Source organism: Drosophila takahashii, chromosome 2R, assembly GCF_030179915.1.
Source record: "Drosophila takahashii strain IR98-3 E-12201 chromosome 2R, DtakHiC1v2, whole genome shotgun sequence".
In the NCBI taxonomy this organism is placed as follows: domain Eukaryota; kingdom Metazoa; phylum Arthropoda; class Insecta; order Diptera; family Drosophilidae; genus Drosophila; species Drosophila takahashii.
In genome coordinates, this window is record NC_091679.1 from 17,072,663 (window position 1) to 17,216,841 (window position 144,179).

At 40.5% G+C, this 144,179-nt stretch overlaps 6 protein-coding genes, 1 long non-coding RNA gene and 1 pseudogene across 8 annotated transcripts; 3 read left to right on the forward strand and 5 right to left on the reverse strand.

Moving 5' to 3' along the window:
• Window positions 1–52,680: 52,680 nt before the first annotated feature.
• LOC123002514 (uncharacterized) lies at window positions 52,681–53,070 on the reverse strand. Its single transcript, XM_044392825.1, has one exon. It carries the CDS (start codon window positions 53,068–53,070, stop codon window positions 52,681–52,683), a length of 390 nt encoding a protein of 129 aa, XP_044248760.1.
• A 10,164-nt stretch (window positions 53,071–63,234) lies between these two features.
• LOC138912659 (uncharacterized) lies at window positions 63,235–64,416 on the reverse strand. Of its 2 annotated transcripts, XR_011418223.1 has the most exons (3): window positions 64,400–64,416; window positions 64,265–64,341; window positions 63,235–64,209 (listed from the first exon to the last, which is right to left on the reverse strand). It is a non-coding gene; the product is annotated as an uncharacterized lncRNA (long non-coding RNA). The 2 variants fall into 2 exon arrangements; XR_011418222.1 differs by having other exon boundaries at window positions 64,265–64,409.
• A 4,555-nt stretch (window positions 64,417–68,971) lies between these two features.
• LOC123002515 (uncharacterized) lies at window positions 68,972–73,382 on the forward strand. Its single transcript, XM_044392826.1, has 2 exons — window positions 68,972–72,684; window positions 73,208–73,382. Exons 1-2 carry the CDS (start codon window positions 68,972–68,974, stop codon window positions 73,380–73,382), a joined length of 3,888 nt encoding a protein of 1,295 aa, XP_044248761.1.
• A 2,103-nt stretch (window positions 73,383–75,485) lies between these two features.
• Window positions 75,486–79,320, reverse strand: LOC138912187 (uncharacterized). Its single transcript, XM_070212050.1, has 3 exons — window positions 77,191–79,320; window positions 76,868–77,115; window positions 75,486–76,269 (listed from the first exon to the last, which is right to left on the reverse strand). Exons 1-3 carry the CDS (start codon window positions 79,318–79,320, stop codon window positions 75,486–75,488), a joined length of 3,162 nt encoding a protein of 1,053 aa, XP_070068151.1.
• Window positions 79,321–81,729: 2,409 nt separating this feature from the next.
• Window positions 81,730–87,722, reverse strand: LOC123002516 (uncharacterized). The gene is made up of 3 exons (XM_070212051.1): window positions 83,616–87,722; window positions 83,233–83,540; window positions 81,730–82,696 (listed from the first exon to the last, which is right to left on the reverse strand). The coding sequence occupies exons 1-3, from the start codon at window positions 87,720–87,722 to the stop codon at window positions 81,730–81,732; spliced, it is 5,382 nt and encodes a 1,793-aa protein (XP_070068152.1).
• A 24,116-nt stretch (window positions 87,723–111,838) lies between these two features.
• Window positions 111,839–120,571, forward strand: LOC138912189 (polycystin-1-like protein 3). The gene is made up of 2 exons (XM_070212053.1): window positions 111,839–111,955; window positions 118,534–120,571. The coding sequence occupies exon 2, from the start codon at window positions 118,610–118,612 to the stop codon at window positions 120,569–120,571; it is 1,962 nt and encodes a 653-aa protein (XP_070068154.1). The 5' UTR covers window positions 111,839–111,955; window positions 118,534–118,609.
• LOC138912188 (uncharacterized) lies at window positions 112,956–118,001 on the forward strand. Its single transcript, XM_070212052.1, has 3 exons — window positions 112,956–113,284; window positions 113,385–114,526; window positions 114,580–118,001. The coding sequence occupies exons 1-3, from the start codon at window positions 112,956–112,958 to the stop codon at window positions 117,999–118,001; spliced, it is 4,893 nt and encodes a 1,630-aa protein (XP_070068153.1).
• Window positions 120,572–128,638: 8,067 nt separating the features above from the next.
• On the reverse strand, window positions 128,639–132,120 carry LOC123002517 (uncharacterized; annotated as a pseudogene).
• Window positions 132,121–144,179: the final 12,059 nt, after the last annotated feature.

The window sequence follows — 144,179 nt, forward strand, 5'->3', positions numbered from 1 at the left end:
TGGCCACTTCAATCTCCGGCAGATGTGCATCCCATTCCCGGTGGTCTTCGTCCAAGAAGCTGCGAATCGCTGCCAAGACACTACGGTTAACCCGTTCCGCTGCATTGCTCTGAGGTGAGTATATCGGAGTCCTGATGTGCTGGATACCGAAGCCATCTATCAACTCCTCGAACGCCTTAGATGTGAACTGCTTTCCATTATCCGAATGTATAATTTCAGGCACACCGAACTTGTAGAACACCTCATTCACCAGGAAAGTCACCACGTTTGACGCCGTCGCATCCTTCATGGCCTTTAGGAAGGTGTACTTGGAGAAATGGTCCACCACGATGAAAATCCACGCGTGACCACTCTTAGACCTCGGATACTTGCCCAGGAAATCGATGTAAAGTTTCTGGAATGGCCTTTCCGTCTCTACCCTTTTCCCAATTCCCACCTGCATCCTGAAGTTAGGCGCTTTGGACTCCTTGCACACCTCGCAAGCCCGGACGTATTCACGCACCTGGATAGTCATCCCTGGCCAATAGAACTGGCGTCGTATGGTCTCCAACGTCTTCGCCATTCCACCGTGCCCAGCCTTGGGGTCCGAATGGGCACGCTCTATCAAGCTGTGCGTTAGGCTCTGCGGAATCCACAGCTTCCACTCGGATCCTTCCAGTTCATCGTCCAGATTCGGATTACCCAAGCGCTTGAAGATCAGTCCGCCGTCAACTTTGAGGTCCGGTAAGTTCTCCCTGTTGTACTCTACATCTTGGACTAACTCCAAATAATCCTCTGCAGCAAACTCGGTCGTCTCGAATCCCAATAACTCCGTCGGATCAATCAGGACTTCCTCGATGCAGCGGGAGAGAGTATCGGCGACTACGTTCTCGCTGCCTTTACGATGCTCAATGCCGAAATCGTAACCCTGCAGCTGGAGAGACCATCTCGCGAGTCGTCCTGACAGATCCTTCATCGTCATCAACCACTTCAGGCTGGCGTGATCGGTGATGCATGTGAACGGCATCCCCTCCACGTACGGTCTGAACTTCCTAATGACTAGGATGGCTGCCAGACACTCTTTCTCCGTGACTGAGTAGTTCACCTGGTGCTTGTTCATCTTGGCCGAGAAGAACGCGATGGGTTGCTCGTCTCCGTCCTGGTTCCGCTGAAACAAAACTGCACCGACGCCAACGTGAGATGCGTCGCACTGGATGAAGAAATGTTTCTTGAAGTCCGCATGAACCAGGACCGGCGCGCTCGTCAAGGCCAGCTTTAGGTCATCGACTGCCTTGTTTTATTCGGTAGGATGTAAACTTTAAGTTTGTACCCATTATGATTTTTCAACGGATTTATTTCGAGTTTTTTACAGCCGACTTACAGTCGACCAAAATACACATTTTTCATTTTTGTCGAGCTTCTGCGCTGCCATTACTTATCCAATCATATTGCTCTGTATGGAAAAGTTAAACTCTGATCTATTGACTTTAAAATAAAACTAAAACTGGCCCAATCGAGTGGATATCTGCCAAGATATAAGAAGAAATTCGAAAAAAGTCAGAAATTTAACATTTTAAACTTTAAAAAATCTTTAAAAAAAAACTGTGCCATCGAAAAAAAAAAGTGCTATTTTTGTGATCTAGGGGTCCAACACCAACAGAATTTGCCATCAATTGCTGGGGAGGACACCAAGAATATTATTTTGTAAACTAGTGTAATTTTTCGTACTGGCGATTTTTTGAATTTTGGCCTATGGGCGCAACCACTGTGGAATGGGTCGACTTGTATGGGCAAACAAAGTGATAAATCGTAGGGGGGAACGCAATCTAGGAAGAATTCTAAGCAATATTGCAATAAAAATTATATTTTAAAAACCACGTTTGACCCTCCGCATTTGCAAACAAAACAAGAGAGAACGCTATAGTCGGGTTGTTGTCCCGACTATCTAATACCCGTCACTCAGCTAAAGGGAGTGCGAACGCTGTGTCGGGTTGGTGTCCCGACTAATAATCGTAACTCAGCTAAAGGGAGTGCGAGGGAGATAGATATATAATTTTCGATTGCGTATAACTTTTTAATGAATGGTCCGATTTGAAAAATGTCTTCTACATTTCGATAGGTATAAATATACACAACAAAATTGCATTTATACTTCTCGGAAATCTTTAAAGATGTGGGCGCAGGACCCATTTTAAAATCGTTAGTGGGCGATTGTGGGCGTTAGAGGGGGCGTGGCGCTCGGCTAAAATAAACTTGCGCTGCGTAGGAAGCCAAAGAATATGTGTGGGAAATCTCAACCATCTAGCTTTTGTAGTTTCTGAGATCTCAGCGTTCATACAGACGGACAGACAGACAGACAGACAGACAGACAGACAGACAGACAGACAGACAGACAGACAGACAGACGGACAGACGGACATGGCTAGATCGACTCGGCTAGTGACCCTGATCAAGAATATATATACTTTATGGGGTCGGAAACGCTTCCTTCTAGCTGTTACATACTTTTGCACGAATCTAGTATACCCTTTTACTCTACGAGCAACGGGTATAAAAACCCAGTATTTGATGAAAAATATCACAGTAGCCCTACACACAAAAAAATTTGCTTGGTAAAATTGACCAACAAAGATAGTTCGTAACTATTAAAATAGTTACGTGTATTTTATTTTTACTTTGGGTGTGTGTCTTTTCTAATTGTGTGTATTTTGTTGTTGTGGAATAACTATTTACTTAGTAGAATTGACAATTTTGCTGGTTGGGGCCTGTTTGACAATTATTAAAGTTGATTTTACCAAGTTTTTTTTTGTGTGTACATTTTATACACAGGAATGGAATTTTTCTCTTTGCAATGTGGTTCGGAATATAGCGATAATGTCTGTCTGTTGTTCAAAGAAATGTAAGTCGTTGATTTTGGCTGGACAACAGAGCATTCCGTTCCATTCGTGCGACAGTATTTTTTATGCAAAATGTCTTGGCTATTCGGGCCTGGTTCGCGATGCAATCGACATAAGAAGTGGCTTGCGCTACTTTTGTGAAGAATGTATCGCGTATGAAACCCAGGCAATCTCTATAAGACGGCTCACAAAAAGCACTGTGACGGAATTAATTCGTAACAGCCGTAGAAATACGGAGCTGCTTGTGGCGCTTGAGTCGCAGCTCATTAGCCGTATGCTATCTGAGCCCGATTCTCCTAAGCGTAAAAAGATCGCGGTCGATAGACAACCCACGGGAGACGCTAGTGAAACTCTCTCTGGCGATCCGGGTTCTGCAGCACAGCAGTCGATCTCAGCTGCCGCACAAATGGTACTGAGGTTGAAAGCTAAAAAAAATTCGGTAACCGAATGTAAAGATCGTGAGATTTTGCCGCATGAGACACCCGAAAAATCGGTTTAAAAAAACACAGAAATGATTCCAACGCCGCATGTTGACTTAACGTCTGGAGTACCGACTGGAACTTTTAGTGCAGCCATAAATGCTGTAGTACCAAAACCTGTCACATGCGTGGTACCTAAAACAGTCACCTGTGTACTGCAGCGGAAACAAATTTTTGTTTCTCGGCTGAATCCTGACCTTTCATCCCTGGACATTACGGCCTATATCCGTAACAAAGTTCAGATTGATGATCTAAAGGTTGAACGATTTAATTTTCCATATGCTATGATGTGCTCACCCAATTTTTGGCCTGCAGGCATTTTTGTAAAAGAGTACGAAGCTAAAAAAAAGAAAATTCGTTCAAAGGAAGTTGGAAATCCCTTTAAAGAGCCATCCACATCTTCATCTGTATCTGTCTCAAAAAACTAGATTCTTTCCTTCTGCTTTCCTATCAGAATAGCAGAGGTTTACAAAGTAAGTTGACCAAATTGTATACTGATAGTTTTTCCTTGTCTTTCCATGTTATTGTGTTCACAGAAACTTGATTAAAACCGGAAATTCTTAGTTCCGAAGTCTTTCCAAGTAAGTTCACAACGTACAGGCTTGATCGTCCTCCCGACGTGGAGGTGGAGTTTTAATTGCAGTTGACTCAGAATTAACGTCTGAAGAAATAACGTCCGACGAAAAAATGGACATTGAATTTCTGTGTATAAAACTATCCCTTCCGGGTATTTCTATATACATAACATGATCTTATATTCCGCCGTCATCTGAATTCCCAATATATGCAAATCATCTGTCCGCTATCCAGGTTATTTCAAGTAAACTATCAGATAGGGATCAGTTAATAGTTTTAGGTGACTTTAATATACCTAGAGCGACATGGTCCACCGTCGAAACCTCGAATATATTGTTACCTTCAACGCAGCAGGATTTTCTTGATGGTTTGCTTGATATTTCTTTGTCTCAAGTAATGTTCAAAATTCGTTAGAACGATTACTGGATCTATGCTTTGTTTCAAGTCCAGATTGTGTCTGCATAGCTAAAACCTCTGCAATTACTTTACCAGAAGACCCATATCACCTAACGCTGGAGCTGACTGTTGTCACGGGTACAAAATTAATTGAAATATCTGAAAAGTCAGCTAAACGCATCCCCACCCTCCGTGGTTTAGTAAAGAGTTGTCACGACTTAAAAATGTGAAGTCTAGACTGTACAAAAAGTTTAGAACTTCCGGATCACAAGCTGCCTTTTCCCGATACTTAAGTGCTCGGTCGGATTTTACCGTGCTTAACGCTCAGTGTTACAAAAACTATTTAGCTCGTTGTAAGACGCAGTTTACACTGGATCCAAAACACCTATTCAACAACAAGTCTGTCAGATCAGTCTTACCCATATGACATGCCTAAATCAAACATTATTTTTTGTCCAGTTATAAGTGAAAGCTCACTTCTTTCAGATTTGCAAAGGGTCAAACCAGTCTACTCTCCGGGTCCTGACGGAGTCCCTGGATGTGTGCTCAAGTATTGCGCTGAGACTTTGTGTAGACCATTGCACAAACTTTTTACTTTGTCTTTAGAAACGTCAGATTTCCCGCATAGATGGAAGGAATCGTTTGTTATCCCGCTTCATAAAAAGGGGAGCAAATTGAACGCATGTAATTACAGAGGTATTTCCAAGCTATCAGCTATTCCGAAGCTCTTCGAGAACATTATTACTCCCCATTTGCAACACAGTTGTAGGTCTCTTATTTCCTCTTGTCAGCACGGATTTATAAAACGTAGGTCAACGACAACCAACCTTTTGGAGTTTACTTCATATGTGTTAAATGGTTTTAGAAAAAATTGTCAGACTGATGTGGCTTACACTGATTTCAGTAAGGCGTTTGATTCTGTAAACCATCCGATTTTAGTTCGGAAATTGGACCTTTCGGCGTTTCGTGATGATCTTCTTAGGTGGATCTCAAGTTATTTGAATGGCAGGACTCAAAGGGTCATTTTTAGAAACACTTTATCATCCCTAATCCGAGTTACGTCCGTTGTACCACAAGGAAGTCATCTTGGTTCGCTCCTGTTTACATTATTTTTTAATGACCTTCCTCTAGTCCTAACGAACTCACGTGTACTTATGTACGCAGATGACGTTGTGCCTGCAATTTAATGATCCCGCGTAAAGTTTAGCTTTACAATCTGATCTCAATGCATTTCAAACATGATGCATGAATAATGATTTAAATTTAAATGGTTCTAAGTGTAAACTAATGACCTTTTTCCGTGTCAGCCCTCACTATTCAACTTATACTTTAAGCGGTTGTGGGTTAGATAGAATAACGCATGCTGACGACCTTGGAGTCTATATGGATTTTAAAATTAAATTTTCTGATCACATTACTACCATGGTAAATAAAGCCAGGGGTGTGTTTGCATTTATCAAAAGGTGGTCGAAGGAATTCGATGATCCCTATGTTACTAAGACTTTGTTTATTTCATTAGTCCGACCAATTCTTGAGTACTGCGCTCCAGTTTGGAGTCCCTAATACGGAATCCATATAGACCGGATTGAGTCTGTGCAAAAAAACTTTTTAATATTTGCCTTACGGGGACTTAACTGGGATACAAGCCTAATACTGCCATCCTAGTAGACTACTTCTAATTAACTTACCATCATTAGTTAATCGAAGGACTATGCTTGGTATTACGTTTATTAGGAGTCTTATTCATGGAAATGTGGAGAGTCCCGAGTTACTGGGTCGCCTGCATTTTAATGTGCCAAATAGATTCACAAGAAACTATATTCCTCTTGTTTTAAATCATTGTATCTCTAATTACGCAATGCATGAACCTTTTAGAGTACTCTGCAATGACTATAATAGACTATATCACCTAATATCTGCTACCGACTCACTGCTCATATTTAAATCAATAATACTATCCTACTTAGCAACTAATTAGTTTTATTTTAAGTATCTTGACTATTCGTATTTTGACAATTTATTCGCATGTATTTTTAATTGTCTATTGTGAAATTGTCTTCTTTATCCGCGATTTCGTTTACTCGCCCGAAACGGTGTAGGGCCCCGCGCGTAACAAGCATGGCTTGGTGTCGTAAGGGCCACTTGATTGTACTGACTATAGTGCATCAACGTCCAAAAAAAAAAAAAAAAAAAGAATACGCAGTGCAAAGATCAGAAACTGATTTTGTACCTATTCGATAACACTAGTTTACAGCCGAAATGCTCCCCAGCAATTGATGGCAAATTCTGTTAGATTTGGACCCCTAGATCACGAAAATAGCACTAAATTTTTTTTCGATGGCACAGTTTTTTTTTAAAGATTTTTTAAAGTTTGAAATGTTAAATTTCGGACTTTTTTCGAATTTCTTCTTATATCTCGGCAGATATCCACTCGGTTGGGCCAGTTTCAGTTTTATTTTAAAGTCAATAGATCAGAGCTTAACTTTGCCATACAGATCAATACGATTGGATGAGTAATGGCAGCGCAGAAGCTCGACAAAGAGGAAAAATGTGTTTTTTGGTCGTATGTAAGTCGGCTGTATATATCGTAAAAACTCGAAATAAATCCGTTGAAAAATCATAATGGGTACAAACTTAAAGTTTACATCCTACCGAATAAAACAAGCCGGATATGGCCCAAATCCATGGAAAACTGGATTTATGGTGGATTTTTAAAGTTCGGATTTTTCTACTTTTTTCGGTTGACAAAGTCCAAATTTAAGATTTATCATAGGCGGCGACATGTAAAAAATAATAATTGGTGTTGGCAGCCGGGTCACTAAATAGCTAAATCAGATATTTAAAAGCTAGAAAATTATTAAAGTGAATTTAATTTTTTAATTAAGGTTACTTTTTTCATAAGAATGAACTATCCAAATGGATAGTACTTAGTTAAAAATACTCACAGTCATAACGCAAGCAATTTTATATTTTTAAAGGAATTTTCAGAAATTAAATTTATTTTATAATTTTCTAGTTTTTAAATTTAGCTATTTTTTGACCCGGCTGCCGTCACCACTAGTTTTTGTTTACATGTCGCCGCCTATGATAAATCTTAAATTTGGACTCTGTCAACCGAAAAAAGTGGAAAAATCCGAACTTTAAAAATCCACCATAAATCCAGTTTTTCATGGATTTGGGCCATATCCGGCTTGTTTTATTCGGTAGGATGTAAACTTTAAGTTTGTACCCATTATGATTTTTCAACGGATTTATTTCGAGTTTTTACGATATATACAGCCGACTTACAGACGACCAAAAAACACATTTTTCATCTTTGTCGAGCTTCTGCGCTGCCATTACTCATCCAATCGTATTGATCTGTATGGCAAAGTTAAGCTCTGATCTATTGACTTTAAAATAAAACTGAAACTGGCCCAACCGAGTGGATATCTGCCGAGATATAAGAAGAAATACGAAAAAAGTCCGAAATTTAACATTTCGAACTTTAAAAAATCTTTAAAAAAAAACTGTGCCATCGAAAAAAAAAAAGTGCTATTTTTGTGATCTAGGGGTCCAGCACTAACAGAATTTGCCATTAATTGCTGGGGAGCACACCAAGAATATTATTTTGTAAACTAGTGTAATGTTCTGAGGCTCCTTATATTAAGGGCTCCACACATAGGAACAGTATTCCAGAATCGGACGTACTAAAGTTACAAACAGTGTTTTGGTAGTGTACGGGTCGTCAAATTCTTTGGACCATCGCTTTATGAAAGCTAACACACCCTTGGATTTGTTTACCATTGCAGTAATATGGCTATTGCAGCATAGTTTATGGTCGAAAAGGACTCCAAGGTCATTTGAGGTGGTAATGCGGTCTAGGTTGTGATTGCCAAGGAGACTAGAAGCGGGGAGGAACGGTAGAAAGTCAAAAGTTTGAATTTTGCATGGTTTAGGAAAAGGAGATTACAGACGCACCACTTATGAAATTCATTGAAGTCAAATTGAAGGTGAGAATGAAGGTACCAATCGGAATAGGAGAAACAAATTCTGACGTCATCGGCGTACATAAAAATAGACGAGTTTGATATAACTTGAGGTAGGTCGTTTATAAAAAGAATGAAAAGTAACGGTCCGAGGATGCTGCCTTGGGGAACACCAGAAGTGACATCCACGGTGCGAGATAGCTCATTAATAAAGAGAGCTTGTTGGGTGCGATTTGTTAAATACGACTCTATCCATTTTAGAAGGTTATTTGGGAATTCCAAATAAGAAAGTTTAGGAAGAAGCAGTGAATGACCGAGTCGAAAGCCTTGCTAAAATCAGTAAATATAAAGTCGGTTTGTAGACGGTGCTGAAAACCTTGATTAATTAAGGGCGAGAACTCAAGGAGTTTAGTCGTCGTTGATCGATGCCTAATAAACCCATGCTGAGAAGGAGATATTAAGGACTACAGAAATGTTGTAGTTGAAGAGTGATAAGATGTTCCAGAAGTTTAGGAATAGCTGATAGTTTGGCAATTTTCGATGAATTATGTAAGACTCGTTCCAGATCCTAGGGCAGAGAGACTGATAAGTTAAAAAGAAGTGTAATTGGATATAACAGATTTTAGGCACAGTGTTTTAAAATGCAGCTTGGCACCTTATCAGGGCCAGCTGAGTATGAAATGTCAATAGAGGACATTCCTTCCAGAACGACGCTCTCTGTGAAAAGGGGTAGAAATATGTTATTAGCATGCGATATGTATTAGGGATACGGCGTTGAGGTGTTGTAGGGTTTAGAAGAATAAGTTTACTGGAAAAAAGATGCCAATCAGGGGTGTCACAGAAATCTCTTCCAACCGAAGACGGTTGCATTTTGCATTGATGCACGTAAGAACTTTAACGGATTTCGGTTGGAAATAATTTCTGTGACACCCCCGAATAAGTTGGAAATCTCGGGAGCAGAATTTGTGACGGGGGAAAAGCATTAGATTTTCGCTTGGAATTAACAAAGGAGAAAAATTGTTTTGGATTAGTGCGAAAGTTATCTTATCTTATCTTCTTTTCAGTAAGGAATTGGGAGCGGGTGGTGGAGTAACGGGCGAAGTCAAGTAAAGAGCCGGATTTTTGATATTTTTTATAAAGCCTGAAGAGCCGGCAGAGTCCATATCTTGGATTTCTAATAGAAATGACCAGGTAATCCTCGAAAGGTACTTATTAGATTTAGTGTAATCTGTTTTCCAAAAACATTTGATCGGACAGGGGTTAGTGCAGTCGATTTGTAAGATTGATTTAAAAGCTCAACAGATATAGATAGAGTGGGGTGATAAGGATCTTCAGGGAGGGAAATTGCATTGACTCTAGAAATTGTTGCAAGGACGGCGTCACCTACAAACATGAGGTCCAAAAGTCAATTCCGATTATTTTTAACTGAGTTGATTTGAGCTAGGGGCAAGTCAGTTAACCCATCGATAAAATCATGACAAATGTTAGGTAGCAAAAGATTAGAGTCATTATAGGGAATCCAGCAAATAAGTGGGAGGTTAAAGTCACCCATCACACTGAATGGCAGACAGGTGGTTTAAATCAAGATCAAAGGCTTGTTGTTTCGATAAAAACATGTACTATCAATAAATAATAACTTCAGTTTCATAAAATAATTGCTACACACCTAAAAAAATCCAAAGTTCACTAATTTTTTTCGCTCAAAAAGGTATATAACCCCTTAAGCCAGATTTCGGTAAAAGCGACGGCATACAAGGCAAATGACGCGCTGTTAGTGTGAATTTGGTTAAGTTTACCCAAAAGACTGCGTAAGTTTTGTTAAATAACGGTAAAAAAGCAACTTAGTTTTTTGAACCGGTAGTATTGGGTGTCTGGATCGAGTCTTTAGGTAGAAATTCATGAACAATAGTGTCAATAGGCCATAATGCAGAATTCAAAGCTTCATATAGGAGACTGCTTTTAACTTGGAGCACAGATGATTTTTGACAAGCGTGACACAAATATTGCTTTCCAAAGTTTGACTGAGCGCAATGATAATTCAGATATTAACGGCAGTTCATCGGGATTGGGAACATTTGCTGTAGCGTTGGTGTTGCCAGCAGTTCCAGACGGTCGGCAAGTTGAGGTGCCAGGACCATTCCGCGTCAGCGGAATCAGGAACATTAGCAGTAGTAGCTGAGCTGTAGCTCATCATTGTTTGAGGCATTAGGTAAGGCTGGTTCAGGTGTATTGATGGTGATCGAGATGGCAGAGATGTTCAACGGCGTACGAGGTACGGAGAGCAGTGCATTATCGGCAATAAGTTGAACATTGGGTTGAATATTGGGAATATTCCCTCTGGGAGAATCACTTAGAAGTTTGAGGCCCAGAAATGAAGATTCGACGGAATCAAATATGTGAGAGAGAACATTGAGTTGAGTCCGAACCTTTTGGAACCCAGATCTTGTTTCCCTCATGAACGTTTTCATTTCCATGGTAATGCTTAGGCACGAAGTACAAGTCCAGTAAAATTTTCTGTGTTCCCCAACAATATCTCCGATTCTGTCATTATGCCTCTAAATTCTCATTTCTTGGCGCAGCATTTTAAAGGCATTTTTGTGAAGTTGAAGAGTAATTGAAAATTGATAAGAGAAAAAGCTTCGAGATCGGATAAGAGAGCAGAAGAGCGATAAGTCCAGCGGCGGTATCATGGTGGAACTATACAAGGTGATCTCGTCGCGAGAACTGCCCTTTTTTGAGGACGTTATTTGTGCCAGTCGTTTGTCAAACCTTGTGCTGTGCCACAGAAGCAGCCAGAAATTGAGCAGGTGTTTACAGAACACATATCGTCGGCTTGTGCTGAATGTGCTTTTGACTTTAGCTCGCAAACAGAGTATGTTTTATTTTTTTTTTATGGTTACTGATATAATAAAGTTGTAGACAAGAAGTGGTTGATTCTGGCCTTGCCATAGAAATGGAATGGGATCGAGATGACATTTCGAATGAAATTTGTCTCGACGCGGCTGGTCCCCGGGCATATCGCCATTTGTACAAAAAGGGGTTTCCATTTCCGTCCTTACCGACTTTGCAAAGGTGGTTGCACGCAGTGGACTTACAGCCAGGAAAATGCCGCGGCCATGGATGAGGAGGACAAAATATGTATTTTGTAATTCGTCGAAATGAAAGTCACGCAGACCTACGAATACGATTACTCTCTGGAAGCAGTTCGAAAGCCACGGGACTACGTTCAAGTCGCAATGGTTCAAGGGTTTCGGAAGTCTTGGATGCAGCCGATATATTTTGACTATGATATGCCAATGACCGAATCCACATTGTACCACCTCATTGAGAGACTCTACATGGTAGGATATCATGTCGTCGGAATCGTCAGTGATATGGGTCCCGGAAACCATAAACTGTGGAGAAGTCTTCGAGTTTCGCCTGGTAGGAAGTTAAAAAAATATAGTATTTCTTAGATAAATTTGCATACTTTTTTTTAAACAGAAAAATCATGGTTTGAGCATTCAGCTGACTCAGCTATGAAAGTTTTTGTGTTCGCCGACGTACCGCATCTTGTCAAGCTGATTCGAAATCATTTCCTTGATTCAGGGCTTGTTATTGATGGCAAAGTTCTAACCCAGCAATCCTTAAGGCAAGTTATGCACCACGCTTCCTCGTCCGATCTTTCCATTATGTGGAAAGTAACAGATGACTACCTTAACGCGCGCTCTGCAGGACGACAAAAAGTCAAGTTGCCCACTCAGCTTTTTTCACATACAACAGCCAGTGCAATTAGGCGGTGCTTTTCATTGGCCTTGGTCGTATACAACGCAACCGAAAAAGCTGACTTTGTACAATTGGTAAATGACTGGATTGACGTTTTTAACGTTAAGCTGTCAACATCTAACTTAATTGCAACAAAACAGCCCTTTGGAAATAATCTAGAGGTTCAGCAACAGGTTTTGAGTAAGATGACCCAGGTTATGTCCCAAGAAATTGTACCAAATAGCAAAAAGAGATTGCCATTTCAAAAAGGTGTTCTCTTAAGTAACAGCTCTTTAAATGAATTATATAAGTACCTTGCGGAGAGGTACAATATAAAGTACCTTATCACCAGTTGGATATCGCAGGATCAGCTGGAGCAGTTTTTTGGTGCAATGCGGGCCAAAGGTGGTCTGCATGACCATCAATCACCTCTTGAATTTAAATTCCGGCTACGCAAATACCTGATAGGTAACAACTTTATTGTTGGTAGTAATTGATTACACGTCTAATCAAAAAATAACAAATTTTGTTATGTGTTAGATTTGCAGGGTGTAAAAACACCGAGGTTTTGGATACGAAGGCCAATGTTGATGTGGAGCCAACGCCATGGTTAGATATTAATATAAGTTCAACCCAGCCGTCCAGCATGTCTAGCGATCCCAACGCAGTATTAGCAATTGAAGAGCAGATAGGGGAAGAGCAGATAGGGGAAAAGACCGATGCAGAAAGCCAACTAACAGATGACTCCATAGAGTACATATCTGGCTACCTGATTAGGCGACTCAAGCTGGACTTGGATTGCGTCGATAAAGGGAATTCAACGTTCACATATGTTGACATGGTATCCAGGGGCGGGCTGATAAAGCCATCAAAAGAATTTGTTAAAAAAATCAAACAGCTTGAATGCGTTTTTAACAAATTTAATGGCAAAACAATTTGTGAAAATCGATTTTTAATGGTCGACATGATCAAAGACAGTATTGCCATTCAATTGGGCGAAAAAATAAAAGAATTTTTTTTAAAACTCGCATAAAATTTAGAATTAAGAGCTTGAACAAAAACAAAGGTTAGTTGGCCAAAAAAAATGTTAAAAATATTACTATAAATAGTTTTCTTGACCTTATGTTATATTTTAGTAATTAATTTTTATACAACTATCTGAAATATAAATTTAAATACAACATTTTGCTTTAAATATTTCGTTTTATTTATTCCTGAAACATATTCTGTCCTGAAAGCGAATACAAAAGCAAAAACGAAGCGTGCGAATGAAATACTAGTTCTATCTCTTTCTAGCGCTTGTCTCTCTGAGAGCAGAGAGAGAGAGAGCTGAAAAATAACGTCCTCGGCAGAGCTGACGAGATCACCTTGTATAGTTCCATCATGGGCGGTATATCCAACGAAGAGGGGCGCTGAGAGGAGACAGCGCGAGAGCATGATATGCAGGCGATGTTCTGAGCGCGATTTCGTACTCGAGAAATAGCTATGTAACGGAAAGCTGCAACGCTGAGCGAACCGTAAACGAGAGCGTTGCGGGTGAGACGATAAAGCCAAATAACAACAACACTATTAGGATTGGCAACTTGTCAAGGCACTTTTTTATTTGTTAAAATTTAACAATAAAGTCACTGTCTTTATAAAGTTGGCTTTTCACAGTGAAGCGGCGTATCGAAAGCAGGGATCGTAAAAAAGAGGTTACCCTATTCAAAAAAATTGACATATAACTCTAATTCTCTAATTCTAATTTTTATTATAAAAGTTGACAAATAACTCTTACGCTTCAATTTTTATTATAAAAATCAACAAATTAGAGTTATTTGTCAACTTTTATAATAAAAATTGAAAATAAAGATTGAATTGAAATAAATCTTGAACTGTGTGGTGCATTGGTTTAAAATTTATATCTATAAAATCTACGCTTGAATATCTTTCTGTTGATATGCCATATGTCCCCAGAATATTTTTTATAATGTACCAAATGGGGTAAAAAAAATAAAAGTTAAGCAAGGGTGCATAACAGACGACATATAATTACAAAAACGGGTTAAGTAAATTGAATTCCAATACACATATAATCCGAGATCTATTTGTTTAATTTTAGAAACAATAGTTATTTGATTGATTCCGACGAGAGCTTGCATCTTAAATCCGACAGCACTAATTTCAGTGCCGAAAAAGAGCGTTCTAAGGAGACCTGCGTAGCATGAACGCAATTTACAATTTTCGCCAGTCGGTATAAGTGTGGATAGGTAAACTTCTTTCCTTCCCAATACTCCATTATGTCTCATTTTAATTCGGCTTAAAGGTAAAGTGATTGTTTGTTTCCGTAATCGTCAATTTAAGCTGAGGATCAACCTCGCTGTCGGATTCTTCATTGCTTGCTACATCAATTGAATTTAAAAAGGAGCTTAAAAAACCACTTTCAGATAAATTTTGAGATTAAGTCGGATTCGAATCCTCTTCTTTCCGTTTTGTACAATCCTATTAAATAAACAACATTAGTTTTATAAAATTATAAAAATATATATATGTCATACTAGCAATCCCGAAGCGACGTTGTCCTCTACTATTAGCAAAGCCTTTATTGCTGATTTTTACATATATTCAAATTCAAATTAATATCAGAGTAAAATCCCGCGTAACCTTAGCTAAACAGTAAACCCACCTAAAACGCATTAATATTCTAATCCTTCTAACCATAGCATACCTTACCTTAACACTGCATTAACCCTAATATTACCTCACCTTAACCCCACCTATTTTATTCTAACCCTTGGCACACTTTTTACCACCTTAATGCTGTTTTCACTATTTCCTAGTCTTAAAAAATTTTGCTTTTAGTGTTTTTAATGTGTTAAAATCATCCTAAAATGATCGCTATTTTTCATACAAATTCACTAGTGATTGAGCGCTTGGTGCTCAATTTTTGGCAGTCATTCACTGCCACCACTCGTCGCCCCAAAAAACAGGCTACATATTGCAAAACGAATGTATATCCGTTACTCATCTCAGGGATTATATTAGTCTTTGGCATAACCTTGTCGATGTAGTTTAAGTTTTGCTGTAGTGTGTAGGAAAATATACTTGGCAACCCAGTTTCAATAGAAAGTGCATAGTCGGGAATATTTCGTGGCAGTCGAAATATCTTTTTTACACACAAAAAAAAATTGCTTGGTATAATTGAATATCAAAGATAGTTACGTAACTATTAAAATAGTTACGTGTATTTTGTTTTTGCTTTGGGTGTGTGTCTTTGCTAATTGTGTGTATTTTGTTGTTGTGAAATAACTATTTACTCAGTAGAATTGACAATTTTGCTATTTGGGGCCTGTTTGACAATTATTACAGTTGATTTTACCAAGTTTTTTTTTTGTGTGTACAAAAAAAGTTAGTACTAGTTCCGCATCTTTGATTTCCCCTCACATCTGCCGAGTAGCACATAATTGTTTTGATTGTCGTCTGGAAAAGCTGTAGGGGAGAGTGGGGTAATTTCGTCACAGGGGCAATTTCGTCACCTGCAATATCTCGGAATCCATAAGTCGTAAAAATATATAATTTTTTTGTTTTAGTCCTTCAAGACGGCATGACACAACCAATGCATTTTTTTTGCACAGAAGGCCAAGATAATTAAGTTATAATATTAAATGTGTTTTGATAGTTCAAAAGCTACATTTAGTTCTCGACGAAATTTTTTCTGTATGCCACAATGGTAATACTATACATTAGCGGGCTCACCCCCGAAATTCGCGTAAAAATTATCCTCGATGGACCGCGATTTCTTAAGAATTTACGTGCAAAAAGAATTCGGCGGTCGGCCATGGTTCTCTTGTAATTGAACTTCAAAGTTCCCGGGTTTGCTATAAAAAACAAGTATGCTTCTCTAACGTTTGCTATAAAAATCATATATGTATATATGTACCCTTTCCTTTTTTGTCAAAATAAGACTAATTTAAAATTCCAACCATCTGAGTAATTGGTATTATAGGGAACTAGTCCTCACAACCGCGTAAAAATGATCCTCGATGGACAGCGAGTTCTTAAGAACTCTCATAACCATGGATGACCACATGTGTATTTTTATTATGATAATCAGAAGAAATCGCGGTCCAAGGAGGATTATATATTTTAACCTTTCTTTTCGTCTTTTCCACCAAAAACCAAACATAAAGATTAAATTAGTTTTTCTGAGCGACACACCAACTCTAATTCAGCTAAAACAAGAGAGAACGCTATAGTCGGGTGCCCCGACTATCAGATACCCGTTACTCAGCTAAAGGGAGTGCGAAAGAGATGGAGAAAAACTTTGATCCGCCGTAACTTTTTAACGAATGGTCCGATTTAAAAAATTTCTTCTACATTTCGATAGGTATTGATAAACACAATAAAACTGCATTTTTACTTTTCCAAAATATTGAAATTTTTAAAATCGTATATATGCGATTGTGGGCGTTAGAGGGGGCGTGGCACCCTTTTGAAACAAACTTGCGCTGCGTAGGAACTCCTAGAATCTGCATGCAAAATGTCAATCTTCTAGCTTTTATAGTTTCCGAGATCTCAGCGTTCATACGGACAGACGGACAGACAGACAGACAGACAGACAGACGGACAGACGGACATGGCTAGATCGACTCGGCTAGTGATCCTGATCAAGAATATATATACTTTATGGGGTCGGAAACGCTTCCTTCTACCTGTTACATACTTTTGCACGAATACAATATACCCTTTTACTCTACGAGTAACGGGTATAACTACTACACACAAAAAAATTTGCTTGGTAAAATTGACCAACAAAGATAGTTACGTAACTATTAAAATAGTTACGTGTATTTTGTTTTTGCTTTGGGTTTGTGTCTTTGCTAATTGTGTGTATTTTGTTGTTGTGAAATGACAATTTACTTAGTAGAATTGACAATTTTGCTGGTTGGGGCCTGTTTGACAATTATTACAGTTGATTTTACCAAGTTTTTTTTTTGTGTGTAGCTTAATAGAAAAAAAACTGCGCCGCAGGCAAAAAAAATTTAAGAAAAAATCGCGCGATTTTTTTTTAGACGAGCTGGCTAACGAACAGCAGCAGCTGGCTAGCCGGCAGCAGCAACAAATATAGGACGTCAACAAAAATGGTACGCTTGATCAGTGTAGCATATTTACAGGCGTAAAATTCCCTAAATTTTTCAGGTGACGAAATTGCCCCAGTGCACTATGGGAAAAGAGTCAATTTTTTTTGGCATAAAATCAACTTATTTTACAAATTATTTTTAAAAATTAAATATATTTTGTGAATTTACATACCCTAATTAGCCAAGAACAGTTATCTAAGATTTTTTACTAACAACACTATAGTGCTGATAAGCGAACAAAGTCAGCTGTTCGATTGACTTTGTTGTGTGCGTAAATTAGTGAAAAATCTTTGCAAACTTTCAGTGGAGCAACAAAATGGTTTATTATTTCTGATCATGTCAAATCGTAGCAAAGGTATTTATAAATGTATCTTAGATTACATGTTTTGATTATTATGGCTTGTTGTTCAACAAGTTTGTTTGTGTTCCGTGGTGTACAACAACAACAAAAAGGTAAAAACGCAAAGTTATTACCAAATGTATCCTTAATATCGCAAAACTAATAATTTTTGCAACTTTTTGAACGTTTTTTCAAAAAAATTACTTAAACCCAGCAACCTTTAAAAAAAAAGAAATATTTTTTAATAATAATAATGGCTTTCATTAATCTTAAAAATTGAATTCATGGAAAGGGACAAGTCAAGTGAAAATCCTGGCTGCAAAGGGCTCAAATATAAAGAAGCTGGACCCCCGTTAAAGCTAAAATTGGCATCTGCTCTTAGATAATATTTCACTTTTCTTGTACATGTCAGCAATTTTTTTTTTTTGACAAATTTTAAAAATTAACGTAATCCGAAATTATTTTACCGTCTTACCAATAAAAATACAAATTTTTTAAAATCCCTGCCAATTAATTTGAATATGCGGCGTGGGCGGTGGATGAAAGCAATGGTCCGATTCAAAAAGCAACAAAAACCGAAATTACAGCTTTATCTTAATAATATATATAAATAATTTCTAAATTGTATCTCTGAAACTAAAGTTTATGCCAAAAAAATAGATTTTTTTCCCATAGTGTAGTGGTGTGGGGATTTTACCCCCATATGGGCCGTTCTTTTACAAACCGAACAGATTTGGCCAAAAAAAAAATTTCACATTTTTGATTTGCCTGAAACGTTTTTTACACGTACTATTCGGAAAATAAGTAAGCACGTGTATCAGGATTTGACCGAAAAAAAAATTATTTTTTTAGTTAGAATTTTTTTAAGTGTGCCAAAAATTGTCAAATTTGAAAAAGTACCCTCTCATTGAAAATCGGTATCTCCGGTTATATGAATCCAATTGACTTAATGTCTTTTGCATTAATTCCTCTAAAACCTGTCCTTTCAAAATAAAATTTCTTAAAAAAAAAGTTTAATAAACAATAATTTTAAATTTATTTTATTTATTATTTTTTTGTATTATGTAATTTATTAAACAGTTTTAAATATTTAATTTTTAATTTAAAAAAAAATTAATTTAATTTTTTTATTTTTATTAAATAAATTTTTTTAAAAACTTAAAAAAAAAATTTAAAAATGTTTAATGAATTACATAATACAGAAAAATAATAAATAAAAAAATTTTAAAATTATTGTTTTTTAAATAGACGGTTAAATAAATAATTGTAAGTTTTTAATTGATTAAAAAATGACTTTTTACTTTTTGTCATTCAGAAATTGTCAAAAGACTTAAAACTTATCTTTTAATCATTAACAATTGTTAAAGGACTAGTAAACAATGAGAAAACATGAATTCCATAAGGATCCGATAAGAGTGAGAGAGTTAATCTACATGCTGCGACGTTTTTTCATAGAAAAAAGCCGAGGCCTTGCTAAAACAAATTCGATATTTTAAAAACTAAAAGTGGCTCCAACTTTTTACAAAAACCGATTGTAACTAACAATATGGCGCAAGTATTAAAATAAAAAAAATTTTTTTTTTGTGGGGGCAATGGTTAAAAAATTTTGTTAAATCTTAATTTGCTTTTATTTTTAAGAAATTAAAAACTTTTTTTTTTTAAGAAATTTTATTTTGAAAGGAGAGGTTTTAGAGGAATTTATGCAAAAGACATGAAGTCAATTGGATTCATATAACCGGAGATACAGATTTTCAATGAGAGGGTACTTTTTCAAATTTGACAATTTTTGGCACACTTAAAAAAATTCTAACTAAAAAAATAATTTTTTTTCGGTCAAATCCTGATACACGTGTTTACTTATTTTCGAATAGTACGTGTAAAAAAAGTTTCATGCAAATCAAAAATGTGAGCCAATAAAAGGTGCTCGGTTTGTAAAAGAACCGCCCATATGTGGCAGGATTGCCACAGTATATTGGTTTTACTTTTTAATTTTTTATAAATCACCAAGGTTATTAAAAAAAATGGGGAATGTCACACTTTAAAGCTTGGTGCTAACCGCATTCAACAATAGAAATAGAAACATGATAACGTGTCTCAAGACGGACAAAAAATAGTTTTGAAAAAATGCCGACGAAATTACCCCTACTTGTCACTTATTTTACAGTTTTTGTGCCTAAAAAGTTTTTCCAAGTGGCGTTCATACACACAAAAAAATTTGATTGGTAAAATTGACCAACAAAGATAGTTACGTAACTATGAAAATAGTTACGTGTATTTTGTTTTTGCTTTGGGTGTGTGTCCTTGCTAATTGTGTGTATTTTGTTGTTGTGAAATAACTATTTACTTAGTAGAATTGAAAATTTTGCTGGTTGGGTCCTGTTTGACAAATATTACAGTTGATTTTACCAAGTTTTTTTTTGTGTGTACAAAAAAGTTAGTACTAGTTCCGCATCTTTGATTTCCCCACACCTCTGCCGAGTAGCACATAATTGTTTTGATTGTCGTCTGGAAAAGCTGTACTTGTCACTTATTTTACAGTTTTTTGTGCCTAAAAAGTTTTTCCAAGTGGCGTTCATACACACAAAAAAATTTGATTGGTAAAATTGATTAACAAAGATAGTTACGTAACTATGAAAATAGTTACGTGTATTTTGTTTTTGCTTTGGGTGTGTGTCTTTGCTAATTATGTGTATTTTGTTGTTGTGAAATAACTATTTATTTAGTAGAATAGACAATTTTGCTGGTTGGGGCCTGTTTGCCAATTATTACAGTTGATTTTACCAAGTTTTTTGTTTGTGGTAGCTGGGATTTTACACGTTCCATCTGGTTTCCGTTCAGTTGCCATTCTTCGTTCCTAGCGTGACGGCCACCTGTACCCTTAACTACCATAATCTTTGACTTGCTTGAATTTAGGACATGTCATCGGCATACATAAGGGTATTAACATAGGTTCCATTCACGGTCACTTCACCTGGTAGAAAGTCAACAACATCGTCCACAAAGAGAGAGAAGAGGAGAGGGCTGAGAATGCAGCCTTGATTAACTCCAATGTTGGTATCGAACCATTTCGAAAGCTGTGATCCATTCCACACACTTGCTTTCAATTTCAATTTTCAATTTTATTTGTTTATATCCTAACGCTACAAGTAAAAACTTATATTTATTGCGCTAGTCACATCGGATTGAGTAACAAGAATAATTTAATTTAAAAGTAAAACTTAAAATCTAACAAAGTAGGGTTAATAATTTGATTATAAGTTTGCAACTAATTTTGATCTAGCATTAATTTTTTAATTTTCGATTTAAATTGAGACGCGCTTCTAATTGTTTTGATAGCATGTGGGAGATAGTTCCATAGGCGAATTGCATTTATAAAAAATTGTCTCTTCGAGCATAAGGTTTTATATCGAGAGATAATAAAATTTTGTGTTCTTTGCGATTGAGCTGGAAGAAGTTTCTGAAACAAGTAAGACGGTTCACGGGTGCACACAATCTTATGAATAAAAATTAATGTTTTAAGGTCAATCCACTGACTAAGGCTAAGGTCAAGAACATTATTGACTAGGTGGGAAGTGTGGTCAGTGCGACGAAGATTAAACACGTAACGGACGATCGAATTACAAGCAACAGTTAATTTTTGAGTATCTTGAGTGTCGCAGTGCCCAAAAATCTCGACTCCGTAAAACAAGGTGGGAACCAAGATTGTTTTGGCCACTAGCATTCGAAGTTGGGTTGGCAAGAACGACTGACTTTGTTGTTTGCTTACCTTATAGGACAGTGCTTATACCCAGCAAGCAATGTTAGGAGCGCTCTTAATTGTGTGTCTGAAAAGAGCCTCGTTTCAGAGTGTTTTCTGAGTCGGCAAATAAGTAAGAGCGTTTTCGGAGCACATTTGGTGCTCTCTAGGCATAGGCTCATAAAACGATCTTATGTCTGAGCATATTCTGGACGATGGTATGGAAAATCAAAGTAAAAATCGCGATTAAAATAACGGAAAGCACATATATCTGAGTCAGAAAAGAGTCAGATCGGACTCAGAAATCATCCTCTTAAAGTGCGACCGTTTTCAAAGAAAAAAACACTCTTTCCGGACTCTTTTTTGCACACTTTATGTAAATGCTCAGAAAAAAGTATCAGAATACAGTCAGAAAACGCTCAAATTGCTTGCTGGGTATTGGACAGTGCTAGTATGGCTTTCGTTGAGAGTCTTAAGTTGGCTTAGTTTATACAGTAAGCATGCGCGGATCCACGGGGGGTGATATATGGATGGATTTTCTTAATGTTAAGAAGGTTGGCTTTGAAAAAATTTTTTGTTTCAGATTGTAATTTTAATTTTTTGTTACGTACGCCCTCATCTTCATTTTATTTAATGGAGAAAGATGCACGTAGAAAACAACAGCGAATCTCAAGGCAAAGGGAGAGGGGCAATCGACCCGTTGACTCACCGAAACAAGCAAAGGAATGTGCAATTTGACGATCTTTTCGGTCAGAACAACGACCGCGATCGACCTACTGGTAACCATAAACCGGGAGCTGGCAAAGTGCATCGGTCGGGCGTTGACTCCCCTAAGATAAGAAATATCATAGGTGGGAACAGCTAAATAATCCAAGATATGACGGGAGCCAAGTGAAAGCTCGACTCCGGTATAAAAGACCCAAGCCGGATAGAGAAAAGGGCAGAACCTATTCTGTTCTCATACCGACGGTAGCCGCTAGCTTCGAGGGAGGAGGATTTTCCTCACTGGCGTCGGGCATCTGCCCACGGAGTCCAATGCCACCAGGAGACCAAGACCCGTTGTCCTATTCTACTGTCCTTGATAAGGACACACCTATCGATTAGCAAGGATCTGAAGAGACGGACACCGCTGCCAATATCACCATAAGGACGACATCTGACAAGCGAACAATACTCCGATGTTAATTTCCGCAGCACTCGTAATCTCCGCGCTACTGAATTTGAAGAAGACATAGCAGCGATCCGTTCCGAGGCGCAGTGACCATTGTCCACTTTGGAAAAAGTAGTGTCCAGTACCAAATGCGTTAAAACAGTGAAACCCAAAAACGAGCCAATGAAAAGTAATAGTGAACAAGTGAAAAACCAAGAAATCAGAAGCGTGATCCATCAGTGAGGATAATCACGATAATAACTGAACTAATTGTGAAGCAATTTTAAATGCAAATTAACTGAACCGATTCAAAAGGCATCGAGTGCACAGTGATGAGTAATTTAAGAACCGATTCTCTCCACCAGCCGTTGAAGTCGACGCATGCAGCTAACATAGTTTATATGTTTGTGTTTAAGTGAAAATAATGTAGTTAAGAACAACAGTGGTTTGGCGCACGTATATATATATATATAAATTATAATATCTTCCAAAGCCCAGGATCCGGAGCGTCGAGATCTCATCGCCCAGGACATAAAGGGGTAAGTTTGTCGGAAAACGATTCCTTTATCAACCATACATATATATATCCGTGCCTTCTTTTTGATAGTTGGTTATCTAAAGTAAATTCCACAATTTACGCCTCCTCAAGGCTAAGAAAACTTAGGTGCTAATAGTTACACCTTTTCGTTGTACTTTTAATAATATAAATAAAAGTTTACTTTTCAACGGCGAGTATCAGCCTTGTGCTTGCATGAACAAAAACAAGAGCCTCAGAGCGACGTTTGTAGTCGTGAATAGTCAGCAATTTGCTGACGTGTGCACCTTATACGGGTGGTAAATTCGATACTCTCCGCTAACAAACTTTGTTGGTCAATTAGAATTAAATTCATATGTAATCTCAATAATAATATTACTCGTAAATGGCACTAGCCAGTATTTTATCCAATAAAATTATAATGTGAAAACGAACTTAAAATCATGAAGTGCTAAGTTTTCAGACAGGGGGTGCTGACGCGATAAGTGGAGTAGGTGAAGAATAATGACATAACTTTCGACGAACAACCTTGACAATAGGGGATCGTATTGCGCGGCCCGCGACGATCCATTTGGCACACGAATGTGTGAAGGGGAGGGATTGTGGCCGAAACATTGCCCGATCGTGTTACGATCAAGCGACAGCTAAGCTTGTGGGGCAATGTAGACTGATGACCGACGGACTTTATGGACGCTTACTATTTTTCAGGCATCTTAATATTTATTCTCGTTATGCTGGAGAGGAGAAAGTCTTACCAAGAACCCACCCCATCCGGCGAGCTTATGCCGGCAAAATTGGTGCCTGAACATCGGATGACTTTCCCTCGGCCCAAGTCCTTCTCGGGACTGGGGCACTAATATGCCCACGTAACAGAATTGGCGCCCAACGGAAGGATTTTTCATATTCTTCAAGGAATTAGGGTCAACCACCTAGATACATCTAGTATTTGGATTGGCAAACCTAGGTATGGCTTAGCTTCAATCTTTAAGAGCCAAAAGTAATTGGACTATTGTTAGAACAAGGGTTTTTTTAAGTAGATTAGCACGTGCTTATTAATTTGTTTTTTTACGTTAAAACGACTGAATTGAGAGGCCACTCAATCAGAACTTTGTCTCAGAATAGAGGTATGACTTTAGGACCTTTCATTATATTTTTTTAAATAGCCTTTGTTTCTTTCAGGGGAAAAGTACTGAAAATTTCCAACAGGGACTATGAGGTGTCCTTTTATAATACTATATGACTATGTGCCGACTGACATTTTTTTTTTGAAATTAACGTAAATACAATTTAGATGTGCTTTCTGGCCGACGCTACACGACGTACTAGGCGAAGCCCGGTCGTTTGATAGGCTCGAGTCCAGAAAGAGCAGGAGCGCAGACGTTACGGTAACGCATTTAGCCATTGCGGTGCGGATCTATTGTGCGATTGTCGATCCAGGACAGAAAAGGTGGGTGGGGGAACTGACAGGAATCGTAAAGCCGACGCTACACGACGTACTAGGCCAAGAGTTTGGTCGTTTGATAGGCTCGAGTCTTTACGGCATCCTTTGACATATTTGGGCGGGGGACGTATTTTAGTTTCTCTGGCCGACGCTACACGACGTACTGAGCTAGATGGTCCGGTCGTTTGATAGGCTCGAGTCCAGAGAAATAGGAAAACTGCTGTGGATCCCGAGAATGATCGGTCAGATAGCAGCAGGTTGTGGAGCCCGAGAATGATCGGTCAAATAACCTGATTTCCGACGACTGGCGGGAGGGGGATTTTGGACAGACTTTTCTTCTAGGCACAGCTAGTTCCCATTGTAAACGTTAAAGCTGACTAGAAGGGGAGAAGAGCTGTTAGTTCAGTGGAACCCAGTTGTGTAGAAGCTGCTAATACCTCTAGTTAGGGACATTTGTTTTTTTGTGGGGCTTAAATATCGGACAGATCCTTGACCAAAGAAAAACTTAGTAATGGCAGTTCAGCATCCCTAAGCTTTATTAACTGACAACTTTTACACGATCATAAAAAAAATTCTCGAGTATGCTGTTATCAGGATACTGATAAAAACTGGATTGATAAAAAATAAATACCTACACTGATAAAAAAACAATGCAATTGTAAAAATAAATATTATAATCCCTTACAATCAACTTAAATTTACCAAAAAAAAAAAAAAGAAGGTTTCAGAAAAATACAATTCCATTTTTAATTTAAGTTCAGTATAATTTAAGAACCTGAAATGGTCCAAGTTTATTTTTTTTTTTTTCTTTCTACAAATTATAATAATCGCAATGGTGTCAAAAAGTACATGCTACATCAAATATGAAATTAAGTGTCTGACTTCTATTTTATAACCATTAAACCAATAAAAAGATAACCGTCTTTTTCTAAATGTTCTTATTAAGTTTAAGTTACATTTCAACATTTATTTTTGTTACTTAAAACCGCTACCTAAGGAAAAGTCGATTTATATATAATTTATAAAGAGAAATGAAAAACAGCAAAACGGCTTAACACGTCACCAACAGCATTGATCGGTTCTATATTACCACTGCGAGTTCATACACATTGCCCTAAGCACTGCTCTACAGACCAAAATAAATTATGAATGAGATCGAACATTCCCATCAAATTCAAGAACCTAGTACACATTAAATAATACTTGAGCGACACAAAATTAACACCAAGGAAGGTTACAGCCGGCTAGTTCAGTCAAATGAACATGAGACACCTTGTTCACAGGCGTGGGTCGAAGCCACACGGTTAAGGGCGCCTAAATAATAGAAAAAAAAGGAGAAACCAAGCACTTATTCGATGGTCGTACGAAGATTCCTTTTTGCGAAGTCATTCCATGCGTTTCCGCATCGATATCTTCGAGCCTGTTACGTACGCCCTCTTCTTCATTTTATTTAATGGAGAAAGATGCACGTAGAAAGCAACAGCGAATCTCAAGGCAAAGGGAGAGGGGCAATCGACCCGTTGACTCACCGAAACAAGCAAAGGAATGTGCAATTTGACGATCTTTTCGGTCAGAACAACGACCGCGATCGACCTACTGGTAACCATAAACCGGGAGCTGGCAAAGTGCATCGGTCGGGCGTTGACTCCCCTAAGATAAGAAATATCATAGGTGGGAACAGCTAAATAATCCAAGATATGACGGGAGCCAAGTGAAAGCTCGACTCCGGTATAAAAGACCCAAGCCGGATAGAGAAAAGGGCAGAACCTATTCTGTTCTCATACCGACGGTAGCCGCTAGCTTCGAGGGAGGAGGATTTTCCTCACTGGCGTCGGGCATCTGCCCACGGAGTCCAATGCCACCAGGAGACCAAGACCCGTTGTCCTATTCTACTGTCCTTGATAAGGACACACCTATCGATTAGCAAGGATCTGAAGAGACGGACACCGCTGCCAATATCACCATAAGGACGACATCTGACAAGCGAACAATACTCCGATGTTAATTTCCGCAGCACTCGTAATCTCCGCGCTACTGAATTTGAAGAAGACATAGCAGCGATCCGTTCCGAGGCGCAGTGACCATTGTCCACTTTGGAAAAAGTAGTGTCCAGTACCAAATGCGTTAAAACAGTGAAACCCAAAAACGAGCCAATGAAAAGTAATAGTGAACAAGTGAAAAACCAAGAAATCAGAAGCGTGATCCATCAGTGAGGATAATCACGATAATAACTGAACTAATTGTGAAGCAATTTTAAATGCAAATTAACTGAACCGATTCAAAAGGCATCGAGGGCACAGTGATGAGTAATTTAAGAACCGATTCTCTCCACCAGCCGTTGAAGTCGACGCATGCAGCTAACATAGTTTATATGTTTGTGTTTAAGTGAAAATAATGTAGTTAAGAACAACAGTGGTTTGGCGCACGTATATATATATATATAAATTATAATATCTTCCAAAGCCCAGGATCCGGAGCGTCGAGATCTCATCGCCCAGGACATAAAGGGGTAAGTTTGTCGGAAAACGATTCCTTTATCAACCATACATATATATATCCGTGCCTTCTTTTTGATAGTTGGTTATCTAAAGTAAATTCCACAATTTACGCCTCCTCAAGGCTAAGAAAACTTAGGTGCTAATAGTTACACCTTTTCGTTGTACTTTTAATAATATAAATAAAAGTTGGGTAATACTATACATTAGCGGGCTCACCCCCGAAATTCGCGAAAAAATTATCCTCGATGGACCGCGATTTCTTAAGAATTTACGTGCAAAAAGAATTTGGCGGTCGGCCATGGTTCTCTTGTAATTGAATTTCAAAGTTCCCGGGTTTGCTATAAAAAACAAGGGTGCTTTTCTCATATTTTCAATCAAAGTAATTAAGTTTTAATGAGTTCCTATAAAAGTAATATATTGTTTGAATGAGTTCCTATAAAATTATTTAATTGTTTAAATGAGTTCCTATAAAAAAAATGTAGAATTTTTTTAAATTAAAAGTTTTAATGAACACTTTTCCGCACCACCATTGAGGTAAAGTTCCAGGTTTTTTCTTTAATAACCTTTTATGGCCTAGATATCTCTCTGCTGAAGTATTCCCGAATAGGAAGTATTTGAAAGAAGTGCGTTTAAGAAAGAAATTTAAAAAAAAACTGCGCCGCAGGCAAAAAAAAATTAAGAAAAAATCGCGCGATTTTTTTTTATTAAGCTACACACAAAAAAAAACTTGGTAAAATCAACTGTAATAATTGTCAAACAGGCCCCAACCAGCAAAATTGTCAATTCTACTAAGTAAATTGTCATTTCACAACAACAAAATACACACAATTAGCAAAGACACAAACCCAAAGCAAAAACAAAATACACGTAACTATTTTAATAGTTACGTAACTATCTTTGTTGGTCAATTTTACCAAGCAAATTTTTTTGTGTATAGTAGTTTTAGCTGAATTAGAGTTGGTGTGTCGCTCAGAAAATACAAATTCAGTCTTTAAGTTTAGTTTTGGGTGGAAAAGACTAAAAGAAAGGGTAAAATATATAATCCTCCTTGGACCGCGATTTCTTCTGATTATCATAATAAAAATACACATGTGGTCATCCATGGTTATGAGAGTTCTTAAGAACTCGCTGTCCATCGAGGATCATTTTTACGCGGTTGTGAGGACTAGTTCCCTATAATACCAATTACTCAGATGTTTGGAACAGGGACCGTAAATAACAGTTATTTGTGATTTTTATTTTAAAAGGCCTACTGAGATTTGTACAAGTTTTAATCAACAATTTAACTGGTTTTTATGCACTTTATAGACATGAACAAATAACAGTTAATTTGCTTTCCAGATTTGTTGAAATGCATATACTTTGTGGACAAGAGTAAAAATAACGTTATTTTTGACGTTTAAAACGAAATATCCCAGTAGTCTTTTTAAAATAAAAATCACAAATAACTGTTATTTACGGTCCCTGGTTTGGAATTTTAAATTAGTCTTATTTTGACAAAAAAGGAAAAGGGTACATATATACATATATGATTTTTATAGCAAACGTTAGAAAAGCACCCTTGTTTTTTATAGCAAACCCGGGAACTTTGAAATTTAATTACAAGAGAACCATGGCCGACCGCCAAATTCTTTTTGCACGTAAATTCTTAAGAAATCGCGGTCCATTGAGGATAATTTTATCGCGAATTTCGGGGGTGAGCCCGCTAATGTATAGTATTACCAAATCGAAAGCCTGTCTGAAACTCACTAGGAATGATTTCTTGGCTTACCCATGTCGTCATACGTTTTAACAGTGCTCCTGCTCTTAGCGACTGTGTTTTGAGCATATGGCCGGTTCTTTTACAAACCGAACACCTTTTCTTGGGTCACATTTTTGATTTGTCTGAAACTTTTTTTACGAAAAAAAAATTTTTTTGAATTATTTTAGTTTGCCAAAAAATGTGAAATTTAAAAAAGTACCCTCTAATTGAAAATCTGTATCTCCGGTTGTAGTAATCCGATTGACTTCGTGTCTTTTGCTTTTCCTCTAAAACCTCCTTTTAAAAAAAACATTTTTAATTAGTTTTTAATTTTTTTAAAATAAAAAAATTAAGATTTTAAATAATTTTTTTTTAACAGGTTCCCCACAAAAAAAATATTTAATTTAACATTTGCGCCATTTTTTTTAGTAACAATCGGTTTTGGTTAAAAAGGTGGAGCCATTTTTTTTAGTTTTTAAAATATCGAATTTTTTTACAAGGCCTCGGTTTTTTTCTATGAAAAAACGTCGCAGCAAGTAGGGCTACTCTCTCACTCTTATCGGATCCTTATAGAATTCATGTTTTCTCATCGTTTACTAGTCCTTTAATATTTTTTAATGATTCAAAGTTAAGTTTTAGGAGTTTTGACAATTTCTGAATGACAAAAAGTAGAAAGTCATTTTTAAATCTATTAAAAAATTACAATTATTTATTTAACCCTCCATTAAATAATGAATTATTAAAAAAAAAGATTTTTAAATATGTTAGATAAAATACAAATTCAAAAAAATTGTATTAATTTTTAAATTCTTTTATTTTTATAAAATCATTTATTACATAATTACATAAAATTATTTATTTATTTAACCCTCCATTAAATAAATAATTATTAAAAAATAGATTTTTAAATATGTTAGATAAAATACAAATTCAAATAAATAGTATTAATTTTTAAATTCTTTTATTTTTATTAAGTCATATATTACATAATTACATAAAATTAAATTACATACGTAATACAACAAAAATTTTAATTTATTGTTTATTATTTTTTGTGTGGAACCCGTTAAATTTTTTTTTTTAATCTTCATTGGTTTTAATTAATAAAAAATGGATTTTTAAATATGTTAGATAAAATACAAATTCAAAAAAAATTTATTAATTTTTAAATTCTTTTATTTTTATTAAATCATTTATTACATAATTACATAAAATTAAATTACATAATACTAAAAATTTTTTACTTTATTGTTTATTATTTTTTGTGGGGAACCCGTTAAATTGTTTTTTTTTTTAAAGAGGTCTTAGAGCAATTAATGCAATAGACAAGTCAATCGGATTACTACAAACGAAGATACAGATTTCCAAAGAGAGGGTACTTTTTCAAAATTCACTTTTTTGGCAAACTAAAACAAAAATATTTTTTTTCGGATAAATCCTGATACACGTGTTTACTTATTTTCCGAGTAGTACACGTAAAATGTAAAAAAATATTTTTGGCCAAATCCGTTTGGTTTGTAAAAGAACCGCCCATATATGCCTCGGTAGTTGCTGGGATCAGTCTCCACGGCCAGGCAAAAGTTTGAAATTTGAAAATGGGAATCGTTTGTCTATCATGTGTCCACTTGTGTCAACCCTTTATTAAAATTATAGAATTTCAAAAATTTTTTAAAATCAAAAATTTGAGTTTTTTTAAACATTTTCGGTGGACTTAATAAGTCCAAAAAAAAGTCCACCAAGCCAAAAACCTTGAAACTTGAATAAAACATATTTCCACATGATTTTGCCCCGATATTAGTTTCTAATTAGTTGGATACTGAGCTTAACTACAAATTTGGAGAATAGTTTTATTATTTTTATGACAAACCCCACCAATATACGCAATAATCAGTTTTTGGCTATTTTTTTGTTATTTTTTGGACCTGTCTTCTATTGTTAATTTATCCTATAGGAATGCTAATATGTGACATTTTTCTGTACTGAATGCTTCATTCACATACTAAACTATTAGGTTAAAAGCAAAGAGATAGAGGTAAAGAAATCCGTTTTACAAAACAGTCGGAAAAAATGTCCCGACCGAATGTGGTTGAAACTGCATAAAAAAAAACGGCAAAGAATTTTTGAGTGAAACCAAAAGCATTTCACAGCGACATGTTTGAACAACATTCTAAAAAAAATCGCATTCAAATATTTCATCAGAATTCGCTAATTTCTGGTGTTGTATGAACTTCCCCGAAATCCACTTCTATTTTTGTCCCGAGCGAATACGGCAGTTTTTTACCGATATCTTCAAAACTAAAAGTGGTACAAAATCGAGATTTTTACCAAAAATAGAGCTTGGGAAGAGTGAAAAGAAAAGCCCATAATTAAAATTAAAATCCATTGTTTTACAATTTTTTTTTCAACTTTAAAGGTGTGCAAATGTCCCGTGCGACATTTTGGAAGTGCCCGTATATCCTCGATGTGACCACTTTTTAGAATTTTGAAAGAGTCGAAACTTTGGAAAATATACCACCTTTAAGTTTTCACTGAATTTAAAACAAATGAACACTAAAATTCCAAAAATTTAATTTTTGAAAAAAAATTTTGGTGGTATGAAATGTTTTTGTGTCTACCTTTCAGAATTTAAAAAAGTCAAAACTTTGGAAAATGTATCATTTTCAAGTTTTCACACAGTTTCAAGAAAAATTACAAGAGAGAACGCTATATCTAATCTATAGCTATATCTATCTATATCTATCTAATAATCGTAACTCAGCTAAAGGGAGTGCGAGGGAGATAGATATATAAACAATTTTGATTGCGTATAACTTTTTAATGAATGGTCCGATTCGAAAACTGTCTTCTACATTTCGATAGGTATAAATATAGACAACAAAATTTATACTTCTCGGAAATCTTTAAAGATGTGGGCGCAGGACACATTTTAAAATCGCTAGTGGGCGATTGTGGGCGTTTAAAAGGGGGTGGCGCTCGGCTGAGATAAACTTGCGCTGCGTAGGAGGCCCAAAAATATGTGTGGAAAATCTTAACCTTCTAGCTTTTGTAGTTTTCGAGATCTCAGCGTTCATACGGGCAGACAGACAGACGGACATAGCTAGATCGACTCGGCTAGTGACCCTGATCAAGAATATATCACTATGGACGGCAGTCCATGTAGTGACGAAGCGCACCAGGAGAGTGTGCGAAGGCGACTACTATTATATAGCCGCAAAATTGAAAATCTGCTGTGATAGTCCGATCGTAATGAGTAATAGACCAATCGAAAGGTATTGCAAAAACTTAAAGGATTGCATACCAAGACTTTAAGAAAATCAATTGGCTTGGGAGAGAGAGCGGTGAAAGTGAAAATTTCGAAATTTGGAGCTGTTGGGGCCGGTGGGGATAAATGCCCCATCGCAATGTTTTAGTTGTATTCCTTTTGAAAATACCCGTCGAATGAGGGGTCATTTGTCAAAATCCGACGCTCAGTTCAAAAGTTATAGCCAAAATAAGATTTCCTTCTTCTTCCCAAAATGAAAATTTAATTCTGTTTGTCAGTTTGTCAGTTTGTCAGTTTGTCAGTTTGTCCAAAACATGTTTCTTAAGTTTTGAAAATTTAATATGACGTTCATCCCATCGATATAAAAAACTTTTGTTCTACCACTTTTGGAAAAACTCGCTAGTTTAGCGGGAAAACAGCTATAAATAGCTAAAATTCGGAAAACCGTAACTTCTATACTACTAAAGCTACAGACTTGTGCTGCATCTTGTTTGAAAGGTATTTTTAAATGCTATAAACGCCTTCTATATGCAATTTGTGTAAATGTAATAATTAAAAAGATATGAACAAAAGAAAATTTTTTAAAACTTTTTTTTTAGCTTTTTTTTATTTTTCTCAAAAACATCTCTAACGATTTCCTTGAAAACTTTAAACTGTATACCCCTTGAGATTCCTTAAATTTTGGTATATAACACATTACTGTAAAAAGTCACGTTTAAAAGTTATTTTTATACGAAAATAGCCACTTTTGGCAGCTCGAACAACTAAAGCTTCCTGAGTATTGAATTTTGTGTGAGGGTATCCGAACTGTATTTTAGGGTCATGGAATCAGTAAATTTGCACTTAAGAGTTCCATATAGGAATCTTTTGTTCTACGACTTTTGGAAAAAGCCGCTACTTTAGCGGGAAAAAAGCTAAAAATGGCTCAATTTCGTTAGTTTGTAAGTTCTACACTACTAAAGGTACAGACATGTGCCATACCTCGTTTAAAAGGTATTTTGAAATACTTTTTAACTTAATTTGTTTAAATACAATGGCTTACAAATTATGATTGACCAATTTAAATTTAAATGTATATATTAGCTCCTATGAGAGCAAATGTAAACAAACAAAAACTTCTGATATCAAATAAAAACACCTCTTAACGAGGTAAAAAACTAGTGACGATCGCACCTTCAATATACAAAAGTTCTGATATCAACATTTGTGACGAAAAATTATTACACTCGTCATTAAATAGACTTTCTAATATTTTTTCATTCGGCACGCTGCAATAGAAAATGCCTGTGAAGGGAAAAAGGCTGGAATAGTCTGCTAGGGCGGGCCGAATGAGAAAATATTAGAAAGTCTATTTAATGACGAGTGTAATAATTTTTCGTCACAAATGTTGATATCAGAACTTTTGTATATTGAAGGTGCGATCGTCACTAGTTTTTTACCTCGTTAAGAGGTGTTTTTATTTGATATACTTTATGGGGTCGGAAACGCTTCCTTCTAGCTGTTACATACTTTTGCACGAATACAATATACCCTTTTACTCTACGAGTAACGGGTATAAAAAGTTAATTTTTCACATTTTTTTGGTGCAGTGATATGCAGTGGTGCCAGCATCTTCGAAGCCAAAACTTATAGATTTAGGAAAAAAAATTGTTGAGAATGGCTTAAATTTATATAAAAAGTGCCAAAAAATGGCTAAATATTTAAATTGTTCGATACGAGCGCTGGAGAGCAGGAATAGTGTTTTCCCTTCGTTACACTGTTGTTCCTTGATGCAAAGTTGCTAATCTATAATCGCTGTCTTTAGGTCTTGCGATTACAAAAAAAAATTTTTTTACCACTTTGTAAAGAATTATGAGGATAATTAATTTATTTATTTATTTATTTCGCCAACAGACTTCATGTCCCTTACTGGCTACTTAACTAACTCTTAACTAATTACTAAATCTATAAAAATATAATAACAGGGCTTTCTTATTGCTATCCCTGGACGAACTTGGGTCCAATCTCATGCTAAGTGGCAGACTGTTGAAGAGATGTAAAGCTCTGTACATAGGCTCATTTAGAGCATAATTTGTTCTGTGTGTAGGGGTAAAAAAAGGTTTAGTAGTTCTTAGAACCCTACCAGGCACGGATAGGCTAATAATATTAAGCAAAATAGGAGTCAAAATCTGCCAAGTGCACACAAACGAAAGACTTGGTAAAATCAACTGTAATAATTGTCAAACAGTCCCCAACCAGCAAAATTGTCAATTCTACTAAGTAAATAGTTATTCCACAACAACGAAATACACAAAAACACACACAAAGACACACACCCAAAGCAAAAACAAAATATACGTAACTATTTTCATAGTTACGTAACTATCTTTGTTGGTCAATTTCACCAAGCAAATTTTTTTGTGTGTATAGGGGTGAGTGGAGTAATTTCGTCAGCATTTTTTCAAAGCTTTTTTTGTCCATCTTGAGACACGTTATCATATTTCTATTTTTTATTGTTGAATGCGGTTAGAACCAAGCTTTAAAATGTGACATTCCCCTATTTTTTTAATTACCTTGGTGATTTATAAAAAAATTAAAAAGTAAAATCAATATACTGGGGCAATCTCGCCACTTAGGGCGGTAAAATCGCCACACCACAGGGGCAATTTCGTCACCTGAAAAATGTAGGGAGTTTAACGCCTGTAAGTATGCTACGCTGATCAAGCGTACCATTTTTGTTGACGTCCTATATTTGTTGCTGCTGCCGGTAGTCTGTTCGTTAGCCAGGTCGTCAAATAAAAAAATAAGTATTTAAAATAGGTGCGAATTTACTCTAAGCATAGGGTGGCGAAATTTCCCCAGACAGTACTTTTTTAGAAATAATTATTTTTCATCCGAAATTAGGCTCGAAGTTATAAATCACTAACGCAGAAATGCACATTATAGCACTGTGTATTATATAAAAAAATAGTGTATCTTATTCCTTTTGAATTGTGGCATACAGAAAAAATTTCGTCGAGAACTAAATGTAGCTTTTGAACACTTGTGAACACACTTTTAAAACACATTTAATATTATAGCTTAATTATCTTGGCCTTCTGTGCAAAAAAAAATGCATTGTTTGTGTCATGTTGTCTTGGGGGACTAAAACAAAAAAAATTATATATTTTTAAGACTTATGGATTCCGAGATATTGCAGGTGACGAAATTGCCCCTGTGACGAAATTACCCCACTCTCCCCTACTACTAAAGCTACAGACTTGTGCTTCTCGTTTGAAAGGTATTTTTAAATGCTATAAACGCCTTCTATATGCAATTTGTGTAAATGTAATAGTTAACAAGAAAGGAAGCTAGCTTCGGACAGCCGAAGCTTATATATCCTTGCAGATCATTCCTATTAATTACAAATGTTAAATTTTCTATTATTTCTCATTAATTTTACGTTCGTTCCTATGGCAGCTATATGATATAGTAGTTAAATTTTGATAAAATAAAAATCGAAATTCGGAAATATTTAAAAAGAGTCATATCCCAGAGTAGAAGGGAATACAATAAAAACCAACGAAACCATAATTTTCTTTCTATTAATTTGCATTTAAATTTCCGACCGTTCCTATGGTAGCTATATGATATAGTAGTTCAATTTTGATCAAATTAAAATGGAAATTTGCAAATATTTAAAAAAAATCAATTCCCAGAGTAGAAGATAATACAATAAAAACCAACCAAGCAATACTTTTTTCCTATTAATTTGCGTTTAATTTTCCGACCGTTCCTATGGCATCTATATGATATAGTGTCCCGATTTGTTCTAAATTTTATTAGAAATTCATAAATATTTAAAAAATAACATTCCCAAGAGTATAAGTTAATATTTAAAAAAATACCGAAGCTAGATTTTTTTTTACTTTTTTTTTTATCTTTCCTATGGGAGTTGTCCGATCCGGCCGGTTCCGACTTATATACTACCTGCAATAGAAAGAAGACTTTTGGGAAAGTTTCAAGCCGATAGCTTCAAAACTGAGAAACTAGTTTGCGTAGAAACAGACGGACGGACAGACGGACATGGCTAGATCGACTCGTCTAGTGATGCTGATCAAGAATATATATACTTTATGGGGTCGGAAACGTCTCCTTTACTGCGTAGAAAACTTCTGACTAAAATCATAAAACCCTCTGCAAGAGTATAAAAAGATATAAACAAAAAACATTTTTTTAAATTTTTTTTTTATTTTTTTTTTATTTTCTTTTATTTTTCTTAAAAACGGCTCTAACGATTTTCTTTAAACTGTATAGCCCTTGAGATTCCTTAAATTTTGATATATAACACATTACTGGAAAACGATTAAAAGTTATTTTGAAACGAAGATCGCCACTTTTGCCAGCCCAACACAACTAACGCTGCCTAAGCATTGAATTTAGTATGTGCATATCCAAACTGGACTTTAGGGTCATGGAATCATTTCAATTGTTTTAAGGAGTTCCAAATAGGAAACTTTTGTTTTACGACTTTTAGAAAAACCCGCTGCTTTAGAGGGAAAAAAGCTAAAAAGAGCTAAATTTCAAGTCTCTGATCAGCTTTCGTTGCATTCAGACGCGTTTCTCCTTCGCTATGGACTTCTATTCGTGTTCCGAGTGCAAAGCTGAAATTACAGCTGCACAGCTTCGTGGTTTTGAGGCGGTTCGCTGCGCTTCTCTTTGTCGCCGTACATTTCACACAGCTTTTGCTGATTTGCCTGATGAGGCATTTAAAATTCTTACTAATATGCCCAATCTAATGTGGCAGTGTGACAGCTGTGTTGTGGGCAATGATTCACATTCCAAAATCGGAGAAGTTATGGAAGAACTTCAGGCCCTAAAGAGTCTCTATAATGATTTTAATTCCAAATTTCTAAAGGCCTTTCCCACTATGGCTACTGATAATGTCAGTCAGCGTAAAAAAGTGGTGAAACCCTTGGCTCCAGCCCCGTTGGCTGCCCGTCAGGCGGACTGTGCGGACCCGGTACCCCTTCTCCCTGCACCGGCTATTACTAAAAACCATAAGAAGAATCATAGGAACAAAAGGCACATAGTTGGTCAGGCTGCCAGCTGTGAGCAACTCGAAGTTGTGCCGAGCAATAAATGTTTGCATATTGGCAGATTCAGAGCTCACGTAAAATCTGAAACGGTGTGTGAATTTGTTGCGACCAAGCTAGGCGTGGATTCAGCCAGCATAATCTGCAAGCCGTTAGTAAAAAACGGTGTAGACGTCTCTTCACTGCAATTCGTGAATTTTAAGCTGCGGATACCAGAGCAACACTTTCTGGCCGCGTATAGTGATGAGTTCTGGCCAAATTCAATCAAAGTTAGCCGATTCATACACAGGGATAGGTCAATTGTTGACGATAAAATTCTGGACTTGGATAATCAACAATCATCAGTCTCAAAAAACCCCCAATAATCGGCGCCACTGGCGTCGATGTTTTTGCGGGATATTTTTCCGATGCACCTCATTCTGCTTCGTTCTCACAATATCAGCGGTCGTTGGGTTCACCAGCTGCTGGTTGCAATCGCCGGTCATCTGGACTCATTGCCGCTCTCAGTGCACTCTTTGTTGATGTGCGCTCTTCAACGATAAACCAACAATAACGTCAGCTGGAGCTTTCGTTGTCCGCTTTGTGCGAACTTCGCCTAACACCTGCAACTGCTTCGACAACTTACGCTGCTCTCGGAGCGGCTCTCTCTTCTTCTGCTACGCTCTCAACCCTTCTACAACAACTGCAGCTCGAGCCATGGTGGAACTATACAAGGTGATCTCGTCGCGAGAGCTGCCCTCTTTTGAGGACGTTATTTGTGCCAGTCTCTATTTAGCTTTCTCATTCTATCGCTTAAGAGAGACAGAGAGGTAAACATATTTAACGTCCTCAGCAGAGCTGACGAGACCACTTTGTATAGTTCCACCATGGCTCGAGCATTCGTCATTTGCTTTGTGCGACATTCGCCCAAGGCAATTGCTCTTCATTATCACACGTTCATCATTTATCGCCATGCTTCAAATGCACCGTACACAGCAGCAGTCTATGTTTTCGCCAGCTGCTTTAAGAGTGTCTGCGCTCTCTCTTGGGGCCATATTTGGAAACTCTCTTCAACGACGTCATCTGGAAGTTTTAGGAGACTCTGGCTCGCTATCACCATCTGGTCTGGAGTTACTTCTCTTCAATGGAGCGCTCTCTCAGGACTTAAGATTTCGGCCATAGCTCCCTATTAATTGGTTCTCTTCAACTTCATCACAATCTTTCGGATACGACTCTATGGATTGTATTCCGAACCCATGCGTTGACGATCAGCTTTCAATTTTTATCCGCACTACAACAATTCTTAAGATTCTGTGTAAGAGCCAAGGAAGTGGTGGGACATCGCTGGATAGGCCTTCGGCGGACGTGTGCCCTGTAGCGAAAAACATCATTGATAGTGAAGTCCAGATCGAAAAGGCAAGCCCTAACAATAAATCTTTCAGTATCTATTTCGAAAATATTGCTGGCATGCGCACCAAATCGCAGTCCCTCCTCTTGGCAACTTCAAATTGTGATTTTGATATAATTGTCCTTGTTGAAACTTGGCTCAACATGGATTTTTATGACAATGAATTTTTCGATCCTAAACTATATCATGTTTTCCGCAAAGATCGGGATTCTATAAAAACGCAAATCGCTAGAGGTGGAGGCGTCCTAGTTGCTGTGCGGCGCAACTTGCGGTGTACATCTGTACGGCTAGCAAATGAAGATTCTCTTCTGGATCAAATTTGCGTATCGCTCTTTGGACCCTTGGACACAATCTTTTTGGTGGTATCGAATATACCGCCATGCAGCAGTTTTGAGCTATACAAGGCTCATGTTGTCCACATCGCTCGTATCCATCAGGATTTGGAAGATCACCATTTTATATGCGTTCTGGGTGATTTCAATCTGTCATCGCTGGTGTGGGTGCAGGATAAAAAATTCTTCGAATATGATTCCCAGTAATGTGCATCTGCCTCATGAAATTCTACTTATTGATGATCTTTTTAGTCTGGGCTTAGTCACGGTTTTATTTATTATTTATTTTGATTTTATTTAACTTAAATCATAAGAGAGTATACTGAGAAAACTTGAGAACGAAAAAACCAAGAACGAATCTTCTTGATTTCAGTATTTTGTCTTCTCACTTTTTTTAGCACAAACGTTCTCGAAATCAAGAATAAAAGCATTCTTGATCTGGCTTTTTGAGAATACATCATTCTCGATTTCGTTTATCAAGCATGAATACTATTGAAATCGTCCCCAAGCATTCTTGAAATCGTTCTCAACTTCGTGTCAGAGATGAAAAAAAATGAGAGAGATTAAAAATGAGAGAGACATTCTCTCTGGAATTTTCGGCAAGCTACCGAAGTTCACTTCGGCTCTCGTCAAATGCTCGTTTTTTTTTCGGCCAGTGAAGCGGAGTACACACGCGGACGACACACGTTTAAAGAACCTTCTAGAGGAACTAGATATTTTGAGTGCGCTCCCCTTCCTCAAACGTAAGTATTTAATAATAACATTAGTGTAATAATAAAAATAATGAAAATAAGCTATATAATAAATAAATACTTCGAATTTGTATGTTTGTGAAAAAAAGTGACGCCACGCTAAATGCATCTATGTATGTATACATATGTATGTGTGTTTATGCAGGAGCGTGCTTGCGCTTGTAAGGTTCTGTTTTAAAAAAGTAATATGAAATAATACTTTAACTATTTATAGGCGCTGGAGTGTCTTCATGGATAAGGAAAGATCAATGAGGCAATTCCGCCAATTGGTTTACGTATTGTGTTCCGGGAGAAGCTGTTCGCAAAACTCGAAAGTATGTATATATATATCATGTGTCCACTTGTGTCAACCCTTTATTAAAATTATAGAATTTCAAAAATTTTTTAAAATCAAAAATTTGAGTTTTTTTAAACATTTTCGGTGGACTTAATAAGTCCAAAAAAAAGTCCACCAAGCCAAAAACCTTGAAACTTGAATAAAACATATTTCCACATGATTTTGCCCCGATATTAGTTTCTAATTAGTTGGATACTGAGCTTAACTACAAATTTGGAGTATAGTTTTATTATTTTTATGACAAACCCCACCAATATACGCAAAAATCAGTTTTTGGCTATTTTTTTGTTATTTTTTGGACCTGTCTTCTATTGTTAATTTATCCTATAGGAATGCTAATATGTGACATTTTTCTGTACTGAATGCTTCATTCACATACTAAACTATTAGGTTAAAAGCAAAGAGATAGAGGTAAAGAAATCCGTTTTACAAAACAGTCGGAAAAAATGTCCCTACCGAATGTGGTTGAAACTGCATAAAAAAAAACGGCAAAGAATTTTTGAGTGAAACCAAAAGCATTTCACAGCGACATGTTTGAACAACATTCTACAAAAATCGCATTCAAATATTTCATCAGAATTCGCTAATTTCTGGTGTTGTATGAACTTCCCCGAAATCCACTTCTATTTTTGTCCCGAGCGAATACGGCAGTTTTTTACCGATATCTTAAAAACTAAAAGTGGTACAAAATCGAGATTTTTACCAAAAATAGAGCTTGGGAAGAGTGAAAAGAAAAGCCCATAATTAAAATTAAAATCCTTTGTTTTACAATTTTTTTTTCAACTTTAAAGGTGTGCAAATGTCCCGTGCGACATTTTGGAAGTGCCCGTATATCCTCGATGTGACCACTTTTTAGAATTTTGAAAGAGTCGAAACTTTGGAAAATATACCACCTTTAAGTTTTCACTGAATTTAAAACAAATGAACACTAAAATTCCAAAAATTTAATTTTTGAAAAAAAATTTTGGTGGTATGAAATGTTTTTGTGTCTACCTTTCAGAATTTAAAAAAGTCAAAACTTTGGAAAATGTATCATTTTTAAGTTTTCACACAGTTTCAAGAAAAATTACAAGAGAGAACGCTATATCTAATCTATAGCTATATCTATCTATATCTATCTAATAATCGTAACTCAGCTAAAGGGAGTGCGAGGGAGATAGATATATAAACAATTTTGATTGCGTATAACTTTTTAATGAATGGTCCGATTCGAAAACTGTCTTCTACATTTCGATAGGTATAAATATAGACAACAAAATTGCATTTATACTTCTCGGAAATCTTTAAAGATGTGGGCGCAGGACACATTTTAAAATCGCTAGTGGGCGATTGTGGGCGTTTAAAAGGGGGTGGCGCTCGGCTGAGATAAACTTGCGCTGCGTAGGAGGCCCAAAAATATGTGTGGAAAATCTTAACCTTCTAGCTTTTGTAGTTTTCGAGATCTCAGCGTTCATACGGGCAGACAGACAGACGGACATAGCTAGATCGACTCGGCTAGTGACCCTGATCAAGAATATATATACTTTATGGGGTCGGAAACGCTTCCTTCTAGCTGTTACATACTTTTGCACGAATACAATATACCCTTTTACTCTACGAGTAACGGGTATAAAAAGTTAATTTTTCACATTTTTTTGGTGCAGTGATATGCAGTGGTGCCAGCATCTTCGAAGCCAAAACTTATAGATTTAGGAAAAAAAATTGTTGAGAATGGCTTAAATTTATATAAAAAGTGCCAAAAAATGGCTAAATATTTAAATTGTTCGATACGAGCGCTGGAGAGCAGGAATAGTGTTTTCCCTTCGTTACACTGTTGTTCCTTGATGCAAAGTTGCTAATCTATAATCGCTGTCTTTACCAGTAGGTCTTGCGATTACAAAAAAAAAATTTTTTACCACTTTGTAAAGAATTATGAGGATAATTAATTTATTTATTTATTTATTTCGCCAACAGACTTCATGTCCCTTACTGGCTACTTAACTAACTCTTAACTAATTACTAAATCTATAAAAATATAACAACAGGGCTTTCTTATTGCTATCCCTGGACGAATCTCATGCTAAGTGGCAGACTGTTGAAGAGATGTAAAGCTCTGTACATAGGCTCATTTAGAGCATAATTTGTTCTGTGTGTAGGGGTAAAAAAAGGTTTAGTAGTTCTTAGAACCCTACCAGGCACGGATAGGCTAATAATATTAAGCAAAATAGGAGTCAAAATCTGCCAAGTGCACACAAACGAAAGACTTGGTAAAATCAACTGTAATAATTGTCAAACAGTCCCCAACCAGCAAAATTGTCAATTCTACTAAGTAAATAGTTATTCCACAACAACGAAATACACAAAAACACACACAAAGACACACACCCAAAGCAAAAACAAAATATACGTAACTATTTTCATAGTTACGTAACTATCTTTGTTGGTCAATTTCACCAAGCAAATTTTTTTGTGTGTATAGGGGTGAGTGGAGTAATTTCGTCAGCATTTTTTCAAAGCTATTTTTTGTCCATCTTGAGACACGTTATCATATTTCTATTTTTTATTGTTGAATGCGGTTAGCACCAAGCTTTAAAATGTGACATTCCCCTACTTTTTTAATTACCTTGGTGATTTATAAAAAAATTAAAAAGTAAAATCAATATACTGGGGCAATCTCGCCACTTAGGGCGGTAAAATCGCCACACCACAGGGGCAATTGCGTCACCTGAAAAATGTAGGGAGTTTAACGCCTGTAAGTATGCTACGCTGATCAAGCGTACCATTTTTGTTGACGTCCTATATTTGTTGCTGCTGCCGGTAGTCTGTTCGTTAGCCAGGTCGTCAAATAAAAAAATAAGTATTTAAAATAGGTGCGAATTTACTCTAAGCATAGGGTGGCGAAATTTCCCCAGACAGTACTTTTTTAGAAATAATTATTTTTCATCCGAAATTAGGCTCGAAGTTATAAATCACTAACGCAGAAATGCACATTATAGCACTGTGTATTATATAAAAAATAGTGTATCTTATTCCTTTTGAATTGTGGCATACAGAAAAAATTTCGTCGAGAACTAAATGTAGCTTTTGAACACTTGTGAACACACTTTTAAAACACATTTAATATTATAGCTTAATTATCTTGGCCTTCTGTGCAAAAAAAAATGCATTGTTTGTGTCATGTTGTCTTGGGGGACTAAAACAAAAAAAATTATATATTTTTAAGACTTATGGATTCCGAGATATTGCAGGTGACGAAATTGCCCCTGTGACGAAATTACCCCACTCTCCCCTACTACTAAAGCTACAGACTTGTGCTTCTCGTTTGAAAGGTATTTTTAAATGCTATAAACGCCTTCTATATGCAATTTGTGTAAATGTAATAGTTAACAAGAAAGGAAGCTAGCTTCGGACAGCCGAAGCTTATATACCCTTGCAGATCATTCCTATTAATTACAAATGTTAAATTTTCTATTATTTCTCATTAATTTTACGTTCGTTCCTATGGCAGCTATATGATATAGTAGTTAAATTTTGATAAAATAAAAATCGAAATTCGGAAATATTTAAAAAGAGTCATATCCCAGAGTAGAAGGGAATACAATAAAAACCAACGAAACCATAATTTTCTTTCTATTAATTTGCATTTAAATTTCCGACCGTTCCTATGGTAGCTATATGATATAGTAGTTCAATTTTGATCAAATTAAAATGGAAATTTGCAAATATTTAAAAAAAATCAATTCCCAGAGTAGAAGATAATACAATAAAAACCAACCAAGCAATACTTTTTTCCTATTAATTTGCGTTTAATTTTCCGACCGTTCCTATGGCATCTATATGATATAGTGTCCCGATTTGTTCTAAATTTTATTAGAAATTCATAAATATTTAAAAAATAACATTCCCAAGAGTATAAGTTAATATTTAAAAAAATACCGAAGCTAGATTTTTTTTTACTTTTTTTTTTATCTTTCCTATGGGAGTTGTCCGATCCGGCCGGTTCCGACTTATATACTACCTGCAATAGAAAGAAGACTTTTGGGAAAGTTTCAAGCCGATAGCTTCAAAACTGAGAAACTAGTTTGCGTAGAAACAGACGGACGGACAGACGGACATGGCTAGATCGACTCGTCTAGTGATGCTGATCAAGAATATATATACTTTATGGGGTCGGAAACGTCTCCTTTACTGCGTAGAAAACTTCTGACTAAAATCATAAAACCCTCTGCAAGAGTATAAAAAGATATAAACAAAAAACATTTTTTTAAATTTTTTTTTTATTTTTTTTTTATTTTCTTTTATTTTTCTTAAAAACGGCTCTAACGATTTTCTTTAAACTGTATAGCCCTTGAGATTCCTTAAATTTTGATATATAACACATTACTGGAAAACGTTTAAAAGTTATTTTGAAACGAAGATCGCCACTTTTGCCAGCCCAACACAACTAATGCTGCCTAAGCATTGAATTTAGTATGTGCATATCCAAACTGGACTTTAGGGTCATGGAATCATTTCAATTGTTTTAAGGAGTTCCAAATAGGAAACTTTTGTTTTACGACTTTTAGAAAAACCCGCTGCTTTAGAGGGAAAAAAGCTAAAAAGAGCTAAATTTCAAGTCTCTGATCAGCTTTCGTTGCATTCAGACGCGTTTCTCCTTCGCTATGGACTTCTATTCGTGTTCCGAGTGCAAAGCTGAAATTACAGCTGCACAGCTTCGTGGTTTTGAGGCGGTTCGCTGCGCTTCTCTTTGTCGCCGTACATTTCACACAGCTTTTGCTGATTTGCCTGATGAGGCATTTAAAATTCTTACTAATATGCCCAATCTAATGTGGCAGTGTGACAGCTGTGTTGTGGGCAATGATTCACATTCCAAAATCGGAGAAGTTATGGAAGAACTTCAGGCCCTAAAGAGTCTCTATAATGATTTTAATTCCAAATTTCTAAAGGCCTTTCCCACTATGGCTACTGATAATGTCAGTCAGCGTAAAAAAGTGGTGAAACCCTTGGCTCCAGCCCCGTTGGCTGCCCGTCAGGCGGACTGTGCGGACCCGGTACCCCTTCTCCCTGCACCGGCTATTACTAAAAACCATAAGAAGAATCATAGGAACAAAAGGCACATAGTTGGTCAGGCTGCCAGCTGTGAGCAACTCGAAGTTGTGCCGAGCAATAAATGTTTGCATATTGGCAGATTCAGAGCTCACGTAAAATCTGAAACGGTGTGTGAATTTGTTGCGACCAAGCTAGGCGTGGATTCAGCCAGCATAATCTGCAAGCCGTTAGTAAAAAACGGTGTAGACGTCTCTTCACTGCAATTCGTGAATTTTAAGCTGCGGATACCAGAGCAACACTTTCTGGCCGCGTATAGTGATGAGTTCTGGCCAAATTCAATCAAAGTTAGCCGATTCATACACAGGGATAGGTCAATTGTTGACGATAAAATTCTGGACTTGGATAATCAACAATCATCAGTCTCAAAAAACCCCCAATAATCGGCGCCACTGGCGTCGATGTTTTTGCGGGATATTTTTCCGATGCACCTCATTCTGCTTCGTTCTCACAATATCAGCGGTCGTTGGGTTCACCAGCTGCTGGTTGCAATCGCCGGTCATCTGGACTCATTGCCGCTCTCAGTGCACTCTTTGTTGACGTGCGCTCTTCAACGATAAACCAACAATAACGTCAGCTGGAGCTTTCGTTGTCCGCTTTGTGCGAACTTCGCCTAACACCTGCAACTGCTTCGACAACTTACGCTGCTCTCGGAGCGGCTCTCTCTTCTTCTGCTACGCTCTCAACCCTTCTACAACAACTGCAGCTCGAGCCATGGTGGAACTATACAAGGTGATCTCGTCGCGAGAGCTGCCCTCTTTTGAGGACGTTATTTGTGCCAGTCTCTATTTAGCTTTCTCATTCTATCGCTTAAGAGAGACAGAGAGGTAAACATATTTAACGTCCTCAGCAGAGCTGACGAGACCACCTTGTATAGTTCCACCATGGCTCGAGCATTCGTCATTTGCTTTGTGCGACATTCGCCCAAGGCAATTGCTCTTCATTATCACACGTTCATCATTTATCGTCATGCTTCAAATGCACCGTACACAGCAGCAGTCTATGTTTTCGCCAGCTGCTTTAAGAGTGTCTGCGCTCTCTCTTGGGGCCATATTTGGAAACTCTCTTCAACGACGTCATCTGGAAGTTTTAGGAGACTCTGGCTCGCTATCACCATCTGGTCTGGAGTTACTTCTCTTCAATGGAGCGCTCTCTCAGGACTTAAGATTTCGGCCATAGCTCCCTATTAATTGGTTCTCTTCAACTTCATCACAATCTTTCGGATACGACTCTATGGATTGTATTCCGAACCCATGCGTTGACGATCAGCTTTCAATTTTTATCCGCACTACAACAATTCTTAAGATTCTGTGTAAGAGCCAAGGAAGTGGTGGGACATCGCTGGATAGGCCTTCGGCGGACGTGTGCCCTGTAGCGAAAAACATCATTGATAGTGAAGTCCAGATCGAAAAGGCAAGCCCTAACAATAAATCTTTCAGTATCTATTTCGAAAATATTGCTGGCATGCGCACCAAATCGCAGTCCCTCCTCTTGGCAACTTCAAATTGTGATTTTGATATAATTGTCCTTGTTGAAACTTGGCTCAACATGGATTTTTATGACAATGAATTTTTCGATCCTAAACTATATCATGTTTTCCGCAAAGATCGGGATTCTATAAAAACGCAATGCGCTAGAGGTGGAGGCGTCCTAGTTGCTGTGCGGCGCAACTTGCGGTGTACATCTGTACGGCTAGCAAATGAAGATTCTCTTCTGGATCAAATTTGCGTATCGCTCTTTGGACCCTTGGACACAATCTTTTTGGTGGTATCGAATATACCGCCATGCAGCAGTTTTGAGCTATACAAGGCTCATGTTGTCCACATCGCTCGTATCCATCAGGATTTGGAAGATCACCATTTTATGTGCGTTCTGGGTGATTTCAATCTGTCATCGCTGGTGTGGGTGCAAGATAAACAATTCTTCGAATATGATTCCCAGTAATGTGCATCTGCCTCATGAAATTCTACTTATTTGTGAGGAATACCTCACATTTTTTATAGAAATAAGTGTAGATAAGTAGATAAGTAAATAAGGATAGTATAAGAGACAACCAAAGACCCACGGAGGGCACTAACACCTAGGGAAAAACCACACGCACACCGCGCGGGAGAGGAAAGGAGAGAACAAAACGCAGCCGCAGCCGAGACGCAGCCGCAGCCGCAGCCGCAGCCGAGACGCAGCCGCAACCGAACGCAGCCGCAGCTGAAACGAAGCCGAAGCTGAACACGAAGGGGTCCTCTGCCCGACAGCGCAGCAGCCGAGACGATCGTGAGCAGAGGACGGCACCCGAAGCTTACCGATTCGCGGATCGACACAGTCCCTCGAGAGCCGGCAACGGAGCCGGACGTTTCGGTCATAACGAACAAAACAGGAACTTGGACAGAGAGTTGGAATATTCAATCGACGCCGCTGCCCGAAGGATGCAGGAGGAGTAGAGGGGTAAGCTGGCCGAGGGCCCTAAATCCCAAAAGTGGGAGAACATGTGTGGCGGATAGGCTAGGGATAATGTAAGAAATAAAGTGTGACGTAAAAGAACAACAACGTGCTAGTGAGAGTTCGGGAGTGTTCAGGAGTGTTCGGGAATAGTGCCCCACGCTACCGGGTCAAAAGGACGATGGGGGGCTCACGGATGACGGGGCCCTTCTTTCCTCCGGCAACCCGGGCAGTGCTTTTGCCTTCGCCTCCGGATCGGGGAAACTGGCCCACGGGTGACGGGGCCGGCCTCCCCTCTCCGGAAGGTTTCCCCACGCCGAGATTGGGAAACGCGCTACCGGGTGACGGGGCCTGTTTTCTCCAATTTTCGGGCCGGGAATTCGGTATCCGGGTGACGGTATCGGATTTTCCCGCAGTTTCGTCTTTGGGGGCTGGAAACCGACCCACGGCTGACGGGGTCGGCTCCTGCCTACACGGACCTTTACTTTCCTCTTCCCCCCCCTCTATGACCCGACACAGTCTTCGTCCGTTATCCTGTCTGTCTTAAAGATAGAAATATTTTCTGTAAAGAGACCCTGGAATGACTGAGTTTTCATCCCAGCTATAGAACTACTTTTTAGTCTGGGCTTAGTCACGGTTTTATTTATTATTTATTTTGATTTTATTTAACTTAAATCATAAGAGAGTATACTGAGAAAACTTGAGAACGAAAAAACCAAGAACGAATCTTCTTGATTTCAGTATTTTGTCTTCTCACTTTTTTTAGCACAAACGTTCTCGAAATCAAGAATAAAAGCATTCTTGATCTGGCTTTTTGAGAATACATCATTCTCGATTTCGTTTATCAAGCATGAATACTATTGAAATCGTCCCCAAGCATTCTTGAAATCGTTCTCAACTTCGTGTCAGAGATGAAAAAAAATGAGAGAGATTAAAAATGAGAGAGACATTCTCTCTGGAATTTTTCGGCAAGCTACCGAAGTTCACTTCGGCTCTCGTCAAATGCTCGTTTTTTTTTTCGGCCAGTGAAGCGGAGTACACACGCGGACGACACACGTTTAAAGAACCTTCTAGAGGAACTAGATATTTTGAGTGCGCTCCCCTTCCTCAAACGTAAGTATTTAATAATAACATTAGTGTAATAATAGAAATAATGAAAATAAGCTATATAATAAATAAATACTTCGAATTTGTATGTTTGTGAAAAAAAGTGACGCCACGCTAAATGCATCTATGTATGTATACATATGTATGTGTGTTTATGCAGGAGCGTGCTTGCGCTTGTAAGGTTCTGTTTTAAAAAAGTAATATGAAATAATACTTTAACTATTTATAGGCGCTGGAGTGTCTTCATGGATAAGGAAAGATCAATGAGGCAATTCCGCCAATTGGTTTACGTATTGTGTTCCGGGAGAAGCTGTTCGCAAAACTCGAAAGTATGTATATATATAAATAATATACAATTTGTATTATTTATTGTTATTTAAACTATATATAAATTTTGCAGTTTGTGGGACGTAATCAGGAAAAGAGCGAGAAACAAACATCGCTGATTGGTATCGATCCACCTAGAGGAGGTAGCACGCTTGGCAAGGTACATTTTAAAATTATAAAACTTTATATTTATTGTACGTTTTATGTATGTTACTTAAATTTATTCGTACTTACTTAATAATGATAAGATTGCTGTTAGACTTAAATATGTTTAGTTATAAGTAATTTGTAACTATGTTATATCTATAATAATAAATAGAAAATTAATAAAATAAAGTGAATATATGAAATTTTTAATTTTTCTGAAAAATTCCTTTTTGCATCCAGAGTGGAACATTCTTGAAATCGAGAACGCCTATTCTTGAAATCAAGAACGCCTATGCTTGAATCCAAGAATTTTTCTTCTCGAAACCAAGAATACGTTCTTCTTGGTAAGAGTGAAATTATTAAACCCGAGAACGATTTACTCTTAGAACCAAGAACGCCTATTCTTGAAACCAAGAACGCCTATGCTTGAATCCAAGAATTTTTCTTCTTGAATCCAAGAAGACTCATACTGAAATCAAGAATACTTATTTTCAAAAAAGTAGTCTCAAATCAAGAACACTCGTTCTTGATTTTAATAAAACCGTTCTTGGCTCACTTTTGAGCACGGAAATACTGAAATCAAGAACGTTGAGAACGGTTTTTTTTCTCGGTGTATATATATATTTATAAACAAAAACATTACAAAACATTCTTCTGAAATGAAACAGCTTAACAGCTAAATCTTACTGGTAATTAAAGTCATTCTGAGACCAAACATATTCAGTTTTTTTCTTCTTATCATATCTTAATTTAAATCTTTGTGCGACCAAACATAGTGCGTTTCTTTATTTAAAATTAATTCCTTGCATAGCATTGTGCTGCTAACGGTATAAATTTCTAATTTATTTCTTAATTTGGTTTTTATTAGGCTAATTGCAAAAAATTGTGTGGGAGTGATAATAAGTTGTGTACAAACTTAATGAGATCTTTAAACACACTTTCATTTAATCCATTTGTAATCATTGAAATGTTATCCCAAAATGTAATTATATCAGTCTCTTTTTTTAATGTATCGTTTGATAATTTCAGCATTTTCCACTGATTTATTATTTTGTCAAACTCTGATTCGCAGAGGTATTCAAAATTTTTTAGCAGTGGAACAATGTTCCACTCCTCAGCGGATAGAACTTTGGCAGGAGTTATTAAAACCAAATTTTGTATGTCCTTTCTTCAGAAATCAAATCGTCGTGTTATTTGATCAACCAGTTCCAAATAAAATTGTCTTATTGTTACTTTAATGCTGTTAGATTGCTCTTCTAGTAAACCAGAGTCAGAGATGCACTGTTGTGCACTAAACCCTATAAATATTTCTTCAACAGGCAAAATGTATATTTCAAGATCACAAATATTTAATTCTTCTAAATTCATATTATTGCGTTACAATGTTGCTTAAAATAACTTAATGCTGCTTTGTAATCTTGCATGCAAATATGGCAAACGAGCCGATTCAGACTGAAATTAATCATTAATGATTTGTAAAATGAAGCTTAAAAATAATAAGTAAATTTTGAGCTCTGGCTTGGCCATGGAATTAGCTATCTCTTTTGGCTTAATGTTGTTAACTTCCAAAGCCTGGGACAATAAAAAGAGTTCAAGAGCATCCCATTGCTCCAGAATTCGCGAAATAACCTTCTCTAAAGATAACCAACGTGTCATGGCTATTCCTAAAATTGTATGGTGCTTTATACTACAATATTCTTGAAACTCTTTTAGTTTCGATGTTCTTTGGACTAAACGAAAAATATGAATATATTTTACGGCACAGCATTTTAATTTCGGACGGTAGTTTTTTACAGGCGTATACTGAGCAAAGGTGTAAAGAATGGCAGGTACATTTCAAAAAAAAGAGATGGGTGTCTCCACTTAATTTGGTTTTAAGGCTATTAAGGCCTCCAGCCATAACATTAGCACCATCTGTTGCCAGGCCGATTAGATTTTTAAGAGGTATTTGGTTGTCAAGAAACAACGCTTTGATGGCGTTATAAATCGATTGAGCATCACATTTTTCCACCTTAATAAGAGCTAAAAATTGGTCCAGCACTAGGGCTTTTTTGTTGGCAACGTCTGTGGTTTCATCAACAATTAAAGAAAATTTGGTTTCTTGTAATGCACTCACTATCCGCTGCTTTGCTTTTTTTGCAAGTTATAAGTGATGATGTTTTAAATTTTTGGTCATGCCAAGCAATAACCCACGGGCTGATGTTGCTTAGGTCTAGGAGCAGCGCACGCTATAAATTGTCGGCTAGAACTCGTCGCTTGGGTGTGAAGGTCTGCTGCTATCCTGCCCTTTTCTTACTCATCATCTCTCTTATAAACTTAGCGTGCTTGCGACACCAAAAGTCCGATCTAGATACAAAGAACACCTAGACACGCACTTAACAACCGGACAGAGAAACGACAGTCAAACAAAAAGTATTGCACATTGATTCAGGTACTTTTTCAGCCACTGCTGTTGTTGTAGCTGAATAGCCCACCCTGCCTGCGATCATCTTTTCCAAAAAGAAATACATATTATGCGATGACCCCTTCGCAAATGTCTTAAAAGCCTAGGACAGCACTGAGTTTAACATAAAAAAATTTAGTTACTAAACATTATAATATTTATTCCTTAACATATAAAAAATACACGAAACATAAGTTAATAAAAAGGGACATTAAATTCATAACTATACTCAAAACATTGAACGTAAACCTAAACTGAAATAACTCTCAATGATAAATACAAACTAAAAGCTTTAAAGCTCGCAACTGCACTTCAAAACGTAAACAAACTAATCTATTGGTGCGCTCGAGAGTGCATCCGTGAAGTTGTTGTTGTCTAGCTTGCCGAGCGACCCCAACCGAACGATACTTTAACAGGCGCTCATGCGCCGAAGCAACCTCGCTTGTGCGAAACTGCGCTCAAAAGAAGCGCTTATAGGCGCGGGGTGAGGGGCATGCGGATAGTTCTCGGTCGTTCTGTTTTCAAGTTCTTATTTGTTTAGTTTTACTTTGGTTTTAGCATAGGGCCGCTTTACTTTGTTATTGTATGGATTGTTTCGGGAAAAAAAGACTTACATTCTTTACCGCGATCCCCGATGAAAGCGCTTCCAGTCGAGTTCTGCTGTAAATCTGTTTGGGAAGAAATATAGTTGTAAAGGTCAAATGCCCTAATTTGCCATGCCACACAAAGTACAACCTAAACTCGGAACTGAGAAAGTCGACAGCTTAAATTCTCTTTGTTATTTGCGCTTAAGCGCCTTTAGCTGGACTCTCTCACGCTACCAATAAAAAAAATGATCTATTCTAAAACATTACTAAAAAAAATATTAATTGATTATCTCTACTTAAACTAAATGCGATCGCCTTTTCAGACGACAATGATGCTGCGCCAGCCGACCCTCTTTCTTTATTTTTGGGCGGCGACACTTTGGCGATATCAGATTTGGCAATAGTGGCTTTGGCAAAAGGCGAATTTGTGGGGGGTATGTTGTACAACTTGTGGCAATTTGAGCCACCCCTTCGGTGGGGAAAGCCGTAGCGACGATCCCAAATCTCTTGGCGCTGCCAGTTGATGATCTCGCTTGAAGTCGATGGGGTGATTGAAAATTTTTTATTCCCTGGAGAGCACTGCAAATTGTTTTCCTTTAACTTGGCTGTCCTATTTATTTTTCAAACATCTTACCCAAAGGCTTTGCTCTACCAGCGGACTGGTTGTTTAAGTGGAGCTCAAGATCCGTCGGGAACATTTATCTCCGCAACATTTGCATCCGTATCTGCACAAGCGACCATTACAATTCTCCCCTGCTAAAATCGGACTGGGGCTCATCGACTGAGCGACAGGTCTGATACCGCTTGTGGCCTTAACTTGCAAGCTACTGCCTTATGTCCTTAGCATGAAATTTCCCAAGGAGCTTCCCCTGCATATCCTCAAGTTCGTAGTAGGCTTCTCCTAATCTCTTACGAACTCTAGGCTTGAGAAAACTGGGTCCGAATTTCGCATTGTAGCCGGCCTCGAAATTGCTTTGCTTAAAATTCCGCCTAAACACCTCCTGACCTTCCTTGTAGACGACTTCTCGCGCTCTCAGGTTATATTGCTTCTCATTAGTCAGATACTGTTTTTGCCTAATTTCACAGGCCCTATCGCGCACTACATCCAGTGAATCCTTTTGGCTAAGATGTATGGTTCGATCCTCCAACAAGCTTAGCTTTCTAATCAGAGCGTAGGCCGACCCAGAAGTGATCATCTGCTGCTCAAATACCATATAATAGGGACTTGTCCCTAAACTCGAGTGAATAGCAGACCGCAACGAGCAACATATTTGTGACAAAAATTCATCCCAATCTTTTTGATCAGCTCTGACATATGACCTAATTGCCGACCGGTTAACCCGTTCTGACGAATTTCCCTGTGGGGCATGGACTGCAGTTAAAGCATGGTTAATCCCGTAGCTCGCCAAAAGCTTTCGAAACCCTTCTGAACGAAATTTAGCTCCGTTGTCTGAAATAATCGTCTCGGGGACACCAAAGGTGTGAAAAAGATTGGACTCCAGATACTTTACTACCACATTAGTGGACATCTTCTTCACAGCATGCATATAAACGAACTTCGTGAAGTGATCCAAAACAATGAAATTGCCTATGTTGTCACTTCGTGAGCGAGGGTATGGTCCTAGAAAGTCAATATAAAGCTTTTGGAAGAATCTCTGCGACTCTGAAGGCTTTGCTAAAGGTGGCCTTAACGCCAGACGCCTTGCAAGTTTCACAGGCGCTAACATATCTTTTTACTTCCCCTACTAAGCCTGGCCAAAAGTAGTAACGACGGACTCTTTCAATAGTCTTGTGGATTCCCCCGTGAGACGACAAGGGCTGATCGTGCACTTTCGCTAAAACTTCTCCAACAAGCCCTTTCGGAATCCACAATTTCAAATTGTAGCTGTCATGGACAGGCTCTCCAACTGAGTGCTCTGTTCGTCTGTACACCATTCCATCGCAGACCTTAACGTCGGGAAAAGTGCTGCTCATCTCTTTAGCTCGTTCCACCAAATCCAAATATTCTGCAGATTTAAAATGCTCAGATCCCAAATCGACAATAAACCAAACCAAACTGATATATATATATCGAGCTAACAAGTTATGTGCCATCGCTATTCGATATCTAACGGCTTTTCTATTCGATGTATCGATAAGACCGGCCCCAGGGAGTCTTGTATTGGTCACTTCTGGAACACACACGTATTTTTGATATGAGCCATTAATTTCAACTGAAGTATAACTAATAAACTTAAGTAATGTGAATATAACTCTTCACCTTGCGTTCTCTGTTATTTTGGGACTTAGTGAGTACCTCATTGTGCACCACCAACTCCGTTGAGTTATAACAATTGGCGACGAGAAAAAAAAAGAAAATAAAAAAAAATGGACGCAGCAACGCTGGAAGATATTTTAAAGAAACAACAAGACTTCCTAGTGTATTTTTTGGGTGCAAACCGAACTTGGATGACACAGCAAACCAACCAACAAATGGAGAGACTTTCACAATTAAAGGAAGAGCACCAACAAAATAGCAGTTCAACCATAACCTCGCAAAGTCACCATGTGCCGGCATTCGCGCCGTTTATTAAAGGGAAAAATAATTGGGAACTCTACATTGCACAAATGCAACAACATTTCGCAGCATGTGACGTCAGCAGCAACGATCACAAGAAGGCATTTCTTTTATCGTGGATTGGTCAAGATATCTTCGAGCTATTAACGAAACTTTACGGCAGTGAAGACATACAAAGCAAACAATTTGACGAGCTAATTGCAAAGCTCTCCGCGCACTTCAAATCAGGAATACACGTACTCGCATCCAGATACGAATTGTTTTCTCTTAAAATGAAACAAAATCAATCATATGCAGAATGGATTGCTGAATTACGTGGTATAGCTCGCAACTGTAAATATGTTTGCAGCAAATCAACATGCAACACAGAATTCGCAGAAGACCTTATTCGTGACATTATAGTTCTAAATACGCCACACGAAGCCGTACGCACCGCAGCGTTACAAAAGGTCAACCCAACTTTAGCAGACATCGTTTTAATAGCAGAAAGCTTTGAAACAACGCAAGTGCTAAAGAAAAAAATGTCAGCAGAGAAAGATGCCACAAACGAAGTATTTCAACTTAAACGCAACTTTAACAAGTATAACAAGTATCGCAAAACAGACGGCATTGACTCATCAAGTAGCAAGCTCCAGTCCAGCGCAGTGTCACAAATGCAAGCGTGTGGGCCATATCGCACCGGTATGTAAAGCGAATACAATGTCAGATTCCAGAAAATCAAGGACTCCTGAAGTAAGCCAACTTCTCTCTTTGGAGCTACAAAGAACAATTAACAGCATTTCACAAAAGAAAATCGGTCGCAAATATTTTGCCGAAGTTCGTGTAAACAACGCAGTAGTCCGATTCCAATTAGATTCTGGTGCCACTTGCAGCGTGATTGGAAAACAGACATACGCAAAATTGGGAAAGCCCATTCTGGAGCCAATGGACGAAGAAAGCCTTGTTTGCTATGGCGGCAATCAAGTTAACATTTTGGGTACTCTAAACGCAATTATTGAATACAAGAAAAAAAAATTAACAGCACATCTGATCGTAACAGATGTTCAACACAACAGCGATATTTTAGGAACCGATCTATTGGACGAGTTAAAGTTGTGTGCGTGCCAAGCACACATTGTACACGCAATTGCACCAATAACAACAAAAACACATATTGATATGAATTTTTTTGCAGAAAAATATCCAGCTGTTTTTACCAACGCACTCGGTCATTGTAAGTCGTACAAGGCCAGCCTGCACTTGAAGCAAAGTTCAACACCAAAATACATAAAATCACGCCAAATACCATTTACCTTAATGGATTTGTTTACAAAGGAAGCCAAACGCCTGGAAACATTGGAAATCTGGAAACCAGTTAAGTTTAGCCAGTGGGCAGCCCCCATTGTTGTGGTACAAAAATCAGCAGCTACCATTAGAATATGTGGAGATTTCAAAGCCGTAAACAACTGTTTAGAAGTAGACCAACACCCATTACCTCGAGTAGAGGAAATTTTCCATAAGCTGTCTGGAGGCAAAATCTTCGCAAAAATTGATTTATCAGATGCCTATTTTCAAGTTGAATTGGAGGAAACAGCAAAAAAGCTTATGGTAGTCAACACTCCACTAGGTTTATTTAAGTATCAACGTATGCCGTTCGGAGTAGCTAGCGCGCCCGCTATTTTTCAACGTATGCTTGAACAAATCATTGCTGGTATACCGAGGACAGTAAATTATCTAGATGACATCATAATCGCAGGTACGTCTGAATCGGATCTTGCATGTAACGTTGAATCTGTGCTAAGCCGCCTTCAAGAAAATAACTTGACATGCCGCATAAGCAAATGCAGTTTTATGGAAACGAAAATTGAGTATTTAGGCTACATTTTGGATGAAAATGGTACCAGCCCAGCACCCTCGAAAATTACAGCGATACAAAACCTGCCGCGCCCTACAAATTTAAAGGAACTGCAAGCCTTTCTTGGTAAAATAAATTACTATAATAAATTCATCCCGAATTTTTCACAGGTAGCAGCCCCTTTAAATACATTACGTAAAGCCAACGTCAAGTTTCAATGGAGTAAGCCACAGGAGGATGCATTTATAGCCTTGCGAAATAAACTGTGCAGCACATCACTTCTAGCTCATTTTGATGACAGCCTTCCAATTGTGCTCGCAACTGACGCATCGCCTAATGGCATAGGAGCCGTAATTTCGCATACGTATCCAGATGGATCTGAAAAGCCAATCGCTTATGCTTCGAAAACTCTGGATGAGCACCAGCGCCGCTATAGTCAAATCGAAAAAGAAGCTTTGTCGATCATGTTTGGAGTAAAAAAATTTCATCAATATTTATATGGCCGCAGCTTTACTCTCATTACAGATCACAAGCCACTCGTGTCGATTTTTAACCCTAACAAGCAACTCCCTTCGATGACTATTCAACGTCTACAAAGATACGCAATTACACTAATGGCATACCGATATTCTATAAAGTACAGACCAACAGACAAACACAGCAACGCCGATGCTTTATCGCGTCTACCAGAAGGCCCGGATACATCGTTTGACACTAAGGTGTGTTTACAGCTCCATGTGGAAAACCAATTAGCGGATTTCCCTATGGATGTGAAGCAACTAAGAGACCTCACAGCAAAGGACAGCGCACTTCAACGAGTCAAGTGTTTCATTGATAATGGATGGCCAGCTAAGCTATCTCCGCAAAATCAGGACTTGCAACAATTTTTTATTCGCCGTAACGCACTCAGCATCGAATCTGGAGTCATTCTATTGCACACTGACTTTGTTCGTGTTATAATACCAGCAGCAGCTCAACAAAAAGTTCTTAAAATGCTACATATTGGACATTGGGGAATTACGCGAATGAAGCAAATGGCTCGCAGATATTGTTATTGGCCCAGCATGGATATACATATACAGAAATTTTCAGCACAATGTACTTTATGTCAACAACATAGCAATGCTTCACCAGCCCGTGAATTTTCTTATTGGCCTGCATCAGCAGAGCCTTGGCAGCGTATACATTTGGACTTCGCCGGACCCTTCTATAACGCAATGTGGCTTATTTGTGTTGATGCACATTCGAAGTATCCATTCGTAACAAAAATGCAGTCTACAACAGCCGAAGCCACAATCAACGCTCTTAAAATCATATTCGCCAGCGAAGGTCTTCCCGACACCATAGTCACGGATAACGGAAGACAATTCATAGCTGCAGAATTCCAAACTTTTTGTGATACGCAAGGCATAAAACACCTCACATCGGCCCCGTTTCACCCCGCATCTAATGGGGAAGCAGAACGATTTGTTCGTACTTTCAAGCAAGCATTCAAAAAAGCCGTGGAGGAAGGTAATAGTACAACGAACTCACTTTTAACTTTTTTGAGCTCTTTCAGAAGCACGCCTATCCCGAATTTAAATAAATCTCCGGCAGAGATGCTTCATGGTCGTCAGCAGAAAACCCTACTGACCGACTTCTACCTCCAATACCTATTGTTGCCAGCCCTGAGGATCGTAAACATTCATTTAACGTAGACGACCCTGCTTTCGTTAGGAACTTTTCTGGAGGTCCAAAGTGGATTTCGGGCACGGTTAGTCGCAAACTTGGAAAGATTATGTATGCAGTCCAAAGCGATCAAGGAATGCTCAGGCGACATCGCAACCAAATGAAACCACGTAGTCCCTGTTCAGTCAACGCTTCAACTAGCACCGCACAAGATGATCTAAAACAAAATCAACAGCCACTCCGCCGATCAAGCCGATTACTTCAAAAAAAAACCTTAACGCCGGTACTTCAAAATAAGAGGGGAGGAGTGATATATATATATCGAGCTAACAAGTTATGTGCCATCGCTATTCGATATCTAACGGCTTTTCTATTCGATGTATCGATAAGACCGGCCCCAGGGAGTCTTGTATTGGTCACTTCTGGAACACACACGTATTTTTGATATGAGCCATTAATTTCAACTGAAGTATAACTAATAAACTTAAGTAATGTGAATATAACTCTTCACCTTGCGTTCTCTGTTATTTTGGGACTTAGTGAGTACCTCATTGTGCACCACCAACTCCGTTGAGTTATAACACAAACCAAAACCATTTTGAAAATCTAAAGCCGCTAATTCATCTTCATGTACCCTGGACAATACATCCGGAGGCACATTAAGCTTTCCTCGTCTGTGCTCAATTTTAAACTTGTATGCCTGCAATTTTAGAGCCCACCTGGCCAAGCGGGAACTCAGGTCAGACTGCGACATAAGCCATTTTAAGGAGGCGTGGTCGGTTATAATAGTAAAATCCTGGCCTTCTACGTATGCCCGGAAACTTTTCAAACATAGAATGTAATTTTGCTGAGCCTTGTTGAGTTTTTTTGACACAAATGCTATCGGACACTCATCTCCTTCAGATGAAAGTTGCACTAGCGCTCCTCCGACTCCGGTCTTGCTGGCATCGCAGTGTATGTAAAATGGCTTCGAAAAATCGGCACTTCTGAGAACAGGAGCTTGGCTTAATTTTTCTTTGAGCTCTTCAAAGGCCTCTAATGCTTTCTCCGTAAACACAAACTTGCGCTTCGGAGTGAGCAAGTCAGTTAATGGAGATGTAATCGCAGCAAAGTTGCTTATGAATTTTCTATACCACCCGCATAAACCCAAGAAACTTCGTAACGCTTTGAGGGACTTGGGAATAGGAAAAGCGGTGATAGCGGAAATTTTTTCCGGATCCATTCGTACTCCACGGTCTCCAACAATATGACCCAAATATTTTACCCTCTTAGCACAAAATTTACTCTTCCCTATGTTTATAGTCAGACCAGCTCTTTTAATATGGTAAGCTACTTGTTTGAGAATTTCTAGATGCCGTTTGAAAGTAGCCGAAACTAAAAGTAAATCGTCCAAATAAACAAAAACTTCATTTCGCAGCTGTGGTGGAATTACCCTGTCCATCAATTTGGACATGGTTTGTGTCGCATTGCACAGTCCAAACGGCATCGCTTTGAACTGGTACAGGGGTCTTCCGGCAACAGTGAATGCAGTTTTATTCCTTGATGCCTCATCTAAGGGGACTTGCCAGTGGGCGTCCTTTAAGTCAAGACTTGTGATAAATTCAGCCTTGGGCAACCTGCTTAGAATTCCACTAATCTGGGGCAACGGATACGCATCCTTTTCGGTCAAAGCATTTATTTTCCTACTGTCCAGGCACAAGCGAAATTTCCCTGGCTTTTGTACAATCACTAAAGGTGATGACCAGGCACTCTCGGATTCTTCGATGACTCCTAAGTTTAACATTCGATCTACCTCAGCATATACTAATTTTTCCATTGCTGGCGAAACCGAATAGTGCCTTTGCTCCACGGGCTTAGCACTGCCTACATCTACCACATGCGTGATCAAATTGGTTTTTCCCAATCCTTTTTGAGTAAATGAAGGAAACAAGTTCACCACATTTGCTAATTCCGTTCTCTGATCACTATCGAGGTCGTGCTCTACGGACTTTAGGTCCAGTTCGCATATATTAGCCAATGTAGGAAGTAGATTGAACTTGCGCCAAAAGTCAATACCCAAATAAAGATTTTGTTTCAGTGTTGGGACCATGTAAATGTCTAATTCTGCTGTTCTTTTGTCATAGCATACTGGAAGCCTCACTTTGCCAACTATTTCTTGTTTATTTCCATTTGCCGTGCTAACATTAGCTGCTATTTTCTTAAAGTTTGTACTACTTTGTAATTCTTGAGCCAAATTCCCTCCTAGACAACTAACGGCTGCCCCTGAATCTAACAGACCCTTCACTAATTGTTCCATCAGCTGCACAGCTACAAACGGTCGTGGATCAGCTTTTGGGTCTTCTAGTGCATTAATTTCTTTGATGTGACTCTGCAGCTGCTTTATTTCTGACCAGAATGATTTCATCCTAGCTATGCTCCGAGAATCCGTCTGGTGATCGTCTGTTCTAGAATTTTCGGTGCCTACTTCAATTTCCTGCTCATCTCCTGGTAAGCACATGTGGTCATATGAGCTATTGAGAGAACTTGCAGATGTTTCTGTCTCTGACTCGTACGTTTCTAAATCTGAATCTACGTCGTTTTCCTCATGGCCCTCGCTTTGACTTGCTGAATCATATCCTACTAAATCTACAAAGTCTGAGGATTTAGCGCCATCCTCTAGACTTGCGATTCTGGGTGAGCAGGATTCGGGTTTGAGTTCTGAGCACGCGGAGCATTCTGTTTGTGTTGTTGCATCTGCGTGCTCCCGTGTAGGTTTTTTGCCAGACATTTGCTGCAATTCTTGCTTGCACTGCATGTGTCGGTGACCTTCTTGACGACAATTCCAACAGAATTCTATCGCCCCTACTTCACCCTCAACGTCTACTTCACTATCAGGTATCTGTCCAACCTCTACCAGATCATCCTGTATTTCCGCTATATCTCTTTTAAAGGGCATTCTTTTTGCGTATCCATGGGTGCGGTTAACATCCTCCAAAAAGGACTCCCTACGTCGGCATACTTCGCGAAGATGTGACACACAGGTGATATCTACGTTAAGGATCTCATGACGAATTTCAGGCCGCAAGTTATTCTTAAGAATCCTAACAAGATTGCTGTTTGATAAGGGCGTGTCCATCTTATCCAACAATGAGCAGATCTCGTCATAGAAGTGGTCAAAGGTTTCTTGTTCTTTTTTTTTTTCTTTGCCTTATGAGTTCCTCTATGTCCCTATCATCTCTGTCATCTCGGAACTGGTGCCTTAGAGCTGCACAAAGTCCGTTCCAGTTTATATTTTTGACAGACTTGTGATGCCTCCAGAAGAATTCTTGGGCTTTTCCCTCGAATAAAGAGCTAATATTGCGGCACATGACCTCAAAGTTTCCCTCTAACGTCTGGTTAGTAAGAGCTTCAACCCGATAAATAAAATTATCTATGGATAACCCTGTGCCGGAAAAAGTAAGCTTCCAACCATTCATTATGTGACCCACCTTATCCGGTCTTTGTGATAAGTCTGAGCCTCCACTTCCAACACTTCTGCCCATCGAATACTCTCTACCTCTTTGCGAATTATCATCGCGCCAAGTGTGCATATGCCTATCCTGATTGTGGTTTGGTTCTTCTATGCCGGAGCCAATATTTAGGCGCTGAAAGCAGTTCTGCACATTTTGTTCTATCAATTGGGCCAATTTATCCGTCAAGGTGGTTAAAATTCGGTTTTTCATACTGTTCAGTTGATCTAGCCCTATAGGAGTTTCCGTATTATTGGGAGTGGGAGTGGACGTACCCGCAATTTCAATTTCTGGTAAGCTAAGCTCGCTTTGGGATCTTGTGTTTAAACCAAGTGACGAATTTCTTTCTACCAGCTTGCTAATGCACACGGTAGCACAGTTGGGACAAGTTGTTTTTGCCATGAAATGGGTTTTAATGCAAATCTTGTGAAAACTATGCCCACAACCTGTTTTGTGTGCATCCCCTTCGCTTTTAATCACAGTTTTGCACAGCGTGCAAGTGATTTTGCCACCAGCTTCATCATCAAGCCCCATCCTGACGCAATTTAAACAAAATGAATAATGTAAATGTTACAATAAAGGTCACAAATAATTAAAATGGGACAAAAAAATTTAAAAAAATAAATAAGATTGTTTTATAAAAATAATATTAAAAATTCGAAACAAATAAATAAATCAAATTTAAAACCGTTAAACTCAATGCATGACTTTAGCCCTAAAACATTTGCATATCTGAATTAATGTGTCTTTAAAAGTTTAGAAAAAGAATATGCCATTGTTTAATGCGGTTGTTAAGGTTCGCAAACCTATGCACAAACTCCGCCATTATAACAAAGCATTTTACGATGAACTCTTCATTTTCTATCAGAATGCTGGTATGGGGCTGTCCATATATTACGTAATCACAATTTCGGCGACTTTTGACCCCCCCCCATGTAATCAATTCTTCATACAAAAAAAAAATAATTTGCACTAGAGTAATCATTTGGTGGCCCCCCCCCCCCTAGATGATTACGTAATATATGGACAGCCCCTATGATAAAATTCGAAAATTCTTGCCAAAATTCCAGGTTATCTGAAAGTAATGACGTCGTTCGTGCCCCAGACAATTTACATGACCTGGTTCAAACCTGAGCTCGGCGCGTTATGTTAGAACTTCCAAATGTCAATATAATTGTCTGAATACACTTTTAGGCAAACCATGAATTGAGTATGAAATGGTCAGAAGATCAATCGAAATTTTCTCTATTCTGTATTCCAAAACTACCATATTCAATTCTAGGTTTGGGAAAAATGAAAATGAAACAAAGAAATTGTTTGACTGTACGTTGGTGAGTCTCATAGTTGTAAAAATAAATTTTCCGCCATTGAGCCAACACGTATGGGCGCCATTCGTAGTGATGATGTTTTAAATTTTTGGTCATGCCAAGCAATAACCCACGGGCTGATGTTGCTTAGGTCTAGGAGCAGCGCACGCTATAAATTGCCGGCTAGAACTCGTCGCTTGGGTGTGAAGGTCTGCTGCTATCCTGCCCTTTTCTTACTCATCATCTCTCTTATAAACTTAGCGTGCTTGCGACACCAAAAGTCCGATCTAGATACAAAGAACACCTAGACACGCACTTAACAACCGGACAGAGAAACGACAGCCAAACAAAAAGTATTGCACATTGATTCAGGTACTTTTTCAGCCACTGCTGTTGTTGTGGCTGAATAGCCCACCCTGCCTGCGATCATCTTTTCCAAAAAGAAATACATATTATGCGATGACCCCTTTCGCAAATGTCTTAAAAGCCTAGGACAGCACTGAGTTTAACATAAAAAAATCTAGTTACTAAACATTATAATATTTATTCCTTAACATATAAAAAATACACGAAACATAAGTTAATAAAAAGGGACATTAAATTTATAACTATACTCAAAACATTGAACGTAAACCTAAACTAAATTAACTCTCAATGATAAATAAAAAAAGCTTTAAAGCTCGCAACTGCACTTCAAAACGTAAACAAACTAATCTATTGGTGCGCTCGAGAGTGCATCTGTGAAGTTGTTGTTGTCTAGCTTGCCGAGCGACCCCAACCGAACGATACTTTAACAGGCGCTCATGCGCCGAAGCAACCTCGCTTGTGCGAAGCTGCGCTCAAAAGAAGAGAAGGGCGCGGGGTAAGGGGCATGCGGATAGTTCTCGGCCGTTCTGTTTTCAAGTTCTTATTTGTTTAGTTTTACTTTGGTTTTAGCATAGGGCCGCTTTACTTTGTTATTGTATGGATTGTTTCGGGAAAAAAGACATTCTTTACCGCGATACCCGATGAAAGCGCTTCCAGTCGAGTTCTGCTGTAAATCTGTTTGGGAAGAAATATAGATGTAAAGGTCAAATGCCCTAATTTGCCATGCCACACAAAGTACAACCTAAACTCGGAACTGATAAAGTCGACAGCTTAAATTCTCTTTGTTATTTACGCTTAAGCGCCTTTAGCTGGACTCTCTCACGCTACCATTGAAAAAAAAATCTATTCTAAGACATTACTAAAAAATATTAATTGATTAACTCTACTTAAACTAAATGCGATCGGCTTTTCAGACGACGTTGAAGCTGCGCCAGCCGACCCTCTTTGTTTATTTTGGGCGGCGGCGCTTTGGCGATATTAACTGTGGTAATTGTGGCTTTGGCAAAAGGCGAATTTCCCCCCTTCGGTGGGGAAAGCCGTTGCGACGCTCCCAAATCTCTTGGCGCTGCCAGTTGATGATCTCGCTTGAAGTCGATGGGGTGATTGAAAATTTTTTTATTCCCTGGAGAACGCTGCAAATTGATTTTCGTCAACTTGGCTGTCCTATTTATTTCTCAACCATCTTACCCAAAGGCTTTGCTCTACCAGCGGACTGGTTGTTCAAGTGGAGCTCAAGATCCGTCGATTTTGATATTAAAAGATCACTAAAACAAAGAGAACAACTTTTAACTAACTTAACCCGGCGGACAATTCTCCGCTTACCGCACTTGCACTGCCACTACTTATTCGATTTTGTGAGGCTTGGGCCCGCGGTGCGCAGCTTTTATAGGGACGCCGCCTCACATTAGAGGGAGAAAGCCTATCTTTCCTTTCACTCCTTTTAGACCAAGCCTACCCACACTTTGACCCTAGATTCTCGCGATCTCCACAAGAGAGGGAGGGCGCTCAGCAAATTCCCGCGCTTGTTGGCTATGTTGCTAAACGTAGGCAAAATGTTGCTAAGCTTAGGAACATGCCTCGGGAACATTTATCTCCGCAACATTAACCGTATCTGCACAAGCGACCATTACAAAGTTCCTTCAAAATGTCAGTTGCCTTGGTCCGACCACACTTTACGCCCTTCGCAATTTTTGAATCTGGACAACAGACCCGCAGCAAGTCCGGCAAGTAGTCCATCAGCAAAAATGGGAGGTTATGCATTACCAAAAACATAACAAGTGCGTACTCGGCATCGCGCACCTGCTTATAATTATTGTCACTACGTTCCTTTGTAAATGTGTCGATTTTCAGTTGGCTTTCCTTTATTTTTAAGCAACGTTTATGTGAAGCCTGGGTCGAATGTCTTTGGATGTGGGTCAGGTGATTCCGTAAAATTATACCACATGCAATACAAGTCGCACGCCCATCGTCGTTCTTCAGCCAGGAAAATTTGTCCAGCCATTCAGTACGCACTTTGCGATTTTCCGAAACAGAAATTCTAAGACGAAGAAATGTTAAACATTTAGCTAATTCTAAAAATAACACTTTTACTCTTACTTTTTGTTTGCGGGATGTGAATCGCTTGAAGTCTCAGTACTCGTTTGCGGCGTGGGCGCAGCTTTATTTAAACTGCTTAAAGTTAAAACAAACCGGCATTTAGGTAAATAAATTAGCTATATTGCATTTGAGATACACAAATGTACATGATTTCTTTACTTACTTGTCCATTTTGCACAAATTATTTTCGCACACTTTAAGACACCACAATCACCGCCAAATTTAGAAGCACATGTGAATGTTACCATATTGGCTCAAAAGAGCCAAATGTGGCAACCGTGGGCTTAGTTCAGATTAAAAGTATATTCAATAAGTTAAATAGGCTTTTAGATTTAATTTTTATTAGCCCGGATTTAGGAACAGATTTAAGTTGTAGCAATATTCGACTCTCAGAGTGTGATGCCCATCATCAGCCTTTATTACTATTAATAACATGTCATATTTATTTAGCTAATAAATCACTCACACCTTTAATGAATATAAGTGCTAATAGTTTAAATTCTATTCGACATGATATTTCTAATATTAATTGGGTCGATAGCCTTTCGCATGCTAATGTTGAGGCTAGCTATGACCTGTGCTTTCTCTTATTATTAGTAGGTATGCTAAAAAAAGAGTTCAAAGTTCTTATAAACTACCCTGGTATACGCGGGGACTCAAAAAATACAAAAATCTCTGTAATAAGTTTTACAAGCGTTACCTCGAGAGCGGTTACCCTGCCGATCTTGAAAGATACTAGCTGCACAAGCGTGAATTCGAATTCTTAAACAAAATTTCTTTATAGCCAATATATGTCAGATGTTGAAAGTAAATTACGTATGAATCCCAAATCATTCTGCACTTTGTAAACTCAAAAAGAAGAACATCGAACATTCCTTCCCACATGTCTCTTAATAGTGAAATGACTTCCTCGGACTTGGAGGTTGCTAACATGTTTGCTAAATTTTTTTCATCCAATTTCGAGCCAACTTCGTCTTGGAATGATGATGAAACTCTTATTTCCATCGACTCTCTATTAAATATAGGAAATCTAAATGTGTCCGACTTTGACTGCCTTATTTCTGCTGCGAGCTTAAATGACTCAGAACGTATGGATTGCGATGGCCTTTCTCCCTTTATTTTAAAAAATTGTATTGATGTTCTATGTGACCCCCTCACAAATAATTTTTAACAAGTCCCTCTCCAGTGGTATGTTCATTCATAGATGGAAGTTAGCTACAGTGACCCCAATTCTCAAATCAGGTGTAAAAAGTTCCATATCTAATTACAGACCAATTGCCAAGCTGAGTAATATTTCAAAAATGTTTGAGCGCATTGTGGCTAGGCAGCAAAACTTTCTTGTGGGCCGCTCTATTACCCCTAACCAGCAAGGTCTTATGCCAGGACGATCGACTACCTCTAATTTAGCAACCTTCAATCACTTCTGCATAAATTCTTTTGTGAATCATCACCAAGTAGATGTAGTCTATACCGACTTTGCCAAAGCCTTTGATAAAGTCTGTCATACTGCTTTATTAGCTAAGCTTCAATGGGATTCCACTCTGAAATCTTAGACTGGATTAGGTCCTACCTAACCAATAGAGAATACAAAGTGGAAAATAATGGGGTTTTTTCGAACCCGTATGTGGCAACGCCTGGCCTCCCTCAAGGAAGTGCTTTAGGGCCCTTTCTATTCATTTTATTTATAAATGATATAAGTAACTCCATACATGATTCTGACTTTCTATTATTTGCAGATGACCTCAAATTATTCAAGTCCTTTATATCAAATAAAAACACCTCTTAACGAGGTAAAAAACTAGTGACGATCGCGCCTTCAACATACAAAAGTTCTGATATCAACATTTGTGACGAAAAATTATTACACTCGTCATTAAATAGACTTTCTAATCTTTTCTCATTCGGCCCGCCCTAGCAAACTATTCCAGCCTTTTTCCCTTTACAGGCATTTTCTATTGCAGCGTGACGAATGAGAAAAGATTAGAAAGTCTATTTAATGACGAGTGTAATAATTTTTCGTCACAAATGTTGATATCAGAACTTTTGTATGTTGAAGGCGCGATCGTCACTAGTTTTTTACCTCGTTAAGAGGTGCCTTTATTTGATATCAGAAGTTTTTGTTTGTTTACTTTTGCTCTCATAGGTGCTAATATAAACATTTAAATTTAAATTGGTCATAAATCATAATTTTTAAACTATTGTATTTTAACGAATTAAGTCAAAAAGGCTTTGAAGAATTTCAAAATACCTTTTAAACGAGGTATAGCACATGTCTGTACCTTTAGTAGTGTTGAACTTACAAACTAACGAAATGTAGCTATTTTTAGCTTTTTCCCGCTAAAGTAGCGGCTTTTTCCAAAAGTCGTAGAACAAAAGATTGCTATATGGAACTTGTTCAGTCGCAGCAATAGTTATAAGTCAGCGCTCTGAAGTATCATATATCGGGTCAAGCCATCAGCAACATTATCAATGACCCACTTATTGGCACAAGCTTATTCTGCTGAATTGTAACTATCCGGGTCGCATAATGCATAAAAACCGACACTTTGCTTTATACCTATTCTGTTAACCTATGCACTTTTTACCTATAAATACCGTTAAGTTTATACAATAAAATCAGTAACAATTTTGACTCCTACAATCAAGTTTTACTCATTTTGCATTCAACAGAGGCTGTCGCTCTAGTCTTCAGATCCTCATATCCAATCCTTAGTCCAACTGGTTCAAGTTCTAGTTGCGACGACTTTAGGCAGACAGTTTATGTACTGTATGCAAGGCACCTAAGCCAATCAATAAACATTTTGGTGACCCCGACGTGATCTCACCAAGAGATCACACCATAGAACACAACGTTGGAGATATCTTCCATACAAGTCCTTTTGCCCAAGTCGTCAACAAGGCGACAGATTAAGGACACCTGAGCAAAGTCGACTCAGGAAGTTGGAAGACTGGTCAACAAGGCGACCAGCTCCGTCAACGATTTGATAAAATCGTTTTTTGTGATCCCGGTAAACGGATTTAGATCATCCAATCCCGGACACATTTTCGAAGTTGTCAACAGGCGACACTTTGAAACCAGAATCAAACATTCTCAGAATACGAGAACTCAGCACCACAGTTGCTGTCATCAAATTCACTCAAATCATTCATAAGTGTTAAAAGCTTCTTAGACCATTTCGGTTGCGAATAGGAGCGTATCCAGCTATACAAGCAAATAAAACCCTCCCAACGGGTCAGAAGTTTTTAACACAAGGTAATAAATATGAGTGACATGGAGGAACAAGCCGTCAAAGAAACACTTGACGTGCAAGAGGAGATCAGTCAAGAAATCTCCAAATTTATCATCAACTTCAAGAAAGATTCATCGGAGAGGAAATCAAGTCCGAACTATTATGAAAATAGACTAATGCGGTTATTCCACTACATTGGTCGGCTCATTCATTAGAACAATTTTTTCTCAGCCTATACGATTCTACGTAGGTGCGAGCAAGACAGATATATGTCAGCTGCAATGAGCAATTAATGAGCAAAATTTTAAAAACCGAAGGCCACCATTTTATTTTTTTTTGTATGAGCAAAATTGAATCTAAAAAGTACAATTTTGCTCATTTATTAGAGCTACTGTAAATCGGATCTTGCTCGCACCTACGTAAAATCGTATGGGCTGAGAAAAAATTGTACTAATGAATGATCCGAACGATGTAGTGGAATAACCGCATAACCATTCTCGATGACACTTGGAATCGATTCACAACGAATGATCTCAAGATTCCTCAAAAGTATAGAACTACGTTATACATGAAGTTCTATAACGACTGTCGTGAGTCATACGACAAATATCGAGCTATCATACGGGACGGCATGGAACAATCTACAAGCCAAGCCGAGGTAATTCCAGACCCAACTGGTAACCCTGCAAGCATTCAGCATCCCACGATAGGGTTCCAGAAACTAATATCTGCATGTCGTCGACAAAAGGCAATATTAGATTCTATTAGGCGCACTCTGAAAGAGTATTCAGGTACGGGAAAGAGCGTAACAAGTGATTTGATAAAATCACTATGGGCGCAAACGCAAGAGATCCATTTCTCGGTACATGAAGAATACGATGATCCAAGCAAAGGAGGATATGACATGAAATCCTTCCTGAAACTTGAAAAGGAAATTCAAGATATCTTAGGAGCAAAATCAAACTCCTCTAGCAATGAAGATATGCATTTGCCCAGAGTCAGCATCCCCAAACTCGATGGGGATCTACTCAAATGGACTCAGTTTTTTGACTTATTTAAATGCATGGTCCATGATACTAACATGCCGACGGTACGGAAAATGTGGTACCTAAAAACCACCGTAACTGGAGAGGCTGAAAGATTGATAAGACATATCGATCTTAAGGAAGAAAATTATCTCAGCGCCTGGGGTATATTAGTCGATTCCTACAACAATCCCCGACATGTGGCAGACACGATTCTCAATCGTTTCCTGCATCAAAACACAGTTAGTGACGATCCAAGGTCATTAAAAGAGTTGTACATTACAACTATCGAGTCTCTAGCATCATTAAAGGGACTGGGCATCGATGTATCAAGTTGGGATACAATATTGATTGCCATAATCAAGCAAAAATTGGATCTTGCAAGCAGAGCCCTATACGAGCAGTCGTTAGATGGGTCCCGAGAGTTACAGGGTCTCGACACACTGCTCAGCTTTCTGGACCAGCGCATCCGAGTTCTTGGAACAGGAAAAAAGGGACAACAATCAAGAAAGGAACAGAAGGGTACTACATGCTCATCAGCCAGTACTGGAAAAGGACCATGCTGTCAGTTTTGCAAAAGGAATCACTGGCTCTATAAATGCGATGACTTCCGCAGCAAAACAATACCCGAACGAGTTAATTGGTTACAAAAACAAAGACTGTGTGTCAACTGCTTCAGCAATGACCATAAGGCAAAGGATTGCCGTGGTCGCCCGTGTTTTAAGTGCGACAAGAAACATCATACTTTGTTGCATCTGGAAAACACATCAGGTGCATCATCCAATCAACATTCACCTACCGTAGGTGCAGCAAGCAACAAGAATTATAACTTGCTGGCCACAGTCAAAGTATCAGTGAAGGCTAGCAATGGTCAAGTTGCTACCTTCAGAGCGCTGCTAGATTCAGGATCACAAATAAATCTGATTTCCGAACGAATGGCTTCAGTACTATCACTGAAACTTCATGGAACTTCTCTACGGATCGAGGGCATTGGAGGCAATCCAAAAACCAGTAGAGCAAGAGCAAACGTTCAAATAAAATCAATGCATAACGCCTTCACACAAGAAGTTGAAGCCTTTGTCCTACCACACATAATAGCTGATCAACCGGCGCATCAGTTAAATTCGGCAAGCCTACAAATCCCAAGCAACATAGCTCTAGCCGATCCAAATTTCGATAAGCCAGGAGTAAAGGCAAAAATATTTATGCAAACGCTTTGGGCGCTGAACCTGAGTTGGGACGATGAGCTCCCTCAAGAACTACAAAATGATTGGAAGAACTATCGATCGGATCTCCAAGCATTAAACAGTATGCAAATTCCTAGGCACATCTATAATGGAAAGGTTCCAGTCCATCAAGAAGTACACACATTTGTGGATGCATCAGAGCGTGCGTACGGAGCAGCAGTGTATATAAGAGCTCCCTACAAAAACAATCAAATTTCGGTACGACTTCTTTGCTCCAAGTCACGAGTGGCTCCATCCGCGAAAGAAACTTTGCCTCGCCTTGAACTATGTCCTGCGCTGTTGGGCGCGGAACTAACACACAGAGTAAGAAAGGATTTGCGATTACCGATCGAGAAGGCTTCTGGATACTTCTGGACTGACTCAACTGTAGCTTTGTCCTGGATAAACGCATCGTCGGCCGCATACCACACGTTCGTCTCGAATCGGATAGCAAAAATCCAAGCTGTCTCAGATCCATCTCAATGGCGACACGTGTCCTCGGCAAACAATCCAGCAGATGTGCTATTAAGAGGAATTGAAGCCAGCAAATTATCAGAACATACCCTCTGGCTGTATGGACCACTTTTTTTACACGGTTCAAGTGACAAATGGGTCAAGAGGCCCATAATCGGTCTAAGTGATCTTGAACGGCGAACAAAACAAGTGAGTCTTCCAGCATGTCAGGGTCAGACAGGGGAAGAACTCTATAATTGCAAGCATAGCAATAGTTTTCGAAAGCTACAGAGAATTGTGGCATATATGATGCGTTTCTGTTACAAAAGAAACAGATCAAGTACAACCACCCTATGCATCGGTGAACTAACTCACGCTCGTACTATCATACTGCGCACCATTCAGAAAATTGACTTCGCATGTGAGTACAAGCAACTTGTTGCCCACAAGGCCGTGGACAAAAAGAGCGCTCTCGTCTCTCTATTCCCCATGACCGGCAAGGATAGCCTCATCAGAGTCGGAGGGAGATTAGAAGAATCTAAACTCACGTATAACGCAAAGCATCAAATCTTGCTTCCTTACAATGATCCAATAGTAAGAATGCTGTTGCGAGAAATGCATGAAGAGAACATGCATTGCGGTGCTCAGGCGTTAAGAGCCATTGCCAGACAGCAATATTGGATTATCAATGATAAAACAATGGCGAGGAGCATTATACATTGTTGTGTCAAGTGTACAAAGGCACGGCCCAAACTAATGCAACAAATCATGGGCAATCTGCCAGTCGACCGAGTAACACAAGCTCGACCATTCTTTAATTCTGGTGTTGATTACTGCGAGCCAATTTGTATTCACCATAAACTCCGTGGAAAGAGACCAGACAAGGCGTATATTGCAGTTTTCTGCTGTTTTGCTACGAAGGCAGTACATCTAGAGTTGGTAAGCGACCTAACAACAGATGCATTCTTAGGTGCTCTTCGACGGTTCTTGAGTCGACGTGGAAGGTGTCAGACCATCCACTGCGATAATGCAACCAACTTCGTCGGCGCCAACAATAAACTAAAGGCCTTAGAAGAAGCGATCTTCACGGATAAGGCACAAGCCCAGATCATCCACCATTGCAATCAGAGACAGGTGGATTTTAAGTTCATACCGCCCCGAGCTCCATCGTTCGGCGGGCTGTGGGAGGCTGCAGTAAAATCTGCGAAACGGTTACTAGTATCAGTCACAGCCACCGCATCATTGACGTTTGAGGAGCTTAACACTGTAATAGTGGAAGTCGAAGCAATTCTTAATTCTCGACCTATTACACCCATGTCGTTTGATCCTACGGATGCGTCTGCATTAACCCCAGGTCATTTTCTGATTGGTGAGCCTCTAACGGCCCCACCCGATGTAAATCTCTCCCCAACCAACAAAACATTGGTAAAAAGATGGGAATTAGTGTCCAGACTTAAGCACGCATTCTGGAAGCAGTGGTCAATGGAATACCTTCAAGAGCTTCAAACGCGCAACAAATGGAAGACCATGTCGCAGAACGTCAAAGAAGGGCTACTTGTATTAATAAAAGAAGATAGGTTAGGTTAGGTTAGGTTAGAAACGGCTGCCAGACTAACGTCTGACACACTTAGACCTCTGTGGGTCCATTGTGATACCGTGTGATCTCTTTCCCTTATTTGGGGTCCCCTGTCTATTTTTTAATTTTCCTCTCGTCCTAGAAAATTTGGATACTTAGCATGTCTTCCACCCGGAAGATTTAACGAAAGAGTTTATACTTTTAAGGTTGATCTCCGATATTTCGGTTAGATCGCTAATGAAGGGGTTTCCTAGATGTTTCAGCCTTAGTCTGCATAGGGCTGGGCAGAAACATAGGAGGTGCTCCACCGTTTCTTCCTCTTCCTCGTCTCTGCAAAGAAGATAACCTGCCGGTGATGAGTTGGCCGATGGGAAAAATAGTAAAGACATATCCTGGCAAGGATAATTACGTACGTGTAGTAGACGTAAAAATTGGTTCTCGCGTAGTTCAGCGACCAATCACACGGCTTGCCCCGCTTCTTAGGGAAGAAGTATCGACAAAGCGGTCTAACATTTCCATCGAAGGAGCAATAGTTTCAGAAGGGATCCCAAAAAGGAAGAAATTGGACAGCCAACCTGCACCAACCAAGAGAACGACGAGCAGCCATCACCTGAACCTACCCCACGAAGTTTGCGTTCAGCATTAGCGATGGTTGAACACTTGTTCAACGGCCGGGAGAATGTTCAGTCGCAGCAATAGTTATAAGTCAGCGCTCTGAAGTATCATATATCGGGTCAAGCCATCAGCAACATTATCAATGACCCACTTATTGGCACAAGCTTATTCTGCTGAATTGTAACTATCCGGGTCGCAAAAGGCATAATAACCGACACTTTGCTTTATACCTATTCTGTTAACCTATGCACTTTTTACCTATAAATACCGTTAAGTTTATACAATAAAATCAGTAACAATTTTGACTCCTACAATCAAGTTTTACTCATTTTGCATTCAACAGAGGCTGTCGCTCTAGTCTTCAGATCCTCATATGCAATCCTTAGTCCAACTGGTTCAAGTTCTAGTTGCGACGACTTTAGGCAGACAGTTTATGTACTGTATGCCAGGCACCTAAGCCAATCAATAAACAGAACTCTTAAGTGCAAATTTACTGATTCCATGACTCTAAAATACAGTTCGGATACCCTCACACAAAATTCAATACTCAGGGAGCGTTAGTAGTTCGAGCTGGAAAAAAAGGCTATTTTCGTATAAAAATAACTTTTAAACGTGACTTTTTACAGTAATGTGTTATATACCAAAATTTAAGGAATCTCAAGGGCTATACAGTTTAAAGTTGTAAGGAAAATCGTAAGAGCCGTTTTTGAAAAGATTAAAAAAGAGCTAAAAAGAAAGTTAAAAAAAAAATTTCTTTTGTTCATATCTTTTTAACTATTACATTTACACAAATTGCATATAGGGGGCGTTTATAGCGTTTAAAAATACCAAACGAGATGCAGCACAAGTCTGTAGCTTTAGTAGTATAGAAGTTACGGCTTTCCGAATTTTAGCTATTTATAGCTGTTTTCCCGCTAAACTAGCGAGTTTTTCCAAAAGTGGTAGAACAAAAGTTTTTTATATCGATGTGATGAACGTCATATCAAATTTTCAGAACTTAAAAAACATGTTTTGGACAAACTGACAAACAGAATTAAATTTTCATTTTGGGGAGACGAAGAAAATCTTATTTTGGCTATAACTTTTGAACAGAGCGTCGGATTTTGACAAATGACCCCTCATTCGACGGGTATTTTCAAAAGAAATACAACTAAAACATTGCGAGGGGGCATTTATTCCCACCGGCCCCAACAGCTCCAAATTTCGAAATTTTCACTTTCACCGCTCTCTCTACCAAGCCAATTGATTTTCTTAAAGTCTTGGTATGCAATCCTGTTAGTTTTCGCAATACTTTTCGATAGATGTATCATTCAATATGATCGGACCATCACAGTAGATTTTCATTTCTTCGTGTATATATAGTAGTCGCCTTCGCACACTCTCTTGGTGCCCTTCGTCACTATATGGACTGCCGTCCATAGTGATTAATTTCAGACTGTTTACTCCTCCAGAATGACTTAAATAGATTAGGTAATTGGTGCTCCCGAAATATGCTTCCTTTAAATTTTTCAAAATGCTTTTTAGTAAGATACAGCAAGCGTATAAATAATCTCCTTGCCACAAAAAACGAGTGCCTGGATTTAGGAATTGTTTTTGATTCGAAATTTCTCTTCGTTGAACATATTTGAAATGGAGTGGGGCGGGTCTTCCAAACTTCGGGTTGGTGGTCGTAGATCAGGAAATACACGGCCGCAATGGGTTTTTAAACGTTATAAATTCCACGATTTATTTCAGAAAAAAAGACTTCACTGGTCGACTTTTCGGTTACACTTGAAAATTAGAACTAACTTAAAACTACAGAGTGGAAGCTCCAAGAGCCGCTTGGAGAGCGGAGTGGAGACACTTAACAGTGCGAGAGAGCGAGATGCGAGCGATCTGGAAGAACTGCTGTCTCGACTGTCAAGGCTCCAGGGGCGCTTGAAGGGAAAATTGGCCGGGACTGGGGGCGCCGCTTTGGCGCGAACATTCTCCCCCCCCTTGCGAGGGCGAACGTAGCAAAGGATTAATCCTTAGGCGTGTCTGCATGCTCCAGACACGACCCATCCAAAGACCGTGCCCTGTGCAACGGGCAGCCCATCTCGTATATTTAGGAACCCGGGCCTGATTACGTCGGGGTATACGTCCGAGCCCAACACCAGCGAGACTGTCGCTGGGCGATGGAACTGCTCATCGGCCAGACGGATATCATCAAATTGGGCTCGCATAGAATCGCTTAGCGCGCGGATAGGGGTGCGGATTCGTAGACTCTGACTGATCTTCAGCAGCACGTCGATCTGGAAATCGCCCGTCCTCGACCGGATTGTCGTCGAGCAAACTTCTTCGCCTCTCACTGTCGTCGTGGGCAACTTGAACGCAGTTGCCAGGGAGCTGTCGATGGTGCTGACGGGCGTGCAAGGGTCGATTAACGCAGCCGTCTCGAAGGTGGTGGCCCCAGACTCCAGCAACACGATGGCCGTCGGAAGAATGTGGAGGCTCTGATGCTGCAGGAGAGCCGCCACTGATGGAGTTGCTGCTGACGCTGGACGTCGGACCGGTGTCCGTGCTTCCCGCTGGCGATGGAGACCGCGAGACTGCCCTTGACAGCCGAGTGGTCGATCCGCGATGTTGCGAGGACGGCGATTGGCGACGTGGCGGGGATGGCGATTGACGACGCTGCTGGATGGGCGGTTGCCGAGTAGTCCCGGACATCTCGTGCAGGTGCAGCAGCGTGTGATGGTTCTGCCCGCACTTTTTGCACGTGTCGCCACTGCGACATTGCCCCCCTGAGTGTTGATGGGCCAGGCAATTCGCACAATATTTATTTATGAGGACAGCACGGAGCCGCTTCTCCGTGCTGAGCCTAAGGAAGCGGGTGCACTTCCGTAGAGGATGGATTCCCCGACAGACTCGGCAGCGGTAGGATCGAGTACCTCGTGAACGTCTGTCGTCCAAAGTTTGGGCGCTGCGAGGACGTGGAGCCATGGTTTTGATGCTTTAATAAAAAATGATAAGCAAATTTAGTATCAATTTGTGAACGGATTTTGAAAAATAAGGACAGAAGACTATTTTTGGAAAGCGGAGGTTGCCTTGGCCTCCATAGGAAGAAGTACTAGAATGAGGACAGAAGTTATTATTGCGGAAGTGCGGAGATTGCCTTGTCCTCCATAGGAAGAAGTACTAGTTTGTGGACCGGACGTTGGATGGTTCCACGAGAAGTAAGAATATCTACGACGCGTACTCTAGTATCAGCTCCTGAGATAGCAGCTACGATCCTGCCGAGCCGCCAGTCATTTGATGGCAAATTATCGTCCTTGATGACTACCATATCGTCGACTTGCAGATTTCTGGATGGACTCAACCACTTGTTGCGCTTGTGGAGTTCCTTTAGATACTCTTCTTTCCATCGCGAACTAAATTGTTGATGCTGCCAGCAAGTCTGTCGGGTCCTCTGACATTGGAGAGAGTGGTCTGGAATTAAGGCAGGCTTCAATCTTTGCCAGAAGCGTGGAAAGCTCTTCGAATGTATACTTGCGAGCGGACGTGGATTTGTAAAACAGCGTTTTAAAACTCTTTTTAATCCTGCCTCCCACAGGCCTCCCATATGGGGAGCTCCTGGGGGTATGAAACGCCACACGAGTCCCTGATGGCTATACGCATCGGTCACTGTCTCCTTTAGTGCTTGCGTAAAGTCACGGGAAATAAGACTTGAGGCGCCAACAAAGGTTTTGCCGTTGTCGGAATGGACCCGCTGAGGACAACCTCTTCTAGCTACAAAACGCGCAAACGCTGCTAGAAACTTCTCAGTTGTAAGGTCGGAGGTGGGTTCCAAATGGATGGCCTTTGTAGAAAAGCACACAAACACACAAACATATCCCTTAGTGATGAGACAAGCTCTCCCTGTATAGTTTTTTACCTCAAAGGGGCCGGCGTAATCGACGCCGGTGTAAGTAAATGGCCTGGAAAAAGAGGCTCGATCAGTCGGAAAATCGCCCATCAATTGGGTCTGCAGTCTTTTCTTATAAATGGTGCAGACCTTGCATGAATTCACCACGCCCTTTACCAGATTCTTGACTTTAGGAATCCAATATTTGGATCGCATCAGGCGCACTATCAATTGGTTGCCGCCATGAAGCGTAATCTGGTGCGTGAATTGGACAAGAAGACGAGATAACCGACAGCTGTACGGGAGTAATACAGGATGGCGCTCGTCATACTGCAGGACCTTGGAGGCAGTTAAGCGACCACATGCTCTTAAGAGTCCCTGTTGGTCTATAAATGGAAACAAATTAGCAATTGGGCTTGATGCGGGTATGGATCTTTTGCTTCGTAACAATCGAAGCTCGAGCGCGTAATCTTCACGCTGGGCAAGTATTATGTAGGTCCTCTCAGCCTCCCGGATCTCCCGATTACTGAGCTGCTTATCCGGACTTACCGGAGCCTTACGACAGCGATTTAGGAACCTTTGGACGTAAGCTAGGACTCGTAAAGCCTTGTCTAGTCTGGAAAAACGGTCAAGGAAATCATCAGCGGGGAGCTTTACGAAATGAACCTTCACCGCGCGCTGCTCTAATTCCGTGACTGGGTGTGGATCCGAAGTTTCTGGCCATTGAAGTTTGGGCAATTGTAACCACTGGGGCCCATGCCACCAGAGGTTGCTATCGCCCAGCTCTTGCAGGGACACGCCGCGACTAGCTAGGTCGGCAGAATTGTGTTCTGACCGCACATGTGACCAATTCTCAATCTTTGTAGCTTGAGCTATTTTGGTTACGCGGTTGGCTACGAATGTGGTCCAGGAGCAGGCTGGTTTCTTTAACCATGCCAGGACAATGGTAGAATCTGTCCAGCAGAAAATCTCAGAGCTTTTTGACAGCATATTTGGAAGGATGGTAGATGCCATATCTGCCAGAAATAGGGCACCACATAGCTCGAGTCGGGGGAGAGATACAGTTTTCACAGGGGCAACCCGGGTCTTTGCCGTTAGCAGATTAGTCAATATCTGCTGACCGACTTCAACCCTGACATACAGCGCCGCCCCATAGGCTTTTTGGGAAGCGTCACAGAACCCGTGAAGCTCGATTTTTACCTGGGGCTGGTAACCGACCCATCTCGGAATACGGATTTGATCGAGATCGGAATAACTTTGCAGGAACACTTGCCATCTATTTCTCATTTCGTCGGGAAGGTTGTCATCCCAGCCTAACTCTTGCAGCCAGATCTCCTGCATAAAAATTTTGGCCCGGACGATGAACGGTGCAAGCCATCCAGCGGGATCGAATAGCTTTGCGATCTGGGAGAGAACTTCTCTTTTAGTATAGGAGGACTTGACGGATATTTCTGGGGGCACGAAGTAGAACTCGTCGGTGGTTGCTCTCCAACGAATGCCGAGGGTTTTGGCTGTGCTTTCGGCATCAATATTTAGGAACTCAGAATGGAGAAGATGCTCATTTGGAATGTCCTTTAAAACCCCCTTGTGGTTGGAAGTCCACTTTCTAAGCGGAAAACCGGCCGAATTCAAAGCGGTTACTAACTCCTGGATGGCAAGTTGAGCTTCTTGTTGAGAATTCGATCCTGCTAAAACGTCATCAACATACATGAAGTTGCGGATTATATGACTGGCTTTTGGAAACTGCTGATCGACGTCATCAGCCAGCTGTTTCAGCACTCGGATGGCGAGATAGGGCGCGCAATTGACACCGAATGTTACGGTTTTCAGCTCGTAATCTCGAAAGTCACCTTCCTTGTTTCGGAAAAGAATCCTTTGAAAGGGCGTGTGCTTTGGATCGAACCAGATCTGCCTATACATTTTCGTGATGTCTGCACTAAAAACATACTTGAAATAGCGCCACTTTAAAATCTGAATTGTTAAGTCAGATTGGAGGACTGGACCGGCATGAAGCACATCGTTCAAGCTAGTCCCATTTGCTGACGGGCTGGAAGCGTTGAATACCACCCGGAGTTTCGTGGTCGTGCTTTCGGGTTTTATAACCGCATGGTGTGGGAGGTAGTAGTTTGGAGAATTGTGAGTGGGCGAAACCTCTCTCATATGGCCTAAATCCAAATATTCTTGAATCACGGAGTTGTACTGCTCATTTAATGAAGTGTCCCTTCGTAAACGATTCTCGTTTCTCAGAAACTGAGCAAGTGCTATAGACCTTGAGTAACCCAACTCTGATCCACAATGATCGGGGTCGCAGAACGGTAACGTCACTACGTACTTCCCGCTCGCGTCTCTAGTTGTGGTTCGTAGAAAATTACTTTCTCTCGCGTAGTTCAGCGACCAATCACACGGCTTGCCCCGCTTCTTAGGGAAGAAGTATCGACAAAGCGGTCTAACATTTCCATCGAAGGAGCAATAGTTTCAGAAGGGACCCCAAAAAGGAAGAAATTGGACAGCCAACCTGCACCAACCAAGAGAACGACGAACAGCCATCACCTGAACCTACCCCACGAAGTTTGCGTTCAGCATTAGCAATGGTTGAACACTTGTTCAACGGCCGGGAGAATGTTCAGTCGCAGCAATAGTTATAAGTCAGCGCTCTGAAGTATCATATATCGGGTCAAGCCATCAGCAACATTATCAATGACCCACTTATTGGCACAAGCTTATTCTGCTGAATTGTAACTATCCGGGTCGCAAAAGGCATAATAACCGACACTTTGCTTTATACCTATTCTGTTAACCTATGCACTTTTTACCTATAAATACCGTTAAGTTTATACAATAAAATCAGTAACAATTTTGACTCCTACAATCAAGTTTTACTCATTTTGCATTCAACAGAGGCTGTCGCTCTAGTCTTCAGATCCTCATATGCAATCCTTAGTCCAACTGGTTCAAGTTCTAGTTGCGACGACTTTAGGCAGACAGTTTATGTACTGTATGCCAGGCACCTAAGCCAATCAATAAACAGAACTCTTAAGTGCAAATTTACTGATTCCATGACTCTAAAATACAGTTCGGATACCCTCACACAAAATTCAATACTCAGGGAGCTCGAACTACTAGCTGGAAAAAAAGGCTATTTTCGTATAAAAATAACTTTTAAACGTGACTTTTTACAGTAATGTGTTATATACCAAAATTTAAGGAATCTCAAGGGCTATACAGTTTAAAGTTGTAAGGAAAATCGTAAGAGCCGTTTTTGAAAAGATTAAAAAAGAGCTAAAAAGAAAGTTAAAAAAAAATTTCTTTTGTTCATATCTTTTTAACTATTACATTTACACAAATTGCATATGGGGGGCGTTTATAGCGTTTAAAAATACCAAAAGAGATACAGCACAAGTCTGTAGCTTTAGTAGTATAGAAGTTACGGCTTTCCGAATTTTAGCTATTTATAGCTGTTTTCCCGCTAAACTAGAGAGTTTTTCCAAAAGTGGTAGAACAAAAGTTTTTTATATCGATGTGATGAACGTCATATCAAATTTTCAGAACTTAAAAAACATGTTTTGGACAAACTGACAAACTGACAAACAGAATTAAATTTTCATTTTGGGGAGACGAAGAAAATCTTATTTTGGCTATAACTTTTGAACGGAGCGTCGGATTTTGACAAATGACCCCTCATTCGACGGGTATTTTCAAAAGGAATACAACTAAAACATTGCGAGGGGGCATTTATTCCCACCGGCCCCAACAGCTCCAAATTTCGAAATTTTCACTTTCACCGCTCTCTCTCCCAAGCCAATTGATTTTCTTAAAGTCTTGGTATGCAATCCTGTTAGTTTTCGCAATACTTTTCGATAGATGTATCATTCAATATGATCGGACCATCACAGTAGATTTTCATTTCTTCGTGTATATATAGTAGTCGCCTTCGCACACTCTCTTGGTGCCCTTCGTCACTATATGGACTGCCGTCCATAGTGATTAATTTCAGACTGTTTACTCCTCCAGAATGACTTAAATAGATTAGGTAATTGGTGCTCCCGAAATATGCTTCCTTTAAATTTTTCAAAATGCTTTTTAGTAAGATACAGCAAGCGTATAAATAATCTCCTTGCCACAAAAAACGAGTGCCTGGATTTAGGAATTGTTTTTGATTCGAAATTTCTCTTCGTTGAACATATTTGAAATGGAGTGGGGCGGGTCTTCCAAACTTCGGGTTGGTGGTCGTAGATCAGGAAATACACGGCCGCAATGGGTTTTTAAACGTTATAAATTCCACGATTTATTTCAGAAAAAAAGACTTCACTGGTCGACTTTTCGGTTACACTTGAAAATTAGAACTAACTTAAAACTACAGAGTGGAAGCTCCAAGAGCCGCTTGGAGAGCGGAGTGGAGACACTTAACAGTGCGAGAGAGCGAGATGCGAGCGATCTGGAAGAACTGCTATCTCGACTGTCAAGGCTCCAGGGGCGCTTGAAGGGAAAATTGGCCGGGACTGGGGGCGCCGCTTTGGCGCGAACATTCTCCCCCCCCTTGCGAGGGCGAACGTAGCAAAGGATTAATCCTTAGGCGTGTCTGCATGCTCCAGACACGACCCATCCAAAGACCGTGCCCTGTGCAACGGGCAGCCCATCTCGTATATTTAGGAACCCGGGCCTGATTACGTCGGGGTATACGTCCGAGCCCAACACCAGCGAGACTGTCGCTGGACGATGGAACTGCTCATCGGCCAGACGGATATCATCAAATTGGGCTCGCATAGAATCGCTTAGCGCGCGGATAGGGGTGCGGATTCGTAGACTCTGACTGATCTTCAGCAGCACGTCGATCTGGAAATCGCCCGTCCTCGACCGGATTGTCGTCGAGCAAACTTCTTCGCCTCTCACTGTCGTCGTGGGCAACTTGAACGCAGTTGCCAGGGAGCTGTCGATGGTGCTGACGGGCGTGCAAGGGTCGATTAACGCAGCCGTCTCGAAGGTGGTGGCCCCAGACTCCAGCAACACGATGGCCGTCGGAAGAATGTGGAGGCTCTGATGCTGCAGGAGAGCCGCCACTGATGGAGTTGCTGCTGACGCTGGACGTCGGACCGGTGTCCGTGCTTCCCGTGCCGCTGGCGATGGAGACCGCGAGACTGCCCTTGACAGCCGAGTGGTCGATCCGCGATGTTGCGAGGACGGCGATTGGCGACGTGGCGGGGATGGCGATTGACGACGCTGCTGGATGGGCGGTTGCCGAGTAGTCCCGGACATCTCGTGCAGGTGCAGCAGCGTGTGATGGTTCTGCCCGCACTTTTTGCACGTGTCGCCACTGCGACATTGCCCCCCTGAGTGTTGATGGGCCAGGCAATTCGCACAATATTTATTTATGAGGACAGCACGGAGCCGCTTCTCCGTGCTGAGACTAAGGAAGCGGGTGCACTTCCGTAGAGGATGGATTTCCCGACAGACTCGGCAGCGGTAGGATCGAGTACCTCGTGAACGTCTGTCGTCCAAAGTTTGGGCGCTGCGAGGACGTGGAGCCATGGTTTTGATGCTTTAATAAAAAATGATAAGCAAATTTAGTATCAATTTGTGAACGGATTTTGAAAAATAAGGACAGAAGACTATTTTTGGAAAGCGGAGGTTGCCTTGGCCTCCATAGGAAGAAGTACTAGAATGAGGACAGAAGTTATTATTGCGGAAGTGCGGAGATTGCCTTGTCCTCCATAGGAAGAAGTACTAGTTTGTGGACCGGACGTTGGATGGTTCCACGAGAAGTAAGAATATCTACGACGCGTACTCTAGTATCAGCTCCTGAGATAGCAGCTACGATCCTGCCGAGCCGCCAGTCATTTGATGGCAAATTATCGTCCTTGATGACTACCATATCGTCGACTTGCAGATTTCTGGATGGACTCAACCACTTGTTGCGCTTGTGGAGTTCCTTTAGATACTCTTCTTTCCATCGCGAACTAAATTGTTGATGCTGCCAGCAAGTCTGTCGGGTCCTCTGACATTGGAGAGAGTGGTCTGGAATTAAGGCAGGCTTCAATCTTTGCCAGAAGCGTGGAAAGCTCTTCGAATGTATACTTGCGAGCGGACGTGGATTTGTAAAACAGCGTTTTAAAACTCTTTACTCCTGCCTCCCACAGGCCTCCCATATGGGGAGCTCCTGGGGGTATGAAACGCCACACGAGTCCCTGATGGCTATACGCATCGGTCACTGACTCCTTTAGTGCTTGCGTAAAGTCACGGGAAATAAGACTTGAGGCGCCAACAAAGGTTTTGCCGTTGTCGGAATGGACCCGCTGAGGACAACCTCTTCTAGCTACAAAACGCGCAAACGCTGCTAGAAACTTCTCAGTTGTAAGGTCGGAGATGGGTTCCAAATGGATGGCCTTTGTAGAAAAGCACACAAACACACAAACATATCCCTTAGTGATGAGACAAGCTCTCCCTGTATAGTTTTTTACCTCAAAGGGGCCGGCGTAATCGACGCCGGTGTAAGTAAATGGCCTGGCCAAATTAGCAATTGGGCTTGATGCGGGTATGGATCTTTTGCTTCGTAACAATCGAAGCTCGAGCGCGTAATCTTCACGCTGGGCAAGTATTATGTAGGTCCTCTCAGCCTCCCGGATCTCCCGATTACTGAGCTGCTTATCCGGACTTACCGGAGCCTTACGACAGCGATTTAGGAACCTTTGGACGTAAGCTAGGACTCGTAAAGCCTTGTCTAGTCTGGAAAAACGGTCAAGGAAATCATCAGCGGGGAGCTTTACGAAATGAACCTTCACCGCGCGCTGCTCTAATTCCGTGACTGGGTGTGGATCCGAAGTTTCTGGCCATTGAAGTTTGGGCAATTGTAACCACTGGGGCCCATGCCACCAGAGGTTGCTATCGCCCAGCTCTTGCAGGGACACGCCGCGACTAGCTAGGTCGGCAGAATTGTGTTCTGACCGCACATGTGACCAATTCTCAATCTTTGTAGCTTGAGCTATTTTGGTTACGCGGTTGGCTACGAATGTGGTCCAGGAGCAGGCTGGTTTCTTTAACCATGCCAGGACAATGGTAGAATCTGTCCAGCAGAAAATCTCAGAGCTTTTTGACAGCATATTTGGAAGGATGGTAGATGCCATATCTGCCAGAAATAGGGCACCACATAGCTCGAGTCGGGGGAGAGATACAGTTTTCACAGGGGCAACCCGGGTCTTTGCCGTTAGCAGATTAGTCAATATCTGCTGACCGACTTCAACCCTGACATACAGCGCCGCCCCATAGGCTTTTTGGGAAGCGTCACAGAACCCGTGAAGCTCGATTTTTACCTGGGGCTGGTAACCGACCCATCTCGGAATACGGATTTGATCGAGATCGGAATAACTTTGCAGGAACACTTGCCATCTATGGCTCATTTCGTCGAGAAGGTTGTCATCCAAGCCTAACTCTTGCAGCCAGATCTCCTGCATAAAAATTTTGGCCCGGACGATGAACGGTGCAAGCCATCCAGCGGGATCGAATAGCTTTGCGATCTGGGAGAGAACTTCTCTTTTAGTATAGGAGGACTTGACGGATATTTCTGGGGGCACGAAGTAGAACTCGTCGGTGGTTGCTCTCCAACGAATGCCGAGGGTTTTGGCTGTGCTTTCGGCATCAATATTTAGGAACTCAGAATGGAGAAGATGCTCATTTGGAATGTCCTTTAAAACCCCCTTGTGGTTGGAAGTCCACTTTCTAAGCGGAAAACCGGCCGAATTCAAAGCGGTTACTAACTCCTGGATGGCAAGTTGAGCTTCTTGTTGAGAATTCGATCCTGCTAAAACGTCATCAACATACATGAAGTTGCGGATTATATGACTGGCTTTTGGAAACTGCTGATCGACGTCATCAGCACGCTGTTTCAGCACTCGGATGGCGAGATAGGGCGCGCAATTGACACCGAATGTTACGGTTTTCAGCTCGTAATCTCGAATGTCACCTTCCTTGTTTCGGAAAAGAATCCTTTGAAAGGGCGTGTGCTTTGGATCGAACCAGATCTGCCTATACATTTTCGTGATGTCTGCACTAAAAACATACTTGAAATAGCGCCACTTTAAAATCTGAATTGTTAAGTCAGATTGGAGGACTGGACCGGCATGAAGCACATCGTTCAAGCTAGTCCCATTTGCTGACGGGCTGTAAGCGTTGAATACCACCCGGAGTTTCGTGGTCGTGCTTTCGGGTTTTATAACCGCATGGTGTGGGAGGTAGTAGTTTGGAGAATTGTGAGTGGGCGAAACCTCTCTCATATGGCCTAAATCCAAATACTCTTGAATCACGGAGTTGTACTGCTCATTTAATGGAGTGTCCCTTCGTAAACGATTCTCGTTTCTCAGAAACTGAGCAAGTGCTATAGACCTTGAGTAACCCAACTCTGATCCACAAAGATCGGGGTCGCAGAACGGTAACGTCACTACGTACTTCCCGCTCGCGTCTCTAGTTGTGGTTCGTAGAAAATTCCTTTCGCAGACGGAATCGGACTCTTTTACCATTTTTGATGGTAGATCTTCCACCTCCCAAAACTTCGTAAGAAGTTTGTCTAAGGACGCCTCACTTGTTTTTGTAATTTGAGTCGTAAAGGCTGAGACTCGGTTGCTCGTGGACATGGACACTGGACCAGTGAGCACCCACCCGAAGATGGTCTCTTGCCCAAAAAGAGATCCGCAGATGTTGGTCTTTGTGCCACTCAGCAGCACGGATGGAAGAATATCAGCTCCGATAAGAACGTCTATCTGGGAACTCTGAAGAAATGTGGGATCTGCCCATTGAAGGTTTGGCAAATCTCTCAGGATATCTTGTGGAATGGAATGTGAGGGTAATCTGCCTGCTAGTTCTGGCAGAACATACGCTGCGGTGTCTAACTGCAGGCCCGGCTTAGTAGGAGAACGAATGGCGAAATGGCAAAGCCTTGTTGACTGGGCAGAAACGGTCTGATTTAAACCAGACACTTGAGCTTGAATGGGGCGGAACGGCAGATTGACCAACTTGAAAAGACGCTCCGTTATGAACGTCGCTTCTGATCCCGAGTCGATCAAAGCGCGTGCTCGGAAGTGGGTGCCGAGGTGGCAAATATCAATCATTGCCGTGCCCAACAGAACTGCCTTTGAGCCCGAGGCAAAACAGACTTGTACATTTGAGTGTTCATCGGGAATGTCTGAGCCTCCCGACGGAGGATCGGATCTAGGTCTCGCATGTCCAGAGGAACTTGGATTGTTGGAAAATGGGTTGCCTCGATGCAAAAGCGTGTGATGTCTCCCTCGGCATACAAAGCAGCTGTCCGTACTGGAACAATCCCGGAGCTGATGGCCTCTCGCGAAGCAATTCAAGCATAACTGCTTCTTTTTTATGTAGTTTTCCCGCGCCTCGACTGCCATCTGAATGAAGCGAGGGCACAACCGCACTGGGTGAGTCTCCTTAGAGCACAAATCGCAACTCTTTGGTTTGACACTCACTTTGGCTTCAAAGGAGTTAAGCTTCTTCGTAACTTGGGAATTTTTGGAAGTTGACGGACCACCAAGACTCTGCTTCATGTCCTCAATGGCTTCTAAGGTTCTATACCTATCGCTAAGGAACGCGTTCATCTCATCCCATGTAGGAACATCAGACTTTGATGTAAGGGATTGTTCCCACAAGGAAAGGGTCAATCTGGGCAACTTACTGGCGCACAGGTAGACCAGCAAGCAATCCCAATTTTCGGTTGATATTTTGGAGTGGGCTAATGCTGTCAGGCACCCTTGGATGGTGCTCTGAAGCTCTATTATGGAGTGGCCAGTTTCGGCATTAACGGACCTTAAGTTAAATAGGAGCTTGAGCTGACTGTTCACTAAAAGTCTTTTGTTTTCGAAACGGTCTCGAAGCGCCTCCCAAGCGGAAGCGAAACCATCATTAGTGAGCGGGGACTTGGCAACAATTGCCTTTGCCTCACCGCTCGTTTTCGCGTTGAGATGGAATAACTTCTCGACCGGCGTCAACCGTGTGTTGTTGACGTAGAAGGCAGTGAAAAGGTCCCTGAATGTTGGCCATTTGAGATAGTCTCCCTCAAATACTTCTGTATCACATGGAGGCAACCGGCACCCAGACGGAATGTACGCGGACTGATTGTCGGTGCTCGACAACGGCTGCTGTGAACTGGCTCGGTCAATTAACTCGCTGAGCTGAACCGATAGCTCCTCGTACACCGAATAGCAATATTCATATTTTCGGTGTAGAGTCGCCAAAATATCCGACGCCTCGTCAGTCGTAAGGCTGGAAATCGTGTCTAGACAACCTTCAAATTCCTTCTCGGCTATGTCCCAGAGTGAACGGACTTGTTCTTTTCGGACTTTGCAGGTGTGGACGGACGGAGCTGCAGCTCCTGGAGTTTCTATAGTCGCTCTGAAATGGCTCATACGGTCGGACACCGTGATAAACCGCGCGAGGGCTGCAACTGCAATTTCATTACTCATTTTTGCCTGAGAACGAGTTGCTAGCGACTTTACGGACTTGGTCTGGATTTGCGACCTAACTTTAGGCGTGAGCGGACTTAGAGACAATCGTTTCGGATGCATTGTAGGAACAGACAACTTCTTGTCGCCTGCTTGGCTGGCTACTGAAGTTTCGCTCTTTGCCTTTGATATTGGTTTTGGGGCTACTGGGCTTGAGGTGCGCGCGCGTGGTGATGCGGATAGCGATCGCGTTTTATTTGCAGACGGAACTGACAACTTAGTTTTGTCTCCTGGCATTCCAGAAAGGTCCGTCCTGGAATGTGGTCACGCTGTTGCGGATCACCGGGATTGATTGGCAAAGAAAAGGAACGACGAAAATGGATAACTTCCGGAAAATACGGCCCCAAAATTTCAAAAAATCTAATAGCTGAATGTCAACAATAGTGGATCGACGCGACAAAAAATATTACGGAATTAGTTCAATTTTTGTTTAAAAAAAAAAACAAAAATGGTAATATATCGCAGTGGCTTCTTAGTTTCCTCGGTATGGATTGCAAGCGGTCCGCTTTTGTTTCCTAGCGTTGCAGCTCCGTGGTCTACTTTGGAATATGTGGAAACGGAACACCAATAAAAATTTCAAGGTTTTCGCAACAACTATTTTAACGTGCGAGGAAAATATCGCTGCTGTGGAAAAAATAATATTCTGCAAGATATTTGCAGTCGGTTGCTGTGCTGCGAAAATGAGCGGTAGGAATGGGAAAATATATATATCGCGCACCGTCACGGCTTGGTCCCCAAAAAAATATTTATTTATTTTTATTTTAATGGATGTGAGCCGCCGGTGTGTGCGAATTAGCGCTGCTGAAATAAATACCATGCAAATTCTGGACAAGCGTATCGTGCTGGTGGGTTCGGTGGAAACAGGTTATTTTTTTGGTAATTTTATGCAATATATAATAAATTGTGTTCAGCGGAAACAAGTTATTTTGGTATTGTGTATAATATAATTAATTGTGTTGGGTGGAAAATATATATAATTGTGCATATATTAATATGTGTATCAGCATCAGGATTATATGTTTTTAATTTGTGTATATATATTGTATATTTTATCTTCGGAAATTATAAATGATGTGGGCTGTATTTTAAATGTTGATTTGGAAATGTTTGTAGGGTGTACCGAGAAGGAACGTACGTGTGTATCGTGCTTACGTTGCCTTACGTTACGTTACGTGACTTTTCCCTAATGTACATACGTGGAAATGGATATGTCGATATGTACGTACATTAATAAGCATGCATTAGGATTATGTATATGTGTATGTATGGGCGTATGGATGTGTGTTTTAAAATTGTAATTTTAAATATTTTGTAAATTGGAGATAACGTAGATATATGTGTATGTATGGGCGTATGGATGTGTGTTTTAAAATTGTAATTTTAAATATTTTGTAAATTGGAGATAATGTGGATATATGTGTATGTATGGGCGTATGGATGTGTTTTAAAATTGTAATTTTAAATATTTTGTAAATTGGAGATAATGTGGATATATGTGTATGTATGGGCGTATGGATGTGTGTTTTAAAATTGTAATTTTAAATATTTTGTAAATTGGAGATAATGTGGACTGTATGGTAAATGTCGCTGTAGAAATGTTCGCAGGGTGTAACGCGGAGGTACGTGTATGTTAGCTTACGTACATATGTTGCGCTGGTCAGGCATATGTATGTACGTACATTAAAAAGTGTGCATCTGGATTGTATGTCCGTATGAACCCGAATATGTATGGAAAGTGGGAAATATGAAAAGCAAAGCCGGAAAATGGCGGTCGTATGAAGAGGGAAATAGCAATACGAAAAAAGAAGCCGGAATATGGCGGTCGTATGAAAATGGAAATAGCAATACGAAAAAGAAGCCGGAATATGGCGATCGTATGCACAAATGGAAATGGCCGATCAGACAGATATAAGAAAATTGGGTTCTTGGGAAATATCTGACTGGTCGGCAATGGAATAATGGAATATTCGTACTTATCTTGAACTTGGAACTTGGAAACTCCGCCGGTTGGACGCTGGTACTTTAAAAACTCTTCTCCTGGTTTACCGGTCGATGGATCATGAAATGGAGTGGGGCGGGTCTTCCAAACTTCGGGTTGGTGGTCGTAGATCAGGAAATACACGGCCGCAATGGGTTTTTAAACGTTATAAATTCCACGATTTATTTCAGAAAAAAAGACTTCACTGTTCGACTTTTCGGTTACACTTGAAAATTAGAACTAACTTAAAACTACAGAGTGGAAGCTCCAAGAGCCGCTTGGAGAGCGGAGTGGAGACACTTAACGAGAGCGAGATGCGAGCGATCTGGAAGAACTGCTGTCTCGACTGTCAAGGCTCCAGGGGCGCTTGAAGGGAAAATTGGCCGGGACTGGGGGCGCCGCTTTGGCGCGAACAATATTAACTACATCATACCTAAAGCATATGCCATGTACGGATTCATCAAGCGCAACACAACTCACTTCTCTGACCCATACACTAAGCTTACCCTATTCTTCTCATTTGTTCGCACTGCCTCTAGCTAATACCCTTGCACCTCCTCCTGTCCCACTTTCTAGCATCAACAATTAGGTCTCTCTCTCTCTCGTGTGTAGTCGCTTTATTGATCGCTCTATAAAATAAACGATATTCTATCGAAGACTACATCTATAAAATTCAAGAAAGTCGATAACCGTCAAAAATACTACCAGCTCTATCCGCGAACATCACAACATAGTGTTAATAAACAAAGTTTACTCTGTAAATCAGAAAATAAATTCTTGTTGAGTGCGGTTGTGCGTGCACAAAAATCTTAAGCCCACGCGAAAAGATCAGGCTGCTTGGTGAAATCGGAATGTACAGGCGCGAGCACAAGAAACAACTTAGCTTGCAGTTTCTGGGTTTCAATTCAGAAGCGATAATTTATGTAAATGAGCAATTGTTAAAAGAACATTATCTCATTTTCAATGAAGCTATGCAGATGAAAAAGCATAAAGTTCTTACGGCTGTCTTTACACGACGCGGACTTGTGCACGTACGCTGTGCATCAAGAGTATGGAGGATCTTTCGTCACTTACGTCCGTTAAACATTCGCCTGATCCACTTTCTACATCTCTCACTAACGCTTCGGCTGGACCCGAAGCCGATAGCTTTCGTTCTTAATCGTAAAAATTGTATCCTAATTAAGATAGGTCTTAAAATAGTTTACTTTGAGAAATTAAGAATTTATAATTTAAATATTGAGATTGCGCCCCTAATAACCATTGTTAATTACGATGCAGGATGAGGAAGTTTGTCCCATAGCTAGTGCCATGATAAAAACTATTAGTAACTATAAAAATGGTCTCAAAATCGTTCATTTAAATGCACGCAGTCTAATGTCGATGTGACGGTTAAATAAAAAATTGTAAGTTTTTAATTGATTAAACAAGAGAGAACGCTATAGTCGGGTTGTTGTCCCGACTATCTAATACCCGTCACTCAGCTAAAGGGAGTGCGAACGCTGTGTCGGGTTGGTGTCCCGACTAATAATCGTAACTCAGCTAAAGGGAGTGCGAGGGAGATAGATATATAATTTTTGATTGCGTATAACTTTTTAATGAATGGTCCGATTTGAAAAATGTCTTTTACATTTCGATAGGTATAAATATACACAACAAAATTGCATTTATACTTCTCGGAAATCTTTAAAGATGTGGGCGCAGGACCCATTTTAAAATCGTTAGTGGGCGATTGTGGGCGTTAGAGGGGGCGTGGCGCTCGGCTAAAATAAACTTGCGGTGCGTAGGAAGCCAAAGAATATGTGTGGGAAATCTCAACCTTCTAGCTTTTGTAGTTTCTGAGATCTCAGCGTTCATACAGACGGACAGACAGACAGACGGACATGGCTAGATCGACTCGGCTAGTGACCCTGATCAAGAATATATATACTTTATGGGGTCGGAAACGCTTCCTTCTAGCTGTTACATACTTTTGCACGAATCTAGTATACCCTTTTACTCTACGAGTAACGGGTATAAAAATAGGGTCGGAAATGCTTCCTTCTAGCTGTTACATACTTTTGCACGAATACAATATACCCTTTTACTCTACGAGTAACGGGTATAAAAATAATATTTTTCTTTCAAATCCTGATACACGTGTTTACTTATTTTCCGAATGTTTCAGGCAAATCAAAAATGTGACCCAATAAAAGGTGTTTGGTTTGTAAAAGAACCGCCCTTATACTAAGTTTACACCGAAAGTTGTGTGTTAGTAAATGTATATGATTGTTTGTTAATAATCTTAAGTAACGCACCCCGCGTCAACGCGTTGCCAGTGCTACAAGAAATTCAGCGGTGAACTAATTTCTTAGTCCGCTCTTCTTCTCCCGGTGGAGTAAGGAATTTAGCTCTTTCAGCCGTTCTTTTAAATTTCCCTCGTTGGTTTGGGGCCTTTTTTCCTTCAGGTCCCCGATGATCCGGGCTCGCTCCTTCAAGAGTCGAGCTCGCTTTCCCCCCCTTTGTTTGTTGGTGCTGGGGTCGGTGGACTGCGCGTGAGCTGCTCGTCCCTGTCCTGGGCTCGCTGACGCTCCCGTAAAATGGTCCTTGATTTACAATCAGCGATGCCTGCGAGGCCTGGGACCGTCCTTTGGTTGTGCTTCTAGAGCCTCCTCTAGAGTCGGCTTATCTTTCTGTGGTACGGGTGTACCATTCATTGCATCCCACGTTGACACAGTGGGCGATAGGCCTACCGTGTTCCGTTTCCTTCCGTCTTCCTTCCGCACTTTATTCTTCACATTCGATTCTCATCCAAACGGCGGTGCAGTAGACGGAGTTCTCTACCGCACTTTATTCTTCACGATCGATTCTTATCCAGACGGCGGCGCAGTCGACGGGGTTGTCTACCGCACTTTCTTTCTCACCTTCGAATCATATCCAAACGGTGGTGTAGTAGACGGTGCTGCCTACCACACTGCCTACCACACTTTCTTTCTTTCGGCGGGGCACTTCACTTCACCGCACTTCACAAAAATTCGCAGTTGTTGTTTTTATGTTTGTCCCATTTGAGTAGGGGAGAGTGGGGTAATTTCGTCAGCATTTTTTCAAAGCTATTTTTTGTCTATCTTGAGACACGTTATCATATTTATATTTTTATTGTTGAATGCGGTTAGCACCAAGCTTTAAAATGTGGCATTCCCCTATTTTTTTAATTACCTTGGTGATTTCGTCACCTGCAATATCTCGCAATCCATAAGTTTAAAAAATATATAATTTTTTTTGTTTTAGTCCCTCAAGACGGCATGACACAACCAATGCATTTTTTTTTGCACAGAAGGCCAAGATAATTAAGCTATAATATTAAATGTGTTTTAACGAAATTTTTTCTGTATGCCACAATTGAAAAGGGATAAGATACAGTGTTTTTTTATATAATACACAGTGCTATAATGTGCATTTCTGCGTTAGTGATTTTTAGCTTCGCGCCTAATTTCGGAAGAAAAACAATTATTTCTAAAAAAGTACTGTGTGGGAAAATTTCGCCACCATACGCTAAGGGCAAATTCACACCTATTTTAAATACATATTTTTTTATTTGACGAGCTGGCTAACGAACAGACTACCGGCAGCAGCAACAAATATAGGACGTCAACAAAAATGGTACGCTTGATCAGTGTAGCATACTTACAGACGTAAAGTTCCCTAAATTTTTTAGGTGACGAAATTGCCCCAATGCACTATGGGGAATTTGACCACTTCTTTTGGCCAATATTAATAACTCCATCAATTTTAAAGATATCAAAGTAAAACTTTAGCAATCGTTATTATTTATCACAACGCATATTCTGCATGAATATCTTTCGGATCAGACAACTATATCATATAGATGCCATAGGAATGATCAGATCAACTTTGCTATTTTTAGAGATAAATGCATAAAACTTGATAAGTACTGTTTTAATACAGTATTAAAACCACACAGAAAATTGTGTTAAAATCGGAAGAATATTTCTTTTAGTTTCATAGAACCGAAAATTCTCAGAGTTTACATGCCATTTCTTTCATTTTTTGATACAGTTATAGCTTTATTTTTCTTTTTACAACCTCCTAAGTCCGCTTTTATTGTCAAATGGTAGCGATAAGTGTTTTTGCCTTACTTTAGAAGACATTTCAAATGTATGTCTATTGATATCTTTCTTCCACAGTGCAAACAAAGGGGCAATTGCAAAATTTGAGGTTATGATCTAAAAAACTAAATTTCTCCAAGAATCGAAAAAAGTGAATTTTCTGACTACATTAATTTTAAAGAGAATTCCTTACTCTTTAATTCCCTAAGCTTTGATGGATGGACTCCGCTGGACTCGCTTTGTATCTCTATTTAAAAATTGGTTTTCTTTAAAAATATTCATGTTAGACCGGTCACAAAAATAATCGATTACAAGAAAACCACGATTAATTTAGATTGTTTAATCACACAAATACTTAGTGCACACTACCCTCCCTTGAATTAATTCAAAAAACTCCACTTAAATTGCTTTAAGACTCTTATTTTTAGCAATTAAATAGTCTCAGCATTGCGTCAAATTTCTGAGGCGTGAAAATGCAACATACAGCAGCTGATCTAACAGCTGTAAGTTAGCAGAGGCGGCCTCTATCGAAATTCCTGAAACGTAACATTGAAGATTGGTCTTCTGTTAAAGTATTCTAGAAAACACAATTTTAGTTTAACGACTTTAAAAAAATGGGTTTTGGCCAAAAAAAGTGGTCAAATTCCCCATAGTGCAATGGTGTGGCGATTTTACCCCCCTATGTGGCGAGATTGCCCCAGTATATTGGTTTTACTTTTTAATTTTTTATAAATCACCAAGGTAATTAAAAAAATAGGGGAATGCCACATTTTAATGCTTGGTGCTAACCGCATTCAACAATAAAAATATAAATATAATAACGTGTTTCAAGATAGACAAAAAATAGCTTTGAAAAAATGCTGACGAAATTACCCCACTCTCCCCTACAAGTTTTTTTTTAATTGTTATGTTTATTTAACTTTACAGTTAATACACGTAAACACCACAACAATTATATGTTTTTATTTTTACAGGCTAGTGACGGTCCTGTCACGGTCGCCATAAAAAGATGTAAGCACGAACACGTCCAGTTTGAGAGTGAATGTATTCAAAAGTCCAACATTCTTAGTGTGTAGAATTTAGTGAGCAGCGGGCGAAGTAAATGCAACGTTAGCATATTCATGTACACACATAGCCGTTCTTTTACAAACCAAACAGATTTGGTCAAAAAAATTTCACATTTTTGATTTGCATGAAACTTTTTTTACACGTACTATTCGAAAAAAAAGGAAAAACATGTATCAGGATTTGACCGAAAAAAAAATATTTTTTTAGTTAGAATTTTTTTTGAGTGCCAAAAATTGTTAAATTTGAAAAAGGACCCTCTCATTGAAAATCTGTATCTCCGGTTATATGAATCCAATTGACTTCATGTCTTTTGCAATAATTCCTTTAAAACCTCTTGTTTCAAAATAAAATTTCAAAAAAAAAAGATTTTAATTTCTTAAAAATAAACACAAATTATGTTTTAAGAAAATTGGCCATTAACCATTGGCCTCAGAAAAATTTTTTTTTTTTATTTTAATACTTGCGCCATATTGTTAGTTACAATCGGTTTTTGTAAAAGGTTGGAGCCACTTTTAGTTTTTAAAATATCGAATTTGTTTTAGAAGGGCCTCGGCTTTTTTCTATGAAAAAACGTCGCAGCATGTAGATCTACTCTTTTACTCTTATCGGATCCTTATGGAATTCATGTTTTCTCATTGTTTACTAGTCCTTTAACAATTGTTAATGATTAAAAGTTAAGTTTTAAGTCTTTTGACAATTTCTGAATGACAAAAAGTAAAAAGTAATTTTTTAATCAATTAAAGACTTACAATTATTTAGAAAGTAGGCGTTTTGATTTTTGACAATGTAAAAACAACATTTTAAGCAGGCACACCTGCAAGGGTATATATAACTTCGGCTGGCCGAAGTTAACTTCCTTTCTTGTTTTTTTGATTATTCCTATGGGAGCCATAATATATAGTGGTCCGATCCGGCTCGTTTCGACATATGTACTACCTGCAATAGAAAGAAGACTTTTGGGAAAGTTTCATCGCGATAGCTTTCAAACTGAGTAACTAGTTCGCATAGAAACGGACAGACGGACAGACGGACATGGCTAGATGGACTCGGCTATTGATGCTGATCATGAATATATATACTCGGAAACGTCTCCTTTACTGCGTTGCAAACATCTTACTGAAATTATAATACCCTCTGCAAGGGTATAAAAAAACATGTATTTGTATTTGTATTTTATTATTACGTGTCTTCCTAACGCTACAAGTTTGGAACTTATAAATTAATGCGCTAGTCACAGATAGGTGAAAATATTTACTTATTATATGACTTAAAACTAATTTTATACATAAAAGAAAAACTAACCTAAGTCGCTTTATAATTTTACTTTAATTTACCTGGGGAGCTGATTCCATGATCGAATAGCATTTATTAAAAATTGTCTCTCGGCTGTCAATGATCTAGGTCTTATGTTGACTTATTTCGTACTCGTTGAATTTACAGAAACAATTTAACAAATTTGGTAAATCCGTCGATAATTACTAACAAATGTTTATTTTCGATATAACTGAGGGCAATGGTCCAAAATGGTCTACATGTAATGTATAGAAAGGAATTGGTCGTATGGGTATATTATGTAGGGTTCGAATTTAATAATTATTTGCATGTAGACATGATACAATCTAAACAATTAAACAAGACCTCTTTTTTAGATTTTATATTCGGAAACCAATAATGTCTCATTATTTCTTTCAAACATTTTTCAGTACCTAAAAGACATAAATTTTCATGAACTCTCCAATTTTTCTTTCAATTTTACTATAAGACTATCCCTATTTTGCGTTATCTGAAGCTGAAGATTGATGTCGTCTCTGTCAATTACTGAAACTATTTGGTCTTTGTTGCTATTTTCTTGGATATTCACAACAGGTTCATACTCAAAATTCTCATTTAAGGCTAAAGGGTACTTTATGTATCAGCATGATTCATATATTTTTCATTACGATGCTTAAGGGTATAATTATAATTGGCTAATTCTAAAGCCCATCTGGCGATACTTGAATTAAGGCGTTCTTTTCCTTGGCATAAAACTACTGAATTCCAACAGCTAATGTTTCCAATTTAAATGGAACTTGATATCATCCTGTTTTTGAAATAGAACTCCACCAAATCCTTCACTACTTGCGTCGCAATGCAATTCCATTTCTCGATTTGGATTGTAAAACGATAATATAGGAAATAAAATTAATTTCTCCCGAAGATATTCAAAAGTATTGATGCAATCCTCATTAAGTTCGTACCTAACACCTACTTTTGAGAGCTCTTGCAATGGTTTAGCTATTTTTGAGTATGCCGGATTAAATCTCTTAGGGCCGGTTTCTCGAGTGCCGGCTAACATTTCTCGAACAGATAAAGTAACTGCTAAGGCATTTTGGCTTTCTCGAGCATAAATGTGAGAGCTAACTTTGACAGGGACTCGGAGTCCCTGTTAAGCGTTTTCGACTCGATAGAATGACAGCTGATTTCTCAAAGCCAACTATGAAGAAGAAACGAAATCACAGCTGACTTTTCCTTTGAATTATACCCAAACAGCTGATGAAATAAATGAAGCACGCCATTATTTGCCCTTCACAGCACAATTCTGTGCGTTAACAGCACTCTGTAATTGTTTCTCGTTCAGATAAATTAAAGCAGTCGAGAAAGCGGATTTGCTTTTACGAACAGTTTATCTGGTCTTTAAGTTTTTCGAACAGATAGCTATCAGGGCCTTTGACAGGGACTCGAGAAACCGGCCCTTAAAGTAAAAAAATAATCGTAAACATTTTTGCATTCTATGGCGATCTTTCGGTATCGGAAGATGTTTAATAGTTGATGTGTGCTCGTAATTCGGACTGGGATAACGATATATCTCCGCCCAGTGCATTTCGTCGGAGGAGATATGTCGCGAATTATTTGGCGGAGATATGACGTTTTAAAACGACATTTCTCCCCCGTTGATCAACGCGGAGTTATGTCGTCTAAAAATGACATATCTCCACCCTTCTACGAACGACATATCTCCGTTTTGTCGTTTGTCCGATATGTCGTTTGTAGGAGGGCGGATATATGTCGGGCGGAGATTTGACACTATGCTATCTCCGCGCGGAGATATGTCGTTTGTAGGAGGGCGGATATATGTCGGGCGGAGATTTGACACTATGCCCCTACTCTTTCTGCGGGATAACGGCATAAATCCGCCCACTGTATTTTGTCAGCGGAGATATGTCGTTATTTATTTGGCAGAGATATGACGTTTAAAAACGACATTTCTTCCCCGTTGATCAACGCGGAGTTATGTCGTTTAAAACGACGCGGAGTATGACGTTTAAAAACAAAATACTTCCGCGCGGAGATATGCCGTTTTTAAACGTCATACCTCTGCGCGGAGATATGTCGTTCGTAGAAGGGCGGAGATATGTCGCGTGGAGATATGACGCTATTCCATTCGGACTTACCCCTTTTCACTGAGTGTCTACCCTAAAAATTCAATGCTTTTGTAAGCGAATTGGCATTTATTTATTTTAATTTCCAATCGTTATGCTGCCCAAAATTATTAGAAGCTTAACCCATGATTGTATTTTCGCAAACGAACCCTTTTAACAAATTCTTCATCACTGTTATGTTTGAAGTAATTTCTTTGGTCTTGATATCTGCGCCGATAGGTTCGCACTTTAGACAATTCGACGATATCCCACAGAGCTTGAAGATAAATTGCTCGGGAATTCATTATACCCGTTACTCGTAGAGTAAAAGGGTATATTGTATTCGTGCAAAAGTATGTAACAGCTAGAAGGAAGCATTTCCGACCCTATAAAGTATATATATATATATTATTGATCAGGGTCACTAGCCGAGTCGATATAGCCATGTCCGTCTGTCTGTCTGTCCGTATGAACGCTGAGATCTCGAAAACTATAAAAGCTAGAAGATTGACATTTTGCATGCAGATTCTACGAGTTTCAATGCAGCGCAAGTTTGTTTCAAAAGGGTGCCACGCCCCCTCTAACGAATTTGAAAATAAAGCTAAAACTGTATCAAAAAATGAAAGAAATGGCATGTAAGCTCTAAGAATTTTCGGTTCAATGAAACTAAAAGAAATATTCTTCCGATTTTAACAAACTTTTTTATGTGGTTTTAATACTGTATTAAAACGGTACTTATCAAGTTTTGTGCATTTATCTCTAAAAATAGCAAAGTTGATCTGATCATTCCTATGGCAGCTATATGATATAGTTGTCTGATCCGAAAGATATTCATGCAGAATATGTGTTGTGATAAATAATAACGATTGCTAAAGTTTTACTTTGATATCTTTAAAATTGAGGGAGCTACTAATATTGGCCTAAAAAAGTGGTCAAATTCCCCATAGTGCATCGTTTAGTACGGCTAGTGGAGATTGGTGGATAAATTGGAGTAAGGGTAATTCCTTTACTGTTGTTGCTGGGGGAGCCCCATAATGTGTGCCAGCTATTAAAATCACCGGTAATAAAGTGTGGGTCGATAAGTTGCAGTAGACATTATCGAGGTTGTTGTAAGTAAACTGTAGCCTGAGGGGTATGTATGAGCAGATAATGTTAAATGTATATTTATAATATATAGATAATGTAGTGACTCTTTATGCAGAGGGACTCAAAGTCTTGCGGAAGATAAATTTCGCTGTGCTGAATTGAGTTGTGTACTAAAATAGCTACGCCTCCTGAGGCATTGCCAACATAATTATGGGTATATATGTTGTAATTAATTGGTGTTGGGAAATTTCTACAGGGTATTAGGTGACTTCCTTGTAGACATATGATTTGTGATGTGTATTTATGTAGCCGCTTATATTCCATTGAAGTATTGAAATAGTCATAATATTTTTTCTTGAAAATGTAATAAAGCTTAGAATATATTTTATTATTATTTAGTCTGTTGTTATACCCTATCGCAATGAAACTTTCCCGAAAGTCTTCTTTCTATTGCAGGTAGTACATATGTCCGGATCGGACCACTATATCTTTAGGCTCCCATAGGAATATTCAAACAAATAAAAGAAAATTCATTGTAACTTTGTAGGAAGTAGGCGTTTTGATTTTTGACAACTTAAAAACAAAATTTAGATAATCACGCTAAATCTGGAATCCCTGGAACTGCACCGAGTGAGCATTGAACTATAGGTATTTACTTTATCTGCAAGGGTATATAAGCTACATCCGTAGTCTGTACCATGTTTCAGAGAACGTGCACTAAGAAAGGATTTTTTCAAATTCGGCCCCATAAGACTCCCTGGACTCTTGGAAAAATGTGAAATTGCATGACTAACATGTTCAGTATGTGCAGTGCATAGTCAAACAAAAAATGTAATATTTATACCCGTTACTCGTAGAGTAAAAGGGTATTTTGTATTAGTGCAGAAGTATGTAACAGGGAAAAGGAAGCGTTTCACTAGGCGAGTCTATATAGCCATGTCCGTCTAACCGTCTCTGTCTGTATGAACGCTGAGAATTCGGAAACTACAAAAGCCAGAAAGTTGGTATTACCCACACATATTCTTGGGCTTCCTACGCAGCGCAAGTTTATTTCATCAGAGCGCCAGGCCCCTTCTAACGCTCACAATCCACAGTGGTCGGCCTTGTATGGGTAGGGCGGCCAAAAATACATAGAGTAAAGATAAATTTATTTAATTTTTTCCAAAATTCTATAAAAATATAATAAATAAAACAAAAAATCGTTTATATTCAACGTACTCCTTAAGAGAAAAATATATATAATATATTCTTAAACTGGTAGAACAACTCTTTAAGAATGTGTCATGAACTATTTTGGAACTTATAACAGGATGACGGCACCCACCTTCCTTGTGCAGTAGATATATTTCCTTACTTTAAAAGCGTTTTTCTCGAAAACCATTTTTTTTCAGCTGCGTATCGTGTATCTCAACAAGTAATGCCTCGATCATTATGTTGCTTTTACAGAAATGTGTGTAATGAAATTGCCCACTGTCTGAACCTACTCCATGTAGAAATTTTTACGATTAGGTATATTTTGTTAAGCAAAAACAATAACAAAAACAAAACAATAAAAAAAATAAAATTTTGAAAGAAAAAAAAACAATGAAAATTGGTTAAAACTATTTAAGAAAAATGTAATCAACATGCCAAGTTACGAATTTCCAGCACAATCCCTTACTGGTTAAAAAAATTAACGAAAATCATAAAAAAATTACCCTGCTCTATATCCGTATATCAACATTTTAAGACAGAATAATGATTTTAATTCCCATCTAATCAAATCTAAACTAAAGACAAATATCACAAAACACATCACAACAAGCACAGTTACACAAACGAAAAATCATTATCGAAAACGGCGAGACCGCGTTGTTCTTTTCAAGGTAACGCAGCGGCAAAAACTAGCAGCTGGAATTTGGTCAAAATAATCTGTAAAGATTGGTTAATATTTCAATATAAGTTTGATCGTTAACTTCGATTAACTTAACAACTAAAAGCCTAAGTGAAATTGTATTTTACATATTATTTCTTAATTACAACATTCTAAGTACATGAATATAATTAAATATAATAGCTAATACCTTTGTTAACAATATTAAATACTTCCATTGTTGTCATCATTTTTTATACCCTTGTAGAGGGTATTATAATTTCAGTCAGATGTTTGCAACGCAGTGAAGGAGACGTTTCCTACCACATAAAGTATATATATTCTTGATCAGCACCAATAGCCGAGTCTATCTAGCCATGTCCGTCTGTCCGTCTGTCCGTCTGTCCGTTTCTATGCGAACTAGTCTCTCAGTTTTAAAGCTATCGCGATGAAACTTTCCCGAAGGTCTTCTTTCTATTGCAGGTAGTACATATGTCGGAGCTAGCCGGATCGGACCACTATATCTTAAGGCTCCCAAACAAATATAAGAAAATTCATTGTAACTTTGTAGGAAGTAGGCGTTTTGATTCTTGACTACTTAAAAACAAAATTGAAATAAATCGAAACGCTGAATCTGGAATCCCTGGAACTGCACCGAGTGAGTATTCTTTTATCTACAAGGGTATATAAGCTTCGGCTGGCCGAAGGTAGCTTCCTTTCTTGTTTTTTAATAATTTTTATTTTTTGTTTCAAGTCCTCACTTGCAACTCGCTAGCACTGTAAAACCGATAAATTGATTTCCTCTAAGTTTAACTGATATTCTTGAGGAGGACAGCTAAATCAAAACAAAAATAACAGCTGATTAAAAAAGTTTGAGATAATATGAGACACTGTTGGCACACTTTTAGTGATTATTTTAGCTTTTAATTTTTTATTTATCCCTATGGGGGTGACCACTGTGTGATGGTCAGACACAATATGCAAAGCCAAGAAGTTTTGAAAGTCACTGTGTTTGTCTCGTTGCTTAGGTGCAAGAACGAACGCTTTGCTAGATAAAGCCTCGCTTTTCAACTTTATTATCTGGCTTATCTTCGTTACCCACCTATACAGTTAAAAGCTTATTCTCAGTTTCTAATGGTGCATTAAGAGATTTCTTTGCATGGCACATTCAGTTGATAAAAGTCTCCCAATTCAATCAGATCGTACTCAGCGTCAAAAATACAGAAGGTTTATTTTTCAAAACCCACGTGCTCATATTTTTCGCACATGTTTAAAAAAAAAAAAAATTAATAGTAAAAATAAAACCTGTGACCTGGAGACAAAATATAAAATCATCAGTGTAAAAAAATCCGGGAAGGTAATTTTTCTTTATAAAATTGAGTATTGAGTCTTTCTTAAATATATAATAATATTATAGGATTCCTAATATTATTATCAAAACAAATTAAAAGATCGGATTATGGTTGCGTTCCAAGAACAGCGTTGGAAATTGCCAGCGGAGGCTAACAAGCCCGATCAACCAAATTTTCATCAGCAACATTAACGTTTATATTGGAACCTGCAAATTTGTTAAAAGACGCCTACATCTGGAATTAAGCCCGGCTACAACGAAATTAGTAGCGACCGACCAAGTCTTCTGACCTAAATATTTGTTTTTATATAACCCATAATACTACTTAACCTAAATTATTATATAAGTTACACCCACACAGCTACAGGCCTGCATGCACACGTGGAATCAAAAGGTAACAAGCATACATATTAAAACACTATTCTAGCTATCATATACATATGTAAAAACAAAAGATAGGAAAACTGAAGATAAAACAATTAGATTTATGATTTGTTACATTTACTTGTGATTTCCAACTTAAAAGAAAAAGAAGAAAAGAATTTAAATGAATTTGTAAACATGAATATGAACCCTACAATGCCAATGCAAAATCATATGAAGCCTAGGATAAGCTTATACTAAAACTAAAAGAAAACTAAATTGAAAATTAATAATAATTAAGTACTACCAGAAGTGTCTAATCGGAACAATGAACTACTGAAATGAGCGAAATTATTAATATTATGTTAAATGCCTTCGAGAACAAGTTTTGAATTGAATGTTTAATATGAAGAAAGATTATTAGATAAATATAATGGGGTACTAAAAGAACAAGCGCTTATCTATTTACTATAGGGTTAATGCACAACATATTTTGAAAAGTATTAACAAGGTTGGGCGGGTAATAAAGGGCACTTACACCAGGCTCTATATGAAACAATACGCATAAACATAATTAACATTTATAACACCTGGCTAGGTTAGCACAAAAATTTCTCTTGTAAAATTCGATAATTGGATTTGATTAAAGATCCCCCATCCGACGCAGTCCTATCCGAAAAACGTCCCAGTGCTAACCACAATCAAATTAAGTCTAGTTACTGGCAACTCAGGTTGCCTGAGAATCATTACAAAAGTGGCGCCCCAACGTGGAGCAACGAGCAAGGAAGAGGCAAAAGAAATTAAGGCTCTCATCGAACTTAACACTAACATCTGTTAAGCCTTATTCGTTCAGGTCTGGCCAAAAACATAATTGTCCTAGAAAATTTCTGGATTACAGCCTATGTTGTGGTTGCATACTAAACATAGCCGTCCGAATATAACCGACAATTATTGTTTTATGAGCTAAAATAAGAATTTTGGTGAAAGGAATAAAATTTCTCCTGTGGATTTCTTAAAGTTTATTATGCCAGTCATTAACTTTACTGCCCAGAAGAATTTTCCTTTTGAATTATTATTAAAGACAATGTGATAAATATTTGTGGGAAAAGTTATTGTTTTGCGTATTGATAAAAACATAAATGATGTGTCTTAATTTTTTGGTACCCCTGTAATTATATGACAAAAATTCCTTTTATTGATAAAAAAATTAAGAATTTATCTTTGAGAATTTTGAACAACATAGATCAATATGCCAGTGAGACACAGTTTAGAACGGCCAAGTCTGCCAAACAATACGGGAATTTGTGGGATATGTTCTCAACCAATGATGCAATTAGATTTGAGATTAATTACAAGATGTTTACATACATTTCATAGGCTGTGTATACTAAATTGGCTTGATAGTTCCTCTCTATGTCCAGTTTGTAGTCATAGTGTTACTAGAAATAGTCTATTGGAAGTTGTTCCAAGCGAAAACGTAGAGAAAAACAATGAAGTCGATCCCAATGAAAGATTATTGTTATCCAGTGCCCAAAAGAAGGGAAAGAAAAGATTACCGGAGACAGAGACAGCAACAGCTGAAATCGAACAGGTTACACCTAGAGAAAATAATAGACAGAATTCCTTTAATTCGGAGAATAATAGGCACCAAAGTTCAATCGAAGAACGAATAATAAGCCAAGTAGAACAACGATTAAGTTCACAATTTGACAATATGAATTTAACTATTGTACAGCTATCGCGACAAATTTTGAGATTGACTTCGGATTCTGCAAATCGAAGATCAGATGAAGCTGCATCTAATACTGAGCCAGAGTGGGGCAGAAATATATCTCCAGCATTCGGTTTAAATGGTGACGCTCCTACTTTTGTTCCACATGAGCTTCGTGGTTATAATAATCAAGAAAGAGTAGGTAATAGTAGTATTTGTAGAAGTGATGTTGGGAAATTCGTTAATATTATAAGCGGTTGGAAAGTACAGTACAGTGGAGCTAAAAATGGAATGCCTGTTGGGAAGTTTATTTACATGGTGACTGCGTTAACAAACGATTGCCTTGCTGGTAATTTTGAGGTTTTGTGTGATCACATTCACATACTTTTCAGTGGTAGAGCCAGTGAATGGTTTTGGAGGTATAGAAGAACAGTCGACAAAGTAATTTGGAATAGGCTCAGTACTTCCCTTAGTTCTTATTTTCATGACCCATTGTCAGATGACGACGTCAGAGAATTAATTAGAGATCGAAAGCAACAACCTAATGAGAGTTTTGACGAATTTCAAAATGCTATTATGTTGTTGGTAGACCGTTTACAGTATCCAATAAGTGAAAGTCAATTAGTAACCATACTAAAGCGAAACCTTCGACCTTTTTTGAGAAAGGAAATTTTCTATTTAGAAATAAATTCGGTAGGTAACTTACGAAGCCTGGTAACACGAAGAGAAGCATTTAGTGAAGAGTTCAATAATACATATAATACGAGAATTACCAATCGAAAAGTTGAGCAAGGTATAAATGAGCATTTAATGGAAAATGAAATTAGCGAAATAAAAAGAGATCAAGTGGACAACAGAAATGGGTTAGTGTGTTGGAATTGTAAAGAAAAGGGTCATAAATTTACAGAGTCTCAAACTGAAAGAAAACAAGAGAGAACGCTATAGTCGGGTGCCCCGACTATCAGATACCCGTTACTCAGCTAAAGGGAGTGCGAAAGAGATGGAGAAAAACTTTGATCCGCCGTAACTTTTTAACGAATGGTCCGATTTAAAAAATTTCTTCTACATTTTGATAGGTATTGATAAACACAATAAAACTGCATTTTTACTTTTCCAAAATATTGAAATTTTTAAAATCGTATATAAGCGATTGTGGGCGTTAGAGGGGGCGAGGCACCCTTTTGAAACAAACTTGCGCTGCGTAGGAACTCCTAGAATCTGCATGCAAAATGTCAATCTTCTAGCTTTTATAGTTTCCGAGATCTCAGCGTTCATACAGACAGACAGACAGACAGACAGACAGACGGACAGACAGACGGACAGACGGACATGGCTAGATCGACTCGGCTAGTGATCCCGATCAAGAATATATATAGTTTATAGGGTCGGAAACGCTTCCTTCTACCTGTTACATACTTTTGCACGAATCTAATATACCCTTTTACTCTACGAGTAACGGGTATAAAAAGGGTGAACTTCCGTTTAGCTCCTACCCCCAATTTTATTCAAACTTTCCATATCGACGTGTTTTTGGGTCCTGATTACGGGAAAAATAGTCAAAGTTGGCGCAAATAACGGGATCATGGAAAATAACGGTAAAAACTGTTTTTCTTAAATATCTTCGAATATAATAACCTAATAAAAAGGTAGCTAGGAGAAATGAAAGCTATTAAATAAATGAGTATTTTATGTTTTATACATTTTTCTGTAAAACTAATAGTTTTCGTTAAAAACGCTAAATAAGAATATTTTTTCACAATGTTTGAAAATAAAAAACCGTTGGTTCACACTTGCGTCATTTTGACCGATATATCGCACGAAAGCTTCATGTTGTATCGGTGTGTCAAAATTTATATCGATGTCTCTCGATGTATTAGCGATGATACTACCTAAGCACGAGAATGGCATTACATTTTTTAAGAAGAGCATTTCTGTTCTCGTAGTAAAATATAACATTTAGAAAACAAAATAAAATACAAATTATACAACGGAAATAAAATTTATTAACAAAAAATACATATAAATCATTTATAAAAATCGCAGCGATTTTTGTTTAAAAAAAATTTTGCCTGCGGCGCTTTCCTCACCCGTACCATACTACTTTCTTTAAAAGCTTATCCAGCTTTCATTCAAGTCATCCGTTCTATTTCTTTTTTTCGAGGAACATGAACACGATACATCGTATAAAAAGTCAAAATAGGTCCATCGCTAGATTAGAAGGTAAAATGCTGTTATCGGCTAATCGAAAACTATCTGACGCCATTTTTATGGCGGGATATTGCAGTATTTTAAAATGTTCACACCCAATTTGAAATACTTCTTTTAGTTTTTCCTCGAAAACCTTTATGTTTACGAAGAAAATGATTAATACACAAAAGATCCGTTTTATAAATATCTTCTGTTTTTGTCTAAAACATTTTTTGATGTTCCTCAAATTTTCCGAAAAAACTGCAAAAAACCGAAAATTTTACAACTTTTACCGTTATTTTTCAAGATCCCGTTATTTGCGCCAACTTTGGCTATTTTTCCCGTAATCAGGACCCAAAAACACGTCAATATGGAAAGTTGGAAAAAAATTGGGGGTAGGAGCTAAACGGAAGTTTATCCGAAAAAAAATATTCTGTATAGGGTGTGGAGCAGAGAATGTGAAGAGACCCAATTGCGAATTTTGTCAGGGAAACTGCATGTGGAGCGGCAACAACAACAACAGTTACCGCTCCAATATAAGAAACTAATCAATGATCAAAACTTAACTCATCCATCGCCGGATTTTATTAAATCTGCACAGTTAGGGAAATATGAGTTAAATGGAAAATTATACCCTATAGTACCATACCATGTTCGGTTAAGAAATTATAATAAAATCAGAAACAAAATCTTTAACAAGAGTGAAGAAATTGTAACTGGTAATAGTAACAGTCCTAAGCGAAACTCTTTGCGTTTACGTAGCTTTTATAAGAAAGTTAAGGATCAAACACAAAGATTATCGGTTAGCTTGGATGCAATCCTCCATGTAGAAAAGGATATTAGACCATTTGTAGAAGTAAAAATATTTAATAAAGTTTATGGCGGACTGTTGGATTTAGGAGCATCCGTTTCGTGTTTAAGTGGAGAAGCAGCAAAAGAGTATTTAGACCAAAACAAGAACTTTAAAGGAAGCAATTCACAAATAGAAACTGCAGAAGGTAAAAAATACAAAATTCTTGGAACCATAGAAACTAATGTTACATTTCGCAATCAGTCAAAAATGCTAACTCTTTATTTAATTCCGGATTTGAAACAAGATCTTTATTTAGGGGTTGATTTCTGGTACACCTTTGGATTGATGAGTCAACTAAAAAAATCTATATACGTTAGCGAACTGAAACACCTGAATCATTAGATTTTGAGCAGCAACAGCAAATGACTGAAGTAATAGAAATGTTTCCTGATTTTAACAGATATGGGTTAGGCAAAACATCTATTCTAGAACATGCAATTGAAATAAGTCCAGAATCGAAACCTGTCAAGGAGAGATATTTTTCAGTGTCTCCTGCAATAGAAAAGAAAATACATTCAGAGTTTGACGATATGCTAAAGATGGGAATCATAGAAAAGGCACCTGCAACTTGTTCGTGGAGTAGCCCAGTAGCTGTAGTCCAAAAAGGTGAAAAGTTTAGAATATGCCTTGACTCGCGCAAAGTAAACGCTGTAACCGTAAAAGATGCGTATCCACAGCCCAAAATTAATGAAATTTTATCAAGATTACCTAAAGCAGAATTCATAACTTCACTAGACCTTAAACATGCATTTTGGCAAATAGGTTTAAAGGAATCTTGTAGAGATCTCACTGCATTCACTGTGCCAAACAGACCATTGTATAGGTTCAAGGTTATGCCTTTTGGGTTGACCAATGCGGCCCAAACACTGTGTCGTTTAATGGACGCAATTATTCCTCCAGATCTCAAGAGCTGTGTATTTGTTTACTTGGACGACTTATTGTTGGTCAGTGAAACATTTGCTAAGCATATAAGTCTCCTAAAAACAATGGCTGATATTTTGAAAAGTGCAGGTTTGACGTTGAATTTACAAAAATGTAAATGGTGTGTTCCAGAAGTGCGATATCTTGGCTATGTGATTGGAAAAGGTTGCATAAAAGTCGACTCAAAAAGAATATCAGCGATTAGAGACCTACTTCCTCCCAAATCTGTTAGGGAAATGCGAAAGTTTTTAGGTTGTGCCGGATGGTACCGAAGATTTTTAGAAAACTGCACAACAATAACAGCACCTCTTACCGATCTAACCAAAAAGGCCAAATGCTTCAAATGGACAGCGGAAGCCAACAAAGCATTTGAAGAGGTAAAACGCAGATTAACTTCAGCTCCGTTATTGGTGACACCGATTTTTGAGAAGCCTTTCATTATTTAATGCGACGCTTCGAAAACAGGCGTTGGAGGTGTTTTGGCACAACTTGATGACGACGGTGTAGAAAGACCTATTGCATTTTTTCGCATAAGTTAAATCAACAGCAGCAAAAATACTGTGTGACAGAATTGGAGTGTTTGGCCGCAGTCCTATTCATCGATAAATTCAGAGAGTATGTGGAAGGTCTTGAATTTAAAGTAATAACAGATCATGACAGCTTAAAATGGCTTATGCGTCAAGCTGATCTCAACGGTCGCTTAGCTAGATGGGCGCTTAAGCTACAGCATTACACTTTTGACATTGAACACCGAAAATGAAGTTTGAATGTAGTTCCTGACGCGCTCTCGCGATTACCAACAAAGGAAATCAGTGAGCTTGATGTTGTTTTACCACAAATAGATTTAGATTCACCACACTTTTGGTCAAGCGCATACGTTAAGCAGAAAAATTCAATACTCGAGAATCAAAATCGCTTACCAGATCTTAAAGTTGTTGATCAGTACATATACAACAGGAATCAGTTTTTTAACGAAGGTATGTCCGAGTCAAGCTGCTGGAAGTTATGGGTACCGTCAGAGTTGACTACATCTGCTTTTGAGAATGCCCACTCACCGCCCCATAATGCACATGGTGGGATAGGTAAAACACTGGAAAGACTTCGTAGACATTTCTATTGTCCGAGCATGGCAAAAGAAGTGAAGGATTTTGTTGTGCGGTGTAATGTTTGTAAACAATCAAAAGCACCAAACATAATACTCAAACCACCTATGGGAAGCCCTGCATTTAGCGAAAGGCCATTTCAACGCCTGTACATAGACTTTATCGGACCTTATCCTAGATCAAAGAAAGGAAACGTAGGAGTTTTTGTTGTTTTAGACCACCTGACTAAGTTTCATTTCCTCAAACCGGTACGAAAGTTTACGGCTGATCTTGTGATAGAGTTTCTGAAGACCAATATCTTTCATGTATTTGGTGTTCCGGAATGCATCGTTTCAGACAATGGAAAACAATTTAAATCCTCGCTGTTTAAATCATTTCTTGAGAACCATGGTATAAAACATATGCTTACAGCTGTTTACAGTCCACAGTCAAATGCCTCGGAACGTCTTAACAGATCAATAATCTCAGGTATTCGATCATATCTGGGCGGCGATCAGCGCTTATGGGACGACAAGATTAGCAATATTTCAGCTGCATTACGCTCTGCATATCACTCTGTAATTGGTTGTTCACCTTACTTTCCACTATTTGGAAAAAATATGATTTCGCATGCAAAAGATTATGACTTATTAAGAAAATTAGAAAGTCTTAAAGTTGGAGAAAGAATTTTGGATTCAGACAAACTACAGATAATAAGAGAGGCCATAATGGAAAACATAAACAAGGCATATCAGTCGAATAAAAATAAATATGATCTTCGTACTAGGTATGTAACATATGAAATCGGAGAACAAGTTTATAGGCGAAATTTTGTTTTGAGTAGCAAACTAAATAAATTCAACGCAAAACTTGCTCCCAAATTTCTGAAGGCAAAAATATTTCGCAAACACGGTAACCACTGTTACGAATTAGAAGTGAACGGTAAAGTAATTGGAAAATTTCACGTGAAAGATCTTCAAAAGTGCATGGCATAAGTTTTCTGACCGTTTTCCAGCTTCTTTTATCACTGTAAAAGCTAATAAAATAACCTGTGCTGTGATGGTCAGACAAAATATGCAAAGCCAAGAAGTTTTGAAAGTCACTGTGTTTGTCTCGTTGCTTAGGTGCAAGAACGAACGCTTTGGCTTATCTTCGTTACCCACCTATACAGTTAAAAGCTTATTCTCAGTTTCTAATGGTGCATTAAGAGATTTCTTTGCATGGCACATTCAGTTGATAAAAGTCTCCCAATTCAATCAGATCGTACTCAGCGTCAAAATACAGAAGGTTTATTTTTCAAAACCCACGTGCTCATATTTTTCGCACATGTTTAAAAAAAAAAAAAATTAATAGTAAAAATAAAACCCGTGACCTGGAGACAAAATATAAAATCATCAGTGTAAAAAAATCCGGGAAGGTAATTTTTCTTTATAAAATTGAGCATTGAGTCTTTCTTAAATATATAATAATATTATAGGATTCCTAATATTATTATCAAAACAAATTAAAAGATCGGATTATGGTTGCGTTCCAAGAACAGCGTTGGAAATTGCCAGCGGAGGCTAACAAGCCAGATCAACCAAATTTTCATCAGCAACATTAACGTTTATATTGGAACCTGCAAATTTGTTAAAAGACGCCTACATCTGGAATTAAGCCCGGCTACAACGAAATTAATAGCGACCGACCAAGTCTTCTGACCTAAATATTTGTTTTTATATAACCCATAATACTACTTAACCTAAATTATTATATAAGTTACACCCACACAGCTACAGGCCTGCATGCACACGTGGAATCAAAAGGTAACAAGCATACATATTAAAACACTATTCTAGCTATCATATTGTGAGGAATACCTCACATTTTTTATAGAAATAAGTGTAGATAAGTAGATAAGTAAATAAGGATAGTATAAGAGACAACCAAAGACCCACGGAGGGCACTAACACCTAGGTAAGAACCACACGCACACCGCGCGGGAGAGGAAAGGAGAGAACAAAACGCAGCCGCAGCCGAGACGCAGCCGCAGCCGCAGCCGCAGCCGAGACGCAGCCGCAGCCGCAGCCGCAGCCGAGACGCAGCCGCAACCGAACGCAGCCGCAGCTGAAACGAAGCCGAAGCTGAACACGAAGGGGTCCTCTGCCCGACAGCGCAGCAGCCGAGACGATCGTGAGCAGAGGACGGCACCCGAAGCTTACCGATTCGCGGATCGAGACAGTCCCTCGAGAGCCGGCAACGGAGCCGGACGTTTCGGTCATAACGAACAAAACAGGAACTTGGACAGAGAGTTGGAATATTCAATCGACGCCGCTGCCCGAAGGATGCAGGAGGAGTAGAGGGGTAAGCTGGCCGAGGGCCCTAAATCCCAAAAGTGGGAGAACATGTGATGCGGATAGGCTAGGGATAATGTAAGGAATAAAGTGTGACGTAAAAGAACAACAACGTGCTAGTGAGAGTTCGGGAGTGTTCGGGAGTGTTCGGGAATAGTGCCCCACGCTACCGGGTCAAAAGGACGATGGGGGGCTCACGGATAACGGGGCCCTTCTTTCCTCCGGCAACCCGGGCAGTGCTTTTGCCTTCGCCTCCGGATCGGGGAAACTGGCCCACGGGTGACGGGGCCGGCCTCCCCTCTCCGGAAGGTTTCCCCACGCCGAGATTGGGAAACGCGCTACCGGATGACGGGGCCTGTTTTCTCCAATTTTCGGGCCGGGAATTCGGTATCCGGGTGACGGTATCGGATTTTCCCGCAGTTTCGTCTTTGGGGGCTGGAAACCGACCCACGGCTGACGGGGTCGGCTCCTGCCTACACGGACCTTTACTTTCCTCTTCCCCCCCCTCTATGACCCGACACAGTCTTCGTCCGTTATCCTGTCTGTCTTAAAGATAGAAATATTTTCTGTAAAGAGACCCTGGAATGACTGAGTTTTCATCCCAGCTATAGAACTACTTTACAGAATGGCGCCCGAACAGGGACTAGACAGGATATTTCAAGGATAATTCCAACCATCGTGGCTTAAAGCACCACCAGTAAGAATTTCAAGGGTCAAAAATTTCAGGGGAACAAATCGGCTGCTAGGCCCGTTTTGTTATCTTACAAAAGCAAAGAAAATAGTAGGAAGGAGAAATAGGAAAAGTAAAGCCAGACCCGACGAAAATAACACGTGGCACACGAAGCCGAACCGACACGAAGTTACGAACACGAAGTTACGCTAGACCCGACGACCAAAGTACACGACACTAAGAGAAGGAAAAAAAAAGGATGCAACGCAAAGCCGACGCCGCAGCCGGCGTCGGATACGAACAGAAAAAAAGGGCACAGTTTCCTATCCCTGTCGCACACATGGTTTCTCTTACCAAGAGGGGAAGCCCAAAGCCAGCCGACTTCAAGTATATAAACCGACACCCCCACGAATCGGGAGCATTCGATCCTCATCGCCACAACAGAGGACATCAAACCTGCATCACTACAAGGACACACGTCAAGGATCACTACGCGGATACACCAGGACCTGCATCGCTACAAGGACACACGTCAAGGATCACGGCGAGGACACACCAGGACCTGCTCCACCCCTACAAGGATACGCTTAAGGATCGTCTATCCTCACCGCCACCAGGATCGTCCCGGGCGCAACGCTCCAAGGATTCAACATTTAACCTTCCCTCCAAGTGCGCGCATTCCTGACCCGCCTTTACGGAAAAAAAACCACAACGGGATACGCGTCGATCGTTACTCGTGCCCCTAGCCTCGCCGCGACCGAGAGTCTAGCCCCGCCGCGAGCACCACCTGCTACCCTCCGCGAAGCCATCCGCACCATCGACCTCAGCGCCGTGAATCCTCGCTTCCGAACGGTGACATGGGTGTTTCCTGGATTTCGTATCGGAGGAAACACGAACTCGAGGCAATCCTGCTCGAATTTGGCCTCGAACGCACCGGTACGGTCGAAGAGCAACGAGCCCGGCTCTACGCGTTCGTACGGCAACCCGAACTCCCCGACGCTGTCCACACACGGCTCGGAGAAATGGAGCAAAAATATGGAAGTTCCCCATCCGCGGATTTCAAGCCACCGTCGCCGTTGCCTCCGGACCTTGGGTCCAGCGCCGACACGGCATCTACACACACGATCACACCGGCCCCGGTCCATACCCTAGCGGTACCATGCAGTACGTCGCCAGCACCAGGACCCCACGGGTCGTCAGAATCCTCACGCGGCACAACCTCTCCGTTCGACGCGGCCGTGTGCTCCACGTTGGTCGACAAAATGACCAAATGGGGATTATCTTTCGACGGTACGTCGGATCCGCTTAGCTTCGTTGAGCACATGGAGGAACGGGCGGATACCTACCGGATCGACCGGAAATATTTATCTCACGCCATCGTCGTACTTTTGACTGGCAGAGCCGAGAGCTGGTTTCGCACCAGTGGACTCCAGGGGGGAGCCTGGACGGAGGTCCGTCGGGAATTTCTGGATTTCTTTTTACCACCCAGGTATTATCAACGGCTCGACGACGAAATCCGCTCGCATTTCCAAGGGGCGAACGAACCTTTCAAGGAATACCTCGTCGATCTTCGCCTCCAGATGCGCCGCGCCGGGTTCTCCCCAGAGCAAGAGTTGGAGCGTGTGTACGAAAACATGCTACCAGAGTACCAGATGTTCACGCGCCGCCAAGACTTTCGGACGTTGACCGTGCTCACCCACCTGGTGGTTAACTTCGAGGTCGCCCGTAGCCGAGGGGGTCGGACTATCCGAGGATATATGGACAACGAGAACGCATCTGACCGCCAAATCATACGACCCCGGGCTAATCCGAGCTATCCATCGCCCGCAGAACCGCAGGTGCCGCGCCCGCGGAGCCCCCCTAACGACGTCATCAGACAGAACACGGCCCGGAGCCAGGATCAAGGACCCCGTGCGTTGGGAGAAGCGATCGACGCTAGGACCGCCTGTCGGAACTGTGGACAGGCTGGTCACTATGCTACGGAATGCCGGAATGCCAGAGTCATCTTTTGCTGGGACTGCGGTCGGCGCGATCTGCGAACCATCGACTGCTGCCGGAAACAGGAGTCGGGAAACGGGCAAGGGCCTCGAGTATTCGGGAATTACCCGAGGAACCCACCGATCCCACAGAGGCAGTAAGCAACCCGTTCGTACAGGATCAGGGCCGTATCCGCGCCCACGTCACGGTCGGGGGACACCCCCTCAGCGCTACCTTGGATACGGGGGCCTCACACAGCTTCGTAAGCGAACGCCTGGCGAGGGAACTAAACAACGGGAAGAACCTTCGCGTCGTACGCTCACAGGTGAAACTGGCCGATGGAACAGGCAGGGAACTGACGCAGGCCCTGAGGGCAGCAGTCCAGTTAGGAGAAGCAAGGGTCATCCTTTCCATCCTCATCATGCCAGACGTACTAGACGATCTCCTCCTCGGCATGGATTTCTTATGCAGCAGCGGAGCAACACTGCAATGTGGAGGCCAGGCCCTTACCCTGCGACCCCCCACCCGAACCAGATCCATGGAGCCTCGAGGAACGAACCCAGACCTGGCACAAACCCAGCCAGGACAGCAGGAGAACCACGACGAAGCCACAGCACCAGCACAGCCAGAACAGCAGGAGAACCACGAGGAAGCCGACCCAAGGGCACAACCCCAACGCAGACCAGACTCCGATCCACAGGTACCACAAGGAAACCATCGACCAGTCACTTCTAGGATCCGGACAGAGAACCGCCGGCGTACAACCCCGATCACCGACGCAGAACCGGGAACAACCCCGATTTGGGCCACCGCATTACCTGCTCCTGTCGCAACAGCCGTCGAACGGAACCCTTTTCGCCGCGCGGTAAGGAGAGTTCGGTTTCAGGGGTCAAGCGATCCTGAAACATCGGCGACTACGAGCGCTCCACTGTGCGGAAGCGCCAGCGCCGAATACACTACGGGTGATGAGCAAAGCCCGGTTAACCACACCGAGAGCTATCCAGAGCCATGGATAGGGAAATTTCTCGAGCGAGAATTAGCCCGATTTGAAACCCTCACGGGAGTATCTCACATCGCCGAGCATAGTATCACTATGCGAACCGACCGACCGATCAAGCAGAGGTACCATCCGCGGAATCCAGCGATGAGAGCGGTCATTGACAAACAGATAGATGAGCTGCTTCGCGACGGGCGCATTGAGCCATCAAAAAGCCCCCACAGCGCGCCGATAGTTATAGCTACGAAGAAGAATGGAGACGTAAGGATGTGTGTGGATTACCGGCAGTTGAACGAGAACTCGGTACCAGATGTCTACCCACTGCCGAGAATTAACCATATCTTGGAGCGGCTGCGGAACGCCCGATATATATCCACGCTGGACCTCAAGAACGGGTACTGGCAGATTCCAGTAGCGCCCACCAGTCGTGAGTGCACCGCGTTCACAGTCCCAGGACGGGGTTTATTTCACTGGAAGGTTATGCCTTTTGGCCTACACTCGGCACCGGCAACCTTTCAGCGGGCCCTGGATACAGTCATCGGCCCGGACATGGAACCGCATGCTTTCGCCTACCTAGACGATATCATCGTAATCGGGGCCACACTCAAGGAACATGTCCAAAATTTACGGGAGGTGTTCCGGCGACTCCGGGAAGCGAGACTACGGTTGAATCGAGACAAGTGCCAGTTTTTCCAGCGAAGCCTGAGGTACCTAGGCCACGTGATTAGCGAAGCCGGGATACAAACCGACCCTGATAAGGTCGCAGCCATCCGAGAACTGACACCGCCGACGAACCTAAGGGAGCTGCGCCGATGCCTTGGAATTGCTTCCTGGTACCGTCGTTTCGTTCCCAACTTTGCGAACGTAGTCGAGCCAATGACCTCCTTGGTCAAGAAGGATCGGAAGTGGGAATGGACAGAAAACCAGGAGCAGGCCTTTCAAGGATTGAAGACCCTGCTGACCGAGGCGCCGATCTTAGCCTGTCCAGACTTCGAGGCGAAGTTCGTGCTACAAACCGACGCAAGTGAATATGGCATAGGCGCTGTACTCACCCAATCCATCAACGGTCAGGAACGGGTGATCGCGTATGCCAGCCGCCGGCTGAATGCCGCGGAGCGCAACTACTCCGTGACGGAGAAAGAGTGCCTGGCGATCGTGTGGGCAGTCCGCAAGATGCGCTGCTACGTCGAAGGATACCGTTTCGAGGTACTCACCGATCACCACTCACTAAAGTGGCTGAATTCGATCAACAACCCCACGGGAAGGATCGCTCGGTGGGCATTGGAGCTGCAACAGTTCCAGTACGATATCAACTACCGCCGTGGGACCCAGAACCTGGTCGCCGACGCCCTGTCGCGCCAACCTCTGGTTACGGTTCAGCAAGCGCAGGTACAAGTCCACCAGTGCAAGTGGATAAAGAAAATGCTACGACGAATACAGCAGGAGCCCGCCAAGTTCCCAGACTTTCGAGAGGAGAACGGACAACTCTATCGCCGCATTGGGCTACGCCCGGAAGAGGAGGAATACACGCCCTGGAAACTATGCGTGGGAACGCAATATCGCCGGAGAGTGCTGGAGGAATGCCACGATCATCCCACCGCGGGACACCTAGGAGTCCGCAAAACAAGCACACGGGTGGCTCAGCAGTACTACTGGCCGGGATTGTTCCGGGAAGTGGCTCGGTACGTTCGGAGATGTCCCAGTTGCCAAAGGTTCAAAGTGAGTCAGGAAAAGCCGGCAGGAAAGATGTTTACGCGGCAAGTCGACGAACCGTTCCACGTAGTGTGCGCCGACTTTGTCGGGCCTTTACCCCGTTCTAAGCTAGGGAACACTGTACTCCTCGTGTTCCTCGACTCGTTTAGCAAGTGGGTAGAACTGGTTCCCCTGCGCCGAGCTACAGTCCCTTACCTCGAGCGAGCGTTCCGAGAACGGATCCTCAGCCGCTTCGGAATACCGAGGACCTTCGTCTGTGATAACGGAACACAATTCACGAGCCGAGCATTTCAGGCGTTTTGCAAATCCCTGGGAATGGAGTTACAACACACAGCACCTTACACGCCACGTCAGAATCCCACCGAATGGGCAAATCGAACGGTGAAGACGATGATAGCACAGTACCTCGGAGACACACCGCAGAACACCTGGGACCACCTGCTCCCAGAGATCTCGCTGGCCGTAAACAGCAGCGTGTCGGACACCACGGGATTCAGCCCGGCTTTTCTCGTGCAGGGCCGGGAGCCGCGTCTACCTAACGCCCTGTATTCCGAAGTTACGCCGGGGAGAGGAACTGCGCAGATCCCACCTACAGAGAGGAGTGAGCAGCTTCACAGCATCTTTAAGGTCGCCCGGGAAAACGCGGAACGTCCCACAGCAGAGCAGGGCAGACACTATAATCTGCGACGACGGGAGTGAAAACCACCACTAGGATCGCTGGTACTAGTACGCCGCCACGTCCTGTCTAACGCCGCTGATGGTTTTGCCGCCAAATTGGCAGCGAAATACGAGGGACCGTATCAAGTCGTAAAATTTCCGTCCCCGAACATCGTCCTCTTACAGATCCCGGGAAGCCGACGCCGCCGCACCGCCAGTTTAAACAACCTTAAACAATATCACCAGGAGGACGACGACGACGACCATGACAGGGACCACGACTCAGAACGAATCAGAGACGACCAGGATGACCACCACAGTCGTGCCCCGGCCGAGGAGACCAGGGTGTCTTGGGGGCCACTTGATGACGAGCCCGCTCGTCCAACGTCCACACACCCCATTGGGGAAGCAACCCACCCGGTCGGCTCTCCTCGTCCCGGGCACCGTCACCGGGAATCCAGCACTTGCCAAGAATAACCCTCGGATGACCGAGGGAAACAGGAGACGGGGCTGGGAGTCACTCTCCGCCCGATAAAGCGTCCATAAAAATACTCACGTTTTACATTTCCCACAGCTCAAGATCCAATTATCAAGACCCCCTAATCAAGTCCAGCCAACATCAAGAGAACCAGAGGAAGAGAGTTCGGACAATGCCGCGCCCAACATCGGACCGAAAGCGCAGTCGCCATCATGGCCGACGATCCACCCACGCGCGACGATCCTCGGAGACAACCCAAAGGCAACCACCGACCTCACCAACAGCCACCGGCCACGACGAAGCAACACGGGCCGTCATCGGGCAATCACCGCCACCACTCGTCCCGATTGCTTCCGGGATTGCATCTTGGCCACCACCGACCACTGCCGCAACATACAGCGAGACACCACCGACCGCCTCCGCGACCAACACAGGTAGCAAAGTACCAGCGAGCGTATCCGTGACCCGCATCCACAGCGAAGCTCCACCAGCGGCCATCCTGTCATCGCCACCGCCACTAGTTGCGATCGTCGCTAGACCCGAGCACTCGCCACCAATCAGCCCTTCCTGGTGCGAGGGGATGTCCCTGGAGGACATGATGGGAGCACTGTTGGAGGACGAAGAGGTACCCATTACCTTACGGTTCGGAGCTACTCGCATCGAGGCGACCCCCCCACGACCCCCCAGGGAACCGCTGTCTCCGCCACAACAAGGACCACCCAACCAGGATTTGGTTTCGACCCCGGTTCGCCGAGACGACAGGGGACCGTTGGGCGCAACGTACGAGGATATCTCGGACGGAGAGGTCGTCGAGCTAAGCTCCGGGGACGACGACTCGAGACCACCCGCCGAGAATGCCATCCTGATCTCAGATGAAGAGGAGACACGGGACGAGGGGGACAACTTTCCCCCGTTCAGATTCGAGACGCCGCCACCGACGTATGAGGAGTTGTTTGGACCAGGGCCTTATACCATCCTCGACACCGCCCTCAGCCACAACGCCGCCCTCAGCCACAACGCCGCTCCCAGCGACAACGCCGCTCCCAGCGACAACACCGATCCCAGCGCCAACGCCTCTACGGGCACACCCACGACCGGAGCAGCCGTACTCGTGGCCACCAGCGAGGCCAACCCAGAGCCTCCAGCCATCACCATCGGCTCCAGCCACGGCACCGTTCCCAAAGCCAACGTCGGTACCCAGTCCGACCGAACGAGCGCATCCACGACCGCTGCATCCGCATCAAGGACGGGCAACGACGGCAACATTATGGTCGTCGGAAACACCGGGACCGACTCTTCGATGCCGCCTGACCAGGCCGACCGCCCAGACGTCGCCACCAACACCACCGCATCCGGCTGCGCTACATCCAGCACTGACGAGGCATCCAGGGTTCCGAGTACACCCCCCAGTTCACGGCCAGCCAGCAGCGCCCACCCCGACGAGAGTGCAAGGGGAACTCATAGCCATAGCGCCTACGAATATTTAGTGCAGCAACTCCTCCAATCCCCAGAAGGACCCACCACTTCAGCCGCCTCTCAGAAGCGCGCGACCGCCAGGACCATGATGGAGACCCTGCTCTCCGATCTCCCGACAAGGTCATCCATGCTTTCGGATTCCCCGACTCGCACAACCCCACCAGGCGAAGTCATCATGGCCACCGCCGGACGGATCATGGTCACTCCGAAGCCAGCCCAGTCCACCCCGAGGCAAGTGCAAAAGGTACGTCCGCTACCCGCCACTGACGAATGGCGCTGGCGTTTCCGCCGTGGACACGCTGGCTCAGAGCCCGATGCTGCCGCCAACCGCCCCGGGATCTTAAACCACGGCGCGCAGCGACGACGACACGCCCCATGGCCAGCGGAGGAAGCCAGCACCGACGAGGAAGCACTCCCGGAAATGGAACTCGAGGACGACCCCGAGTTGATGGTTCGTGCCCCACCAGGATGGACGACTCCGGACGGATGGATGCCAGCCGCACTCCTGGAAAGCGTCCAACAGCGAATACACCACGCGGCAGGCAGGAACCTCCGATTCTTGGAGGAGGTGGGGGATACTCGATACAGAGTACAGACCTCGCGACAGGGGCAACGGGTCTTCATCCTTCCCCATCCCCGAAGAAGGGATGGAGTGTGAGGAATACCTCACATTTTTTATAGAAATAAGTGTAGATAAGTAGATAAGTAAATAAGGATAGTATAAGAGACAACCAAAGACCCACGGAGGGCACTAACACCTAGGGAAGAACCACACGCACACCGCGCGGGAGAGGAAAGGAGAGAACAAAACGCAGCCGCAGCCGAGACGCAGCCGCAGCCGCAGCCGAGACGCAGCCGCAGCCGCAGCCGAGACGCAGCCGCAACCGAACGCAGCCGCAGCTGAAACGAAGCCGAAGCTGAACACGAAGGGGTCCTCTGCCCGACAGCGCAGCAGCCGAGACGATCGTGAGCAGAGGACGGCACCCGAAGCTTACCGATTCGCGGATCGAGACAGTCCCTCGAGAGCCGGCAACGGAGCCGGACGTTTCGGTCATAACGAACAAAACAGGAACTTGGACAGAGAGTTGGAATATTCAATCGACGCCGCTGCCCGAAGGATGCAGGAGGAGTAGAGGGGTAAGCTGGCCGAGGGCCCTAAATCCCAAAAGTGGGAGAACATGTGATGCGGATAGGCTAGGGATAATGTAAGGAATAAAGTGTGACGTAAAAGAACAACAACGTACTAGTGAGAGTTCGGGAGTGTTCGGGAATAGTGCCCCACGCTACCGGGTCAAAAGGACGATGGGGGGCTCACGGATAACGGGGCCCTTCTTTCCTCCGGCAACCCGGGCAGTGCTTTTGCCTTCGCCTCCGGATCGGGGAAACTGGCCCACGGGTGACGGGGCCGGCCTCCCCTCTCCGGAAGGTTTCCCCACGCCGAGATTGGGAAACGCGCTACCGGGTGACGGGGCCTGTTTTCTCCAATTTTCGGGCCGGGAATTCGGTATCCGGGTGACGGTATCGGATTTTCCCGCAGTTTCGTCTTTGGGGGCTGGAAACCGACCCACGGCTGACGGGGTCGGCTCCTGCCTACACGGACCTTTACTTTCCTCTTCCCCCCCCTCTATGACCCGACACAGTCTTCGTCCGTTATCCTGTCTGTCTTAAAGATAGAAATATTTTCTGTAAAGAGACCCTGGAATGACTGAGTTTTCATCCCAGCTATAGAACTACTTTACAATATACATATGTAAAAACAAAAGATAGGAAAACTGAAGATAAAACAATTAGATTTATGATTTGTTACATTTACTTGTGATTTCCAACTTAAAAGAAAAAGAAGAAAAGAATTTAAATGAATTTGTAAACATGAATATGAACCCTACAATGCCAATGCAAAATCATATGAAGCCTAGGATAAGCTTATACTAAAACTAAAAGAAAACTAAATTGAAAATTAATAATAATTAAGTACTACCAGAAGTGTCTAATCGGAACAATGAACTACTGAAATGAGCGAAATTATTAATATTATGTTAAATGCCTTCGAGAACAAGTTTTGAATTGAATGTTTAATATGAAGAAAGATTATTAGATAAATATAATGGGGTACTAAAAGAACAAGCGCACATCTATAGGGTTAATGCACAACATATTTTGAAAAGTATTAACAAGGTTGGGCGGGTAATAAAGGGCACTTACACCAGGCTCTATAAGAAACAATACGCATAAACATAATTTAAATTTATAACACCTGGCTAGGTTAGCACAAAAATTTCTCTTGTAAAATTCGATAATTAGATTTGATTAAAGATCCCCCCATCCGACGCAGTCCTAGCCGAAAAACGTCCCAGTGCTAACCACAATCAAATTAAGTCTAGTTACTGGCAACTCAGGTTGCCTGAGAATCATTACATCTGTACAATCGCCTACAAACGATTTTAAAATGTGTCTAGCGCTCTCATTTTTAAAGATTTCGGAGAAGTATAATTGCAATTTTGCTTTTCAAATCGGACCATTCGTTAAAAAATTATGCCCGATTAAATTTTTATATCTCCATCTCCCTCGGACTCCCTTAAGATGAGTAAAGGGTATTTGATAGTCGGGGCACCCGACTATAGCGTTCTCTTTTGTTTTATGTTGTGCTTTATTTATGAAAATATTTAAAACCCATGAAGATGAGTCCCAACCGACAGCCAGTTGGGGCACTTAATAAACTTTTCCGTTTTTTGTTTACAGTGTGGAGCTATTCCGTACAATCAAAACAATCCGACCGTATAAAGTCGGGCACCTGACTATAGCGTTCTCTCTTGTTTTAAAATCAATTGGATGAATTTAACAATCTTGATTTATATTTAACTGTAGATAGAATCACCTGTTTTCGAATGAAGAGTGAAACCAGATTGACAACGCTCAAATGTCTGGAAACACTTGCCCACAATCCAACCGCACAAATTTGGCACGGTGGATGAAGTACCGAGACAAAATTTGTCGCTACCTGAGCTAACATAAGGACGAGTAAACCATTTTTTGTTTATCGCTCCGTTGTACCGACAGGCAAACTAAAGTACGGATGAGAAAACGGCCCTAAAAGTGGAAAATATTCATTTCCTTCTAATCTCTCTAAACAGTCATCTATCAGGGGAAGCGGGTATCCATCACGAACAGTTATTTTATTAAGTTATATAACACAGGCCGACAAAATGTGACATGGGTCGGTGTCCAGGCCTGCCACCATTTTATTTCGATAAATGAGGCTTTTCTAAGCATAAGTTGCCACTACGCCTATAGTCCATCAGCTCTGGTATTTGCGGTATCTTTAATTTAACAAAATCACAAATTTTCTTCTTCTTTTGGGATATGTCTTCAAGAGTGGTCAACCAATTTTGGTAATCTTTTCGGAATTAAATAGTTGCATGTCTCTTTTATACGTTCGTTTTGGAAAATTCAATCTACCTCAACCACACGAGAAGGTGGGCGCATTCAAAATTTTAAAGTCACAGCAAAGTTTAAAAATCTTCATTTGTGAACAGCGTTTAAAAATTAAATAAAAATATTTTCTTCTACAATGCATTTTTGATCCAAATAAGGTGTCTTTGGATCAAAAGTGCCCTAAATTTTAGGGCACTCATCAGGTTTTTGTGAATTGTTTGGAATTTTTAAAATTGTTTTTCTTACGTCCTTCACAGTGACGATTCACAAACAGTGCCCAAACCTGTCACAATGTCACAAAATTAATTTTAGAAATTCCAAAACAATTCACAAAAACCTGATGAGTGTCCTAAAAATTAAGGACATATGTAGAAGAAAATATTTTTCTTTAATTTTTAAACGCTGTCCAAAAATGAAGATTTTTAAACTTTACTGTATATATATATATATATATATATATATATATGACAGCATACCATATATATATATATGGTATGAGCGTAACATCTGTTAAGCAAAAACCCTTTGAATGTGTTAGCTCACTCCTAGTTTTCATAGGGTTTGTAAGTGACAGGTTTTTTTATATATATATATATATATGGTATGCTGTCATTACTAGAGCTTGCAAGGTTTGGTCAACCTTTTCAAAGTGTTGGAAAAAAACCTGTCACTTGTGTGTTGGAAAAAAACTTACAAACCCTATGAAAACTAGGAGTGAGCTAACACATTCAAAGGGTTTTTGCTTAACAGATGTTACGCTCAGAGCAAAACACTTTTTTATACCCTTGCAGAGGGTATTATGATTTCAGTCAGAAGTTTGCAACGCAGTGAAGGAGACGTTTCCGACCCTATAAAGTATATATATTATTGATCAGCATGACTAGACGAGTCGATCTAGCCATGTCCGTCTGTCCGTCCGTCTGTCCGTCCGTCTGTCCGTCCGTCTGTCCGTCCGTCTGTCCGTCCGTCTGTCCGTCAGTTTCTACGCAAACTAGTCTCTCAGTTTTAAAGCTATCGGGCTAAAACTTTCCCAAAAGTCTCATATCTATTGCAGGTAATATATAAGTCGGAACGAGCCGGATCGGACAACTATGTCATATAGCTCCCAAAGGAATAATCGGGGAAAAAAATGTAAAAAAAATTATAGCTTGGGTGTTTTTGAACCTACTTTTGGAAATGCCATTTTTTATTTAATTCTGAATTTCGAATAAATTTTTTTTTCAAATAGGACGACTATATCATATAGCTGCCATAGGAACGGTCGGAAAATTAATGGGAATATAATAAGAAATAAATTATTGGTTCGTTGGTTTTTATCGTATTCTTTTATACTCTGGGATATGACTTTTTTTTAAATGTTTTCGAATTTTGATTTTAATCTTATCAATATTGAACTACTATATCATATAGCTGCCATAGGAACGATCGGAAATTAGTGATTAATAGGAATTGTCTGCAAGGGTATATAAGCTTCGGGTGGCCGAAGCTAGCTTCCTTTCTTGTTTCAGAGTTATTTCGGTTTCGGTTTCTACTGACTACTTTGGTCGGTCTGTTAGGGAAAACGGTCTTTTGTGAATGTATGAGTGCGTGTATGTTTCACACATTCAATTCTATTAAACTCAAAATTCAAATTCATTCAATTCTATTAAACTCAAAATTCTAATTAATTCATTCATATAAAAGAAAAAAATCAAAATAATTCATTGAATCCATTCATGCAGGGCTCTAGTGTGTGACCTGTTCAGTATTGCTTCAGTCGTAACATTGCTTTTTGATTATTAAAATTGAAAAGGGTAAGGGAAAATACGTAATGTGTATTTTCTAAAGCTGCATCTGTAAGATTAGCCCATTTACCATTAAATTCCAATATCCTACATAATTTAAATAATTTACGATTCCAAAACTCCACTTTTGGCATATCTTTGTTATGTAGTAATTAATAACCAATTCCACGTAATAAGAATCGAATCTTTTTAGCTGCAGGAAAAATAAGAGCTTTTTAACATGTTAAACCTATTTTAGCCGTTTAAAATTTTGTTTATGTAGCTTTAAATCAATTCCTTACTATCTAAGAATATTTTCACAACATTATTTGGTTTTATTCAAAATATTTCGAAAGATTTGAAAGAACGCGTGAACCATTTTGTAGGAATAGGCTTGGTTGGAATACTTTGAGACATTTTTATCTTAAGACTTATGGTAGTTCATTTGAACCGATCTGCCTTTTATAGCTCATTTGAAAGGTAATTGGTTTCTTTATGACATTTCTTATTAAAGATAGTTCCTTACATAGTCAATAAATATATTGAAGCAAACAAAAAAAATAACAGCTAACCTAAATTCCAAATACAATTTTATGTACATTAATATGTTCAATGCAATTTTAAAATTATCTTGATTTCCTATATACAATTTATGACTTTTATTTAGCAGTAGTCTTTCATAAACCCTTTTATGTGACTGTTAACTTAAAAGGGTCTCACCGAGTGGTTATTGAAAGACCGATTGCTTTGTTCGGTTGAGCCGAACGGTCGGACCGAAACCGACAAGCAATACGAAAAAAGGGTTCCGCTTAGAGAGAGAGTTTGTGAGCAACATTATTTTCGGTTTTGTCGAGATTCAAACTGCCTTAGAGAAATCGGTTGACAGTTATTTGCAAGCTCTGGTCATTACTATCAATTTCTCTTTCTTCAAATAATTCTTCAAAGATTCTTTTGCTTATCAATTGGTTACTGTCTCGATATGTTTTACTTTTCTATAATATATTAAATGGTCCAATATTCATTAATCTTTTCAATGGTTCATTGTCTCGATATGTTTCACTATTCTTTAATATATTCAATGGTTCAATATTCACTAATCAAACTTTTCCAAAAACTTACGGCCTAAAAGAACATTAGTAGCAACGTATTTGTTGGGGACAACAAAAAATTAGATTTCTTCTTCTATGTTTTGAAAAACGAGCGGTGGGAAAAATGATGGGACTTCTTTTTTAGGTTTTCATATTTTCGTGCCAACTCCTTTACTTGTCCAATTGCTGTTGCCGTGTACAGTAGAGCGATATGGGCTGAACGATCGCGGAAACCATCAATTATAAATTGGACTATACATTTTTCGTCGATGCTAGCACGCATAGCGGTTTCCTTCATGAGGAGTATGTATCCCATGACGATGTTTTGCCCGGGTTTAAAAATGGTCTCCTTTAACAGCAGTACAATATCAGCAGTGGAACTGAAACGACCGAATGTTTTTACGAAGTTTTCCTTAAATTCGTCGTAAGTGTTCGATCGATCGACACGCAAGAAAAAGTCGGCATCTGTTCCCAATTTCATCAGCATTCGCACGCAACGTAATTGAAAAATTGTACACTCATTAACATCTCTGCAGATTCTCTCAAAAACCCAAATCCACTTAGGGCTTCCTCATTTTCAGTGGCAGAAAACGGAGTCATGAGCTGTTTCACCATTCGGATGTCATCTGTCGTCTTATTGTCGTTCTGCATTAATCCAGACAATATCTTCTTTTTCCTTTTCTTTTTTTCTTCCTGACAAAAGTGCGACTTACTCAGCTTCGGTTGTACTGAGTGCTGCCACGGGTTGCTCTTAGAATCCCAATTGATCGCTGTTCCTGCTGCTAAAAACGTACAGCCGGTGAAGGATTTCCGGTCGCTGTTGTCAGCCCAGTCGGCATCTACATAACAATAGATACCCTGTCCAGTCCGCTGATATGTTAACTGGAATGTCTTCTTACCCTGCAGGTACCTCAGGACTCGCTTGGCACACACCATGTGCTGTCGATGTGGGTCCGAGTTCTATTGAGCAAGCTTCCCCACAGAAAGACGTATATCTGGCCTTGTCGTTATAGCCAAATTCATGAGCGAGCCTATCAGGGATTTTTACTCAGCATGGTTTGCTCGCCAGCACTCCTTGTCGTTGCATCGAGCCTGATAGCAAGCTTCGAGGGCTAGATTGGACGCCTTTTACTTCATCCTTATTGATGAATATCTGGCCACAGGTGAAAACGTCTCAAAGTAGTTGATGTCATACTTTTGTCCACAGCCGATTGCGACAAGCAGTGATTTCAAACGCTCCACCTTTCCATATTTGTCCCGCTTCACCGCGTAGACCCACTTGCATCCAATCGATTTCTCGCCTTTAGGTAGCTCCACAAGCGTCCAGGTTTTCCTTTCCTTCAGATTATCCATCTCTTGTTGCATGGAACTCATCCAGTTTTCTGCATACTTTGAACTAAGTGCATTGTTCACACTGGCTGGAACACAGTCATCATAGTTCGTTATAAAATCGACAGTCTGGTACTCCTTTCTTGGTCTCCCACGCCGACCACTTCGCACAATTTTGGGTCTCCCTGAACCTCGTCCATCCTCGTCCAGCACCTAGGCCTCCGACAGCATCTCTGTTCCTAGCAGCATCTCTGCTTCAGGCATCATTTCTTGTTGTGAGTCTTCATCGCTGGATTCTGTGACGGACTCACTCTCTTTATTGACCGCTAACTCTTGATCTTGAGGGACGAGACCAACATCAGCACTTTCTTGCTGCTGAAATGACTCCAAAAATATTACCTCACGTGATTCTGAAAGTTTCCAGTACACAGGCCCAGCATACTGCAACATGCTCCGAGCCATTTCAAAGAGCGTCATGTTATCTTGTTTCGCTACACCGTTTTATTGCTGTGTATAAGGCACAGTGAGCTCTCTTTGTATACCATTTCTTACCAGAAACTTCGTAAACTCGCCACTCACATATTCCCGTCCGCTGTCGCTGCGGAGGGATTTTAGCTTCTTTCCAGTTTGTTTTTCCACCAGGGCCTTTAAGTCCCTAATCTTGTTGAAAACTTCATCCCGCATTTTCAGGAAACAAACATTATTTATCACCTATAAACTCATTGGACCGCAAATGTCTGTGTGTACAGGTTGCAAAATCTTGTTCGCCCGATTTTCTGCCACCTTTGGAAACGGCTTCACTGTTATTTTACATTTAGCACACGTTTCGAGCATATGCTCTCGCATGTCACACATATGCGTTTTTAATCCATTATATTTAACCATTTTGTTTAGGCTTTTAAAATTTAAATGTCCAAGCCTATGGTGCATTTTATTATTTCAGACCCATTCGTCTCTGCCGCAAAACACAAGTTCTCGTTAGGTAAGGTTAGGTTAGAACGGCTGCCAGACAATAGCCTGGCACACTTTCACCTCTGCGGGTCCATTGTGGTACCTTATGAACTCTATTTTTGGGTCCCCTTTCCGTTAAGAGTCAGCCCTTAGGTTGGTTGATCAGCAAGTTCCCCATTCGGAGGATTTAGTAAAAGAGTTTAAACTCTTAAGGTTAATCTCCGATATTTCGGACAGGTCATTTATGAAAGGATATCCTTAGTGTTTCAGTCTAAGCCTGCATAGGGCTGGGCAAGAACAGAATAGGTGTTCCATCGTTTCCTCTACTTCCTCATCCCGGCGTGTGCGCCAACGAGCGGCCCTTGGCTGTGAGTACTCAAATTAGCATGCCGCACTCCGTACGGCTGAAATTAAGTAGTTCCGATGTTTTCTTATTGTTTATTGCAGGCCATGTCTGGTGAGAGATTCGGCACTGCGGTGTGTTTTGCCAATGAGTGTTGGCTAATTTGTGGAATTGGTTTTTAATAATTATCTTGCACGTAGCCATAGGCATGCCAACATTCTCCTTTCCTGGAAGGAGAGGTATGGTGGTGCCTTGCCTGGCTAGCTCGTCTGCTATGCAGTTGCCTACGATATCCCGGTGACCCGGAACCCATATAAGGCTGACAGTAAACTGACTAGCCATCTCGTGGAGGGATTTGCGACAGTATGCTGTTGTTCGGGAGTTTGTATTTGTCGAATTGATTGATTTGATAGCCGCTTGGCTATTACTATATATGTTTATGTGTCTGTCTTGGGTGTTTATGTCCCTTAAGCAGACGAGTGCTTCCCTTATAGCATACACTTCCCCTTGGAAGACGCTGCAGTGGTCAGGAAATCTGAAAGACGGTCGGCCCCGATCCCATTCTTCCCTACCTGGGATCAAAGCTGCGAATGGTGTGTGACTGTACTCACGGGTTTTACATAGATCCGTTTTTGGCGGGATCGATTTGTCATGCTGGGCTTTTCACTGCCCCGTATAACTAAGGGAGTCGAATGGCTGCCGATTTGGCCCTTTCCAAGCCTACTAAGTCTAGGCTCGGGAGGTCCAAGATCGCGTTCAGCGCATCGTTTGGGGTAGTTCGAAGGGCTCCACTAATACACAAAGCCGCCATGCGCTGTACTTTGTTAAGGGGAGTCAAGATACAGTTTTTGTGAAGGGCGGTCCACCACAGAGCCACTCCAGATAGTAGGATTGGCTTGACTACCGCTATGTATATCCAATTTACTATTTTCGGGGACATACCCCATCTTAGTCCGATTGCTTTTTTACAAGAGTAAAGTGCAATGGTCGCTTTCCTGGTTCTCTTTTGGTTGTTTAAGCCCCATTTAAGACGCTTATCTAATACTAATCCCAAGTATCCTGCGTGCTCGCTAAAAGAGAGATTACAGTTGTTGAGAGTTGGTGGGTTAAGTCTTGGGATGTTGTATCTATTTGTAAAAAGGACTAGTTCCGTTTTTGAGGGATTTACCCCAAATCCGTTTTTTGTAGTCCATTCCGATAGTGTTTTTAGTTTTGCGGTCATAAGATCGCATAGCGTTTGTGGATACTTACCATTAAAGATGATAGCAACATCGTCTGCGTATGCCACTATTTTACAGTCTCCTCCTTCAAGAATCCGCAGTAGTTCATTTACCGCGATATTCCATAAGAGGGGTTATAGTACACCTGTGACAGGTTTGGGCACTGTTTGTGAATCGTCACTGTGCAGGAAGAAAGAAAATTAATTTTAAAAATTCCAAAACAGTTCACAAAAACCTGATGAGTGTCCTAAAAATTAAGGACATATGTAGAAGAAAATATTTTTCTTTAATTTTTAAACGCTGTTCACAAATGAAGATTTTTAAACTTTGCTGTGACTTTAAAATTTTGAATGGGCTCACCTTTTCTTGTGGTTCAGTTAGAATGCATTTTGCAAAAGGACCGTAAAAAAGAGACATGTAACTATTTAATTCCGAAAAGATTACCAGAATTGGTTTACCACTCTTGAAGATGTATCCCAAAAGCCGAAGGAAATTTGTGATTTTGTTAAATTAAAGATACCGCAAATACCAGAGCTGATGGACTATAGGCGTAGTGGCAACTTATGCTTAGAAAAGCCTCATTTATCGAAATAAAATTGTGGCAGGCCTGGACACCGACCCATGTCACATTTTGTCGGCCTGTGTAATAGGAGATTTAAGTTTATTCCTTTTCCAGTGTGTCTTCCTGGTGGATGTCCTGTTTGCAGGCTCCCTGGGAAGTGAGCACCTAGGAGTAGGTTTAGGGATTCTTCACTAGAGTCCGACCATGATCCGCCAGCCTTTTGGAAATAGCCCGGCTGTCTTAGGGAGTATTTTTCTTTTCTTTTTTGTCTTTTTAATATCTGAGCAGAAGTTCTGCCATGCAGTTCTCTTCTCCTTTCTGATGACCTTTTTGTATGTGGCTAGTTCCTCTTTGTAGCTTTGCCAGTTTATGTCCTCATTTGTAGCTTTCGTTTTGCTGAACAGGCTTCTGCATTTGGCTCTGAGAATTGATAATTGCTGGGTCCACCAAGGAGGTTTTTCCTTTCCTCTTGGTTTTCCTAAAGGGCATGCAGCTGTGAATGCTGCGTTGCATGCTCCTGTGAATTTATTTACTATGTTATCTAGCTCCTGAGTGCAAAAAGTGTTTTCTGCGGCTCCATGGGGAGGAAACTCGACAGAATTTCTTTATACTTATTCCAGTTTGTCCGCCTGGGGTTAGCAAAACTGACCGGCGTAGGTGACTCTAGGGACAAAGTTGTCTCTATGAACCTGTGATCTGAGAATGAGTGCTCGTCGGAGACAGCCCAGTTTATAACGGTGCTTATGAGTGAACCTGATACCAAAGTTAGATCTATGATCGTTTGGCACGTTTTTGTTATAAAGGTAAAGGTATTGCCCCTGTTACAAAGAAATAAGTTCGAATTTAGAATGAAATCTAATAAAGACTCACCTCTGTCGTTGTTGATAGTATGAGTGAGTATGGTGGGCGTTTGCGTCGCATCCTATCACCAAACCTTTCTTAAGCGCTTCACTTTCTGTCTAGCGCGTCTGGGGGATCTACTTTTTCAAAAGCCAGATAGGCCGATAGCATCCTTATAGAGCCGTTATGCAGCTCCAGGCTTATTGCCGTGTTGTGTCCGTTGCTGTAATTGCGAAGAAGAAATGTATTAAGATGCCGTTTGGCTAAAATGCAGGTTCGAAATTTACTTTGTTTGGGGTCAAGCATAAGCTTGTAATCTTTTGTTCCTAGTCCAGTAACCTTGCCTCCTGCTATCCAAGGTTCCTGAACTAAGACCACGTCGTCTTCGCCTTTGCCCAGGCGAAGCAAAAGGGCAGCGGACGCTGCTTTACTGTGGTGTAGGTTGACCTGCAGGAGTCTTAGCGATATCCACAGCTGCAACCTCCACCACAGTAACGTCGGCCTCCGAATCGCTCAGGTCCACTTCATCTATTGCCGGTCCGAGCGCTCGAGTTACCGTACCGGTACCATCGACTATGCTACCGCCTAAACCTCCCCGTGTTACCCTCTTCCAAGTGGACAGTGACCGGCAGCTAGCCGTTCGTTGTCCCACATAAGATCGACATAAGAAATGCAACATCAGCACAAGGCAGGATGTTGCTAAACGACACCCACTCAGCAGAGCTCCAGAAAATACTTTGTTAGCATTTAATCACATACACATACATAATTGTAAACATATAAAATTCTTTGGCAGAGGTTTGATTTGAATCTCAAACCACAATAAAATTATTCCGTTTGGAACTACCAAAGAGAACACAGCTAGTGTTAATTCAATTCGTATTTAAATATTGGATGACCAAGAAGCCCCCCTTTAACCACTTCATACTATAACTGGCGCAGCCGGACCTATCAGCCGGAAGGAGAAAATGGACACACATACCCGGAGGACTGAGAAGGACCGAAATGAGGAAATCAATTATTTTTGTAATCTATATACAACAGTAAGTTAAAATAGTGATGTGATGGAAGTGAGGTGTGTGGTAAATAGAAAAGAAAGGGTGTACAGATATAATAACAACAACAAAGAACATTGGCAAAAATAAATTAAATTAAATAATGTGTTGACTGTGAATCTTGTGCGACGCAACCTGGCGACCTGCAACGTCATCGAACCATTTAGTTCGACGGATTGAGTTGCAGGTAAGATGTTCGAAGGTTCGATGTTGGACGCGACTGGCGACCTGCAACGTCATCGAACCATTTAGTTCGACGGATTGAGTTGCAAGTAAGATGTTCGGAGGTTCGATGTTGGACGCGAACATCAAACATGTAACTTGGGAAAAGAAACCCAGGTCGCTGGTTGAATACTCTGCATGTCAATAAATGAAAAAGAAAAGATTATAAAAGAAATATCTATTGCAAGTGACTCTCCGCTCGTGGCTGGAATAAATGCATCGCGCAGGAATTCCAGTTAGCTTCAGCACAGTGCAAAAAATGAGAAAGTGTGAAAGAAAAAATTGTTTATTAGTTGCTGCCATTAGTACAACTGCATCGCGCAAGGGTAACCGATGGACAACGTAAAATAGAAAAAAATATAGTAAACAGACAGGGAAATCCCAAAGACCACTGCATCGCGCAAGGGTATATGGTGAATCTCAAAGTTAAATAAAAGAAGGAATAAATTATAACAGATACAAGAAGAAATTTTGCCATATCGGAAACCACTGCATCGCGCAAGGGTGACGGTTATGCAATAATAATAGAATATATATATGTTACAAAAATACAAGGGAACCCGATACCACTGCATCGCGCAAGGGTATGGAGGGTGAAAAGAAAATTAAGAAACACATACACAACACTTCCAACACAGTACAAAAAATTTTTTAGTTAGTAAAACAATTGAACAAATGATAATAACAAAATTTTACAGATAAAAGACACCGACACACACCTCACTTCTAAGGAAAAGGAATTATTAAAGACGCATCAGGAAAAAGCTAAGAAAATACATAATACAATATATACAGATATATCAACATACACATATACTATAGAATAAGCATAAACAAAAAAAAATAAAAAAATAATAGTTAAAGGAGTAAACAAAAGAGAATTGTAAATGTCAAAAATTAGCAAAGTCAAAGAGTCACTTAGAACCCTGACTAGAAGTAAAGTTATAAAAAAGGCTACCAGTTTGCCAACGATAGTTGAACAGTTAAATTTTGAGCCCTCAACTTCTGGAGCAGTGCAGAACAGGGAAGCTAATACAATGACGCATCAGGACAATTTAGGAATGCAACAGGCAACATTTGAGATGTTAGGTACTGTGAAAATTTCCGACGTGATCCGGTCGATGCATGTTTTTATGGGGGAAAAAGAAAGGATAAACGAGTTTATCTTAAACGCAGAAGAGATCCTTTTAATGATTAGAGGAATGGATCAAACACCTATGGGATTAATGATCCTTAGGCAAATAAGGAATAAAATCCAAGGAAAAGCCGATGACATTTTGGTAAAATCAAATTGTGGATTAAATTGGGATGAAATTAAAAGAATTTTGATAGCCCATTTTGCAGACAAGAGGTCAGAACCTGATTTACTGAGGGAGTTAAACCATTTGGAAAATAAAAAATTAACAGTAGAAGTATTTTACTCAGAGATATCTGATGTACATAAGGCATTGTGTAATGTTATAGACAGGACAGATACGAACCCCATCGCAATTCAGGCGAAGAAAAAGTTATATGAGGAAACGTGTCTGGAGGCGTTCGTAACGGATATTAAAGGCAATTTAGGTAGTGCCGTTAGGGGAAGAGTTCCGAAGACGCTCTTGGAAGCATACGAGATAGCGGTTAAGGAGAGAGACATTTATTACCGGTCTAAAGAGGTACCCAGGAACAATAATTTTAGTATGGCAGGGGGTTATAACAGGCAGAACTTTGGATATAATAGAAACAGAGGATACAATAACAACTTTAACAGAGATAATGAAGGATATAGGCAACAAGGAGGATATAATAGGAACCCAAGGTGGAATAAGGAAGGAAATAGGAATAGAGGATATGACAATCAGTCGACCTCTAACTCTTCAGGGTATAATAAAAAAGCAATAATGCCAAAACAAGAAATTGCAGAATGCTCAACAACTGGGCCTAGAAGTGCCAAACGATGGCAGTCAGGGCAATTAAATACAGTAGAAAGAGAGGAGGAGCAGGAGTTGAATAACATTGAGGACGAAGGAAATTTTTGCCAGAATGCCTCAAAAAACAGACAGGGTATATAAGGAAGGATACCCATCAGGCGACATTACCATACGTGGTAGTTAAAGTAAATAACGAAAAAGAACTAAAATTATTAATAGATTCGGGAGCTACAAACTCGTATTTAAATCCTGCAATGGTTAGTAAAGATCAACAGCAAAAATTGAAAGAAAACTTTGTAGTTAAAACTCCAATAGGGAGTCATAAAATAAACAGTTATATAAAAGATGTTGAGCTGCAGGAAATTGCAAAAGGGGAATCGTTTGATTTCTTTTTATTTCATTTTCATTCCTGGTTTGATGGATTATTGGGAATGGACATATTAATTAAGTTAGGTGGAAGTTTAGATTTAGAAAATCTCGTATTAAGAACCAAGACAGGGACAGTTAAAGTTCATTTGAAGCCCAATAGGACCACTGACATACATATTCTGGAGGAGGCGACTAAAACAATTGTCACCTTACCAGTTTCAGTAAACAATGGGTCATTTTTGATACAAACGACACTAGTGGAAGAAGGGTTAGAAATAACTGGTGGAATTTATTATGCAAAGAAGGGACAGGCCGACCTAGAAGTTGTCAATTTCACAGGAAAAGAAAAGAAATTATACCTGGAAAAGCCGTTGGTTGTCACTGCATATGATCCCAAAGATTATGTAGAAATCGAAATGCTAAGACCATTTAAACAGGAGTATGTATGCAGGGAGATGAACACAATGGAATTAGCTGGGGGTGATGCAGGACATGCAAAATTGGATATGTCCCATCTAAATACAGAAGAGGCGGCAAGCCTTAAAAAACTGTATTCGGAATTTCCAAGTATTTTTCACACAAAGGGGAATCAACTGACATTTACCAATGCGGTAACTCACTCAATTCCAACAACGGACGATATTCCTATCTATAAAAAGCCATATAGATATGGATTTAAACAAAGAGAAGAAATAAAGAATCAGATACAGGAATTGTTAGAACAGGAAGTTATTAGACACAGTCACTCACCTTGGAGTGCACCAGTTTGGCTAGTACCAAAGAAGATGGACCTGTCAGGAAAACAAAAGTGGAGATTGGTGGTAGATTTTAGGAAGTTGAATGAGAAGACAGTGAAGGATAGGTATCCGATGCCAGTAATTGGCGAAGTACTCGATAAACTGGGAAAAGCCATGTATTTCTCGGTATTAGATTTAGCTAGCGGATACCATCAGATTGAGATGGAAAAACAAGACATTCCAAAAACAGCATTTACAACAGATAACGGGCATTTTGAATATGTAAGGATGCCATTTGGATTGACAAATGCTCCAGCGACGTTTCAACGAGTGATGAATAACCTGATGGGAGAGTTGGTAGGCAAGATTTGTCTGGTCTACATGGATGACATAATTGTGTATTCCCCGTCCCTACAAAGTCACATGCAAGATTTGAGGACAGTTTTTAAAAGGATAAGTGGAGCAAATTTTAAACTTCAAACAGACAAATCTGAATTTTTAAAGAAGGAGATAGAGTATTTAGGGCATGTAGTGACACAAGAAGGAGTCAGACCAAACCCAAAGAAGATTGATGCCATAAAGCTTTTTCCTTTGCCCAAAACACCAAAGGAAATAAAATCATTTCTTGGACTTATTGGCTATTACAGGAATTTCATAAAAGATTTTGCAAAAATAACGAAACCATTAACTAAGAGACTAAAAGGAATATACAAAAACTTTTGAATATTGCAAGACGTTGTTATGCAATGATCCATTGTTGAGATATCCAGATTTTACAAAACCCTTTATCTTGACCACAGATGCTAGCAATTTTGCTATTGGTGCAGTGTTATCACAAGGAGCAATGGGAAGTGATCGACCAATCGCATTTGCAAGCAGAACGTTAAATGAGGCTGAAGTAAATTATTCCACAGTAGAAAAAGAAATGCTTGCCATAGTTTGGGGCATAAAACACTTCAGACCGTACTTGTTCGGTCATAAATTCACAATAGTCACAGATCATCGCCCACTAACTTGGCTCATGGGATTTAAAAAACCAAATTCCAAGTTGGTGAGGTGGAAGCTGCAACTATTGGAATATGACTACGAGGTGACTTACAAAAAGGGGTCACAAAACGTCGTGGCAGACGCCTTGAGCAGAATTGAACTACACAACAGCGAGCTAGAGTCAACTCAGGCTACTTGTGCGGCCCATACAAGTGAACTGGAATTAAGTTGCATTCATGTGGCAGAGAAGCCACTGAATGACTTTAATATCCAGTTAATATTTGAGGTTGGGTCGACACCAAGCAGAACAGTGGTGACACCTTTTAGGAATAAGACAAGAAGGACGATAACAGAAAAAGAATTCACAAAAGAGGAAATTGCTAAAATTCTTAGGGAGGTGCTTAAACCATACAGGTTGTGTGCGATATACACGTCAGATGAAATTTTTAAAAAGGTAGAAGAAGCGTTTCAGAGTTATTTTTGCAGGAGCAAACTGTATAAAGCAGTACGATGTCTTACCTTCATGCGGGAAATAACAGATATTAGTGAACAAAGAGAAGAAATAGAAAGGTATCACACTTCAGGGAATCATAGGGGAATAGATGAAACGTTTTGGAAAATGAGACGTGACATTTATTTTCCATTTATGAAAAACCGAGTAACACAGGTCATTAATGCATGTGAAACTTGCCAGACATTGAAATATGATCGGCAACCGCAAAAGGTGGTATTTTAAAATACGGAAACCCCGTGCAAGCCACTTGATATCGTTCATACGGACTTATATACAATCAACAAAAACTACGTAATAACAATAATAGACAAGTTTTCAAGGTTTGCTGTGGGATACACTATACCGGCAAGGGACAGTTTAAATATTGTTAAATCAATAAAAAAGTTCAAAAGTCAGTACGGCGTTCCAAAAAAGATCATATGTGACCAAGGCGCAGAGTATGCCTCGGCACTATTCAAGGATTTCTGTAGGCAGTACGGAATTGAATTGCATGTGACGTCATTTCAACAATCGTCCAGCAATTCACCGGTTGAAAGGCTTCATTCAACACTGACAGAAATTTACAGAATAATTATGAAAACAAGGAAGGACTTAAAACTAGAAAATGAGCATGAGGAAGTTTTAGATGAAGTTTTCCTAACTTATAATAACTCAATACACTCCAGTACGAAATTGAAGCCGTTCGAATTATTCTCGGGGAGAACACACGGTTTTGAACGGGAAATTAATTTCGATACGGAGCATGAGTACTTAAGGAAGTTAAATGCGTATCAGGAGGAAATGTATAAGGAAGTTAAGAACAGGTTGGAAAGACAAAAACAGGAAAGGACGCGAAAACTAAATGAAGGAAGAGAAGAACCCATGGAGTTGGAAAAAGAGGATGTAGTTTATAGGAAGGAGAATAGGAGAAATAAGTTAACACCTAGGTTTACGGAACACACAGTAGATGAGGATAATGGGGTTACATTCGTTACAAAAAGGAAACAGAAGATACATAAATCAAAAATTAAAAAACGAATTAAACAAAATAAAAACTAATCAATCACGGTTACAGGTGCATATTGGTCCATGGACAGACAATGGATGTGCAAACACTAAAACGAGAAGAGGCGATCGTAAAAATGGAGCTGGGAAAGGCAAGAGTAATGGTCGGAGCGAAGATGTTCGACCATATAATAAACTTTAAGGACTATGAAGGTAATATTGCACAGATTGAGAACGCGTTGTTAGACATAGAGAAGGTTAGATTCTCAGGTGAGGCAGTCCAGGTGGTTAAGGAAAAATTTTATCAGGTGAAGGAGAAGCTAGAAGTACTTAAACCAAGAAATAGGGTCAAAAGAGGAATTTTTAATGGATTAGGAAGCATGATAAAAATAGTTTCGGGAAATATGGATGCATATGATGAGGAGAAAATAGGAAATAGAATAAAAGAATTAAGAAATGAAACAAGGTTTCTTACAAAAGAAGCGGACGAGCAAAGAACCTTTTATCAGGAAACCATGAGTAGGTTTACGAAAATTACTAAGCATATAAATAAGGAGCAGGAAGATATAAATTTGTTTATAAAGAATTATAAGAATAACGTATTTAGGGAACTAACACAAGAGCACAATGAAATACATATGCTCCAGCATTTGAATAGGATTAGTTACAGTATTGATTTGTTAACAGTACACTTGAACAATATTGCGGAAAGCATATTGTTAGCGAAACTTCGCATTGTGCCTAAATTCATTTTAGCAGAGACAGAATTAGATAGGATTATACAGTTTGTCGAGAGTCAAGGGCTCAAAATTGTTTCAAATGAACAAGTATATGAACTAATAAATATACAGACACAAATAAATGAGACAGACATAATATTTAGGGTAAGAGCTCCAATTTTTGAGCCAAATGTCTATCAGCTATGTATATCATGTTATACCAATTCCAATTAATGGAACACATTTATTAATAATACCAAATTATGTAGCAATTAATAAGTATAAAATAAGTTTCTTTAACAACCAATGTTCAAAAGTTCATGAAACTTTTATTTGTGAGAGCGAACAGTTGGGTGTTGAGACAAAAGGAAAGGAGTGCTTGAGGAAGATTTTAACGAACAAACCACCAATATGCGATTCAGTAAATCTAGAAGGAAGAGAAATGGTTTTGGCACCTGAGGATGGACACATAGTCATTTTCAATGCCTTGAACTTACCTGTAAACAACACGTGTGGAGAAGATATTACAGTATCGGGGGCGTTAGCAATCAAATATGCAAACTGTTCGATCGAAATAAATGGCATAAAATATGATGGCCAAGTTATGGAACATAAAGAGGACCATATAGTACTTACCACTACAATAAGTAAGCAGATACTTATAAATAACACCAAACAGGAGTTAAACCTAGAAGTCCTACATCTTGAAGATATGAGAATCCTCAAAAAAGGAGTGTACATGGGAAAGGTACAGGAAACACATTTTTCCGTAATATATGGTATGCTGGTGTTTCTAGCGATAACGGTACTGGCAATATGGAGAATTAGAAAAACAAGAACAATCTTCACCCCCAATGCTTTTCTGCACAATGTCGCTCTGGATATACCACAGATGTGGCCATCGCTCCATTCCAGGGGGGGAGAAGTTACCGTACCGGTACCATCGACTATGCCACCGCCTAAACCTCCCCGTGTTACCCTCTTCCAAGTGGACAGTGACCGGCAGCTAGCCGTTCGTTGTCCCACATAAGATCGACATAAGAAATGCAACATCAGCACAAGGCAGGATGTTGCTAAACGACACCCACTCAGCAGAGCTCCAGAAAATACTTTGTTAGCATTTAATCACATACACATACATAATTGTAAACATATAAAATTCTTTGGCAGAGGTTTGATTTGAATCTCAAACCACAATAAAATTATTCCGTTTGGAACTACCAAAGAGAACACAGCTAGTGTTAATTCAATTCGTATTTAAATATTGGATGACCAAGAAGCCCCCCTTTAACCACTTCATACTATAACTCTCGCATCTCTCTGCTCAGCGACGAGTCGGTTGAGTAGCCGTCCTCCGGCACACCAGAGGCCTCCACTTCCTCTGCAAGCACCTGTTCAGATGGGTCGCCGGCAGGGCTTTCCGTGGAATTAGAGTCCCCTTTGTAAATTTGAATATGTACTGCGCTGAAGCCGAAATTTAGCACTCCCCGAGCAGCCTCTATGGGAGCGACCGACTCTTTGTTCAGCACCACGATCGCTTGGTTTACATCGCCAGCATGCTCTATATAGGTCAGCTGATCGCTGATTGTCGTAGGCAACCACTTTTACGCTGCCTTGGAACCAGCCCGCGTCCATACAGAAAGGCGATGAACCGGGCTTCTCGCGTACCATACGCAGGCATATAAGAGACAGCTGGGACTCAACCGCCTTCCATTTATTTCTAGGGATCCTGTTCTCCGGATCTCCCCTGTCTATGAGTCCAAGTAGGACCCGATCTTTGGTGATCTCGGCAAAGGAGACCGACGGCTGGATCTTCGATCGCTTCGCCGACGGACCGGGCAGCTCTATGGAGCGTTGCTTCTTCACCTGAGCACCATCTTGTTGGAGCTTCTCCGGCCCATAGTTCGGGAACACCGTCCTTACCCACTCTACCTTCTTTAGCCATTTGGGCGAAGGCGTGGCGACGTTGCTCCTGGCGTGTGAGCGCAGAGTTTGGGCGACAGTCCGTCTCTCTGCGTATGTGAATTTCTTGACACCAGCGGGTGACCCGACTTTGCTGCGCCCACCGCTGGTTTTGGCGCAGATGCGCGCATAGCGGAGGCGTTCGCGACAGTCTTTCTGTCCCCCGACACCCCTAGTTTGGGATGGGGCCCTTTCTGAGCCCTACTGGTGCTAGCAATGGAACCATCGTTCATCTTTTCAGCGTCGGGTTTTTGTGCAGTCCCCGTCTCCGTTTTCTTGTTTGCGTTTTTTGTGTTAGTTTCCATAATTGGTCCCACGACCTGCGGAGAAGGGGAAAGGTCTGCCCGGGCAGAGATCCGCGGCACCCGGGTAAGGCGGTAAATAGAACAGGGGGTCGCCATCTCCCTGAGCCCACATCGCATCGTCGGTACTGCTTCGTTGCAAAATACCCGCTGGTTGTCCGGGACTGCTTATTTGCTGGGGTTTCCGCCCACGATTCCGTGCTTGACTTTCACCACCAGCTTATTCGCAGTTGGCCTCGAGTGAGGTCGTCCGCTATCCTCCTAACCTCCTAACGCTAACCTACGACCCTCTCGGTCGCCCCAGCTAGGCGGCTTCAGAACCATCTCACAAGTTCCTCAGACCGAGAAGTTCTCGTTGTTTTCAAATAAAAACAAATCATGTTTCTATTGGCTCTCAAAACAACGGTTCCAGTTTTATTTCTTATCGAACCATTTCGTCGTTTTTTCGTCTCCCGCCTTCTTTCAATAATTTGGTTTTCTGCACATACAACGATGGCAAAATGGCAGCCGCAACAACAAAATTTTCAAAGGCGTCACTCAGACCAGACAGTAACAGAGAATTTTTAACTTTGTCTTCTTTCGGCATTTTCATGCGAAGCTCTTGCCTAAACAGAAACACACGCCTTGCTGACCCTGTCGGCCTAGCTTTTCCCAAGCTTCTGCTGCGCTCTGACAATTTAATTTTTCATCAGTATTTATTTATTTTATAAGTCATCCCAACGCTACAATGTTTCACAGGATTTAACTGGGACGGCTTTATATGCAGCATTATGCTCGCAAGAGCTTTCTCATCTTTAATGTCAATTGCAGCCTTTACTTCTTCTCTGTCAATGTCCCTTTTTTTTATTACACGGCGGCAAACCATTGCCCACAAATCTGCGTATATTAAAACGCTCTTCATTTGCACAGCTCACGCGTTGTAATTCTGATAGTCTAGTCTTTCAATAGAATTTATACTCGGATTCATCAGTGCAGTGTATATTCGCGAAGCCACCGACTTGGCCACAAGTCCAGAACATTCCTCGCAGGGAACTGTTTACTTTTTACCGCAAGTAATACGCACAACCGATACTGTGTTTAAACGCGAAGCCACCGATTTGTCCTTTAGTCCAGAATTTTCCTCGGGAACAGTTCACTTTTTACCGCGACAATTAAACACAACCGCAAAACTCTTTATATTGCTTTATGCTGCTGCTTTATTACGAGTTTAATAGGTGTTCGTTCCATAGCGAATCTAGGGTGAAACCAAAACGCGTGCATTCAGTTTGCTGGTCTGATGTCAAGTCGTTTATTGATCGGGAAGCCCTTAACTTCGAGCCGAAGGTTAAGGTCTCCAAATTCTACAAAGTAAGAGATACATGTTGCGAATCGGTAATGCTTACATGAATGTTGATAGAGTAAATGGTACAGGAATAGGTTCCAAGAAAAGAAATAACTTCATACAGTAAAATTAATCAATACGAATCTAAAACAAGGTCCAAACAACTCCGCCCGTTGAAAGGTGGACAACCTTTCAAGCACCATATTGGATCGGCAGAGGAGCGATCTTGCAGATTGGTCGTCGTATAACTCCTTTGGCCGTTTGAGCATTGACCACACGAACTTTGTTGTTACTGATCGAGTCGATGATGCGTCCAGTTAGTCAGTGCTGAGGAGGGCTATTGTCCTCATGTATGAGAACAATCTGAGCAGGTTCAAGGTTTGCCATTGGAGAAGTCCACTTTGATCCCATCTAAAGCGTGTGCAGGTAATCCCGCCGCCACAGGTCCCAGAGGCGTCTTTTTGTTTATGCTATGCGTTGGAATCGTGTTACATACGATAACTTGCTGTCATCTACTGCTGGTTCAGGGAGTGCCTTAAGGGACGAACCAGTGAGGAGGTGACCAGGCGTGAGAGCTTTCCCGTCATTGGAATCCTCTGAATGACCAGTATTTGGCCGAGAATTCAGGATGGCTTCAGCCTCAATTGAGATCGTCTGCAGTTCCTCGTATGTCATCCCACTGTCCAACATACATTTGATGAGTAGGTTTTTCATAGATTTAACCGCCGCCTCCCAGAGTCCACCGAAATGTGGGCTCTTGGCGGAATAAAGCAGAATTCAACTCCAGTTTCGTTGCTTAAGGTTTCCAGATCCTGTTTAATTTGCTGACTAAAGAGTTCTGTACTTCCAGGAGGAGAAATGGATATCTCGCGTCGATAGGAATTAGGGCTCTAGTTAGTCGACCTCATACTCGTAGAACGGTGAATGTGTGGGTTCCTACTTCTACCTTTGACAAGTAAGGTGAGAATCCTCTAACAGTTTTGTCCGTGATTTCCTGATTCCTGGCAAGCTGTGAGATTTGGAATGGAAGGAATTTAGGGCCTGAGAACCAAATTGTGTCCGATAACTCCGAAGCTGCGCTTTGGCGTGAGACGATGTCTGCTTTCTGCTCTTTCCTGGTATATGACGCCAAGTTACATCCCCCGATTGTTCTTGAATTATAGATACTCTATTGGCAATAACGCATTTGAGCTGTGATGAATGTAGATTTATCCAATGAAGCACAATTTCTGTTTAATATTTTGACATACGTTGCAGAGCAGACTTGCTCCACACAACTCCAATCTCGGTAGCGAGAGTGCCTTAGTTGGTGCTACCTTTGACTTTGTAATTATCAAGCGTGATATAAACTTGTCGTCGAGTGTTGTGCGCAGGTAAATGCAACAGCCATATGCATGCATCTGAGAACCCATGGATTTGTCCTAAATGATGTGGCGAAGAATTTACAAATCGAGGTATTTCGACTTGGCTGACGTTCTAGAGATCCAACTCAATTCGATGCCAGTCAGCGTTGAGGTGAGATGGTAGAATTCCGTATTTGTTTCAATGAGGTAACTTGTGTTCTATTTTGCAAGTGCCAGCCCTGCGTCCTCGAGAATCGTGTTAACTTCGAATAAATTGCCAGTACATTTTAGAGATGTCTGCCGTTAGAGCGTG

What these genes read in the sequence shown, in the direction of transcription:
- LOC138912187 (XM_070212050.1), bottom strand. Translation starts at nt 79,320, where the DNA reads ATGAGAGAGGTTTCGCCCACTCACAATTCTCCAAACTACTACCTCCCA. An exon ending in ATTACGCCGGCCCCTTTGAG is followed by an intron (nt 77,116 to 77,190) that starts GTAAAAAACTAT and finishes TTTTCTACAAAG; the next exon opens with GCCATCCATTTGGAACCCAC. An exon ending in GCTCCCCATATGGGAGGCCT is followed by an intron (nt 76,270 to 76,867) that starts GTGGGAGGCAGG and finishes TTTTTATTAAAG; the next exon opens with CATCAAAACCATGGCTCCAC.
- LOC138912188 (XM_070212052.1), top strand. Translation starts at nt 112,956, where the DNA reads ATGGTTTCTCTTACCAAGAGGGGAAGCCCAAAGCCAGCCGACTTCAAG. An exon ending in ACATTTAACCTTCCCTCCAA is followed by an intron (nt 113,285 to 113,384) that starts GTGCGCGCATTC and finishes CCGAGAGTCTAG; the next exon opens with CCCCGCCGCGAGCACCACCT. An exon ending in GAGCCAGGATCAAGGACCCC is followed by an intron (nt 114,527 to 114,579) that starts GTGCGTTGGGAG and finishes AACTGTGGACAG; the next exon opens with GCTGGTCACTATGCTACGGA.
- LOC123002516 (XM_070212051.1), bottom strand. Translation starts at nt 87,722, where the DNA reads ATGCATCCGAAACGATTGTCTCTAAGTCCGCTCACGCCTAAAGTTAGG. An exon ending in ATTACGCCGGCCCCTTTGAG is followed by an intron (nt 83,541 to 83,615) that starts GTAAAAAACTAT and finishes TTTTCTACAAAG; the next exon opens with GCCATCCATTTGGAACCCAT. An exon ending in AAATCCACGTCCGCTCGCAA is followed by an intron (nt 82,697 to 83,232) that starts GTATACATTCGA and finishes TTTTTATTAAAG; the next exon opens with CATCAAAACCATGGCTCCAC.
- LOC123002515 (XM_044392826.1), top strand. Translation starts at nt 68,972, where the DNA reads ATGAAGTTCTATAACGACTGTCGTGAGTCATACGACAAATATCGAGCT. An exon ending in GTATTAATAAAAGAAGATAG is followed by an intron (nt 72,685 to 73,207) that starts GTTAGGTTAGGT and finishes TTTCCATCGAAG; the next exon opens with GAGCAATAGTTTCAGAAGGG.
- LOC138912189 (XM_070212053.1), top strand. Translation starts at nt 118,610, where the DNA reads ATGCCGCGCCCAACATCGGACCGAAAGCGCAGTCGCCATCATGGCCGA.
- LOC123002514 (XM_044392825.1), bottom strand. Translation starts at nt 53,070, where the DNA reads ATGGTATTTGAGCAGCAGATGATCACTTCTGGGTCGGCCTACGCTCTG.